The sequence below is a fragment of the Podarcis raffonei genome, chromosome 14, assembly GCF_027172205.1.
Source record: "Podarcis raffonei isolate rPodRaf1 chromosome 14, rPodRaf1.pri, whole genome shotgun sequence".
In the NCBI taxonomy this organism is placed as follows: Eukaryota; Metazoa; Chordata; class Lepidosauria; order Squamata; family Lacertidae; genus Podarcis; species Podarcis raffonei.
Genome location: NC_070615.1, coordinates 24,029,646 through 24,168,785, shown reverse-complemented (window position 1 = coordinate 24,168,785; position 139,140 = coordinate 24,029,646). Strand labels below are relative to the sequence as shown.

The following is a 139,140-nucleotide window of genomic DNA, read 5'->3' as shown; positions in this document are numbered from 1 at the left end:
CGAGGTGTTTGTAACCCGAGGTACCACTGTACAGTGAGAATATATATATGGGTGGTGGGTTGGTTGGTTGGTTGGTTGGTTGGTTGGTTGGTTGGTTTTTAAATACAAATCCTGGTACTCAAGGGCAAATTACTCACCTCCATATGGGAAGCATTTTGTTTATCCACTTAGGGCCAAGGGGAAATGCCTGCCATTTTGGCCCCTCTCTTCATTTGTGAGGAAATGGTGTAGGAAGTGAGCAATGAAATCAAACCGTTTCAGGGACACCTTCCTTTTGCTACATTTATCTCGCCTGTCTCTTAAACCTGTAAAAACCTCTCTTTCTCTGCGGTGACAAGCAAGACAGGGAGGGCGGGAGACTGATGGCTACCAGCCACCATGATTTTATCCCAGAATGCCTGCTGCAGCGTTGGGAAATTTTGGCAAACAACTGGCTTTCACCTGTGGGAATTCTCTTGGTTCAGCCCACTCCCTAAGGTAACACTGTTTCTCTGCACGTGTGTAGCTCAAAGGGCAACCACCCTTTTTCTACGTATGGCACCTTTCCCCAAACTAGCTGGCTGGGGCTGATGGGAGTTGCAGTGCAAAAACACCTGCAGGCCACTAGCTTGGGGGAAACTACAGTGCCTCTCTCACCAATGCAGAACAGCCATTCCTTGGTCACTGCTAGGTGACCTGTTGTTATTGAGCATCCATCCTGATTTGTTTGTCGGGTGATTAGATTAGGTTGGCTATTTAATGAGCGTTCATTCTGATTTGCTCGGAGGGAGGTGGCCTTGCCTCAAAGTAAGTATTAGCCCACACTTTCCAGTGCATTTCTCTCCCCCCCCCCCACACACACACTTTTTCCGTTGCAAAAAGGCTGATTTGGGGAGAGAGGGAACAGATCGTTGTGCAAAAGTGACCTGAATTTGCCGGCCTGTAATTAAATCCCACCCGCAAATACAGTGACAGCCCAGGAGTGCCCAAAATCACTGCAAGGAAGAGAACCGTTGTGAGTGCCCCCAGGATGTGATGTGCATCTCTTTGCTCTACTTGCACCAAACTTGCCATTGCACACACATCACACACTTCTATGCATTTTAGGCCTATGTTAAATTTCTTGCTTATTCCAAAAGCAGAAGTGTGTGTATGTGTGTTTTTAAACAACAATCATCCCCTGCTCCTTCTTTTTTAAACTCTCTATGAATATTTTCCAATACATTTTAGTCTTCCTCACTTCTAGATGCCCCATGACTCTTAACTGCAACAGAGAATTTCCCAATGTAGATACATATCTGTACCAGTAGTAAAGAAAGGAAGGATCACAAAATATTGTTTTGGGACCGGAGTAGTTTAACCCTTGGCCGGGGGGGGTAATCTCCCCCCTCAAGTGAAGTTATCATGGGTGGGGTCCCATCACCAATTTTGACAGTAGCATATATAGAGAGAAAATTAAAGGAGGCAAATCACCTTCTGATGATCAGATCAATCTTCTGATGAGCAAGATGGTGGCCAATAACACCCACAAGTCATCAGAGGACAGGGGGCTGTGCAACTGTGTGAGAGGAAGAATGTGGGCTGGCCACAGCCAGTTTTGGCCACACTCACCACTGGCATGAGATCGTCGGAGGGGTGGCCAAACATGAATGTGACCCTACACAACAGCCACGCTGGTGTAGAAATACAGCAGAGGCTAAAACAGGTGCAGGGTCTATTATTATTATTATTATTATTATTATTAGTCATTGTTTTTCTCTTCTTCAGTACTTGTAAATCCAAATTGATTAAAACTAATATATTTAATACAGTCCCAGCAAGCACAGCCAGAGTCAGGGATGGTGGGAGTTGTAGTTCAGTAACACCTGCAGGGCCAAAGTTTCCCCACAGCTGTTATCCAACAGCAAACCTGACCTTGCCATGTATTGCAGGTTCAACAAGGAGTCACGGCCAGTCCAGGTTCTCTTATCCGTCTGCATGATACATTCTTTTGCTCTCATTCACACTTCAGACAGCTTCCAAAAAGGAGTATAAGAGCCTAACTGTGCCCCTTACGCTTTGCCATTTCATACCCCAGATATTCGCAGGGGACTAGTTTTTCACCCAGCATGCAACACTGCCATTGCATTTCACTTGAGGGTTCCACTAAAAGGGCATTGCAGTCAGATCCCAATAAAATTGACTTGCAGGAGGGTGGGGCGTTATTTCAATAATCCAAAACCATTCCCTACCCCACAGGCTAAAGAGATATAACCTTTCTCCTACTTAAGGTCTCTTCTGCCATGCTTCATCCTTGATCTGTTGAAAATGTAGGTCCAATGGGGGAGCTTCGGCACTAATTTGAACGTTAACTTACCGTATTTTTTGCTCTATAAGACTCATTTTTTCCCTCCTAAAAAGTAAGGGGAAATGTGAGTGCATCTTATGGAGCGAATGCAGGCTGCGCGGCTATCCCAGAAGCCAGAACAGCAAAAGGGGTTGCTGCTTTCACTGCGCAGCAATCCCTCTTGCTGTTCTGGCTTCTGAGATTCAGAATATTTTTTTTCTTGTTTTCCTCCTCCAAAAACTAGGTGCATCTTGTGGTCTGGTGTGTCTTATAGAGTGAAAAATACGGTAATTTTGCCTACTGCCATATACAGGGAAACAAGAAATGTGGGTCATCGTCACCTGCAAAAGGTTGGCCTGTTCCAGTGTCATAATATTGCTTGAAATGCAGAATGTGGCTTTTCTTAGCATAGTCTTCATCCACCTGGTGCCCTCCAGATGTGTTGGACTACTGCCTGGCTGTGCTGGCTTGAAGTTCTAGTCCAAAAAAATCAGGGGAGGGGCACCAGGTTGGAGAAAGCTGCCTTCGTGAATAGTGCCAGCACCCCATCTCTGGGATCCTGGGTTTGGCTGTTCTGGAATTTCCAGACAACTGGGTTTCCCTTGTTTGGACCATGGAGAAATCTGGAGAACACAAATGAGGTTGGAAAGTCCCTTTCCCAGAAAAGTGAAACAGAAGCAGAGCCCTGAAATCTGATCTGCTGCTTCCCCCAAGAGGGCTACAAATGTGATCTTGTGTCTTCCTGAGATATTTGTGAGCAATTCTTCCTCTTGGACCTCCTCTTGGCTGGTCCTCTGTTTAAAATGTATTCTTATTCATCCCTTTTGTGTGTTCCTCCAAGTTGCTCAAGGCAACATTCATGGAGTACTCCAATTTTACCCACCCAAATATCACCACGAGCCAAGTCAGGGTGAGATCCAGGGACTTGCACTAGAATTTGAACCCAGATCTCCCCACTCCCAGCCCAGCACTATTTACTTAGGACTGCAGCCTAACTTAGGGACAATATTGGCAAGTTCTCTCTCTCTCTGCATGGTGGCAGTCAGACAGTTTTATTAGTTGAAGATCAAAGGTTATTGCAAAGATGGTGAATCTATCTTCTTCACTATACAGCTTTGGGAGAATGCTAAAAACACACCTCTTCAACCTGGTGTTTGCCACCTGAGATGTGTGTTTTCAGAGCCCACCCTGTTTCCAAAAGAAGACAGAAGTAAGCGATAAAAGGATACCCAGAATGAAAATTAGCAACAGTTTGTACATACTTTGTTTTAGCATTTTATGAGCTGCCAGGTAAAACAGGGATATCCTATATAAAATGATACATCTGTTGGGGTCTCAGCACAATAGGAGAGATCTTATCTGCTCTCATTCCTATCCAGCATCTCTTTCAAAATTCTATGGAAAATGTTCAGGCTGCTTTATGGACCGAGATTGTCCATAGCACCATGCAATGTATACCAATTTTTGTTGTTGTTTGTTGTGATGTTGTTTATAATGGAAAGACAAAAAGCATATATATCCATTTCCAGCCATGTCTTGTGCAGGAAAAAGAAAAATCCATGCATCTTGAGTGCCGTTACGAAACGGCCGTAAGCAATAAGAAAAGTATCAGGTATAGCCAGCAAAGCTAGAGCAAATAATTTACTAAGAACAGGTTTGATTGTAACAATTTTTTCCCATCTGAAATAATCATTTTCAAAAACTTTCCTCAAAACTTCTCATCGCATTGTTCGGTGCCATGCAGATATTTCATGAGGACTAGCGTGTTGAAAAAAATGTAGGAGCCAGTCCTGGGGGCAGTCACTGGCTCCTTGGTGCATGCAGCAGAAGAAACGCACAACATGCGGTTATGGGCCCAGAATCCAGCTTTCATCAGAAGAGCAAGTTTCTAGTCCACATGGAACATGTGTGGGGAATGCTGACAGCAATCTCTGAAGTGGACAAGGTTACTGACCCAAAGTTCCTAGCTTCAGGGATAGTAGGGTAGCTTATGTGTTGTCAGAGGACAATCCTCCGTTTGAAGGTGTCTTCCATTTGAAGAGCTGTCCAGTCTAAGTGTTGTGGTTTAAAGACAAGCAAGCATAAGGAGGAGAGAGGGAGGCCTTGACGTTGCCCATTGGTGATTAGGAGCACCTAGACAGCAGACCAAGCAGGTATATATGGGTCACCTATCACAGTTTTGTTCCCCTCCAGGATGAAATGTATTGTACTTAGTGAATAATCGTAAATTGGCATCTATGCATAAGAATTAGCCCATGCAAAGTCGATGCAATCCATTTCCTCTTTATTCTTTTGGGGGGGGGTTTGCATAAGTGGCTGCCCAGCTCAAGAGCCAACAGAACTCCTTGCCTTCCCCACTCCCAAGCCAACCCGAACTATGAAAAATAGAGGGAATGGCAGAAGATGACAGAAAAAAATACTAAGTGTTGTGCAAATTTGCATAATTTATGCAGTTTGCAGAATTGGGGGTTTGGTCAGCACAGAATCTGCATTTCCTTGGTGCACAAGTTCAGCTTTTAAAAGAATCTGCAGCAGGGTCCATGCAGCCACGATTATACTCCGTCTAATTCTTGAGGGGCACTTAAGAGAGGTGAGCCATTTGGAATTTGGAGCTTCAAGGCTCTCGATTGCTGGCATTGGGGCCTCTCTCAAAAAGCAAAGGCAGGCAGAATCCTTGTAAATTCCAGGTGTTTGGGGGGGACACACATGTGTCTGAAAATGACCTGATCCATTCTGAATCCAAGCAGGAAAACAAATAAGATCTTGCTTCCAGAAACGCAACATACCAGTTGCAGTGAATACCAGGTTTAAGGAGATCACGAGTGAGGAGAGGGCTGCTGTGTCTGTGGCCTCCTTGTGGGTTTTCCTCCCAGGTTGTGCACTGTGAGAACAGGATGCTGAACTAGATTAGGCCATTGGCCTAATCCAGCAAGAGGGGTCTTCTTAGACTCCTGGGGTGGGGGAGAGAGAGGCAGATTTAGTACATAGAAAACTGCCTTATCCTGAGCCAGACCATTGGTCCATCCAAGCTCAGGATTTGAGTACCATTTTCTGGGAATCACAAGTGTGGAGAGGGCTTCCCACGAGCACCTGGCTATCCACAGTGAGATCAGGATGCTAGACTAGGTGGGCCTTTGACCTGATTCAACGGGTGACGAGTCAATGCAAGTTGTGAAATCTGCAGTGGCAATTCCTTTGGCGATGGGATGGTGGGTATTGGATGGCAGAGTCCCTTTTTATCCAGAATCCACATAGAATTGTACAGTTGGAAAGGGCCCTGAGCACCATCCCGTCCAACTCCCTGCAGTGCAGGAAAATGCAGCTATCCCATTCGGGGATCAAACTTGCAACCCTGGCATTTATCAGCACCACGCTCTAACCAACTGACCTATAAATCACATGTAAAGGCACTTCCAAACGCAGTGATTCCTCCCACCCACCTCTCCTCCCACCCGCCCAAGACTAGCTAAGCGTTAATACCCAGCCGCCTTCTTCAGTGTTTCCTTTCTGGGGCCTAAAACTGATTTCTTTTGACGCTTAGTTGCCCCTGTCCCCCATTTCAGTTGGACAGCATGCTGATGCTTTTGGATCGATCATGCCCCCAAAGGAGGGTTTGTTCCAAAGATACTAATGATAATCTTTTTTGTGAGGTTTCTTTTGTTGTTGTTGCCTTGGCTGGTTTATCATTTGGGTGGGTGAGGGAGTTCTAGCAGGACTTCAGAAATTTAATATGTTAATCCTTTTTTTCTTTTCTTTTTTTGGAGGGGAAAGAGATTTATTTAAAAAAACGAGAAAGATCTCGCTGTACGTCTGATCGAAAGGGAGAAAAACGGGAAAGAGAAGCGTCGTGCTCAGTATATTTTGAGTACCGCATTCTGTATTTTTGCAAGCTTATATTTTCCAGATGAGTTTAGAAATATGTGATGATGTGAAATAACGTACTGTAAGTTTGCTGTAAATGATATTAAAAGCACTATTTTCATTCATCACTGGTGTCCTCGGGTGAGCTATTCTTTATTTGCATTTTTTATTAATGTTCAACATTAGCATAACAGTTATAATCAAAAGAAATAAACAAGGGAAAAGACAATATAAATTACAAGTGTGCAGAAAAACAAGGATTACTTTTGAGAGCCAGAACAAAATGGAAAGCAAAACCTTCTGGGCAAAAGAAGAAAGTGGTAGGACAGGATTCATGAAGATATAAAAACTAAATATAGGTGGTTTTACCAAAAGGAAAGATGGTCATTTGGTGGATGTCTTGTACATTCAGGTTGGGTTTGAAATTTTAGAAAAAGCCCTCAAGGTTCCTCAGATTAATCCTTTTTTATTGTTCCTTTGCTGAACTTGGGGGGCATGTGAGTGGGGCGAGTCAATTTCTCTTGCACATAGGAGCCAACACCTAGGGGCTGAGGGGTCTTTAGCCCCCCCCATAAAATATCTGATGGGCATTGCCATTCAAGTGGGCTGTGTGTCATGTGATTGATTATGTGGGGTGGGACTTACCCCCCCCATATTTTATTCCAAGTTGGCACCCCTGCTCTTGCAGATCCGATTTCCAAATTTTACACCACTCACAATGCACAATTTCTGTTTTGGCCATTGCTAAAAGAAACAAGACCAAGTTTTTACGGGTGACCTGATTCATGTCTTCAGGAAACATAGTAAGCAAAGTGAGGCTATGAAATAAGCTGACAGACAAGAAAGTTGGATGAGCAAGTGGCCATATCTGTACACTGGTCACTTGATGTTTACAACATCAAACGACAACTGCACATATCTACCCTCAGGATCATTTAAATGAATTTTTGCTCTCGGTGGATTGTATGGCAAAAGTTGGTTTTGTATCTAACATGAAATTGTACATCTGAAAGTCAGTAACATGGAAGGACATTAGCAATAGAACCAGATTATAGAATAAGGAAAGAGGAATTGATCAAACCAATCATAGTTGTTGTGTGAGATAGTTGGAGAAAAATTGCCTAAGACAGCCACAGCCACTCCTGTGCCTTCCAGACATTGTTGGGCTCCAATACCCATCATCCCTGAGCGCTGACTTTGTTGGCTGGGGCTGATGGGAATTGTAGTCCAAAATACCTAGAGAGCATCACATGGGCTATCCTTACCTTAAGCAGAGTATCACTAACTGCTGAAAGGGTTGCAATCCTGTTCCCACTGACTTGGAAGTAAGTTCCACTGAATTCAAGGGGACCTTTGAGTAGACATGTATAGGTTTGGGCAGGGAAGCACAGCAAAAAAAAAAAAAAAATACCCCACAGCTTCTGTGTTTCATCCAAATGTCAGTGATTTGAAAGGCTCCCACACTAGAAATAAACAGATTATGCATCCCATAGCACCTCTTCTAAAGTTGGAATTCCTAGCTTCACATGCTCATTCACAATAATGGTCACCTAGTGTTTACCACTTCACTTTGTTCACTTTGTTTTAAAAGGTTGCTTGGGAGATTTCCTGTTAACATGTTCCACTTTACTTTGCTGTTTTATATCATTGCATAAGAGGATCACCGTGCATGTATCTCTGGAGTTGTTTGGTTCTAATGCAGAGAAATCCCTGACAGTGACCAGAAACATTATTCCAGAATTTCCATACAGGAATATTCCCACCAAAGGCAAAAGTATAAATCAACCTGTGCCCACCTTTTCCAACAACACTGGCTACCGTGTGGGTGCACTAGGCAAAAGCCTCAAAGAAGAATGCAGCACCTCCTGAGAATATTATATTGTGCTTATTTTTATTTGTAACATAGAGCAGGGTCGACCCTACCATTAGACAAAGTGAGGCAGATGCCTCGGGTGGCAGATGCCGGGAGTGTAGGCAGCAAAGTTGAGGTCTTGGAGAATAAAGCTGCATGTATAATATACCAGCCAAGCTAGTCTGTTGTCTTCAGATGTGGAGGTTGCTGTCCCTTCGCCAGTGCTGAAATAAGACCCAGTTTCCAGTTCCTTTTGTCACTGAGGGAGAGCTGAGGGAGTGGTAAAGAAAGTTCAGAGGCCACACAACCACCTTCATCCAAAACGTAAGAGAAACATCATCCATCAGCCAAGGATTCTGGAAGACATATTGAAGTTTGGTTCCATGGTTCTGTGTAACATGGCGCTCTGTTTCCCACCACCTTGAATTCACCTAAGAGCAAACAAAACTGGGAAATGGCAGCACAGCACATTCTGTCGCCTTCAAAGGGAGGCAGCAGAACAATCTTATCTAATTATTGTTCTCTCTGCCCTCTGTAGTTGAAGATGGGGAAAGGGAAATCTCAACGCAGTTGCCAGCTTCACTGCAACATTTCTGCTTTGAAGGAAAGGGAACCATCTCCCCAGAGAGTTTTAAACAACTATTTGTTTCCAAAAAGAAAAGCACCCCTCCTTTATTTCCCCTAGAGAAAGAAGAGTTTGATTGTTTACAAAAACCTATATTTAACAAAGCAGCTTATTGTCTACCTTGTTGCAGCCTTCACTGAAAACCAATAGATTATTACATATCTATGCTGGATCGCAGGGAACAGACAATATAATGCATTCCCTAAATTACACACAATTCCAGCCTGCTCTACCCTCCCCCCGCCAACCGCCCCCCCCCCACTTGGGTATTGCTTGTATTCCTATTTTGAATGAAAGCAAGTGAACGAAACACTGTATAATCCTTCAAGGTAGGATCACATCACCTTCAGGCAAAGTCAATGACTTGACCATCATTTTAATGTAATGACCCGTTCCCCAACCTGGAAACCAGTGTGGGGACCTCCAGATCTAATTCAGCATTGTCTGTGTCACCAGCAATTGACATGGTGCCCTCCAGATGTGGTTGAACTCCATCTCCCATTAGTCCCAGCCATTGTGGCCGGTGGACACAGAACCGATTGGAGTAGCTGTCTATCTAGAGAGTATCATGTTGGATACACCCTGCTCCACACTGACTGACACTGGCTATACAGTCGTACCTTGGAAGTCGAACAGAATCCATTCTAGAAGTCCATTCAACTTCCAAAATGTTCAGAAACCAAAGCGCAGTTTCTGATTGGCTGCAGGAAGCTCCTGCAGCCAATCGGGAGCCTCAGGAGCCCCGTTGGATGTTCGGCTTCCAAAAGAACGTTCGAAAACTGGAACACTCAACTTCCGGGTTTTGATCGTTCAGGAGCCAATTTGTTCAGGCGCCAAGGCGTTTGAGATCCAAGGTACGACTGTATAGCGTTTCAGAAACTCTGCCTAGAGATGCTGGGATTCAACCAGGGACTTTTTATTTTACATGGAAGGAACATGCTCTAGCATTGAGGTATAGTGCCTGCCTTCACCTGTTCATAAAGTCACAGGCTAGCAGGGAAAAACAGAGGGCTAATTAAGGCCAACTCTGGTTCCTCAGAAGCTGATGAAAGGTTTTCCAAGAGAAGCTTGGTCATGCAGACAAATGTCTCTTATAAAACCCTCCTTGCTGAGTTCTGCTGAGACTAGAGGAGGAAGCTGGCAGCCAGTGTCACCAAGCGTGTCACCTGAACTGTAAGTAAAAAAGGACAGCAAGTGGCTGGCTATGGGCAGACTGAGGCTGGGGGCATGATTGACATTTTAAGCCACTAATGTGTAATAGCTTTTATTCTGAATAGATATGCAGGGGGTGAACTTTGCAGATCAGGCTATAGAATATACAGCACATGACAATTTCACAGTGGATGGTTGACTTTGAAGTATTTCTCCAAGTACTGCCTTGGGCAAGGGTTCCCTTCACATTGGGAGTGTATTGTTGGACATACATAATGTTCATGGTGGACAATGGTGACCTCTGGTTAGCATGCCATGTAAACTGGCTGTTCACCCTTGAACTTGTTGCAAAGAAACCTTTGCAGTGTGCTGTGATTCCTTCTCAGAGAAGTCCATGCAGAAACAGTCCACCCAAAAAAGAAAAACTTTGAAAAGCACTCATCTGAAGAACATAAGAACCCAGCTGGATCGAGTCAAAGGCCGGGTGCTTTTGACAAGCCTGCAAGCAGGACCTGAGTACAACAGCAACTCTCCCCATCTGCAATTCCCAGTATACTGCCTCCGACAGTGGAAGTCGCTTTTCCAGAAATACTTGCGTGTCGAGACCCCGAAGCCACCCCCTCACTGAGAAATAACACACACAAGGACACGGATATTAGGTTAATGTTATTGGGCAAATTTTGGCCACAACTTTATTGATTACAGAATGTGAGCGGTATTGGCTTAGGCATTGAATGGACCCGACTATATCTGACTCCTGCCCATTGTGCAGGGAGTCCGGTAAGGGTAAACCACCGGAAGGAGGAGCCACATCGATGCATACCAACTCAAGCTCCCCCTGGTGTTCCCGTCGGGGTCGTGTCATGGCCCTAGCCCCGCCCCAGGCTTTGGACAAGACCCACACCCCCAGATTCCTTTAACAGAACACTCTTAAACTCAGAGTGGCAGATGATGGCCACACCTTCCTTCCCCCATCATAAGGTCAAACAATGCCTAACCACAACCCTAACAAAGTTGTGATGATTGCTACGAGGTAGGCGAAAACCAAATGGCTTGTGCCAATTTACCAAGTGGAAAAATTCCTACCAGGCCCCTCAACAGCAACCAACCAAGGTCCATAGCAAGGCCAATGACTAAAACCTGCAAAATAGGGAGGGAGGGAGGGAGATTGAGGAAGCGAGCCAAAGAGGAAGCCCTCCAGCACGTGCCTCTGCTTAAATGGTCCCAGACATGCCCCCCCCAGCCAGCGCATTGGCTGGCCGGTCGCTGACATGGCCGGGAATACGTCCCCCGCCCCCAGAGTGTGGGTGGTCACGCGGTCCACTGCAACTCCTCCCCACGGGGAAGTGGAGCGGATTTCTGAAATACAAAGATATGGGAATGTATGATGGCTCACATCAGCATATTTTATCCAACCATTGCAGCAGGGGAGGGCCATAGCTCAATGGTAAAGCATTCGCCTTGCTTGCAGAAGGTCCTGAGTTCAATCCCCAGCATCTCAGTTGGAGCTAGGAGAAATTCCTGCCTGAAACCATGGAGGGCCACTGCCAGTCAGTGTAGACAATACTGAGCAAGATGGCCCAATGGTATAAGGCAGTTCCATATACTTCTATAACCATTAAAGAGCCATGGCCCTGTATACCTGAAGGAGCGTCTCCACCCCCATCACTGAGAGCCTTCTGGCGGATCCCTCGCTGCTAGAAGTGAGGTTACAGGGAACCAGGCAGAGGGCCTTCTTGGTGGTGGCGCCTGCCCTGTGGAATGCCTCCCATCAGATGTCAAGGCAATAAACAACTATTTTACTTTTAAAAGCCAACTGAAGGTGGTCCTGTTTAGGGAAGTTTTTAACGTCTGATGCTGTATTGTTTTTAATATTCTGTGGGAAGCCACCCAGAGTGGCCGGGGAAACCCAGCCAGATGGGCGGGGTATAAATAATAAATTATTATAATATTATAATTCCTCCCAAAGTACACCCCCCTACCCCCAAGATTAAATAGGAAGCTTCTCTCACTTTTCTTTCCCGGTTTTGCTGTTTTGCATCAAAGTCATGCCATGAAAGCTCAGCCTTTATTACAGAGCATATGGCATCACTTCCAGAGTTCGCTGCCCGTAGCCAGCAGGGATCATTCTGGGCCGGAAGCCGTGCTGTGTCATTCCAGGGGCTGCCGTCATGAATCATTCTGCTTAATAAGCAATTGGTTGGAGGCTGTGTGTTGATGGAGGCGCCTTGCTGATGCCCCCTCCAGCCGAGCAGTGACTGACTACCTTGCTGGGGGGCAAATGGAGCTGCTTCGTGGATAGCGACATAGCTGCTACCATCCGTGGTTGAGCATTCAGTGAGACCTGAAGACTGCGGAGAAGCCAACTGCCTCCAATCCCCACTGCTAAATGCTCTCTTGCTACGTAGAGGCATGAGATATCTGATGCCCATCCACACTAGCAAAAAGGCTCTTTTGTTGGACGTCACCTGCAGGGATAAATTCTATACACCTGTTAAGTTAGAAATTTTGTCTGAAAATAACAGCCTTTGGTTCAGAAGCCCTTTTCCCAGAGCTGGCTTAGTTAGAAAGGGTTTAGAATAGCAGGAACAAACTGATCAAGGGGGTGGAGCAAGTTCCTGATGAGGAAAGGCTACATGATTTGGGACTTTTTAGGTTAGAGAAAAGGCAAGTTAAGAGGTGGCATGATAGAAATGTATGAAATTATGCACAGCATGGAGAAAAGGGAAAATGTTTTCTCACCCCTCACATTACACTAGAACTCACGTACACCCAGTGAAGCTGGAAGATTTAGAACATACAGAAGAATGCATTCATGCAACACCACACCCTCTGCAAATGAAATAAAAGGGAGTCCTTCTTCATGCGGTGCATCGTTAAACTGTGGAACTCACTGCCACAGGATAGCCTCAAAAGAGGATTGAACAAGCAAGCATGGTTGATGATGCTGGGTCTGGTGGGAGTTGCAGTCTGAAGCCGATGGAGGACAGAAACACTGACCTGGCTCTGGTGGAGCAAAATTCCATGTGTTGTTTTATTTTATTATTAATTGTATACCCCATCCTTCCTCCCAAAGGAGCCCGGGGCAGCAGTCAACAAGTGATCAAACAAAGAAGCATCTTTCAAACAATTCAAATGCAGGATGGGAAAGAGCATTACTTAAAAGGTTTCATTGGAAGCTGAATTCAGCAGGCACCATTCCTACATTGTGCAGAATGGACTACCTGATAAGATAGTATCTGTAGTGAGGTGGGGTGATGTTATGTACTTAGCTGAATAAGATCCAAAATGCAGCAGTCTGATTGGTCCTAGAACAATATGATCCAGAATGCAGCAGTCTGATTGATCTACAGGAGCCATCCAATCCACCTCCAGGTGGAAGTGAATCTGCAACCTGATTGGCCTACAGGAGAATCCTGGAATTAGCCAATCACGTGGGGCCCATTGTGTAAATAATGTATATAAAGCAGACATTCTGGGGGAAATTCCATTCCTCCTCACCACTATGAGCTGAATAAAGAGCATGAAATCCACTCTCGACTCCCAGTATATTTCAGGTGATTTTTCACATATGGACAAATGGGGGGGGGGGTTCCTGAAAGGAGGAAAGGAGGCAATGTAGTTCCCTTTGACCAGTTTATCCATCTGCCACACCATCCTAGTTCTTTGAACACAGGAAGCTGCCTTTTATTGAATCAGTTTGTGAGTCCATCTAGCTCAGTCTCCTCTATACTGACCAGCAGCATCTCTCCAGGGTTTCGGACAGGGAACATTCCCATCCCTACCTAGAGACGCTGGGAACAAAACCTGGAATTAAGGGGGTTGAACATGGCAAGGAACCTATGGATTGAATCCCAGCAAAACCACCAGGGTATGACCCTAGCCACATATGCAGGTGGGCCCACACACTACAACAGAAGCACACTCTGACATCTATGCAGAATGCAGCCTTTTACTTCCGACAAACGTCTTCTCTAATTAAGTCATCCAAGGCATTTAGAGGCCTTGCCAGCTCCAGTTGGCCCATTTGGGAGTGCTCCATTCCAAGGCTTCTACAGCAGCTTTGTTCAGTCACATGCTATCCTGGCTTTGCTTCACACTAGACTAGAGAAACAGACAGAAGAGGAGTGTCTGTGCCGCTTTCCTCCCCGTTGTGGGTGCACAAAGGGTTTTGCGCATGACTTCTGATGAGGCCCAGCTGAGGAGAAGATGTGTCCTGAGATGCTCGTGTGTCTCCCTTTCGTTTGAAATAACAACAAACCGCAAACTAGAGGATCATAAAATGTTCATTGACAGTCCAGACATTTTGCTGCCTGAGGTGCAGCGCTATTTTTCTAGAAAAAGTAGTGTTGGAACTTACCATGAACACCTCCCTCATTCTCTTATACAGTGGTACCTCAGGTTAAGTACTTAATTCGTTCCAGAGGTCCGTACTTAACCTGAAACTGTTCTTAACCTGAAGCACTACTTTAGCTAATGAGGCCTCCTGCTGCTGCCGCACTGCTGGAGCACAATTTCTGTTCTCATCCTGAAGCAAAGTTCTTAACCTGAAGCACTATTTCTGGGTTAGCGGAGTCTGTAACCTGAAGCGTATGTAACCTGAAGTGTATGTAACCTGAGGTACCACTGTAATGGCAACAGTGCCCAGCTGAGAGGAGCCGGAACTGAGTTCTGATGAGCTCTGACTGAAAAACAAGAGCCCGATGGGGTGACATATAAGATGCCTCTCACCACCATTGCAAGTACAAAAGCCACAGACAATTTTCAGTGGCAGGCAGTGCTGGATTTACGTATAAGCTAAACAAGCTATAGCTTAAGGCCCCCACTCTCTTGGGTCCCCCCCAAAAAACTAAACAAAAAAAACCCCTGGAAGTACATTTCCAAAATATAAGATAAAAAACAAAACAAATAAAATGGCTTTAGATACTTATTAGGTCCATAAATTACCATATAGCATATATTCAACACAAAAAACCTTAACAATTTGTTGTTGACAAAGGACAGCTCGACATATAAAGGGCCCCATTACCTTCAGTAGCTTAGGGCAGTGATGGCCAAACTTGGCCCTCCAACTGTTTTGGGACTACAATTCCCATCAACCCTGACTACTGGTCCTGTTAGCTAGGGATGATGGGAGTTGTAGTCCCAAAACAGCTGGAAGGCCAAGTTTGGCCATCACTGGCTTAGGGTCTCATCAAACCTAAATCTGGCCCTGGTGATAGGGTTGTCAAAGTTTGAAGACCAAAAAAAGAGGACACATTTGCCAACTTCTACTTTTAACTATGGATCACTCTACTCATGAAAAGAGGACATCTGGCAACTCTAAGATTCAATCCCTTTTCCCGGGGAACTCTGAATTGCAGCTCTGGGAGTGGAGTGGGAGAACTCCTCACAACTCCCAGCATCCTTAACAAGCCACAGCTCCCATTATTGTTTCAGGGGAGCCACGAAGGCTTAAAGTTCAATAATAGTGCTTTAAATGTATAGTGCAGATCGGACCTTATCCACATTTATTTTTTTATCCCCATGCTTTCTAGGCACAGTTATGCCCTTTCCCGGTCCATGCCTGAGTGCCCTTTTAATTTGCCCCACTGCTTTCCCCAGGAAAACCCACTCTTTAACATTGAATTAGAGCAAACAGCAATTCAGGTTTTCTGCAGGTTGCCATTTGCTCCAATTCAGCAGTAAAGAGCAGGTTTTGTGGGGAAAGTGGGAAGGCGAAAAAATAAGGGGGAAGAAGCACTCAAACGCCGATCTGGAAATCCTGAATCTGTGCCTAGAAGTGCCTTGAATGGTAAGTTTGGACAAGCCCTAAGACTGCATTCATATGACGGTTTATTCCAGTTCCCCAGTGTTTCCCTACCTGTTAACAGTTAGTTAGTTCCCCACTCTGTTCGAATTTTCACATGAATAAAAGCCACTTCTGGAAAACTCGTGGAATATAGTACATGTTCAACGCTCATTTCTGTGTTGTTTTATTGTGGGGGGTGGGGGAGAAAAAGAAATCTGTTTGCAGTTCCCTTGACCCAGATAATTGAGGGAGTAAAGTGACAGAATTTGGGGCATTATACTGGCATACAGTTCCTTCCTGCCATTTTCACTGAGGAATCAAACACACGTGTGCAGAATGGCTGCGGGAGTTGCGCCATTGTCCAATGGCATTCCTTGCTGGGCCACACTGTGCCCACTGATGGAAATGAAATTTAGTGAGACGCTCCAGTACAGTGGTACCTCGGGATAAGTACTTAATTTGTTCCAGAGGTCTGTTCTTAACCTGAAACTGTTCTTAATCTGAAGCGCCACTTTAGCTAGTGGGGTCTCCTGCTGCCACCATGCTGCCGGAGCATGATTTCTGTTCTCATCCTGAAGCAAAGTTCTTAACCTGAAGCACTATTTCTGGGTTAGCGGAGTCTGTAACATGAAGCATTTGTAACTTGAAGCGTATGTAACCTGAGGTACCACTGTATATCAGTCAGAAAGACTCTGTTCCATTACACGACAAGTACTACCGCAGTGTGAAAGGAACATTAGAAAATGGGAGAGAAAGCTAGCATTATAATCGGGGAAACTGACACAGTCCCCTCCCGCCCAATGCACCCCATAGCTCTTCAAAGTGGTATGATAGTGCTTTAAATGGGCAGTGCAAACAAGGCCTGGGTAAGTATCTCTCTCTCTGGGCAACTGCCACTGATAGTAATTAGATCTGAACATCTAATTCGTGGCAAAGAGGAAGGCGGGGAGGAAGTGGGACAGCTTGACCCACCAGCAGTGGGTGTTTGCAACACCCACCAGTCGCCCCAACCTTTATATTACCTGCTGATTAATTTGCCAGGGAAGCTGTTGCTTCAGAACACACACACACAGAGAGAGACACACACACATAACCCTGTTCTTATTCCTCTGCACTGAGTGATCTCTCCACAAAGAGAGTCTCCAATGTGCAGATTTATGTGCAATTAAGCCTGGAATAAATGTTTTGCAAATGGAAGCCTTCCCTCTTGAACGGAAAGAGCCATGACGTGCCTCTGAAGGGTAATTTGGTCTTGCTTCCCCACCCCCACCCCACTTTATCGAGCTGATCTCTCCACAAGCATAACATGCCCTGTCTTGGCTGTGACACGTTTGAATTAGAGGTTTCTGAGGGCGGGCAGCGCGACCGGCTTGCTTGCCCACTTCACTGTTTGAACAACCAGGCACCTTTGGGGACAAAGAAGAATGTTACACGAAAAGACTGAGCCACTTCATCTTAGTCTCTCTCTTGCCACACACACACACACACAGCGAGAGAGAGAGAGAGAGAGAGAGAGAGAGAGAGAGAGAGAGAGAGAGAGACTCCTGCCCTTCAAAAGGGTGTTGTGTTTGAGGAGGACATGAAGGTGAAGAGGGCTGAGTGAGGCAGCGCTCCTCCTCAATCCCATTTGCAGGATTTTGACAGACATGAGCCCCTACAGAGGCCGCCATCAGCTTAACAATAATGATGTTTGGCAACTCAAATTGCGCCTTTCAAGTCTTCAAGTATCAAAGTACTTTGCATTACAGACCTGATGGCTTTAGAAGAGGCTTGGACAAATTCATGGGGGACAAGCCCATCAATGGCTTGGCTGGTTAGAGCGTGGTGCTGATAATGCCAAGGCTGCAGGCTCGATTCCCCATATAGGACAGATGCATATCCCTGCACTGCAGGGTGTGGACACCCTCCCAACTCTACAATTCTATGGTTCTAATGGCTACTAGCTATGAGAGAGGTAGGGCTGGGAGAGAAAGAGTCCTGTCTGAGATCCTGGAGAGCCACTGTCAGTCCAGATCAACAATACTGAGCTAGATGGACCTGGATACTGACAACTGGGAAACACTGGCCTGCAAATGCTCTAAATGGAGAACAGCCTTTACCAAAGGTGTCATGGACTCTGAAGATGCTTGAACTCAGGAAGAAACATTTGGCAAACCCTCAACGTGATCAACTCCTGCCCGGAAACATATGTCCCCACTGTGGAAGGACGTGTGGATCTAGAACTGGCCTCCACAGTCACTTACGGACTCACTGTTAAGACCATGTTCATGAAAGACTTGGCTACGAGGGATCACCAAAGAAGATGGTCTGACTCCATGTAAGACAGTTTCCTCTGTTCCTAGCACTAGGGTGGTGCAGCAGTGTCGGGACTTGGCTACATGCTGAGGAGTGGTGGTAGGTGCCAGCTAGGGAACCTCCAAGGGAAACCCCAAGGGAAGAAGGCTCAGAGCCAGGGGGTTGGTGATGGGACAGTGATGAGTGGTCAGAGGGAGAAGAGGGAGCAAGCTGGGAGGAGAAGGTGTCAGAAGCTGAAGAGGTAACGGGGTTAAGTGAGCAGGAAGAGGCTGGGGCAGAGGGCAGTCCAGAATCAGAGGCAGAAGCGGAGCTTGTAGAGGAGGGGGGACGTAGAGATGAAGGGGCAGAGATGAAGCAGGCTGCTGAAGAAGCCAGGGTGCCTCCCCCTCCTGCTGCGACCAGCTCTCCTCCCTCCTGGCCTCCCAGAAGCAGAAGTGGTATGAAGAGGGAGGAGCAAAAACAGGCATGGTGAGAGGGTGTCAGATTGCTTGGGAAGGACCCGGTGGACGAGGTACCGGGATGAGTTGCTCTGCTCACTAGGCCTGGCCTCCTGAGTCAACCTTCTTTTCTTGACTAAAGAGTTACGGTAACTTCACAGGTGCTGTGTGATTTATTGCTGACCTCCTGGCGCCCGCTCCTGACAAGCAGATAGACAAGGAGGGTGGCCCTGTGTCCCGTTCTACAGATGACGATCCTCCATTTTGCAGGCCTGTCAGAATAAGTATCCTTTATCTCTGGCCTGTCCATGCCAGGTCTGGCTCAAACAGTGTGCAGATCTCTCTGGGTTTGACTGTGAAATTCAGGGGAAGCTCGATGTCCATTGAGGGCACTACATAAAGCAGGATCAGACTGACATGCTTATTTATTTTACGGAATATATGATTGCCTTTATATCACACCTTCCCTCCAAGGAGCAGGCGGTATAAATGTTTCTTCCCCCTACCCATCTTATCCTCACAACAAATCTGTGTGGAAGGTGGGTCGGGCTAAGGTCACCCAGTGAACTTCATGGCCAGGCAACTTCACTGGCCTCTGGGGTTGCAATCCAACTAACCACTAGGCCAAATTGGCTCTTTCGTGCATGTGTGAATGAGGCTGACACATCATTCATATCATCTCTGTCCAATGGAGTCAGTTCAGACACTGAGCTGCCAGTCAAAAAGCATACAACTATTGTGTGGAGAAATCAAAGAGTGCCCCCAAAAAGTTTGCATTTCAGCCCCACATCAATCCCAAAGAGTCGTTTCCATCCCACCGTTCCTCAAGACGGCTGCACCACACAGGCTTCCAAACCTAATTAAGCTTGACGTTATCACTGTTTCTATCACATTACGCCCCCCATCCCTTGTCTCTCGGCTGTGCGGAGCGCCAAGTCAACAGCGCATCTTTTAAAGAGAAACAACAGATTTCGGTTCAATTAAAAATTCATTAAAATGCAAATCAGCTCGCAATTCTCCCCTCCCCTACCTCAGCGTGGCATCTTTAATCACTGATGGGAGCAAGAGGCAAACTCATAGCACCAAGGAAACAGTGAGGGTAGGGTTCTCCTTCTTTCCATCGACAGACAAAACGCTAAATAAATCTTTGAAATACAGATTAATCTTTTGCCTTCCCTCAAGCTGCCTTTGCTTTTGCAGCTGATTACAGCTAAGGTTGCCAACTTCTCTACCAGTCTCTGTGCTCTTGTGTCTTTAGCTTCAGCTTTGCCCACAGATATTAGATGATCATCATGCTGGACAAGGTTTGCCTCCTGTTTGTCTTTAGGCACATCCACACTATACATTCAAAGCACAGTCAATGCACATGTAAAGCACATGACTTCTCCCAAAGGATCCTGGGAACTGTAGTTTGCTAATAGTGCTGGGGATTGTAGAGTGGGGGGGGAGTTTCTTGGGGGGAAGCCATATGCTTTAAGTATGAATTGGGTGTGCTATAAATGAAGGGTGGTATCTGCCTCATAGATCAATCAGCTGTTACAAACAGAGAAAGAGACCAGGCCAGGTGCTGGGTTTTTTTCCTGATCTGTTGACAACCCAAGTTCAAACATGCTTTTATCCACAAATCACCAAAAAAGACTCTTGCTTGATTTCCTCTTTGCATTTCTATTGCTTTTTTTAAATTATAAGTTTAAAAAACAGCTTAAGCATTTCTTAGCTATCTTAGCATATAATAGAGTTGTAAGGGTGTCATCACGCTGTTTTCCTTTGCTGTTTTCCAAGGTTCTAAAGGCAGGGATGGGGTGAGGTGGCTCTGGCAAAACAGTGTGGTGGTGAGCGTAGGTAAATGAGAAAGGGCTAGTTAGTATGACAGGGGCAGGGGTGGCACTGTGGCCTAAACCACAGAGCCTAGGGCTTGCCAATCAGAAGGTCGGCAGTTCGAATCCCCTCTACAGGGTGAGCTCCCGTTGTTCTGTCCCAGCTCCTGACCACCTAGCAATTTGAAAGCATGTCAAAGTGCAAGTAGATAAATAGGTACCGGTCTGGCGGGAAGGTAAACGGCGTTTCCGTCCGCTGCTCTGGTTCGCCAGAAGTGGCTTAATCATGCTGGCCACATGACCTGGAAGCTGTCTGCAGACAAATGCCGGCTCCCTCGGCCTATAGAGTGAGATGAGCGCGCAACCCCAGAGTCGTCCACAACTGGACCTTACAGTCAGGGGTACCTTTACCTTTACCTTGAGTCCTCTGGTGAATGGCAAGAAGGACTGTGAAGGAATTGGGGAGGGCCAGGTGAAACTGGCTAGGAGTAAAGTGGACACTGGGAGGAATGGGAGGGAGGGAAACTAGAGGCACCTCTGTTCCAGTCTAATTCAATAGAATTATGTTAAGTTCTTATTGCAGTGTCCTGAAGTTATTCTCTTTCTGAATTGTTTTTCTTTACTCATTCATATTATTTATTTCCCTTCTTAAGTTTTAAATTATTGTTGTTGCTTAGTGGTCTGGTTTTGTTTTTCCACTTTGAGCTTTTAGAAAAGCAACACTCTATAAACCACAAAAACAAATTAAATTAAATTTGAGACACCAAGATCAAACAGGAGCTTCAGGCAGTTGGCAGCTTTTCTCACTTCCGCACAAGTGTGGAAAAGAACAGTACCCAATTGTTCTCTTTGGTATCTTGTATTCTGTGTTCTCATTTTGTTTTTGTTTTTTTGGGGGGGTTGTGAACCACCCTGTAATCTTTGGATAAAAGGCTGTATACAAATTTTATGAACTAACTAACTAAATAAATCTAGTCAAGTTAGCTTCAGAAACACAATACACAGTGCACACCTAAGAGTGCAAGAATTGCCTTGTTGGGATTATTCCATTTTCAGTTGCAAGCAACCAAATGCCTCTAGAAATCCCACAACTGAATGCTGTTTATCCCTACTGTAATGGGCAGAGGTACCATGGAATGGGAGACCTAGACTGGCAGTTTTCTGGTGTTGTTTGGAGACTGGAAGAAAATTCTGGACCTCTGAATGGGTCAGGCAATCAGATGCCAAAAGTTTCCATGGAAGAGAAGATGAACAGGTGTCTGTTCATCCTACATGAACATTTTGTGTCTTCCATATTTTACTGTGTGTATGCATTGCATGTCAGAGAAAACCTCTGCAGTCTCTGAAGTAATAACAGCTCCGGAAAGGTAACTAAATGTTCATCAGAGCATGTGCTGATTTTAATGTGCTCTGGAGTTGCACAAAAGGATTTTCCTACAACTTATCTGTGTAAATCTCATCACTGCCGCGAGTTCATTAGGTGTCCTTAATTGCCACAGAAAATGTTCAGCATGTATGTTAAAGGCAACTTAATTGCGAGCTAATTGACTAGTGAGAGTTATTACGTTACATGGCAATTGAACTTTTTGGTACATGAAAGAAGAATAAAGAATTTATTGGGCCTGCCAGAAACAGAGATAACTCTTTTGACTTTCACCACAGGCCTGAACTGAAAGTAACAAATGATTGTGGTGATGGTTTTAGAAAATCCAAATATACATGGGGCCAACAGATCAGGGCTTTAAGGCAGGGGCTGTGATTCAAAGGGACTGGGGTCCAGCAATCTATCCCAGGTGTCTGTGGGAGACAGCTTTGGTTACTTACTAGTAAGCTGTAAGAACCTCTCCATATACAGTAGTATCTCGGGTTACAGATGCTTCAGGTTACAGACACTTCAGGTTACAGACTCTGTTAACCCAGAAATAGTACCTCGGGTTAAGAGCTTTGCTTCAGGATGAGAACAGAAATCGCACGATGGTGGTGTGGCGGCAGCGGGAGGCCCAATTAGCTAAAGTGGTGCTTCAGGTTAAGAACAGTTTCAGGTTAAGAACGGACCTCCGGAACGAATTAAGTTCTTAACCCGAGGTACCACTGTACTCAGAAGTCTGCAGAGGTGAGAGAGAGACTTATTCAATGCACCATATGAGAGATGAAGGTAAAATGAGGTTGCATTTGTAGTCATTTCAATATTTTTTCTTTTTACTGGTATAAGTAATTTCAGGCTCAATAATACTAAGGCCACTTACAGACTGTTATTATTTAGCAGGTGCAAATTCAGGTTGTGAATGCCAGATTCTAGATCTGGGAATCCTTGCACATACATACACACACACACCCTAAAAGTGACCTCTGCTTCTGCAGTCAGCTTGCTGCCTTACAGAGTGCCAGGGAATTCAAATATAATAAGCTACATCATGTTTCAAAATTGCATCAGAATGGCCTTGTTTTCTCCTGGGAAAATGTTGTGTCAATTAACTGACATCTGCAGACATTCATTGCTGTCTTTTCACGGGAGTGCCTGAGGTTAGAATCAGACTGTCTGCGCACCCCCACCTTCCTTGTCCTGATGTGATCTGAGACAGGAAAGGCACATTTCCTGGGATTAAACCAGCAGATGGGGCAGTTTGTGTGGGTTTACACCTGCCACTTCTGTCAGAATGACTGGGGAAAGGAAGGTATTCATGGATTAATTAATTTCTTTCTCCTTTTCTTTTTTTGCAGGTGGTAGGTCCGCTGTGGTTATATGCCTGAACACTTTCCCATGGGGGGAAATCCCCAAAACTGATATCCTCAAACTGTGGTCCATAAACTGTTTTTGAGTGGTCCACAGAAAGGTTACAGAGCAGCTGAGGATATCTGTACTTGACCCTGCACATGATTCCACCCCACCCCCACCCCCACCCCCACCTGATATTGGAGATCAAGACCAGAGGCGGAGGGGTTAAGGGCTGTGTCTCAGTGGTGCAGCATCTGCTTGGCATGCAGAAGGTTGAACCCCCAGCATCTCCAGGTAGGGCAGGGTCTGAAAAAACTGATTTGGAAATGTCGCAAACTGAATTTAAGATTGGAAAAACGCGGAACCGAAACAGACAGCCCCATCCATTCCCGCTTGCAGCAGAAGGCAATGCCACAACCCTCACCTCACTGAAATAAATTCTGCCTTCCTAAACTGGAGGTGGGACGTGGGACGTGGGTGGCACTCTGGGTTAAAGCACAGAACCTAGGACTTGCCAATCAGAAGGTTGACAGTTCGAATCCCCGCAATGGGGTGAGCTCCCATTGCTTGGTCCCACCTCCTGCCAACCTAGCAGTTCGAAAGCATGTCGAAGTGCAAGTAGATAAATAGGTACTGCTCCGGCGAGAAGGTAAACGGTGTTTCCGTGCACTGCTCTGGTTTGCCAGAAGCGGCTTAGTCATGCTGGCCACATGACCCGGAAGCTGTACGCCGGCTCCCTCGGCCAATAAATCGAGATGTGTGCCGCAACCCCAGAGTCGGCCACGACTGGACCTAATGGTCAGGGGTCCCTTTACCTTTTTAAACTGGAGGTGCCCAGTAATAGCGCCCATGCCATAATAACCCTGGTCTAGGGCCAGACAAATGAACAGCAATGCCAATGCATTTGCATCTAATCCTGGACGACAGGTGGTTAGAGCCCCTTTCCCCTCTACTTTCCTAATTTTGTCAGTGTTTTAGCTAATTGTGAAACAAGAGGCAAATCCACCTTATCGGCCTGGAAAAGAAGTGCCAAGAAAGATGGGGAAGGCTTCATATTTTGAGCCAGTTGGGATCTTTTCACATGCAAATATATTTGTGTAAGGAAAGGTTTCCATTCATGAAGGCAGGGACTCCGAACAAAAAGCCAAACAAACAGAATTTCAAGAGTGGGGAGATGAGAAAAAATTGTTGCCATTTTAGAGCAAACATTGTGCTCCAGAAAAGGCAAGCTGCATACAACCAAGGGCCATTTGTGCATTCATGTTGATTTGTGCTCATTGTGGTATTGGGACAGTTATCATGATCCTGCTTTCAATACTGTTTCAGAGGTAAAGGTTTAGGGGCAAAAGTACTGCCTGGTTTCCAGTAACTCCCTGCTGAATTCCTGTACTTTTTCATATTCCAAACCATCCAGGTCCTGCTTTTGCTGTGCTCTGTGGGGCAAGAGTGCCTTTCCAGATGGCAGCAACGCGGCAACATCGCAGAACCATTGCGAAACAACTAATAAATGTGTGATCACCCCAATAGAACTCCACCACTAAATGCACTGCTATTGCATCAATGGCGCAATGCAGAATAGACACACATAAAAATAAAAAACCTTTGGCTATCCAAAGATGAGCATCCTATTTTGCAACATGCTACACTGGGAGAAAGAAGGGAAAACAGGTGATTATTGTCATTGTGCATTCATCCCAAATGGAAGTCAATTGGCTGTTTATACAGCCTGCTTAATTTCTCCTTTTCTCCAACGAAAGGAAAATTGGTGCATTTTCTAAAATAAGCGGGTTACCCCCCCCCCCACTTTCATTTGTAATTCTCTCCTAGTGCCTGAGAAGTAGACTCTTATTCCCTACTGATTGATTCTTATCTTTTTTTTGTATAATTCAATTTTGTTCTATCTTTTTGTGCAAGGTTCATCCTAGATGATGCGATGGCTCTTGGCTCCCAATTCCCAACAGTGGATATGTTAGGAGAATTGGAGGCTGCCTTTGACTGCATCAGATTTTGTACCCATGTAACTCAGTATTGTTCACACTGACAGGCAGCAGCTTGTAGTTTCTTGTTTTCCTTTCCTTTAGCTACAGGATAAAGAACAGGACCTTCCCTACCAATCATACATGGCTGATTCTGAGGGAGGGACATATGTATTTTCATACAGTTATATATGTTGTTGTAGGTATCTGTGTGCTGAGTGTAAGCCAGAGTGTATATGCACATATGTATAACGAAGCATAGAATATTATGTGTATAATAACACATAGAATAATGCATATAATATGCTAGAATTGTTCATATTTTTAATACAACTGTGAGCTCAGGGTGTGTGGGTGTGTGGAATCTGTGCAGATTAACTTGTTGAGATCTTCAGAAAATTTCCCTAGTTCCACTCTCAAGTTCCATTCTTTGCTCATTCCAAAAATGAGGAGCCACCACTGAGAAGGCCCTGTCACAGGTTAACCCCAATAGTATGGATGCTGAATCAACAGGTCATCAAGAGTCGTCCTCAGACAAACCTCCTAATGGTGAGAGCTATTTGGATGTGGGGAAGTCAGCCTCAGAAGGTAGCGGGTTCTCCTTTGATGGAGACATTTAATCAGGTGCTGGGTGGGCACCTATCAGAGATGTTACTGTTGCAAGTTCCTGCCCTGCAGACCCTGCTTTTGGGTTGGTCCAGATGATTTTCAATGTCCCAACTCTATTTTTGTTGTTTAGTCATTTAGCCATGTCCGACTCTTCGTGACCCCATGGACTAGAGCACGCCAGGCACTCCTGTCTTCCACTGCCTCCCGCAGTTTGGTCAAACTCATGCTGGTAGTTTCGAGAACACTGTCCAACCATCCTCTGTCGTCCCCTTCTCCTTGAGCCCTCCATCTTTCCCAACATCAGGGTCTTTTCCAGGGAGTCTTCTCTTCTCATGAGATGGCCAAAGTACTGGAGCCTCAGCTTCAGGATCTTTCCTTCCAGTGAGCACTCAGGGCTGATTTCCTTCAGAATGGAGAGGTTTGATCTTCTTGCAGTCCATGGGACTCTCAAGAGTCTCCTCCAGCACCATAATTCAAAAGCATCAATTCTTTGGCGATCAGCCTTCTTTATGATCCAGCTCTCACTTCCATGCATCACTACTGGGAAAACCATAGCTTTAACTATACGGACCTTTGTTGGCAAGGTGGTGTCTCTGCTTTTTAAGATGCTGTCTACCCAACTCTATTATTCTGTACCTAATAGTAGGTGTTGCCTTTCCTTGAAACTCCTGCATAATCAAGCTCCCCATTTTCAGCATCCTTACATAGTGTTATGTGGGGGTTTGTGGGGGGATCTGTCTGGATGATATCCTGGGTCTCTTCCAGTTCTTGTGACTCTGTATCTGTGAGGCTATAATGTAGAAGAGGGAAGCTTCTTCTTTGGCGACCACTCGTAGCTGAGTAAGATTATCTTCCATAAACATGGTTTTAACAGCGAGTCCATAAGTGACTGTAGAGACCAGTTATGGATCCACACATCCTTCCACAGTGGGGACATAGGTTTCTGGGCATAGGTTTCTGCCTTCCTCTTAGCACATTTCTCTCTTTCATTCTGAGTTTGAGCATCTTCAAAGCCCATGACACAGTAAAGGCTGTTCTCCAATTGGAGTGCTCGCAGACCAGTGTTTCCCAGTTGTCAGTGTTTACACTACATTTTTTTTAGATTTGCCTTGAGAGAGTCTTTAAACCTCTTTTGTTGACCACCGGCATTATGCTTTCCATTTTTAAGTTCAGAATAGAGTAGTTGCTTTGGAAGACGATAATCAGGCATCCGCACAACATGACCAGTCCAACAAAACTGATGTTAAAGAATCATCAACATCAGGGAAACTAATGTCCATGTCAAACTGATCCCTTTGTCTAGGTAATGGTTTCAGATGGCCAGTTAACTGCTCCTCCCGCATCTCAAAGAATGAGCTGGATGATGCTGCTCTCCAGGAAATTGGGTAGGCATCTTCCCCAAACCCTCTCACCTGACTGGAGGCCACATGATCCTACGTAAAATAAGGATAGCCAGCATTACTATGTGTGAGAGGTGGAAGCTGGATGTTGGAAGCTGGAGAGACAGGGGCATGTCTTGCTCTATATGCTGATCTGTGCTGGACTTTGGAGTTTAACTGTAAACCTAAAGGATAAGAAAGATCTACAGGAGTGTCAATGCTGTGAGCCCCTCCACCTTATGCTCAGCGGGTGGTGCTGTGGTCTAAACCACTGAACTTCTTGGGCTTGCCGAACAGAAGTCAGCAGTTCAAATCCCCATGATGGAGTGAGCTCCCATTACTCTGTCCCAGCTCCTGCCAACCTAGCAGTTCAAAAGCATGCCAGTGCAAGTAGATAAACAGGTACTACTGTGGCGGGAAGGTAAACAGTGTTTCAGTGCGCTCTGGCTTCCATCACGGTGTTCTGTTGTGCCAGAAGTGGTTTAGTCATGCTGGCCACATGACCCGGAAAGCTGTCTGTGGACAAACGCCAGCTCCCTCGGCCTGAAAGCGAGATGAGCACCACAACCCCATAGTCATCTTTGACTGGACTTAACTGTCCAGGGGTCCTTTACCGTTTACCTTTATGCTCAGGGTGTATCTCTGCTGACCCTAGTTGCAAGGAAACTGCACCCAGGGTACAATCCAGGCCAGTCTGGTACCACTACCCGCTCAGAGAGCCTAGTGGCGCATAACAACTTCTTCTCGTGCATCTTCAGTTAAATATTTGAATCATGCCATGAAGTTGGAGCATCATATGTCATTACAATATTTCATTCTGCAGACAATGGTGGCATAGAATTGCTTCCTCGCAGTCAGTGATTTTGCATCATCAGTGTATATATAACCATGAAACATCATCTCATTTACAGGGGAAGGTTGTGGCAGAAAGTCCTAGCTCCAATCCTCGACATCTGCAGACTGTCCCCTGCTGCAACCCTGGAGGGCTGCTGCCAGTCAGAGTAAAAGGCACTGTGCTAGATGGACCCATGATCTGAGTATAAGACAGCTTCCTACATTCCTCCTATGTTACATAATGGAATCCTGGTTTTTTAGCTCATTGAAGCACATGTTCTCACAGGATCAATTAACACTTTGTGACATCCATGAAGAAAAACGGGTTGGGAACATGACAAGGAAGTCAGATGTCAGGCTTGGAGGAGGGTGTGGGCTCAGAGATGAGAAACTGATTCCCCGTTTTTAGGTTACACTGACTTACGACAATTAACTATTTTTATGGTTTGCCCTTCAGTACGCAATGGCCAAAGACATTCTGTGCCCCAGATTTAAGGATTAGCATTCTGTTTAAATTCAACAGTCTTCTGCATAAGCTTGCCTGTTTTTTCACAAGCCTTGCTAAGGATGTGTTTTTTTAAAATGCAATCTTTAGATAAATGTCTGCCCTTTGTGGAAACAGATTAGTGACAAAAGTCTTGTGCTTCCTGCTCTTTTTGCACTTCTGGCAGGCGAATAGAATTGCTCAGGACATATCCATGCAATGGTGCAGGCAGAGGAGAGAAGGTTCGTCCTGCAAGAGTTGCGGCATTGGTCAGATTCCTAGGCAGGGGCTATCTTATTGTCAAGAGCATTCCCTAAAGAAGATGGAGGGCTTTGCTCAGATTAGCATTACTGAATCCTTATAACGAATTTCTCCAGGAAAGAAGTTCTTTTCTGCCCCTAGAGAGATTTTGGGGGATTTGCAAAAAGGGGGGGGGGCTTGAAGGTTTGACTGAAAGTTGTTAGCAGAAAGCAACACTGTGGGGTTCTGCAGCAGAGCCCAGCTGCTGCCACCATCAGCCAGGCCTGCTCATCACATCCAACGCAACACACCCAACTGTCCCAAACCGCACTGAAAAAAATGGGTTTGCATTCACCAAGGTTGACAGATTTATTAAAGCTGATTCAAAGGCTGGGAGAGGCAGGAGGGAACCTGACAAGACCCTTAGCTACACAAATGCTTCTTGTGTGCCCTGCCAAGGGAAGTCTCTGTTTGGTTACCTTGTCTCTGTCTCTTCGGTGAACTGCTACTTTGGTCCTTAATGGTATCATTGTCTACTTCAAAGTAGAGACATTTAAATGCAGGGATTTTTCTTCTGCAGGGAAAATGCCATTGCAGTCTAGTCACTAGGTGGCACTGGACTTAATTGGATCTGGAAGGGCAATGGGGCAGTTAGATATTTTTTAAACTTGGTACTTTAATGGTCTCAGAGATACATGCACCACTTTTAAATGGCAATGTGCATTACTGCAAAGTGTGGTCAGCCAGCCCTGCTGCATTTGAAGGTCCTGACGTCTGCCCCAAAGCTCTGGTCTGATGGTAAATGTAAAGGCAAAGGACCCCTGGATGGGTAAGTTCAGTCAAAGGCGACTATGGGGTTGGGGTGCTCATGTCGCTTTCAGGCCGAGGGAGCTGGTGTTTGTTTGCAGTCAGCTTTCCAGCTCATGTGGCCAGCATGACTGAACCACTTCTGGCACAACAGAGCACCGTGACGGAAACCAGAACACACGGAAATGCCATTTAGGTATCTTCCTGTCACAGCAGTACCTATTTGTCTACTTGCACTGGTGTGCTTTCGAGCTGCTAGGTTGGCAGAGGCTAGGACAGAACAACTCTCATATCGTAGCTGTCCCATCCTCTTTAGACTCTTTTCCAAACTTATAAACTTGCAAGATTGTTATTGTACTTATTCTAAACTTTATCTAATACAGTGTTTATACAAATGATTTCCAAATATTGTTGAATTTGTCCATGGCAAGTCTACATTTATATGCAACTTGTTCATGTGTTGCAAATTTATGCATATCTTCTATCCTCCCGTTGAAGGGAGCCACATTTATATTCTTCCAGTTCATCAATACCAGTCTTTTTTGTGCTAGTAAGGGCACGGAGAATCCATTCATACTATCCCTTAGTTAGATTCCATGTATTGGGAATATAATTCAAGAGGATATTTTCCTCTGCAAATTTAAGATTTTTTAGTACAATCATATTAATTCTTTCTATCGCCTTCTTCCAAAAATTTACCAAAGTGGACCACATTTTGTAAAGCATTTTGTAAATTCACTTAAATGGGGGCCATCTGTTGGGGGACGGGGGCATCTGTCAGGGATTCTTGAGCTGTGATTCCTACATTGCAGGAGGTTGGACTAAATGACTCTTGGGTTCCCTTCCAACTCAACCATTCTAAGATACTGCGTTATCTTCTCTCTTGTACCTTTTCTGTCGACTCTTCAATCATGATTAAGTCCCAAACATGAGCATACCATATAAATTTGCATTCAGTGTCCTGCAGTGCCTAGCAACAGCAAGAGGAGCTGCAGTTATAAGATGCATAATTAAGTCCTTCCCTTTCTTAATCCCAAGTGTTGCCCTTCTAGAACTCAGCAGGGAGTGGGTGGAGGGAAAGCTGAAATTGGTTGGCTCTGCCTCTCATTGACTCTGGCACCCCCTGATGTGCATCTCCCTGAATTCCACCCTACCAGCATACTGCACATTTGTAGGGACCCGGGTGGCGCTGTGGTCTAAACCACTGAGCCTCTTGGCTTGCTGATTGGAAGGTTGGCAGTTCAAATCCCCACAACAGAGTGAGCTCCTGTTGTTTGGTCCCAGCTCCTGCCAACCTAGCACTTCAAAAGCACACCAGTGCAAGTGAATAAATATGTACCGCTGTGGCGGGAAGGTAAATGGCATTTCCATGCACTCTGGCTTCTGTCACGGTGTTCAGTTCAGCAGTTTAGTCATGATGGCCACATGACCCGGAAAGCTGTCTGTGGACAAATGCCAGCTCCTTCGGCCTGAAAGAGAGATGAGTGCCGCACCCCATAGTTGCCTTTGACTTCACTTAAGTGTCCAGGGGTCCTTTACCTTTTTATGTTTGCATGGGACTAGATCCCCCACTGCATTTATTTGGAGGTTACTTCAGAGAAAGCATGCATGGGATTGGATTCTTGGTTAACAGAATGTGCAGAAGAAGGCAAATTCTCCTCCTACTTACATGTACAGGGCAGCAGGAAACCACACCCAATGAATGTGATTTCTGGAGCGAAGATAAGATTGTTCACAGGCTTAATCAGTGAGAGGGAGAGAAAGATTGCCATTTCTAAGGGGTCTCAATAGGGGCGGTCCTGTGGGGACATAGATTGCCCCCAATACTTCTGGGCGGCCTTTTTTCTGAGTACCCTGGATACTTTGGGGTGGGTGATGAAGGAGGAGATTGAACTGAGGGATGAACTGAGTTCCTGGAGAAGATATTAATTTGTGAAAATAAATTAATTTAAGATTACTACAACCAGAGGTGATTTGAGGGAAATGAGAGGATGGAATTAACTTGAGCAGGATCTGCTGATCGATTAAATGGGAGGTAAATGAATTGAAGGAGTGATTTGGGGTGACCAAGCTTGGGGCGCAAATGAATTAAAGAACCTACAGGTATGTGGGTTCTTTAATTCATTTGCACCACAAATGAATGTGGAGAGGGGAATTTGTTGGCTTGCCTCCTGTGACATTTCATCGAAACAGAATTGCAGAGTTGGCAGAGACCCCCTAGGATCATCCAGTCCAACCCCTAAAATGCAGGAATCGCAGCTAAAGCATATGGCCAGATGGCCATTCAACCTCTGCTTAAAAACCTCCAATGAAGGAGTGTCCACCTCCTTCCAAGGCAGTCCATTTCACTGTGGAACAGCTCTTAGGGCCAGAAAGGTCTTCCTGATGTTTTGCCAGAATCTCCTTTGTTGTTATTAGAATCCATTGGTTCAGCTCATAGCTTCTGGAGGAGGAGAAAACAAGCTTGCTCCACCAGCATGGTGTAGTGGTAAAGAGCGGTGGACTCGTAATCTGGGGAACCTGGTTCGCTTCCCTGCTCCTCTACATGCAGCTGCTGGGTGACCTTGGGCTAGTCACACTTGTCTGAAGTCTCTCAGCCTCACTCACCTCACAGAGTGTTTGTTGTGGGGCAGGAAGGGAAAGGAGAATGTTAGCCGCTTTGAGACTCCTTCCAGTAGTTGATAAAGCAGGATATCAAATCCAAACTCTTCTCTTCTTCTTCATCTTCCTTGTGAATGCTCTTTAGATATTTGAATATGCTTATCATATCTCCTCTCAGTCTCCTCTTCTCTAGGCAAAACATATCCAACTCCCTCAACCACTCCTCATAAGGCTTGGTTTGAAGTCTATAGATGTGTATCTCCACGTATAGATTAGCATTTGCAACTTTTATGCAAATTGGAGTCTCTGGGCCTCTGCCTCAAATGCTCTCAATGCCTCTGACATTTCCAAAGGAACCCCTTTTTTTTAGACACAGTCTGCTCAAAGGATCCCCAGCTGCACTGGAAAGTAAGGAAGGACAAGAATGTTGCAGAGTCACACAGCTAAGGATGGGGGAGATAGTTGACTTAGTGTGCATTTAGAGGTGAGCCTATCTAATTCACACTTTCGGAAGCAATGTGTGAACTGAAACACAGCCATCCTTTGAGATTCACACTTCCTCAAAGTTTACAGTTCAGTTCTCCAAGCAAGGAAGAAATCCATACAGTTAAATGTGCATTTTTTTAAAAAAAACCACATATTAGTGAAATAACATACAATTGCTTTACCAAAATGTGCATGTTGGGCAAAATTGCATGCCAAAGAAAAATGTATACAAGGAAAAAATGCACTAAAATGCTGGTGGAGTTTCACAAACATAAATCTGCAAACCAATGTGGAAATGAGAACTGAACTCAGGATTGGGAACATGAGACACTGGAAGAAACAGAAAGGGACTGATCTCCCCATCAGGAATTGTGCTGCAAAATCAGGAAATGGCAGGACAGCTACTACTACACCCCACCAGGTGCTTCAAATATACACTTTCTTGTGGGGAAGGTGTTACTGCTCCGTTTCATCCCGAATTCAGATTCTAAAAATTGGAGAACTGTGCAGGAAATTTAAGAAGTTAACAAAAGCTGCCCTACACAAGAGAGTATGGGACTTAGTGGTAATCATCCAACTGGCCAAAAGTTTGTTTTTGTCCCTCCAACTCCTCTCTGGCACTTTCCCTTTGCTTGTAACCATGCTGAACATCACACATCCATCCCCCATGGCAGAAAAGAAGAAATGGTTTCAAGCACATTGTTAAGGAAAAATCTAGGTGTGAGGCTGCTCAGTCACCCAGCTCATCGGGCAGAGCCCGCGGGTCCCTGCGGAATAAAGGAAGGAGTCCAGCCAACCGGAGCAAATAGCTGTAGACCAAAGTTTATTGCGCAATAGGTTCAAAGAGCAAATTTGAACCCCGAGGATGGGGTGACAAAGACTTTTAAAACTTTCCCACCACATCCCAGAATACAGTTTGAAGGGGAGGGGTTAACCTTGGCAAACATGTCCAGACAAGTCCTTGGACAAGATTAGCATAAGCAGACATGGCGGGGCAAGACTCAGGTATAAGATTAGCATAGACAAATATGTCTTAAGTACCCACCACCCAAAAGTACAATAGAAGTTCCTTTGCATGTCTGGAGCCTGAGGCGAGTCAGGTGATGACATTTGGCTTCCTTTGGCTAACAATGAGCCCAGCAATTTTCACCTCTGGGAACTTCCTGGAGTCCTTTTTCAAGGGGAAAATAGCTTTGGAATGGAGGAAACTGGGAAAGGAGATGATTTTATATTATTTTAAAGCTAGGTAACTTCCCTGAGCTGTCAAGTTGGAAGGATACATTCAGGCATAATATTTGTAATATGTAACTTTAAAGATGTGCCCCCCCCCCCGTAATTTCCGTAACAACATTTAATCTCATGATCTAATGCAAAAAGGGGAAGGAGGAAATCTGGCCGACAGCAAGCTGGCATCCTCTAATTTAGGCAAATTCAGGACACACAGACACATATTTGGCTGAAGTTTAAAGTGCGTGCTTTTTAGATAGGCAAGGAGTGACAAGACAGTGACAATCTCTCTCCCTGACACCACCGCTGCTTTCCACTTTGTGGAGAGGGCAGGTCCTGCTGCCAGATAGCTCACTGTTACCTTTGGCAACCTTTAGCTCATTTGGATGGAGACAGGGATTGTGGGAGGAGAGCTTGGCCTCGGCTCACCTCTCCCACTTGAATGTTTGATGATCAGCTCACAGATGACAGGACTGGAAGAAATGAACCTCTTGTGTGACCAGCCAGCTAAATCCTTCCCTCTTTCTCCTCCTCTTCAGCACCACCTCACTTCACTCTCCCACCCTGAATAAAGGAGAAGATGCATCTATGTTTGCTTTCAGATTATTGAGCATTGTTTTGAAGGAGGTTCTACCATACATTTAATGTACTGTGGTATCACTTTAAACAGTCATGGCTCCCCCCCCAAAAAAAAAAAAATCATAGGAACTGTAGTTTGTTAAGGGTGCTGTGAGTTGTCAGGAGACCCCTCATTCTCTGCAGAAAATTACAAGTCCCAGAGTGGTTTAACCATCAATCCCTCTTCCCAGAAGACAACTGAAGGCAGTCCTGTTTAGGGAAGTTTTTAATGTTTGATGTTTTATCCTGTTTTTAATATTCTGTTGGGAGCCACCCAGAGTCTCTGGGGAAACCCAGCCAGATGGATGGGGTATAAATAATTTATTAGTAGCAGTAGTAGTTAAAGCTGTGGTTTTCCCAGTAGTGATGTATGGAAGTGAGAGCTGGGCCATAAAGAAGGCTGATCGCCAAAGAATTGATGCTTTTGAATTGTGGTGCTGGAGGAGACTCTTGAGAGTCCCATGGACTGCAAGAAGATCAAACCTCTCCATTCTGAAGGAAATCAGCCCTGAGTGCTCACTGGAAGGACAGATCCTGAAGCTGAGGCTCCAGTACTTTGGCCACCTAACGAGAAGAGAAGACTCCCTGGAAAAGAGCCTGATGTTGGGAAAGATGGAGGGCGCAAGAAGAAGGGGACGACAGAGGACGAGGTGGTTAGATAGTGTTCTCGAAGCTACCAGCATGAGTTAGACCAAGCTGCGGGAGGCAGTGGAAGACAGGAGTGCCTGGCGTGCTCTGGTCCATGGGGTCACAAAGAGTCGGACACGACTAAACGACTAAACAACAACAACAACAAGTAGTAGTAGAAGTAGTAGTAGTATTAAAAGATGTCAATCCTCCCAAAGTTTCTCTGTTTGTTTCAAGTTCTGCCGATGACTATCATGCCTAAACATCTTAAAGTTGGGCAGAGATCATTGAGTAAAGTCATACATAGGAGAAAGAAAGTCCAGTTATGCAGCAGTATATCGTATAATAATGTCTATAAAGGGAGGTCTGAGAGTGCCCCATTTGCTTATATATTATAAGCCATTCCAAGTCAGGAACTTGGTCTCTCTTTGATTCAAGATCCATGAGGAAAACCACGGATTGATATAGACTTGGAAGATCGGAAGTTTAGGGTATTTCCCTTTCTTATTATTACTCAAAAATCAATTCACAAAATGGAAAACCCATTTTTTACTCAGTACATTAAGTGTTTGGCAAACAATACACAAAAAAGCCATTCCTCCGACCTCCCCGCTGATTCCACTTAAAACCCCAGGTTTTGTGAAGCTGGAGATATGATGCACTGGGAAGAGGGGAAACAAGCAGGTCTATATAGACGCAGGGATTTTAATGCACATGGTTCCCCACACGTAAATAACAGATTTTAGCTAAAATTCCCAATGTAATGCAATGTGGTTGTGGTTTAATTTTAATCCATTGTTCTTATTTCTGTTAAAACCATTCAAGCAGACAGAGAGTCGTCCGCTTTAGAATAAATTATGGTCAATGTTTCTGCTACATCAAAGGGTGTAGTATCAACTATAGATAAAATATTAATGGAGGTAGAATCTGGCCATCTTATGTCCACAAAAATTCCCTGGGAAACGGACCTTCAAGTAATGAAACATGCTTTGCAGGGAAAACACATTGTAAAACAGTTTTGTCCCAATTAAGGGAATATTCTTTGAAACTCTTACACAGGTGGCATCTTTCCCCTTTGTGAATATACCACATGATACCAGGGGCAACATCAACCTGTTGGAGGGGATATGGAGAAACTGGATCCTACAGACATATGTGGTGGTTTTGCAAATCTGTTTACCCATTTTGGATTCTGGTATTTAAAGAATTGAGTTTAATATTCTGAGCACAATTCAAAGTGTTGGTGCTGACCTTTAAAGCCCTAAACGGCCTTGGTCCAGTGTACCTGAAGGAGCATCTCCACCTCCATCATTCTGCCCGGACACTGAGGTACAGCACCGAGGGCCTTCTGGCGGTAACTGCGAGAGGGCCTTCTGGCCCTGTAACTGCGAGAAGCCAAGTTACAGGGAACCAGGCAGAGGGTCTTCTCGGTAGTGGCACCCGCCCTGTGGAACGCCCTCCCACCACATGTCAAAGAGAAAAATAACTACCAAACTTTTAGAAGACATCTGAAGGCAGCCCTGTTTAGGGAAGCTTTTCATGTTTAATAGGTTACTGTATTTTACTGTTTTGTTGGAAGCCGCTCAGAGTGGCTGGGGAAACCCAGCCAGATGTGTGGGGTATAAATAATAAATTATTATTATTATTATTATTATTATTATTATTATTATAGCTACAGCCTTCCCTCCAACTTGCTTTATTTGGAATAAAGGCCATGACTGCGCCACCAGTTGCTTATAAAGAACTTTTCATGTTCCTCCTTGCGGCAGCACATAGGGAAATATTCATGTGATGATGGCGCACTGCCTTGGACTTGAATATTGAAGCATGGTGCTCCAGAGCATGGACAATGGCCCTGGCTGAAAAGCTGGCATGCCAGGTTCGTGTGACAAAGGGAATTCTAACCCCCTTCTTTTCTCTAATGTGTGGCAACCATTTTGGAATTATATGCATCAAGAAGGTTGTATTTATCACCCTCCAACATATCATGGTAACACAGTGGTACCTCAGGTTACATACGCTTCAGGTTACAGACTTCACTAACCCAGAAATAGTGCTTCAGGTTAAGAACTTTGCTTCAGGATGAGAACAGAAATTGGGCTCTGGTGGCGCGGCAGCAGCAGGAGGCCCCATTAGCTAAAGTGGTGCTTCAGGTTAAGAACAGTTTCAGGTTAAGTACGGACCTCCGGAACAAATTAAGTACTTAACCTGAGGTACCACTGTATGTGGAAAGATACTTTTTTTAGTGAACTGAAAGAATTAGATTTGATATTTTAAAGCAATGTAGCTGATGTGTTGTGACTTGTGGTGTTTTACATGTGATGTGAAAAAATGAACATTAATTAGAAAAATAAAACAACCACACAACAGGGAACTCTGAGAATTGCAGTTCTGTGAGGGGAATAGGGGTCGCCTAACAACTCTCATTGCCCTTCATAGAATCATGGAATTGTAGAGTTGGAAGCAACCTTTAATGAACGACTGTTCCCAGAATTCTCTGAGGAATGGCGTGACTGTCTGAGGGGGTATCATAGTGCTTTCAATGTAGAAAATGTTGTGTCAAGTGTCAACCTACACTTTACCAAGCATTCCCTCATCACTTTTTTTACAGGAAGAAGTCTCCTTTTGGAAGTGGCTTTGTTGTGCAAGAGGCCAAATCTGTTTTAACTGCACAGCCTGAATTTGCCACAGCATTCCATGATGATTCCTGAACAATTCTGAACATATCAGCAAAATATAAACACTGAATCAACATTTCAGTCGGCCCATTAAAACATCTAACATTGATACATTCAAGAGACTGCAATGGAAAATACCGAAGCTTCGCAATAAAAATCCTAAGAATCCAAGTTAACAGCTAAATAGTCTGTCAGCGCACTGAAATACAGAGAAGCCAATGGTACAAAGCCAATGTATGATCTTATTTCTACCCAATCATTAACAATTCATTTCCGAACTTAAGCCTGCAATCAGCATATCAGCAAATCAATCAAAAGCTCTTCATCCCATTAAATTCAAAATTGCACAGTCCACCAACAATTCAAATTGAAAGGGTTTAGCAATAAAATAACACAATTTCTCAATTAGGAGCAAATGTAATATGGTCACATTTTTCGCCCACCCTGGCAAAAGGGGCTTTCATTGTTCTGCTTCACTTCTCAGGGCACTTTAGAATACATTTAGAATATCAGTGGGTGTGGAGATTTGAGATTATCTCACTTTGTGACTTGGTCAAAGTTGGGGTGTGTGGGTGTTCGATTTTCTTTTCAATAAACATTTCTCTAGCATGCTGCAGCATCCCTGGCCACCCACACTTCCTGAACTAAAAAAACCAAAAACAAATCATGGGATGAGCTATTCACAATGCATCCCCCCGGACAGTGATCAAGCCCCACAGTAGGCAAAAGATTCCTGCATTGCAAGGAGTTGGACTAGATTAACCTTGTCGTCCCTTCCAACTCTACAATTCTGTGATTCTGCAAAGTGTGAGCACCCGGGAAGGCTGCAGAAGACACACAACCAGTCAATTACTGTATTTTTGGCTCTATAAGATTCACTTTTTCCCTCCTAAAAAGTAAGGGGAAGTGCATGTGCGTCTTATGGAGCAGATGCAGGCTGCACAGCTATCCCAGAAGCCAGAACAGCAAGAGGGATTGCTGCTTTCACTGCGCAGCAATCCCTCTTGATGTTCTGGCTTCTGAGATTCAGAATATTTTTTTTCCTGTTTTCCTTCTCCAAACACTAGGTGCATCTTGTGGTCTGGTGCATCTTATAGAGCGAAAAATATGGTATCTGTAGAATGAAAAACACTCACAAACTCTCCTTGGTCACCTCAAAAGTAAGGTAAGCTTCACATAGGCATCTCAATGATTACTGTCAGAACAGGATTCTGGACTAGACGAGCGACTGGTTAATCCATCTGGGCTCTTGTAATGTTCTTAACAAAAATCCTGCACTTTTCCCCATGAGAATTTCACTGAACAATTTCCCCCCCTTTGATGATTTTCCATTGTGATCTCTTTTCTCATTCGTTGATGGGGAATGGTCGTGAAAAACGTGGGGCAAACATTGGGCACACCCCTAGTCCAAAGGTTTGTAACACTAAATAAAATGTTTATACCAAAGTCGCGGGACGCTTGTGTGTTTCCTGTGGCATTGCCACTCACTTTTTATGGGGCATCCACATGACACTGGCACCAAACTTTTGCCCTCTTGTGTTTTCAGACTTGCAGAATCACAGAATCATAGACCTGTAAAGTTGGAATAAACCATAAGGATCATCTAAGCCCTAAACTGCCTCGGTCCTGTATACCTGAAGGAGCCTCTCCACCCCCATCATTCAGCCCAGACACTGAGATCCAGCACCAAGGGCCTTCTGGCAGTTCCCTCATTGCGAGAAGTGAGGTTACAGGAAACCAGACAGAGGGCCTTCTTGGTAGTGGTGCCCGCCCTGTGGAACACCCTCCCTTCAGATGTGAAGGAAATAAGCAGCTATCCTATCTTTAAAAGACATCTGAAGCAGCCCTGTTTAGGGAAGTTTTTAATATTTAATGCTGTGCTGTTTTTAACATTTGATTGGGAGCTGCCCAGAGTGGCTGGGGAAACTCAGCCAGATGGGTGGGGTATAAATAAATTATTATTATTATTATTATTATTATTATTATTATTGCTACTATTATTATTATTATCTAGTCCAAGCTCCTACAACGCAGGAATCTTTCACCTGTGGGGCTCAAACCCATGACCCTGTGATTAAGGGTCTCATGCTCTACCGACTGAGCTAAGAATGAACTTTTGCATGTGTAAAGAATTGAGCCATGGGTGGTGCAGGTGGCCATTGTGTTACTTTTCCATCTTTTGGGAGAAGCATGGTTTTCATGTGCAAGGAAATAGTAGGTACTTGAACCTATTGTCACCCACAAGTCCCTATCTCAGCACATCTTTACTATTTCTGTCCCAGCCTGAGCCATTATAGCTCTTTACCCCCTTTTTTCTTTTTAAATGATCTGTTAATTTGCACTATTTCACCTGCCTTGTTAAACTCATTATTAAACGTAACAGCACTTGGGTGAACAGGTGTTTTTGTGTAATTTGCAGAGGATTTTAAAACACTTTGACTTCCCTGTCTCGTCTGTTGGCAGTCTTTTAAGAAAGTGCTTATTTTGGGGTTGGTTTGTTTTTTTTAAAGGTAGTTATAAAAGGTATTAATATATGATATAATGCCGTTGAAATAACCACACACAGAAATGAAATTAGCGAGAACTGATGTAACATAATGGCTACGAGAGTCAAAATTCAGGGCGATAAACTATCTTATTTTGTACCAATTTAATCTAAGAGCACTTCCAGGCTCTTTTCGGATGGGATTGAGCCACACACAGGCTGCACAATGAAAGCTAATCTGAAACTCTGGTGAAACAAACCAACCTCCCCCAAAGACTGAGCTTTCTTCCATAAGGAAAGTGACAAGGGGAAGGGCACTAGAGAATGCATAAGGATAGCACTTGCTTTGGCACAGCGTCAACAAAGCACCAACACCCCACCCTCCGTCAATGAAATAAAAGGAAGTCCTTCTTCATGCAGCGCATCGTTAAACTATGGAACTCACTGTCACAAGAGGCGGTGATGGCCACCAATTAGAATGGCCTCAAAGGAGGATTGAACAAATTAATAGAGGAAAAGCCTATCAATGATTACTGGCCAGGATGGCTATGCACTGCCTTCACAATCAGCGGCAACAATGCTTCTGAATCGCAGTTGCAGGAAACCACAGGGGGAGAGAGTGCTCTTGTGCTTGGGTCTTGCTTGTGGGTTACCTACAGGCATCTGGGTGGACACTGTGAGAACAGGATGCTGGACTAGGTGGATCCAGCAGGCTCGTCTTATGTTCTTATCTTCCTGTGAATGCTCATTAAGTAACCAAGGCTGTCTACTCGCCTTGCAAACAAATCAGGATGAACATTCAATAAACACATCCACTGCGCGGTCAGGGAAAAAACAATGCTGTCCAGGGTTGTAAAGACTGCGGAGAGAATAATTGGGTGCACTCTTCCCACCTTGGATCAAATCTATGCTTCCAGGTGTCATAAGAAAGCTGCAGAGATAGTGCAGGATAGTGCACACCCCGGAAATGATCTCTTTCAGCTTCTGCCTTCTGGAAGAAGGTACAGGGTTATAAAGACTAGGACTAGCCACCTGAGAAACAGTTTCTACCCAAATGCAATTTTGGTTTTAAACGCAGTGTAAGGAGTCTCTATGGGAGTATATTGTATTTAAAAATAGGGTATCAGCGTTTTTAGGGGGCTAACCAGGTTGGGATAGCTGGGATAGCAGGCTTGTTGGTTTTTGAATGTCTTATGTACATTTTTCAATTTCGTTGTTCTGTTTGGGCCAATGACAATAAAGATTATTGTATCGTATTGCTGGAAGGGCCCTGACTGCCAGACTACCATCAGCTCCAGCCAGCATGAATAAGGGGAGTCATCTAAAATGCATCACATTGGCTCCCTCTGGTCTAGATGCTAACGCAAAAGGGAACACCCCAAACACTCAGCTGTCCTCAGCTGACATACGTTTGAAGCCTCAATCTGCCAGGCACGGAAACTCCACTCTTCAAAGGAGAGGGACAGAGATGAAAACGCTGGCCTACCTTACCGGGTTGCAAGGGTGACAACAAAGTGGATTTCTGACAAGTGCTCTCTAAATGGTTCTTACTACTGCTGTCATTGTGAGATGTCTATCTACAGATGTGTTTTGTTTCTTGGGACTGGAGGGGGATTCCGCTGTGTGTGTGTGTGTGTGTGTGTGTGTGAGAGAGAGAGAGAGAGAGAGAGAGAGAGAGAGAGAGAGAAACTTTGCAAAGGCTGTAGATGAGGAGGGAGGAGAGGGGGAGGAGAGAGAGAGGGAAGGAGGGGAGGCTTATCTCTCTCCCTCTCTCTCTCTTTCTTTCTCTCACTCATTCTCTCCCCTCTCAGTGTCAAGAAATCTTGGAGAGGAGGAGGCGGCGGCTCTGTCCTGGCAGGTCCCTTTCGCGAGGATGAAAGCCCAGCTTCCCAGCCTGGGGGTGCAGTAGGCGGTGACCCCCGAGAGAAGAGGGAGCCCTCAACTTGTAGGCAGCGGTGTGTGTAAGGGGTGGGAGTGGGGTCTCTCTTTCGGGAGATCTCCAAACTCCTGCGCTCGGGACCTTCTTCGCCTCTGGACCGGCAGAGGAGGCGCCCCGGCGGCTGCAGCCCAGCCGAGCCGAGCCCGTGTCTCTCTCCCTCCCTCCCTGCGCCCCGGAGCCATGCCGTCGCCGCCGCCGCTGCCCTGCCGGGGCTGGACGCTGGCTCTGCTCACGCTGCTGGTGGGGATCCTGATCTTCGCGGACATCTCCGAGATCGAGCTGGAAATCGGGTAAAAAAGAAACAATGGAGCCGGGTTCGATTCCCCCGTGCGTCCTTGCGCTCTGATCCAGGTGGCTCTTGTTGTGGGGGGCGCGATGGGGGGGGGGGGCTAAGGGAAAACAGTTTGGGAGAAGCAGGGGGCTTGGAGCCGGGCTGGAGTAGTGGGGTGGGGTGGGAAATCAAGCTCTGATTTGGTTCGGGCAGGGGGGCGTGGCGGAGGGGGGTTTGTAAGGTAGGGGACACTTTTAGCTCGGGGGTGGCTTTCCAAAAAGAGGGATCGATGCGAATGATGCTGGCGGAGGGTTTACAAAGGAGAAGGGAAACCTCTGCGGGGGGGGGGAAGAGTGCGGTTACAAAGGATGGTTTTTCTCTGGGGAAGGAGGATGAGGAAGGGGGCGCGATGGAGTGGAAGGGGGCTGCAAGAGAAGGAGTGGGTGGGTGGGCTGGGCGAGGGGGGGACTCCGGAGTTTCTTTGTCTCCGCGCGCGCTGCCTCGGCTGCTAGAGCTCTCGGTAAGCGAGGGGGGAGCGCTTTCGCTCTAGCCTCTCGCCGACCGAGCCCCCAACCCCTGTACCGGCCAGCGCGGGGTGAGGTTCGAGGGTGGGGTCGGGCTTATCAGCTGCAGTTGTTGGGGGGTTGGGGGGTTAAGGAGTCAATCTATGTGGGTCTTGGGGAGATCTGGAAAGCGGGAGAGGAGAGGGGGGCGTGGACCGGCTGGAAGTTGGGGGGGGGGGAGAGAAACGGGAAATGAGAAAGCCGCCTTGTATACCAAGTCCATCTAGCTCCGTGCTGTCTGCCCTAACCGGCAAGAGGGAAAATTCCCTGCCCCACCTGAAGATGCCCCTGGGTTGAACCTAGGATCTTCTGCGTGCAAAGCAGATGCTCCACCACTGAGCTCTGGTCTCTCCTCTGGGACACAGGAGAACCTCATGCCTTATTTTGATAGTTACAAGCTTAGTGGATCAGGTGGGTGCTGTAGATGTAGCATATCTTTATTTCAATAAGGCTTTTGGCAAAGTCCCCCATGATATTGTTTGGTAGATTTGTAGGTAGTTGACTAACCAAACCCAAAGAGTACTCACCAAGGACTCCCCGTCATGGGGGGGGGGGAGAACGTGACAAGTGGGGTGCTGCAAGGTTCTGTCCTGGGCATGGTGTTGTTCAACAGTTTTATAAATGACTTGGATTAAGGAATTGAAGAGGATTTGCATAGGACACCAAATTGAGAGGGGTAGCCAATACTGTACCTCAGAAGACAGAATCAAGATTCAAGATGACCTTAACAAATTGGAGAACTGAGCCAAAACTAACATATGACATTTCAATAGGGACAAGTGTAAGATTGTACAGTTAGGCAGGAATAATCAGATGCCCAAATATAGGAAGGAAGACACCTGGTTTACCTGTAGTATATATGAAAGGGATCTAGGGCAGGGGTCAGCAACCTTTTTCAGCCATGGGCCAGTCCCTCAGACCATGTGGTTGGCCGGACTATTTTTTTTGGGGGGGAATGAACGAATTCCTATGCCCCGCAAGTAACCCAGAGATGCATTTTAAATAAAAACACACACTCTACTCATGTAAAAACACCAGGCAGGCCCCACAAATTACCCAGAGATGCATTTTAAATAAAAGGACATATTCTGCTCATGTAAAAACTCACTGATTCCCGGACTGTCTGCAGGCTGGGTTTAGAAGGTGATTGGGCTGCATCCTGCCCCTGGGCCTTAGGTTGCCTACTCCTGGACTAAGGAGTCTTAGTAGACAACAAGCTTAACATGAGTCAACAGTGTGATGCTGCAGCAAGAAAAGCTAATGCAATTCTGGGCTGCATCAACTGAAGTAATAGTCCAGTTTAAGGGAAGTAATAGTACCATTATACTGTCTTATATCAGACCCCACTGAGTACTGTGCTCAGTTCTGGGTACCACAATTTAAGAAGGATATTGGCAAACTAGAACTCATGCAGAGGAAGGCAACCAAGATGATCAAGGGTCTGGAAACCTAGCCTTATGAGGAACAGTTGAGGGAGTTGGGTATGCCTAGCCTGGAGAAGAGAAGACTAAGAGATGACGCAATAGCCGTCTTTTAAATATCTGAAGGGCTGTCATGTGGAAGATGGAGCAAGCTTGTTTTGTGTTGCTCCAGAGGGGAGGATCCAAACCAATGGATTCATGTGACAGGAAAAGAGATTCCAACAAAACTTGAGGAATAATTTCTGATGGTAAGAACAGTAGAGCAGATGAGCTGGGAAGGTGGTAGACTCTCCTTCGCAGGAGGCTTTTAAACACAGCTTGGATGCCCATCTGTTAGGGTTTTCTTAGCTGTGATTCCTCCATTGCAGGAGGTTGGACTACATGAAGACTGGGGTCCCTTCCAACTCCACAGTTTTCTGATTCTATGAAAGATACAGTTGCTCCTCTAGTTCAGCATTGCCTTCGCTGACTGACAGCAGTTCTCCAGGGTTTCAGGTGGGGTCTATCCCCCCAGGCCAACCTGGAGACCCCAGGGATTGAACCTGAGACCTTCTGTGTGCAAAGGGGATGCTCTGCCACTGAGCTACATCTCTGCATCTTGGGATAGTGACTTGTAGAAGGACTGGTTTCATGCAAGAAGTACTGAAAAGCTCCAGGTTTAGCACTTGAGAAATGTTGGAAGTTTAAAGTGGGAGACATGGATCCACCACACTCCATTGACAACAGTGGCATTGTTGGCAAAGCTGGAAAGTGTTAGGCATCATGCTCAGGTATCGGTAAAAGGCAAAGGACCCCTGGTCAGTTACGTCAAGTCAAAGGCGACTGTGGGGTTGCAGCACTCATCTCACTTTTCAGGCCAAGGGAGCTGCCGTTTGCCCACAGACAGCTTTCCAGGTCATGTGGCCAGCATGACTTAAATGCTTCTGGCACAACGGGACACCATGATGGGTGTCGGAGTGCACGGAAATGCGGTTTACCTTCCCACCACAGTGGTACCTATTTATCTACTCTCATAGTGGTGTGCTTTCGAACTGCTAGGTTGGCAGGAACTGGGACAGAGCAACGGGAGCTCACCCCATGGCATGGATTCAAACTGCCAACCTTCCGATCGGCAAGCCCAAGAGACTCAGTGGTTTAGACCACAGCGCCACGAACGTCCCTCAGGTATATCTAGCAGGGAGGCAATAACCATTCATTGCACTTATCCTTTTTCTGCCCGAGAGCTTGTGACATGGATCGAACCCCCCTTTTGCGATGGTTCTCCCCTTCTCTGTGTACCTACTCCACACTTGCAGGACCCAGCCTTGGTATTTGTTTTGAAGGGAATGTCTGAAGTAAGAGGAGACACCAGTGCCCCAGGGCAGGTACTGAGTGCAATTCTCTCAATACAGAATAATAATTTCAGATCCACGTTCTCTAAGTGTGCATTAAATGTATGGTGCCTTTACAGTGCCACCATACACACCATACATTTAAAGAACATTGCTTCCCCCAAAGAACACTGGGAACTGCTAAGGATGCTGGGAATTGCATCTCTGCAACACATCAATTACAGTTCCCAGCATTCCTCGGGGGAAGCCACATGCTCCAAATGTGCTTTAAATGCTCAGATTCTGCTTCTCGGTTTCCAGCTGGGCAACTGGTTGGCCATTGTGAGAATAGGAGGATGAATTAGATAGGTGGGCCTTTGGATCCAGCCGGGCTCTTCTTATGCTCTTATGGACTTGTACTGCCATGGGAAAGGCTGTTTGGGGACATAGGAAACTGTCTTGTGCTGATTGAGACCATTTGTCAATCTAATTCAAGATGACTTCTGAACACCAGTTGCTGGCGATCCCAAAAGGGGAGAGCTGCTGTTGTGCTCGGGTCCTGCTTGCAAGCTTCCCACTGGGGCATCTGGTTGGCCACCGTGGAAGTAGGATGCTGCAGTAGACAGTTCTCTGCCCTAAGCCAGCAGAGCTTTTCTTATGTTCTGCCATTCTGGAGAAAAGGGTTGGGTGGATATCTGCTGTGGGCACTTCCCGGTCAGGGATGGGTTTGGCGAATAGTCAGGGAGGGAGGACAGAAGTCAGAGTCTCTCCACCTCTGCCTTAGATGTTGCTGTCAATCTTGTCTTAGGCTGAGTAGAGGATAAAATGAAGAGAGCTCTTCCACTTTCCTATTATTCTGTGATGGAGCGTGTGGTCCTGATTAGACCAAGGAGGGAGGAGCACTCCATCAAGTTGAAGGGGAAGCTGCAAGTCGAGATACGGATGGAGCAATGTATAAAAATGTAGTTCTCAGACTGTGCCATGAGAAATCAATCACGTAATTAAAGACTGTTGTGACTCCAGAGTAGCCATTGATGCAGCAGACTGTCTGCTGCATTTTGGCACAAAACACCACTCCAAGCCCACCTTCTTCCTTCCAATTAGGAAGCACAACCAGAGCAGTTTCTTGTGCAGGTATCCAGAAGGTGGACTACGCCTTACTTGCCCTAACTAAAAGGTACACCTTTAGAGGTGCAATTGTGAAAAGTCCCTCTAGATATAAATCAGAAGGGAGGAGTCTGAGTCGTCAGGGAGAGATTCATGCGCTCTTACATTTCTCCGAAGAAAATAGGGACATCCTAAGGAAAAGCGGGACATTCTGGGATCAAATCAGAAACCAAGATGGCTTCTGTAAATTCGGGACCGCCCCTGGAAAACAGGGACACTTGGAGGGTCTGAGATTTGGTACTTGCCAAACTGGAATGGGATAGGACAGAAGAACAGTAGAAGAGTCCTGTTGGATCAGGCCAATGGCCCATCCAGTCCAGCACCCTGCTCCTTTAAAAAAAATTACATTTTTATTTGATTTTCTAAAATATGAACATACAACGAAAACAATTCCCAATCCAATTATCGAGATTACTCTGAATCTCCTGACTTACCCCCATCCCTTCCATGGGTCCTATTGATTCTGTTTTCAACTGCATATCAATACTTCTCTATTTTTTCATCTTCCTAGGTTGCCTATACATTCTATTACATTACAAGTGTGTTTTAAAAAGGTAAAGGACCCCGGACAGTTAAGTCCAGTCGCAAACGACTCTGGGGTTGCAGCGCTCATCTCGCTTTACTGGCTGAGGGAGCCGGCGTGTGTCCACAGACAATTTTTCCAGGTCATGTGGCCAGCATGACTAAGCCGCTTCTGGTGAAACCAGAGCAGTGCACGGAAACGCCATTTACCTTCCTGCTGGAGTGGTACCTATTTATCTACTTGCACTTTGACATGCTTTCAAACTGCTAGGTTGGCAGGAGCTGGGACCGAGCAACAGGAGCTCACCCCGTTGCGGGGATTCAACCCGCCGACCTTCTGATCGGCAAGCCCAAGGCTCAGTGGTTTACACCATAACGCCACCCGCATCCCACAAGTGTGTTTAAGATCCTGCTAATGTTTTGACTTGTTCACACTGATTTTATATATACATTATAAACATTTCCCATTCTTTTTTTAAAAAATTCGTCTCTTCTTGATTCCTAAGCTTCCCAGTTAGTTTTGCCATTTCAGCATAGTCCATCAAATTGATTTGCCATTCTTCTCTAGTTGGGGTTATCTCTTCCTTCCATCTCTGGCCTCAGTCCAGCACCCTGTTCCAATCAGCTGCCCCAATGGGAAACCTGCAAGCAAGACCCAGGCAGAAGATCCCTCAAACAGCAAAATGGGGCATGCCCCGCCCCCCGATTCCAGATAATTTGTTCATTGAGCATTCATCCTGATATGTTTGCAGGAAGGTTAGATGATGTTGCATCGAGCATCACTCCACACTTCCCAGGGCATTTCTCCACCACTTTCCGTATCACAAAAAAGTCCAATCTTTTAGGGAAGTGAGATTGTGGCACAAAAACCTCCCAATCAGCTTTAATCGCACAACCTAAATTTGTCCATGTGTGGTTGAATCGCACTTGAAAACAGTGACAGCCTGGAAACAAGCTATACTGGAACTTGATTGAGCATTTGTGCTGATTTGATTCTGTGGCAGTCATAAGACAATGAACACTCACCTGGTATTCATCCTGATTTGCTCAAGGGCTGTCTAGTCATTAGTCCCATTAGTAATTTGCTCATGTTATACTTTACAGCAGATTTCCCTATCATTTTTCAAGCCACCAGAAGTCTATTATTATTATTATTTTAAATGGATTTGTTGCACCATTTGTTGCACTTTAATTGTGCAAACCTACACCTACTATAGGGATGTGGGTGGCGCTGTGGGTTAAACCACAGAGCCTAAGACTTGCCGATCAGAAGGTCAGTGGTTCGAATCCCCATGACGGAGTGAGCTCCCGTTGCTCGGTCCCACCTCCTGCCAACCTAGCAGTTTGAAAGCACGTCAAAGTGCAAGTAGATAAATAGGTACCGCTCCGGCGGGAAGGTAAACGGCATTTCTGTGCGCTGCTCTGGTTCACCAGAAGCAGCTTAGTCATGCTGGCCACATGACCTGGAAGCTGTACGCCGGCTCCCTCAGCCAGTAAAGCGAGGTGAGCGTCGCAACCCCAGAGTCGGTCACGACTGGACCTAATGGGCAGGGGTCCCTTTACCTTTACATTTACACCTACTATAGGCACTTAATCCCTCCCACAAAGCTGTGAGACTGTGGAGATGGCTCAGGTTTTTAACCCTAAATCCACCAGAGGGTTCTCCGTAGAAGGCCTTGGTCTCAATGACTGGGGTCTGGTGGCCCAGGAGTTCTCTACACCTGGGAACTTGGGTCGTCTAAGGAGAAGCAGGGCATCACTTCCCCATCCAAATTTCTGTCCCTCTCCCCCACCCCACCCCACCCTGAGAAAAATCACATTGTGTCCTAATCATTCCCCTTTATCATGAAATCAATTAGGCACTAGAGAGTGCCTTAGGAAGAGTGCCCAGTTTCTGCCTGGCACACAGCTTGCGGTTATTTTATTCCCAACAGACCCCCCCAAACAGCAACAAAAATTAATTCACCATCTCCTTCCTTCTCCTACACCAGGATACAGTGTGAATGATGAGGCGCAGGTGAGGTAGGTTATCAGAGGGATAATAACCTGCCTTTGAATTAACCAGGAGCAACCACTGGAAGAGACAGGGATGAGATGTGAAATGGGCTGGTGGCCGGTTCTGGTCTGGTGGTCCCAGTGTAATGACAATCATGTCAGGCTATATTTATGTATAGGATGCTGGTCTCCCAACCCCCACCCCCGGTCCGCTCCCACTCATTCTCAGCAAGCAGACCTTTTAGAGCCCACTTTCCACATTCTCCCTCTTTGTTTTCCGGTCTTCTTTCTTCTCTTCCCTCCATGCTTCCTGGGGTATCTTTAGAGGCAAGGATGGGGAAGAAATTCGATCCAAATCTATCTCCTTTGCACTTTCTAAAGCATTACACAAACCAAAACACAGCCCTTTTCCAAATTTCGCGTACCTCCGAATTTTGCAATTGTATTTCATGCGTACAACAATGCATATACAGGAGTAAAGCGTTCTTTACTGAGTCAAACCACTGGCCTATCTAACTCAATAATATCTACAATGATTGGCTTGTGACTTTCCAGCTTTACCTGGAGAGGCAAAGGATTGAACCTGGGGATAATTGTGTTTCAGTTCTCTTATTGCTTCAGAGAATGAAGATTAGGTAGTTTCACATTAAAATGTGAATTCCTGTGAACCAAATTTCTCCCCATCCTTACTTCTGAGCAGTAGTATTAGATTGGTGTATTTGTATCTGGTCATCACAGAACAAGTCTGAATAAACCGCCACACAAACAGATGTGAAATGCCAATTCTCTCTGGTAAATTTCCCTTTAAAAAGAAAGATAAAATGTTAAAATGAGATGAAACAAAAACGAATGCTTGCAATTCTGAATACAATTATGTAAAACCTAAAGGCTGTGGTGCTAATTAAAGTCACTTAGCAGCATACTTGTCTGCTGGTGAAAGGTTTGCCATCAGCAAAACGTGGTTGCACACAAGAATGCATAAGCAGGTTTTCTGGTGACTTTGCTGTGCAGTAAATTTCACAATCTGTTGTGCAACAAGTTCCTTCTAGCACAACTGTTGCTTTGAATTCCTCTGCCGCTCAACAGAAAAACTCACCCGTCCAATAGCGCAAGAGACTTTGTGCTAGCAGACAGAATGTGGTGGACACAGCCCTGAATGAAGAAAAGCATAAAACAAGCATAATATTCTGAGTCTCCCTGGTAAGGTATGGATTTTTGCACTATAAAGCCATCCACCCCAGTTGTCTAAACCTGAAAGTTATGAGTTATCTTGCCTTCCTTTCAGGGCATAATTTGAACTGCAGGGGTCTGTCTCCTGACCCTCCTCCTCCTTATATGGTTCCAAGAGAAGAAGGAGAAGTTCTGTATAGCTACAGCGAAAGGCAATTCTTGACTTTATTGGCAGAGACGTTGCTAGAATTCACTGCCGTGGCTTTGAAGAACTATTTGGCTCCCCAGAGAGTACCTGCTGTTTCGGAGGAGAGCTTTTTTAGACACCTCGTTGCCAGGCTGTGACAACGTGAGCAGATGAGACCTTTAAACATTGATGTGCAAGGTCTCAAGTCGTCTTGGCGAGGCAGGAATATGAGGTTCCCCTTGTCCTGGGCAGGGGAGATCAAGTCTGGGGAGGCTGTGCTCAAATGGGAGATCCCTTCACTCAAAGGAGACACAGCTACTCTGCACCCCCTTCAGTCATCTTCCACCCTCCTTTCCCATGACATCTAGTAACACAAAATGTGTGACAGGACATGACTGCTTTTGCTGCTCCAGGAAGAGGCAGCCCAGGAAGCAGAGCTGATCAGGTTTGCTAAAAATGTCATGCAACGGGCTTTCTGATGCCTTACCACAACCATGGGGTAGAGAAGCTTCAAAGCCAGGAGCTATGTGAGGATAGGACTTATGGGAGAGTGATCCTTTCTGCAAATACCCAGGTTTTTCTTTGCACAGTCTGCATCCAATTTGCATACATATCCATGGAAAGAATTAACATAATTTAGACAGAAGTACAACACATTGTAGCTTACAGATCGTGAGCAGGTGAATTATACATAATAATTAAAATAATGTAATAATTTATTACTTATACCCCACCCATCAGGCCGAGCCTTCCAACAGAATATTAAAAACACAATGAAACATCAAACATTAAAAACTTCCCTAAACAGGGCTGCCTTCAGATGTCTTCTAAAAGTCAGATAGTTGTTTCTTTCCTTGACATCTGGTGGGAGGGCGTTCTACAGGGCGGGTGCCACTACTGAGAAGGCCCTCTGCCTGGTATATTTAAAGTGTATATTTAAAGCATGCACTCCCCCCCGCAAAGAACCCCAGGAACTGTAGTTTGTTAAGGGAGCTGGGAATTGTAGCACTGGGAGGATAAACTACAGTTCCCAGGATTATTTGAGGGAAAGCCCTGTGTTTAAAATGTTTGGTGTGGATGTGACCTCAGCTGTCTAGGTGCTGCTAGCTGCTAGGTGCTGCTAGCTGGAAAGGTTTCCACTCCTTTCATAAAGGTTGCGAATCTTTAAACCACACATGGATCAAACAGCTGTGCTGGTTGGGGCTTCACTCCAAACATCTGGAGGGCACCAGGTTGGGGAAGGGTGCCCTAGGCCACCTGTAAAGCCAAAATGGATGCGCGCGCACACACACACACACACACACACACACACCCTTTGCTCTTTAGCAAACAAAGGGCCCTTTCTCCTGGATTTCCTCTCCCTGGGACTGGCAAACAATAAAGAGACATGAAAGTGAGCTCCCTCTTCCCAAGGCCACTGAATGGCTGAGCACATAAAGATGAAAGGTCTGGGTGGGGATGCAGGGGGAGGGCAAGGGGAAGAAGAATCTGCTGAGGAAAATGATACACATGAACCAGCAGAGTGGATTCGGCTGCTGCCTGGAGCTTTGGGAAGATGGGCATCCGACTGTTTCTCAGAGTACTTATCAAACACTTAACTCCCAGAAGGAGGAATGGCAGAGATTGAAAATGATGCGAGGTGTCAAGTAAAGTAGAAAAGAAGCTACACATGGGCACTTAGTTTATTTATTTGTCTTTTAAAAATACTGGGGACCTGAAATTTGATTTAAAAAACAAAATCTAAATGGTTCACAACAATTATACATACACAATAAAAACCACAGGTGGTTGGGTTTTTTAGATCATCAGCTAGCTACCACAGAAACTGTTTATCTTGTCTGCATAAGCCTGAGAACAAATAAAAGTTCCCAGCAAAGGTGTAACTCGAAGTCACCTGCTGGATCTGTATTGACAGAGCACTAATGGCTCAGTTTCTTGGGGAAGCAGACTTGGGAAGAAGCAAATGACACGCCTGCACACAATTTCAGTGATATAAGGGTTCAGGGGGTTCCCTAAGGTATCCTGGGCCTCAGTTGTTCAGAGCTTTGTAGCTTGATTCAAGGACCTTGACCCTGGCTCAGTAGTATATGGGCAGCCAAGTACAGATGATTTAACAACGGAGTCACATGTTGTCGGCCAGATGCCCCCACCGGCAGTCTGACTGCCTGGTTCTGCAGCAGCTGGAGCTTCCAAACCAGGCCCAAGGGAAACCCCACAGAGAGTGCATTGCTGTAGTCCAGCCTCAAGGTTGCCAACACATGGAGTACAGTGTACATGTCCACTAGGAAGGGAAACCTGTGGCCCTCCAGCTGTTCTTCAACTCCAATAGCCTTCCCCTCCATGAATATTTCCAATCCTCTTTTAAAGCCATCCATGTTGGAATCCATCGCTGCCTCCTGTGGGAGGGAGTTCCACAGTTTAACTATGAGGTGCATGAAGATGTACTTTGTTCCGTCTGTCCTGAATTTTCTGGCATTTAGCTTCTTTGGCTGTTCATGGCTTCCAGTAGTAGGGAGGAAACTTTTCCCTATCCACTTTCTCCAAGCAAAGGATAATTTAATGAACTTATTGCGTGTCACTTCTTCCTCACTATTTTGAACGCTGAAACCTTTCCTCATCAGGAAATCACTCCATCCCCTTCATTATATTGGTTGCTCTTTTCTGAACCTTGGCTGCCCTAAATGGTCTCTTCAGATGCAGGTTACAGCTACAATGTACATTGAAAGTTCTCTTGCCACTTTCCCCAGGCTGACAAGGAACCATTCATTGGTAAGCACTCTTTGGGTTTGGTCAGTCATCCACCAACACAAATCCACCTAACAGTAACATTGCCTAGCCCACGTTTTAGCAGCTTCTCCACAAGGATATCACAGAGGACTTTGCCTAAAGCCTTACTGAATCCAAATAGGTTACATTCACAGCATTCCCCTGATCCACCAAGCTTGTAATTCTTTCTCGCTGTGTGTGTGTGAGAGAGAGAGAGAGAGTGTGTGTGTGTGTGTGTGTGTGAAAGAAATAAGTTTAGTCTGGCATGACTTGTTTTTCAGAAACCCAGCCTGGCTCTTAGTAACCACAACTTCCTTTTCCAAGAGCTCACAGGCCACCTGTTTCATTATCTATTCTAGGACTTTTCCTGGCTTGAATGTCAAGCTGTCACTAGTTACCTGGCTTCTCTTTGCCCCATTTCTGAAGCTGGGGACAATATTTGTCTGCCTCCAGTCTGCAGGGACATTACCTGTTCTCCAATGATTCTCAAAGATTATAGACAGAGGCTCTGAGATTACATCTGCACATTCTGCTAATACCCATGGATGCAGTTCAAAGCAGCTAGGTGTTTCCTTACTACCTCTTTTCCTATCTTGGGCTGCAGCTCCCTCTCTGCATCATTTATTAAACTATCACCAGATTGGGCACTGTTTTCCTTTTGGGAGAAGGCAGAGGGAAAGTTGGTGTTGAGCAGTTCTGCCTTATCTCACTAGCTCAATAGCATTTCTCCCTTTTTCTCACACAGAGAAAATAGTACCAGTACTTCCTTATTCTTCCTCTTGCTCTGAGCATAGCCCCCCCAAAAAATCTCATTATTATTATTTTTAACCTCTCTTGCAATCCTGGGCTCTAGCCCACCTGAACTTCTCCCTGTGAGTGTTGGCTAGTCATGTATACCCTACTTTTGTAATTTTCTTACTCATCTCTTCTTAAATCTCGGTTCATCCATAAATTCTTTATGCAACCACACTGGTTTCTTTAGATGCCGCCTACTTTTATTTTGTATTGGAATTGTTGGGAATGTGCCTTCAGTATTTTACCTTTAAGAAACTCCCATCCATCATGAGCTCCCTTCTCTTGGGGCATTTCTGACCACAGGATCTCACCCAGTAGTTCTATAAGCTTTTTGAAATCAGCATTCTTAAAGTCTAGAGTGCACATCCCACTACACTCAGCTTTCTCTTTCCTCTGCAATACTGAATTCCAAGAGGACATGATCACTTCCTCCCAAGTTTCCCACTACTTCTGCCTCACTGAGCAGTTCTTCCCTGTTGGTGAGGATCAGGGCCACAATAGTGGATTCGCTTGTTGCTTCTTCCAGCTTCTGATAAATGAAATTGTCAGCAAGGCAACTGAGGAATTTGTTTGACCTTACATTCTTGGCAAAGTTTTATTTCCAACAGATATTTGGGTAGCTGAAGTTTCCCGTGACTGCTATAGCTCTCCTTTTTGAATGTTTGGTAATCTGTTCTAGGAACGCATCATCCAAGTCTTCAGTCTGGCTTGGAGGTCTACAGCAGACACCCACAGTAAGGTCACTGTTGCTTCCCTCTCCTGAAACAAACAATCCCTTCCAAGGATTATTTGTGGGAAGCCACGACTGTTAAGAGGTGTGCAGCTGCTTTAGCTATATGATCTGGATATGATCTTAGAGGCAGAGGACCTCTGAATATCAGGTGCTCAGGGTGGTGTTCAAAAAATAGGAGGGATAGCTGTGGACTCCAAGTGCCTTAGTCAGCTTCCCTGAAACATCCGATCAGTCACTGTTGATACTGGAGTAAGGTAAAAGGTTAAGGAACCTGGACAGTTAAGTCCAGTCAAAGGTGACTATGGGGTTGTGGCACTCATCCCGCTTTCAGGCCGAGGAAGCCGGTGTTTGTCCACAGGAAGCTTTCCAGGTCATGTGGCCAGCATGACTAAACTGCTTCTGGTGCAATGGAACACCGTGACGGAAACCAGAGCACACGGAAATGCCATTTATCTTCCTGCCACAGCGGTATCTGTTTATCTACTTGCACTGGCATGCTTTCAAACTGCTTGGTTGGCAAGAGCTGGGACAGAACAAGAGGAACGCAGCCCGTTGTGGGGAATCGAACTGCCGACCTTCTGATCAGCAAGCCCAAGAGGCTCAGTGGTTTAGACCACTGTGCCACCCGCTTCCTGTGGATACCGGAGTAAAGGGGCCCTTAGTAGGGTGTCCACATAAGCATCAACCCCCCAAAAGGACACAGGTGTGTGTGTGTGTGTGTGTGTGTGTGTGTATTATATTATATACAGTGCTTTTCTTCTAGGAAAAAAATGGTTCTGGTACTGCATACCCTTGACTACCCCTAGAAAAAAAGCACCGATTATACATATTATATAATTGCACATGTTAATTATGCAATTGCATGTGTGTGCATATTAATAAACATATATTTATATGCAGGCTTAGAAAGAATTACTATGGTCAGCATCCAGTGTTCTCTGTCTTCTAGCAAGGACTCTCGGGCTAACAAATGGAAGCACTTTAATGATGCACAGCAAAGTAATCTAATGCAACTGTTGTGCTAGCAGAAACCTCTTGTGCAACAGATTGCGCAATCTACTATGCAACACAGTTACCAGCAAGCTGCTTCTCAATTCAATTGCACAGTGAAGTTCTGCTGGTGCAAAACATTTCGCCAGCTGGGCAGGTATAAGTGGCTTTCATTCTGTGCTATCTTAGAGACAAGCCTGTAATTTAAATAGAAATACAATCCATTTCTGCCTAGTGAGGAAGCCAGTGACCAGGTGACAGCTGGGCGGGCTGGGCTGATGGGGGTTAGCCATCCATCGCTTCTGGAGTCCACCTGCTAGGGTAAATATTTTATTGTGGCCAATAGAATTCTGTAGAATTCTTGGAAGATATTTAATTACAAGAAAATGCCTCCAGTCACAAAGTTTGCCTTTACGTTATGCCCTGGAACCTACACATGATATATAAATGAAAGCTTCTAACTTCGGAGCCCTCCAGACTACAGCAAAGAGGAGATCACACCAACGGTTGAGCAAAAGCTTTGCGAAAAGGCACCAGTTTGATGAATAATGCATTTCCTTTGTCCTGTAGGAATTCTGGAAGCAGAGGTGCAATCAGATCGGCACTGAGCAGCTTACATGGCAAACCTAATAGGTTCGTAAATTGGATGTTGTGTTCATTTGCGTTTTGCTTTAAGAGGGCTATTAATCTGCTTCATTCTCTCTCTCTCATACACACACTCATGCTCACACATTCTCATGCATATTCTCTCCCTCCCCCCCTCTTTTATGTGAGATGGTGCTCTTTCCACACACGTCATAGATATCTGTTCCTTTCCTGTTCTGCTTAATCATCCCTCTGTTCACCCAGAATCGTCCACCTCTCCCGCAATACTCTCCTATCTCATTACCACCAGCAGCTTTTAGTCATTGAGACTGATTGGGCAGAAAGCAGGGAGATCAACAGTAGGTGGCGCCAGAGCCAATGGCAGGCAGCACCAAACAATTCTAGCTTTGCCCCTCACCTTGCTGAGTTCCACAAGGGTTGTGTACACACTATATCGTTAAAGCACGTGATTTCCCTCAAAGGATTCTGGGCAATGCAGTTTGTTCAGGGTTGCTGGAAACTGTAACTCTGTGAAGGGTGAACTACAGTGTCCATAATTCTTTTGGGTATCTTGAGAGGTCTTGCTGGAATCTGTGCTAATGGATCCTGCTCTTTCTCTTCCTCCGCCACCACCTCTCCCTTTCTCTCTTTTTCTCTCCAGAGCCGAAGTGTTAATAAATGGCTCCTTATCTCCAGCTGTTGTTGACAGAAGCAATGAAAGTATTAAGCACCATCCAGCTCCATCCAAATGGCAACACAACCAGACACTCTCTTTGAAGATCAGGTACTATCTAATTTCTAGGAATGGGAACATCAAAATCCAGTGTTACAAGATTGGATGAAAGTTTGACGCTTGTTTCGAGATTTTGACGCATCTACAGATTTAATTTTTTTTGTTTGGTTTAGTTTATTCAATTTGTGCATCATTTCACACAGTCAGCAGAAGGCTTGAGGCCATTTACGGAGAAAATATAAAAATACTTATAAAGAAGACAAGCACTAATAACATAACAGAAAAGCAATAAAAGCATTCATCCACAAATATCACCCAACAACATAAAACAACCGCTCCAACCAGATAAGAATAAGTTGACCCATAATTGATCTCTGTTATTCTAAAAAAAATTCAAAAAATATTAAATTCCATTGTAGCAAAGCTCGTTCTCTATTTGGGAATTTACAAACGTGGCAGATTTCATGGAATCATAGAATTGTAGAGATGGAAGGAACCCCAGGGATCATCTAGACCATGGGTAGGCAAAGTAAGGCCCGGGGGCCGGATCAGGCCCAATTGCCTTCTAAATCCAGCCTGCTGACAGTCCAGGAATCAGCATGTTTTTATATGAGTAGAATGTTTTCTTTTATTTAAAATGCATCTCTGGGTTATTTGTGGGGCATAGGAATTCGTTCATTCCCCCCCCAAAAAATATAGTCTGGGCCCCCACAAGGTCTGAGGAACAGTGGGCCAGCCCCCTGCTGGAAAAGTTTGCTATCCCCTGATAAGTCCAGTCCAACCCCTTGCAATGCAGGAATCTCAACTAAAGCATTAGATCTACAAGCCAGGTTATTTTGAGTTTGGGCAGCATTACTAGTAATTCCAGACAGAGCAGCAGCAGGGAGCTGGGGGCCAAAGTAGAAGGAGTACCATGGGAAGTGAAGACTGAGGATTGCTGGTGCAGCACCTAAGTCACGAAGCCGCCAGTTCAAATGTTGTCTCTGCTATCAACTCAGTGGGCAGCCTTCAGCAAATCCATTCATCTCAGCCCCCCAGCTGGAGGTAATGCGGCCACCAAGGTGGTTGATGTAAGCAGTACGGAGATAATTTCAATGTGAGCTGCTTGGAACACTCGCATTATAAATTCCAAACAGCAGCCTCACTATTTTTACAGTGAAATGCCTGTCATCATGAATGGGGTTTGTGCACACATGGTTTGTGTGTGTAAAGAGATCCTTCAGGAAAATGATGCTTTTGTGCCGCATATGTGGCAGCCTTTTAGATATATGTAAAAATGTTTGTTTGTTTGTTTATACACTATCCTTTCGCCCCAAAGACTTGCAGAGTGGCATACAAAAAATGTAAGGCTGGGATGGGGAACCCACAACCTTCTAGATGCAGTCTACTGATGGCTCCATGGCAGAGGACCCTCAACATCACAACCATACCATTAGGACAGCACAACCATAGCATCAAGGCACAGCTTACATGTGAGGTAGCCAACATGGTGCCCTCCAGATGTAGGTGAACTGCAGCTCCCATCACCCAGCAAGGCCAGTGGTCAAGAATCATGGAAGGTGCAATCCAGGAACATCTGGAGAACATCACATTGGTTACATAACTAGCTGCCTGACTCTGAAAGGGTTATAGCTGCAGAAGGTCCCTGGTTCAATCCCAAACATCTCCATGCACAGTTCGGTAGGTCCCATGTCTGAAACCTTGGAGAGCTTCTTCTAATCAGTGTTGGCCAAGGCTGAGGAACCTTTGGCCCACCAGATGTTGTTGGACTACAATTCCCATCAGTCCCAGACAGCATGGACTATCATCAGGGATTATGAGAGTTGTAGTCCAGCAATGGTAGACTAGCAACGGTCCAGCAACGGTGGGACACGGGTGGCGCTGTGGGTTAAACCACAGAGCCTAGGACTTGCCGATGAGAAGGTCGGCAGTTCGAATCCCCGCGAGGGGGTGAACTCCTGTTGCTCGGTCCCTGCTCCTGCCAACCTAGCAGTTCGAAAACACGTCAAAGTGCAAGTAGATAAATAGGTACCGCTCCAGCGGGAAGGTAAATGGCGTTTCCGTGTGCTGCTCTGGTTCACCAGAAGCAGCTTAGTCATGCTGGCCACATGACCCGGAAGCTGTATGCCGGCTCCCTCGGCCAATAAAGCGAGATGAGCGCCACAACGCCAGAGTCGGTCACGACTGAACCTAATAGTCAGGGGTCCTTTACCTTTTTAGTCCAGCAACAGCTGGAGGACCAAAGGTTTACCAACCCTGGTGTAGACAATGCTGAGCTAGAAGGACAATGATTCTGACTAAGTTGAAGATAGCTTCCTGTGTTCCTAACTAGACTTATTGCCTCCCTCCCTCCCTCCTTTTTTCATTTAAAAAGAAAGCACATCTTGAAATTTCTGGATGCTGAAAAAGACATCTCAGTGCTCAAGGGAACTCTCAAGCCTGGGGATATTATCCACTATGTGTTTGACAGAGACAGCACAATGAACGTTTCCCAAAATCTCTACGCTCTCCTGCCCAGGACTTCACCACTGAAAGGCAAACACTTTCAGACATGCGCCATTGTGGGCAACTCAGGCATCCTGTTGAACAGCAGCTGTGGAGAGGAAATAGATGCTCACAACTTTGTGATAAGGTAATGGTGGTTTCCAAGAAGCAGCACTCGGCTTTGAAGAAGGCCCTTCTCTTTAAAATAACCCCCAACCAAACCATGCATCTCAACTAGGGGTGGAGGAGAAATCTAATTCTGTTCGCATTTAAATGAACCATAGACTTGGTAGAGAACCCCAAGGATCATCTAGTCAAAGGCAGAATAGAATAGGGGGGTAGTCAAATTCACGGAGGATAAGGCTTTGAAGCTTTGAAGGCAGTAGTGTAGTGAGAAATTCAGAAGTGCATGACAGTCACAGCTACTCCCCACTCACAGCCACACCTTTTCTAAGTTGATACCACCTGCCAAAATTATACAGTAATCTTGTAATTATACAATAATCATATTAATAATAACAAGAGATGCATTGTGTAGAGATGCATCAGTGCAGATCTCCATGTGTTGCCTTTCAGCAACTTTCCATGCACATACATGGGCAAATGATTTGCAGTGCTCCAATATATTCTTTCAGAGTGAATTAATACAGTGGTACCTCAGGTTTAAGTACTTAATTCGTTCCGGGGGTCCGTTCTTAACCTGAAACAGTTCTTAACCTGAAACACCACTTTAGCTAATGGGGCCTCCTGCTGCTGCCGCGCCACCAGAGCACGACTTCTGTTCTTATCCTGAAGCAAAGTTCTTAAACTGAAGCACTATTTCTGGGTTAGTGGAGTCTGTAACCTGAAGCGTATGTAACCCGAGATACCACTGTATGTGTTTTCCTTGATGTTCAATTGTACGTAACAGAACTTGAGCACCATTCTCTTGAAAGGGAAGCCCCTTGTGTTTTGAGTGTTCCTAAATGCTTCACTTCAGGGCATACAGTGGCTAAAAAGCTCCCCTTTCATGCTGACTGGGCAGCTCTAGGATTCCGGGGGCAGGTACCCTGATAAAGAAATAGTAGAGGGTCTTCAACTTCCAAGGACCTTAGACCACTACATGAAGGCTGTATCACAGAGCAGTTGAAACTGAGCAGAAGAATGCTATTGTGCTCATGTCTTGCTTGTGGCCTTCCCAACTGGGCCATGTGGTTGGCCACTGTGAGAACTGAATGCTGGGCTATATGTCCCTTGGTCTGGTCCAGCAGAACTCATCATGCCTTGTTCTTAACTTCTGTGGGTTGTCTGTATGACTTTTACACAATGGGAAAGGAAGCATGAAGCAATGGGGGCTGAGGCGCTTCAAGATAAGACGGTGACCATTGCTGACATGCTACACAGGGAGGTGGGATCCCTTGTCCAAGTGCCACGTTCTTGGCTGGGCAACCTTCTTTTGCCCATGGCCTCTTGCACCACCACTCCTGACATGAAACCCATAGGAAGTTTCCTGACAGGAATGGAACCCTCAGGTCAGAAAGGGTTTTTCCTCGCCAAAAAACAGACCCATTCCCTGATCATTTCAGACCCTCTTTTGGTGCCTGCTCTAATGTCCGCTTCCTGGATGTGTGCCCTGACATTTCCCTTCCAGGTGCAACCTCGCCCCGGTCCAAGAGTACACCCGGGACGTGGGGACCAAGACAGATCTGGTGACCATGAACCCATCGGTCATCCAGCGTGCTTTCGAGGACCTGGTGAACGACACCTGGCGGGAGAAGCTGCTCCAGCGCCTGCACAGCCTCAACGGCAGCATCCTCTGGATCCCAGCCTTCATGGCCAAAGGAGGCAAGGAGCGTGTGGAGTGGGTCAACGAGCTCATCCTCAAGCACCACATCAACGTCCGCACCGCCTATCCATCCTTGCGGCTGCTGCACGCCGTCAGAGGGTGAGGAACTCTGCACACCAGGCCAAAAAAGCACTCAAAATTGGGCTCTTGGGAGACATGCAGAACAGTTCCTGATGGTCTTTGTCTTTAATGCTTTAGTGCAGGGATGTGGGGTGAGGGACCTCAAGCCCTGGGGTCAAATCCAGCCCTCCAAGCCTCTCTATTCCCCAGGCCACACCTCTAATCTCTAGGCCACGCCCCTCACAGGCCCTGCTTTACAAGAATAAAACTCACCTTCATTGCTCTGCTCTCCTTTGCTCTGGCCCTGTCTACTCCTAGCATGTGGCCCTCAACAGGTTGCTGAGAAGGGAATGCAGACCTCAGTCCAAAAAAGGTTCCTTACTCCTGCATTAGCTTGTATTTATCTGAATTTGAGCAGAGATGCAGAGAGAAAGGGATGCTTAACTTTCCTTGTAGGCTGTTTTACTGAACAAAATCACCAACACCCAACTGTGTGTCGTTGTTGTTTTAATAATAATAATAATAATAATAATTTATTATTTATACCCCGCCCATCTGGCTGAGTTTCCCCAGCCACTCTGGGCAGCTCCCAATCAGTGTTAAAAACAGTTTTAACGCGTTTTAACGTGTAGGGGAATATATACTAGCTCCACGTATCTTTTTCCCCTGCTGGAAGATAAAGCAGTTTGAAGAGGTACCTTGCTTGCATGCTTGCTTGTTTTTGATCAGCAGACAAACAGCCTGCAAGGAAAAAGCAACGTCCCTCTTCCCAGGCCATCCTCTGGTGGCACCGATCAAAGATGAAGTTCCCTGCAGAGGCATCCCAGTTAAACCAAGCCTGCCTCACATCTCCCATCAGGGATGACCCTCACAAATTCAGTTTTGAGTGATGGCTTCTAAAAACTGTACGCCGCTCAGAGCCTTCAGCAAAACAGCATGTTCTGGGATTCTTTGTTTCATGTTCAAATGCCATGCTCATTTTAAAAAAGAAAAAAAGAGAGCTTAAAAACTAGTGCAAGGGTAATTCTTCATGAGCTATATTTCTTTGTGCAGGGAGGTTTGTTGGTTGGGTTAGAGAAGGGACGTGCACACATAACTCTATACAGATCGTACATTTAAAGAACTCTGGGAGCTGTAGTTTACCCCTCAAAGAACTACAATTCCCAGCACCCTTGGCAAACTATTAGGGAGGGATGTATGGTGTTCCCTGGCTCCTATACCAGGCTTAATGGCATGTTTACTCTGAATGTGTGGATCGGCACTAAATATTGATGCACACATATATGCATGAATTAATCCCTGCGTCATCTATGGTAGGAGATACAGGTGGGGATTTCGACCCTTGGCTGTGGCTCTGCTCCTTGTTGCCAAGACAAGGAAAAGCAGAAGAGGAATCACAGCCCATTGCATGAAGGTGCACAAGCCTGAATGGCTGCAGCAACACACACAGCAGAACCCACTAGCCCACAGCAGGTGGACTTTTGCTCTGTCTGCCAACAGGAATGACACTATCAACAGAAGTTAAATATACGAGAGAGAGAGAGAGAGAGAGAGAGAGAGAGAGAGAGAGAGAGAGAGATTCCATTTTGCAGTAGGCTTAACCCTGGGTATGATGAGGCCTTAAGCTACTGAAGGTAATGGGGCCCTTTATATGTCCAGCTGTCCTTTGTCAACAACAAATTGTCGCTGTTTTTTGTGTTGAATATATGCTATATGGTAATTTATGGACCTAATAGGTATCTAAAGCCATTTGCACATGCAGAATGTAGGCACCCTATATATAGAAATGAGCAAACCAGTGATATTTTAGGGAGCAGACTAACAGGTGGGGCCCATTACTTACATCATAAGAGCCTACACAACACAAAACACTGTTGCTGTACGTAGGTTTTATTTTATTTGCTTTTTATCTTATATTTTGGAAATGTACATCCAGGGTTTTTCCCCCTTTAAATTTTTTTTGTCCCCCCCCCAAGAGAGTGTGCCCCTAAGCTATAGCTTGTTTAGCTTATATGTAAATTTGGCACTGGCGTAATCCTACATTTCCACAGCAAGGAGAAGGTTGGTGGGTGGGTGGACCGGAAGGAAAACAAGGGTCTGTTACTCAAATCTGCTCTTTTCTGAGCTGTAATTAAGTGGATTTCATGAAAGAAGCTTTGCATATCAACTGGTTCCTAAACCTGTGCTTGCATCTGTCGCCTCCTGCCATAAGCTATCAGCCAGGCTTGCTGCAATTTGGAGAGGCTCCCTGGATCCCTGGAGGTGCCACCGGGGCAGACAAGGTGGAGGATGAGCAGATTTGGATCTCCTTTTCTGACTCATCCTGAGCCAGGAAGGTATGGGGCCAAAGTGTAATTGTGCAGATCATGGTAGGACTGCCAGCTCTTTGTTTCTGGCAGGGGACCTGTGCCTTTAAGGCATTGCCCAGCAGAAATTCAACAGCTGTTGGATTTTGGGGGCCTTGAATGCCACCTGGGCTATGCCACAGGGAGGGGAGGGGGGGAATTGGTGACAGCGGGGAAGATTCTTGCATCTAAATTTGGAACCGGCTGTCCAGCTGACAAATCTTCTGTGTACATTGTCCGTCAAGGGGTTGCTTTTCTCTGCTTGTTTGGTTTTCTGCCCATGAAACGGTGCCGCAGGCTAGCAGGTCAGATGGCGAGAGAAGCGTCTGTTGCAAAGACACGTCCGCACTGTAATGAATAAGATGGGAGGGCGGGGTGAGGAGAGCCAACAGCTGGGGCTGGGAAGAGCTAATTCAATTAGAGCTCCAAGCCACGGACAAGGTCCACGCTTGCAGCCAAAAAGGCAGCAAGATGACCAGCTGTCTTGTGGGCATGTATAATATGTCACTCTGCTCCAATGGGGAGGGAAGGCAAGGATTGCAAGCAGATGGTTGATGACTACACAGTGCTGCTCCTTTGCACCCAAGATGCCATGGCATCCTCCTGCCCAGGTAACAAGGGCCCTGAGAGATCATCCCATCCCTTCTATACCCAGTTGACCAATGCACTCTCCAGGTGAGGGTCTAAGAAGATAAGAAGAGCCTGTGGATCAGGCCAAGGCCCAGTTCTCATCCAGTTCTCACAGTGGCCAACCAGATGCTCACAAAAGCAGGACCTGAGAACAACAGCACATCTCTCTCCAATCTTGCCTCTGACAATGAAGGTAGAACAGGGTTTCCCAAACCTGGGTCTCCCGCTGTTTTTGGACTACAGTTTCTATCATCCCTGGCCACTGCTCCTGCTAGCTAGGGATGGTGGGAGTTGTCGTCCAAAAACAGCTGGAGATCCAAGTTTGGGAAACTCTGAGGTAGAGCTTTCAAGGCTGTTTGTACCTGCAAAGAAGAAGAAGAAGAAGAAGAAGAAGAAGTTATTATTTGTACCCCGCCCATCTGGCTGGGTTTCCCCAGCCACTCTGGGTGGCTTCCAACAAAAATTAAAAATAATTAAAATATCACACATTAAAAACTTCCCTGAACAGGGCTGCCTTCAGATGTCTTCTGAATGTCAGGTAGCTGTTTATCTCTTTGACATCTGATGGAAGGGCGTTCCACAGGGTGGGCACCACTACCGAGAAGGCCCTCTTCCTGGTTCCCTGTAGCCTCACTTCTCGCAATGAGGGAACCGCCAGAAGGCCCTCGGCGCTGGACCTCAGCGTCTGGGCAGAATGATGGGGGTGGAGATGCTCCTTCAGGTATACTGGGCTGAGGCCGTTTAGGGCTTTAAAGGTCAACACCAACACTTTGAATTGTGCTCGGAAACGTACTGGGAGCGAATGTTATGTGGTCTTGGCGCCGCCCCCAGTCACCAGTCTAGCTGCCGCAAAGGTTTAGGGGCAGACCTGCTGCTTCATTTGCAATCAGTGTGTGCCCCATAACCTCCTGCTGAAGTCCTTTTAACTTTTCATACTCCAGTTGACCCTACGTTTGTTGCACTTTAGCACAGGAGTGCCCTGTGGCAACAATGCAGGGATGCTAGGAAAGCAGTGCAGGAGAGCTAAGAAAGCAGAATGGTGGGTGGGTGGTTGAGTGTAATTCTACCACTAATGCACTAGTGTTGCATCAGTGACTTGTTGCAGTATATGCATGGGGCAGTGGGGGGGACAGCAGTCCGGAGGGGTCTCTAAGTCACTGTGATGCCAGGGGGTCTTACCTCCACTGTTGGAGGCAATATGTCTCTGAATGACAGTTGCTGGGAATCAGAAATGGAGAGAAGGAAGGTTCTTCTCCTGTTTCTATGTCAACATGAGAAAATCATCAGGGGTGCACAATAAAAAGGACCTCTTGGGGGCCCTTAAAGCCCCCCGTCAGATATTTAAAAGGTAAAGGGACCCCTGACCATTAGGTCTAGTCGTGACCGACTCTGGGGTTGCGGCGCTCATCTCGCTTTATTGGCCAAGGCAGCCGGTGTACAGCTTCCAGGTCATGTGGCCAGCATGACTAAGCTGCTTCTGGCGAACCAGAGCAGCGCACGGAAATGCCATTTACCTTCCCGCCAGAGCAGTACCTATTTATCTACTTGCACTTTGATGTGCTTTCGAACTGCTAGGTTGGCAGGAGCAGGGACGAGCAACGGGAGCTCACTCCGTCGCAGGGATTCGAACTGCCAACCTTCTGATAGGCTAGTCCTAGGCTCTGTAGTTTAACCCCCAGCGCCACCCGCATCCCTATTATCAGATATTTATTTTTACAAATTCTCTTCTTCTGGCTTAGGAAGAAAATACTCCCTGCCACTATGGCTTGCTGAAAAGAGGTATCAAACGGCAGGCCCTCAGCCCTTTTCCCAGCTTCCTGAGTCAACACAAATCTCAGGTTTTAACAGCAAGGCTGATTGGTGTGACCAATTTGGCGGCAGTGGGGGGAAATAATTACAGTCTTCCTCAAGACAGCCTCCCTTCCTAATTAAAACTCTCCAGCAGGAAAGGTGGAGTCTCCAGCAGCAAAAGGTGCATCGTTGATGTGGCATCCCACGTGCACTTGGGGCACCTTCGTTTGGGTCTGCAAAATTAATTAGCTTTTGTTACGGTCCTCAGCTGTTTTGCAAAACAGGAGAGCTGTGCTTGGCGCCTACATGGACAGTGTCAAAGCTGACCTGAGTGTGAAGAAAGAGATAATGCAGCAATTTGTTCCTCATTTAGAAGTCTAGCCAGGATATTTTCCCTCCCTAGTTCAAACGTTCTGCCCTCAGTGCTCCCTCTGCACCACCCTCAAGAGATCCTGCAACACACTAAGGAGGGGCAAATCTGTCAATTTCTCATTTCTCCAAACGAGCTCAGTTTTCCACAGATCCACAGGTTTGTGATTAAAAATAAACAAATCCTTGTGATCATTCTCCAGCATTTTAGTGCAAATTCCTCCTAACACACACAATTTTGTACACACCTTTGGCTAATATAAACATTTTTGCAATGTTTCTCATACACACACACACTATTTTCCCTATATAATGCATTTTTGTATGTCATTTTCACTAAGAAATGCATTTACCCCAGTAAATTGCGTTGTTGTACACATGATTTGGTGAAGAACTGTAACTGCAAAATTTGGAGGTGTGAGCATTTTGAAGAATGGCTGTTTCAGATCGCTTAGATTTCAGAAAGTGCAAATGAGGTCAATTTGAATCAAATTTCTTACCGGCCTGGGAGTCCCCATCCTTGCCTTAAAGAGACAGATTCCCAGGAAAGACAGAGGGAAGAGAAGAAAGAAGAGGGTGGACTGAGATTTATAGCTCTGTGAGGTCAGCACCCTTAAACCGAAGTTCCCAGGAGTCTTCTTGACTGCTGAAGTTGTCTAAGAGCGCTTTAATTTTGCATAGTGGATGTGGCCAGCATTTTCCTTTTGTCTGTCCTTGACCCGCCGCAGTTCACTTTCCTCAGTCGATGAGTTCCAGCCTTCTTTTCTCTTTTTCCCTCCTAGGTATTGGCTGACAAACAAAGTGTACATAAAACGCCCAACCACCGGACTGCTCATGTATACCCTGGCCACTCGCTTCTGCAACCGGATCCATCTCTACGGCTTCTGGCCCTTTCCTCGAGATCAAGACCAGAACCCCGTGAAGTATCACTACTATGACACTCTGAGATATGGCTACACATCGCAGGCCAGCCCTCACACCATGCCCTTGGAGTTCAAAGCCCTGAAGGCGCTGCACCAGCAAGGAGCCTTGAAACTCACCGTGGGGGAGTGCGAAGGGGCCACGTAGGAGGGGGCTTCTGGGGGACCTACTTTCCTAGAGGCTATGCCCCATGGGAGGAAGGGGGAGGGGGAGGCACAGATGAGCAGCAAGTGGTGATGGTGGTGGCAGTAGTGGGATTGGTTTTCTTTGTTGACGTCCAGAATGGGGGATGCATGAGACCTGTATCCGGGGTACAGGTTGTGCTCTACCTCTGATGGTGTTGCTGTTTGGTGTTCGCGGGTGGAACGTGAGGGACAGGACTGGTGAGAGAAGCGGACCCAGGCAGGGGAGAGTGGCTGGGTGCAGAAGGGGGTTGGTACTTAACGGCAGCCTCCCCTATCCCACAAAAAAAAAACCAAGCTTGGGAAGTCACTGTGGTTTGTGTGGGTACTTTAGCGTGACAACTAAATGTTAGGCCAAGTGTTGTGAGTTGGTAGGTAGGGCCTGTTTGGCCAAGAAGCCAGACTTCTGGCTCGTGTTGTGTTCTTGGCTTAGTGGTAACAAGGGGGGAATAGGGGTGGGGGTTAATCCTTAGATCTGCCTGAAAAAGCAAAGAGGGGAGGGGAGTGAGGAGTGAGGAGTAGCAGCCACGGCCGGTTCTCCAAGGGCATCAATCCAAGAGACGTCGACTGAGCTTCTCCCTTTCAATCTGCGACTATTTCTTAAGTGAAGGGGTGCCCTTTGGTTTCTGGAAACCGCTAGAAGTTCTCCGGCGTCTTGCTGCAGAAAGGCGAACCGAAGATCCTTGGAAACTAGATGGCTGGGTTTGTTGACATTTCTACAGGAAGAGAAAATGCCAGGGCCTCAAGAAGATGTAATGTGGCTGATGTAAAATAAATGAAATTCACACACACACACACACACACACACACACACACACACACGGTTGAGGTGGACTTAGAAAGGCCGCTTGGTTTTCTTTCCTTTTCTATCTTTCTTAACAAAAGTCGTTGGGATGTAGTATGTAGAAGGTGCCTACCGAAAGCAGTTGGTTTCAAGAGTTCCAGCTTTTAGAAGACTTGAGGTGGATTTGAACTCATGACCGAGTTCTCTAGCTGAATCAAACTGCAGAGTTCAAAAAACAAGCTGAATTTTCCAGATCACCCAAGTGACTGCTTTGCTGTGGTCTAGCTGATTTGTTATTAAACCAGTTATTTTTAAGTCACTGTTGCCTTCTGTTTCTTCTTGTAGTTCTTTATTAAAACGTTGGTATGCCATCCTCGCTTACAACAATCACTTTCTCCGGATATAGGCCTGGTTTTCACAGGCGGCAGGTTAAGGAGGTAATCCTGTATGTGAGATGCATCAATGCAGACTGCAGCTGAGGTCTGAATTGACTGAACTCTCCTTGTATCAAAGCAAAAAGAAGAACCCTTTGTAGAAAACTATCACATCAGGGAGAAGGGTAGGGTGGAAAGGCCAACAGCAGGGATCATTCTCTTTGCAATTTAAGGGTTAATTCTGTTACCAGTACATCAGCTAAACAAGAGGGGGGTGTTGCTTAGCAACCAAGCAGAGTGACATGATCTTCACTGAGGTAGCACGTGTTCTCATTGGCTGTGTGGTTCTGAGGGTGTCCTCCCTCTGTTTAGTAAAAAGTGCCCCCTATGTACAAGGTTGCCAATGTGAGGCACATGCCCCACAGCGGGGCAATTTGATTTTTAAGGGGGGCAATTTGAGAATGAGTTAGACCAAGTTAATGGTCTTTTAGGCTTCCTCCATGTGAATCGGAGTTCACTTTTTGAATAATAAGAATTATATGTCACGGGGGGGCAGGGTAATCAGGATTTTAGAGATGCTTAGTTGGGGCATGGCCAAAAGAAAGGTTGGGAACCACTGGTCTAAACTAAGAATGACAAAACCTCTCCGTTCCTTTCTCTACAAATTACACACTGTTTTTCTGTCCAGTTTCCTCAGTAAAGCAATATCCAGACTTTCCTCTCTGGACACTGTCAGCATTATTTAAATGAATTGCTAACACTTCCCTCCAGCATTTTATTTTTAGTAGACGGGATTTTTGCTTGTATGGAACAGCATTCCTTCATGGGAGCCCTCAGCCACACTTGGTGCTCACATACCAGCAAATTTATATTGAACCATTATAGTCAATTGGGATGCCTTGCACAATAAGCCCACTTCCTATTGTGGAGTGGTGGGGGCCACAGATAGAGATAGAGGCTGACCCAGAGGAAGACACACCAGCAGCTACTTGGGGTCCTTGGGACTCTGGCCAGGAGACCTCAGCACCCAAGTGGAACATGGAAGGGCATCAGAGGAGCTGGTGGATGAGAAGCCAATGGGAGAGCAGGAAGAAGAGAAGAAGAGATCCCACAGCCCTCCAACACAGAGGGGGCTAGGATGCTGGAGTAGCTGATGGACTATGCTGAAATGGGGAAAATGACTGGGAGAATCAGAAACCAAGAAGACAATAACTTTAATAGGGAATGGGGAAAATTTGTAAGTTCCCTTGGAGAACACTGTGAAGAACTAAAACCATTGGCAGGATTGTTATAACACAAGAACTATGGTAAGAGTTTTAAGAAAAAACGGAAGATATTATAAGATGCAGTTGAAAAAGACTAATAACGGAAACCATGGAGGGGTGGAGGGAAGTCTTAGGATTTTTATAAATGATTTTTATTGGTTTTACATATAATCACATTACGTAACATCGTATCCTCTTGCTTTATCTCTTTGGCTTGACTGATCCTAAGGACTCCCCTCCCTCTCGTCTGGTGGTTTACAAAATTAAACTGTACATCTTTACATTTTGCTTCGTTTCCTATCCTTGTTATATCATTACCTAAAATATTATATTACTCAACCTGAATAGGTAGCAATTTCACCTTACAGATCTTCAGATAACCCTGCTAATGTTGTTAATTGCTTACAGTTGTCTTTCAAATATAATATAAATTTGTTCCAGTCCTTTTGGAATGCTTGGTCTTGCTGGTTCCGGATTCTTCTCATCAGTTCTCCAGTTCTGCAAAGTCCATCATTTTCATCTGCCACTCTTCTTTTGTTGGTAACTCCTGTTGTTCCCATCTTTGAGCTAACAAAATTCTTGCCACAGTTGTTGCATACAAGAATAATTTTTTATCTTGTCTCGGTATCTCTCTACCCACTATACCTAATAAAAAAGCTTCTGGTTTTTTAACAAAGAAGTCTTAGGATTCAGGGAATCCTAGTTTGTTTAAGAGTATGACTGATATTTGAATTTAAAATATATTTGTAAAATTGAATAATTTTATTTTTTTTAAAAGGATGCTGGAGAAGCATAACTCCCCACCCCTGCTGCCTCCAAGGGCCAGAAGGCAGAGGACAGAACAGCTGAGGCAACCGGTATGAAGGAGTGCAAGATTGAGAGCTCATGACTCACCACCTGAAGCCAGTTAAGGGCCAGGTCAGCACCTGAAACCGATGGAGCCAAGACTCAGGTAGAGAGTCTGTGCCCAGCAACTGAGGACTATATAAGAGGAGAGGTAGCAGGCACTCAGGGTTGCCACAACTTTCCAGGGTGGTTGCTCGCTTGATACGAGAGTCGCATGGGAAGTGACACTGGAGACTGGCAGAGGCAATGACAACTGAGGGAACTGAGAAGAGCATCACCTGAGCAGTGGAGGAGCATGTTTTAACTGATTGTAAAAGTGCCCTTTCTTTGGAAATGATCAAAGACTTTCCGGGTGATGCTGAGGTGCTAATGTGAGAGGAAGCATATGACTTGATAAAAAGGTAAAGGTAAAGGTACCCCTGCCCGTACGGGCCAGTCTTGCCAGACTCTAGGGTTGTGCGCTCATCTCACTCTATAGGCCGGGAGCCAGCGCTGTCCGCAGACACTTCCGGGTCACGTGGCCAGCATGACAAGCTGCATCTGGCGAGCCAGCGCAGCACACGGAACACCATTTACCTTCCCGCTGGTAAGCGGTCCCTATTTATCTACTTGCACCCGGGGGCGCTTTCAAACTGCTAGGTTGGCAGGCGCTGGGACCGAACGACAGGAGCGCACCCCGCCGTGGGGATTCGAACCGCCGACCATGCGATCGGCAAGTCCTAGGCACTGAAGTTTTACCCACAGCGCCACCCGTGTCCCCCATACGACTTGATAGCAGCTGCTAATGGATCACTCTGGGCTGATGGTGTTCCAACCAGGAATACCACCATAGCTCCCTATGTGAGAGGGGAGGTGCTAAAAGCCCTTCTGAAATATACTCGGAGTCGCATAGTGATTTCATGCTCTTTATTGCATCTCGTAACAGTGAATTGAGTCGTCGTCCCCCCCCCCAAAAAAAACAACCATCAGGCTTTATATACATTATTTACACAATGGGTCCCGTGTGATTGGCTGACTCTGCTTTCCTCCTGGAGCCTGATTGGGCTGCTCCTGTAGGCCAATCAGTTGTTGCATTCTAGGATCCTCCTGACCTAATAGGCTGATTAACTTCCTCCTAGGGCCTGATTGGGCTGCTCCTGCAGGCCAATCCGGTTGTTGCATTCTAGAATCCTACCTGCCTATTGGTCTAGGATCCTAGCTCAGTACATAACACCTTCCCTGTGAACTAAAATCATCACACACATTAAATGCTCATTAAATTTTCTGGTATGTGGTTGAACCCCACATGAAAATAGTAACAGCCTAGATGCACCCTGACTCTCTTAAGATGCTACAGGAGTCTTTCTAAATATAATAATATTTTGTTCCTTTTTCCATGTGGAAATTTACATTTGTTACTCAACAATTATATTCCAATTGAACAAAACTAGCCACTTCCCGCTCACCCAGCATCAATGTTTATAACCCAAATGACGTGCAGCTGTGTTTTAAGGTTCTGTCTTATCTAATTTCCTCCTCTCTAATGTGTTTCTTAATATGTTCTATTTTCTTACACTTTAAACTCCGCTGTGGTCTTCACATATGGAAAAAAAGCTTTTTATATAGACTAGAAAGGGTCTCCAGTCTTCTTGAAGGTGCTACAGGTTGTTTTTGCTTCAACCCACAGTGGGAAGCCACTTGCCAGTGTCTGCTGTGTGTGTGTGAACTGGCACTTTATTGCATTCACCTTGAGTCTTCACAACAAGAACATGATGGATTACGTTTTGAGAAACATCAGTGGGGAAAAGTGCTGCCGGAACACACACAAAAAGCCTTTTTGCGGTTATCAAAGGCTCTGTGCAATTAATGACTTCATTAGTGGGCCTTCAAAGCTGAGCATTCTCAGGGAATCTTGTGTAACTGCAGGAGGGGAAGTCAACGCAACACCCACAAAACACGTGCCTGGCATGTAAGCACATATTATTTAAATCTGTTATTTACTAAGCCGCAAGGGGGTGGTCCAAGCTGATAACCTCCTCTTATTCTTTGAAGTTGTTCTTTCCATAAAGGTGCAAGGCTGAAAAACGCTGGATGTGGTGGGTGGGTTTAGAACCACCAAAGGTGGGGGAAATGGGAATCCAGTAAAGAAGGTTTGCTTAGGACAACCCTATGAGGTAGATTAGACTAATAGCGAGTGACTGGCCTAAGGTCATCCAGTGACCTTCATGGCTGAGCACTCCCTATTGACTTTAAAAATAATGTCAGCTTTGATGATGTGACAAAATCATTGGTGAAAAGTTTAAAAGAATACATCACAGACCGAAGCTTAGGAAGAAAAATCTCCGTTGCGACAATTGTTGCATACTAGAAGAAAATGGCACGGGTTGGTTAAATAGAGGTTTTAGCAGTTGTCATGACTCAGCCCCACAATCAATTCTGTTTGATGCCAGATGATGGTGAGTTTAAGAGCATAACTTATAGAATCATAGAATTGTAGAGTTGGAAGTGACTCCAAGGTTCATCTAGTCCAGCCCCCTTCTATGCAAGAATTGCAACTAAAGCATGGGTAGGCAAACTAAGGCCCGGGGGCTGGATTCAGCCCATTCGCCTTCCTGGCCCACGGGTGGTCCAGAAATCAGCGTGTTTTTACATGAGTAGAATGTGTGCTTTTATTGAAAATGCATCTCTGGGATATTTGTGGGGCATAGGAATTCATTCATTTCCCTCTAGTCCAGCCCCCCACAAGGTCTGAGGGACAGTGGACCGGCCCCCTGCTGAAAAAGTTTGCTGACCCCTGAACTAAAGCATCCATGACAGATGGCTACTCAATCTCTGTGTAAAAACCTCCAAGGAAGGAGAGTCAGCCACCTCCCGAGGGAGTCTGCTTCACTGTCAAACAGCTCTTGCCCTCAGAAAGTTCTTCCTGAGACAACTCTGTAGCTAAGAATTAGAGCATGGGCTTTTCTTTTTCCTCCTCCCACCCTGGCATTGTGTTGGTGTGTGATGTATAGTAAAGGTAAAGGGACCCCTGACCATTAGGTCCAGTCATGACTGACTCTGAGGTTGTGGCGCTCATCTCGCTTTATTGGCCGAGGGAGCCGGTGTACAGCTTCCGGGTCATGTGGCCAGCATGACTAGGCCGCTTCTGGCGAACCAGAGCAGCGCACGGAAACGCCGTTTACCTTCCTGCCGGAGCGGTACCTATTTATCTACTTGCACTTTGAGGTGATTTCGAACTGCTAGGTTGGCAGGAGCAGGGCCCGTATGTGATGTATATTAGATTGTAAATCTGAAGGCAGGGGCTGTCTTATCATGGGTATTTGTAAGCCATTCTGGAAGCCTTTGGGCGGGGATAAAAATGTTCTGTTTAGTTTTAATTAAAAGAAAAAGAAAAGAAAAATCCACAAGCACCATCAATTGCCATCACATTACAAAGCTCCATGACAACTTGCCAAAGGAAGGTCGTCAACAGTGGGACATTTCCAAGCTGAGCAGAGAAAAGCTTGCTACATCTTTTTGAATTGTGTTCAAAATTCCCCACCATTCTGGGCTGTCGTATGAATCGAAGCCAAGCCTCGTTGCCTATTGCTAAGCATGCCCTTATCATTTCTAGCAACTTCTGGTGTCTTGCCAAGCCAAGTTAGAACTTGGTTGGGAGCTGGGTTAGGAAGGTTTGGACAGCTGGTGTCTCATTGTTTTTGGAAACGTGAATGCATTCCCTCTCTCCACTCAGGCTCAAGGGAGACCAAGTCAAGCACAGTGTATAAGCTGGGCAGGTTTGCGCTTCTGGCTACCATGAGCTTCCCATGGTTACTGATAATACAAGAGCTAAATCTTCCCCAGCTCTTTCTGTCTCTACCCTTATTGTTTGGCTCCCACGTCTGTCAATGCAGGGGCCTGCATGGCAAAGGGGAACAAATCCTTTAAGTTGCAGCACTTGGGACTTTTTTGCTTAGAGCAAAAACAAGGAAGAAGAGGTGACATGATAGACCAGGCTTCCTCAACCTCGGCCCTCCAGACGTTTTTGGCCTACAACTCCCATGATCCCTAGCTAGCAGGACCAGTGGTCAGGGATGATGGGAATTGTAGTCTCAAAACCTCTGGAGGGCCGAGGTTGAGGAAGCCTTTGATAGATGTTTATACAGTTATGCTTGGTATAGAGGAAGTGTAGTGAGAAAAGTGTTTCTCCCGCTCTCCTAATATTAGAACTTGTGGACTTCCAATGAAGCTGAATGTTGGAAGATTCAGGGCAGATAAGAGAAAGTCCCTCTTCACACAGTGGAAACTGTGGAACTTGCTCCCACTGTTGATGCCCACCAATGTAGATTTAAAAGTAGATTAGACACACGGGTGGTGCTGTGAGTTAAACCACAGAGCCTAGGACTTGCCGACCAGAAGGTCGGAGGTTCGAATCCCCGCAACGGGGTGAGCTCCTGTTGCTCGGTCCCTGCTTCTGCCAACCTAGCAGTTTGAAAGCACATCAAAGTGCAAGTACCAGTAGATAAATAGGTACCGCTCTGGCGGGAAGGTAAACAGCGTTTCCGTGCACTGCTCTGGTTCGCCAGAAGCGGCTAAGTCATGCTGGCCACATGACCCGGAAGCTGTACGCCAGCTCCCTTGGCCAATAAAGCAAGATGAGTGCCACAACTCCAGAGTCGGCCATGACTGGACCTTATGGTGAGGGGTCCCTTTACCTTTACCTAGACACATTCATGGCAAGCTAGGATCCGAAGCAGCAGCCAGTCATGGCCCCAATCCCTTGGTGTAGCCTCCTCAAGCCAGCACCACGTGGACTTCTGCTTCCTTCCTCTTCCTCCTCCTCCTCGTCCCTGGACCTGAGGTTCCCCATCCCTGGTACACAGGGAACTTAGCATTGCAGAACCCATCTTCTGGGTCAAGGATGAGGAGAAAGAAACATTTTCGACTTGTGTTATTAAAGCCATTTCGGCGCTACATCCTGCAGTTTGCCTTTTTCCAGCAGACAGAGAGCAGGGAACAGAGAGAGCTGCAGCTCTTCATAAGCCAGACTCTCTGCTTTTTTGGAAGCAGGGTGGAAAGTGGGCTCGCCAGATGTCTCTGGGATTGACCTGCTCCAAGAGGCAGCAGCTTGATGAATATCTCCGTGGCTAATTAACGCCCGTTTTCCAAAGAGAATGGGAGGGAAAGGGGATTCATGCTCCTCAGATGGGAATCTGCATGTGTGCGTCACACTGTGAGCATCCATAATAACATCCCAAATGACAGCAGCAGCTTTCTATACAGACTGCCCCTCCCCAGCTCCTACACACACATGCCGCAGCTCACTCACGCTTTATGTCTGCCTCTAGGTCTATTTTGGACTGCCTTGTCTCTCTTCATTTTCTCCCATTTCCTTTTGCTTCCCTCTAATAGGACAGGCTGCTTCTGTGTATTCTCTCTGGATGACCTCCCCATGGCTGCTGCACATGACATCACACACACACACATGCCAGGCACCCACAGTGTTGTGTAGAACCCGGTGTGCCTGCTCAGGTTCGACTTTTGGGCTTTGTTTTGGGGCATCTGGTTGGGCACGGTGGGAGTACAGAACACTGTCTCTTTCTACAGTGTTCAGTATGCACACAGCAGCCTCTGCCAACATCTCCTCTGTGAAATTGGTGCCACACAATATAGATGCCATGTTTGTAAGAATTGGATCTTTCAATGTGGCAGCACCCACACTCAAGAATTACCTGCTTTCTTACAACTGCATAGCAGGTCTTTTGTGGCACCTGTAACAGTGCCAGTTTCACAGATTGAAGTGGTCAAACAGGCCTATTTAGGGTAAGGCAATCCCACAACCTGACTTTGCTGGGACGCGGGTGGTGCTGTGGTCTAAACCACTGAACCTCTTGGGCTTGCCAATCAGAAGGTCAGCAGTTTGAATCCCCACGATGGGGTGAGCGCCCATTGCTCGGTCCCAGATCCTGCCAACCTAGCAGTTCGAAAGCACGCCAAAAAAGTGCAAGTAGATAAATAGGTATCCCTCTGGCAGGAAGGTAAATGGTGTTTCCATGCGCTGCTCTGGTTTCGGTGTTCCATTGCGCCAGAAGCGGCTTAGTCATGCTGGCCACGTGACCTGGAAAAACTGTCTGCGGACAAACACCAGCTCCCTCAGCCTATAAAGTGAGATGAGCACCGCAACCCTAGAGTCGTCTGCGACTGGACTTAACTGTCAGGGGTCCTTTACCTAACTGAATCCCACATGAAACCAGCAACAGCCTGGACGTGCCCTCACTTTATTTTAAAATTCTATTCCAAACATCTCACATTTCCACAGGCATTGCCTCCCTTCCCTCATCCCTACTGCCGCATTGAAGTGGGACGTTCACTGGCTAGCACGAGCCGCAACAATCTTGGTCATCACAACCTTCTCCCAGTCAAGGCAGGTGCGGGTGATGGGCAGCTGTCTCCGAAAGGACTTCAGGTATGTACCGTTCATGTGCTGATACTCTTCCATCAGCCCACCTTGGATCTCGTTTTCTGCCTTCTCCACCAGCTTCGCAAAGTCTTGTGCTGTTTGGGTCTCATCCGTGACCAGCAGGGTCTCCTCCACATCCTTGATGACCGTCAGGTGTGTGTTGCCATCCTCAAAGTAATGGGCTTGGACCATGATGGTGCCAGACACCTCGGTAGAAGTGGAGGCCGGTGCCAATGCAAAAGTCCATTCTGACTTCCACAGGCCATTCCAGAAAGAAAAGGGCTTGTATTGGTGGCTCTCTATGCAAGCCACAAAGATCTTCCGGACAGCTGTGTCCTTGATGAAGACGCTGCAAAGCCCCTCAGGGTAGTGGTTGCTGACATAGACCTTCAGGGCCTCTTGAAGTGCTCTCCTCCACAGCTCACCTTTCTCATCCTCCTCAGGCTGATCCTGGAAATTGCTTGGCACTCTCTTCAGGTGGTCGTACTTGAAGGAGACTCTGTTCTGAGGGTCTAGGAAGCGGTTCTCCTCCAGCTCATTGTGACGGGTCAGCAACACCTCGCACTTTTTGCTTTTGACTGGAGTGAAATGGTCTTTGTTGTGCACAGCGCAAAGGCTGGCCACCTCTTCACACATCATGGTGTCATCATCCACCAGCATGCGCAGGTCGCTGAAGGCCTCGTTGAACTCTCCGGGAGGCGCCTGCTTCAAGAGTCGGCTCACCACCTGGGCTTTCTCTGGCTTTGGTAGGGTGTGGTCCCCAGACTCTTGTTCCTTTGACATGCTTGCCTAGTCTACAAACGACAAATCATAGGATTTTGAATGCAGTTGACTTGCAAAAAGCCCAAATGGATTGACTTATTTTGATGCACTGGCCTATGACACTTGATATATAAGGACCCACCCTAGTTACTACAGTACTTTGCTTTATACTCAGGTAGGTAGCTGTGTTGGTCTGGTGCAGTAGAAATATATATATATATAAATTGTCTAGTAGCACCTTAGAGACCAACTAAGTTTGTCCTTGGTATGAGCTTTCGTGTGCATGCACACTTCTTCAGATACTGTTTTTAATTGTTGTGTTTTACATTGTTGTAACCTGCCCTGGGACCTTCTGGTGACAGGTGGATGATAATAATCTCATACTCTGGGTGGCTTCCAACATACATAAAAACATTATTAAACATTAAAAGACTTTGTGATACAGGGCTACCTTCAGATGTCTTCTAAAGCTTGTATAGTTAGTTATCTCCTTGGCTCAGGAGTCGCCTAACTCCACACCCTCCAGCATTTCTCCGATGAAAATAGGGATGTCCTAGGGGAAAGCGGGACATTCTGGGATCAATTCAGAAACTGGGACATCTTCTGTAAATCCAGGACTGTCCCTGAAAAATAGGGACACCTGGAGGATCTTTAATCTAGATATATTTTTGAAAGTTGATCTAGATATATTTTTGAAAGTTATGCTTTTGGACACGTTTTAATACAGTATATTGCAACCATGGTGGTGGACTGAACCTTTCAAAACTGCACTCATTTTAAACCACTTATTTAAAAACTGTACTGATTTTGTTGGTTTCTTAGAATCACTGAGCAACAACTGAGTACAAGTAGAAGTAGTAGTCATGATAAATTATTACCTTTTAGGAACTTTCTGGGATCAAGGCAATTGTTCAAACCCTCCCTTGTTGAGAAGACTGAGGATTTTCTCAAACTAAGTTAGAGCAGGCCCACTAAACACAATGGCATGGTTATCTTAGCTCCATGAATTTCAATAGGCCTACTCTGAGTAAAACTTAGTTGGAGACAAGTCTGGGTCTGTAATCCTATGTACACTTAATTGAGAGTGAGGTCTCAGGTCTATGATTTTCAGTCACGAGTCCAACAATTATGTTTATCACTGAATTAGAATGATTGGCAACCTATAGAAAACTTGATTGGTGTTTGTTCCAATTCAGCAGTAAACAGTAGGTTTTCCTGGGAGAAATGACAGGATGGAAGGGTGGGGAGGAACCCTGCTCAGACCTGTGCCTGTAAATCATTGGCCTGTGCCCATAAATCACAGCACAAACAGAAGTATGGGTGAGCTCACAGTTTAATTGCAGTTACTGGGGCTTACAGGCCTGAGGAGACCTGTACAGAACATTAAACTGAGAGAGAATCGCATGGTGACTTCTATCATTGCAGGATTGCTTGGCCACCTGGCACTGTCTTCACATTGATTCTTCAGCAGCGGATACCATATTTGGTCCCTGAAGCTGCCTACACAACCTGGGCTGTGTGGAGTCACTGCAGACCAGCAACTAATGGCTTGTGGCCCTTGTCCACGGACAACCACTTTGAGTAGCACTGCACTAAGTGAAGCAGAAGCCATATCTTTTTCCAAAAGACAGCTCTGTCCAAGCTGCAGATGCAAATGATAGCCTCAAGGACAGCATTTTGCCAAACAATCAGGTTACATCCAGACAAGCTGTTCATCATTTGTTGTACCAGGAGGTTACACAACTTGCATCAAAGCGAGTGTAATCCTACATTTTCCACTGCATTTTCCAATCCCTTTCCTTATCACAACAATCTGATTGGGAGGGGGAGATTTGTTACAATTGTGCAAGCTGAATTTTCCAGCCTTTGACTGGATCCTACCCAAAAACGACAGCCTGAAAGCATCCTGCAGTGACTATTTATTGACCATTAATTCTGACTTGTTTATGGAGTGCTTAGGGTGATGTTGAGTCGAGCAAATGTTCTCCCACAGTTCCCAATGCACTGATATGTCACTTTCCTTATCGCAAAAGTCTGCTTTCTGGGGGAGGCAGGGTTGTTCCACAAGACCCACCCCCCAATCAACTATAGCTGCACACCCTGAGTTTGCCAGAATGCGATTGAGTCTGGCTCCCACAGGGACAGCCTGGCAAGGGCCACTGAGGTACCTTTGGTAATCCTCACAGAACTCTAGCCCAATGGTGGCCATTAATTTGATTTGAACTGATTTTATAATGAATTGATTTTAGAATGCTGTATTATTTTACTGTTGTTAGCCGCTCTGAGCCTGCCTTCGGCTGGGGAGGGCGGGATATAAATAAAAATTATTATTATTATTAGAGACTCTTAAGAAGAGGAGTAGTAGCATGCAGGGTTGGCATGAGATGTTTCGACACCTAAAACCAAAAGCCCCACTGCTGCCCCAAGAAGCTCTTGCAGAGTCTCCATTGCTAAGCAGGTGGGGCTTTGCAGCAGCTCCTCCCTTCATAAAGGTAAAGGTAAAGGGACCCCTGACCATTAGGTCCAGTCGTGACCGACTCTGGGGTTGCGGCGCTCATCTCGCTTTATTGGCCGAGAGAGCTGGTGTACAGCTTGCATGTCATGTGGCCAGCATGACTAAGCCGCTTCTGGCGAACCAGAGCAGCGCACGGAAACGCTGTTTACCTTCCTGCAGGAGCGGTACCTATTTATCTACTTGTACTTTTTTGGCATGCTTTCAAACTGCTAGGTTGGTAGGAGCTGGGACCGGGCAACGGGAGCTCACCCTATTGCAGGGATTCAAACCGCCAACCTTCTGATTGACAAGCCCTAGGCTCTGTGGTTTAACCCACAGCGCCACCCACGTGCCAGTTTAAAGCCCCATCACACTGCCCAGCAGCAAAGCTGGGTGGCAGAACGCCTCTCCTTTTGCTGGCTTGTCAGGAGGGCAGGCATTCTGCAGAGCTTTGCCCCTGGTCCCTCTCTGCCCACAGAGACCAGGGAGACTGGCTGTAAAGGTGTGCCACCCCTTGAGGCAGGGGCAGATCTACATTTTAGGGTGTCCTGAAACTTGAACTGTTATGGGGGCCCCTTCGCAACCAGAAACGAGGTCTGGGTAACCCCTGTTATCTTCTTCAATAGGGTTGTTCCATGACAGAGCACCACAATGTTTTTTAACTCCGATTTTCATTTAAACTGCTGCACTGGATTGCCTCACATGACAAAGTGTCCAGTGTGAATAAATATGTCCTATGCCTTACAGTTTTCAAGTTATGCGGGGGATGAAAATTAGGGAAATGTTATACACACACTAATATTGCTGCTTTGGGGGCCCCTGAAGCTTAAGCTTCATTAGTTTCACAGCCGTGGGCTCTGGTAACAGCATCCCAAATATATAATGGCATTTATTTTGTGGTGTACACAATGGCATTTATTTATTTATTTATAATGGCATTTATTTTGTGGTGTACACAAACCAAAGGGGACATAGACAACCACCCCCACTTGAGCATATGAACCTTTAGATGTCCAGGTGCAAGAGGCATAGTTGTCTTTTCGTGAATCTGTCTGTTTAGCTGGTCGCAAAGTCATGGTCCAATATTGATAGTTTTTGAATATAGTAATTGTTGTTGTTGTCCCTTATTAGTCACCTTTTTTGCTACAGCAGCTCAAAGGCACTTACAATATTTTAAGCAAAAAACAAGCACATACATTAAAACCTTCCTGTGTTAAAATATCCCACCCATGTGAAAAAGCCATAGATAGGAAATAGCCCAAAAGCCTGGCTAAAAATGAATGCTTTTGCCTTTCGCCTGAATGTATGTAATGATGGCAGCCTGGGGAGAGTTCTTAGAACCCGGGAACTGTTGGATGCATTAGGCATCCCCTGTAGCTTGGTAACTGGTGTGGGTGCGAGTTCTTTTATTTTGGTGCTCTCTTTTTCAGTTATTTCAACTGATTATCCTTCCTGGAAGAGCCACCTATGAATGGGGGTTCATGACTTATTACTATGTGTCAAAATAAGAAGACAAAAAGGAGAAGCCAACCCAGAAGCTAGTGTTTCTACCACCAATTGTCTCTCGGATCATTTGTAAGTCTATAATGCTATGCACTGGCTGAGATTGATGGGAATTGCAGTCCAAAACCTTTGGACAGCACCAGGTCAGCAAAAGCTGGCCTAAAATAACTATTATACCAAGACTATAGGATACTGCAGACCTAAGTTACTCCAAGTGAACTTGAGACTTTAGAGCATGGAACATACAGCCCTTCAGAGGCTATTGAACTACAACTCCCATCATGCTTGACCAGCAACCTTGCTGGCTGGGACTGGTGGGAGTCAGGAGTCCAATAACATCTGGAGGGCTGCAGGTCCCCCCCCCCCCGCCCTGCGCTTTCGAGCTATCTAGTTGCTCTGATGTTGATTTTACCAAAGCATTCAGGAAAATGAACATTTAACGATCACCTTAATTAGCACCTCTGCCTAATTTGCTAAATGGGAGATGCCTAGATTGGAATTTACAAATAGAGTATAATGATATTTTGATCTGCTGCTCAGTGCATCTGAAATGTGTTTGGTTTCTAACGGTTCTTTTCTGAGCCCAGTCTGAATGAACAGAAATATACTAACATGTTTCACAATTTCAGCGTATTCCCCCGCTCTTATCTTTTATCTTTATCATGAGTAGAGTGTTTTTGGCATTCAAGAGGATGTTTTGAAAGCCAGCAGGTTGGAGGGGAGGTAATCAACATCTTTCCCCAAGAGAAAGTCACTTCGACAGACAGCAAGCAGTGCAAGAGAGACCGCAAACAAGCTGCCATCTCCTGACTTCAAAGCCGTCTCAGGTCAGATCGGGACTACTCTGAAGCACCAGATCAGACCCCAAATTGGAGTGCGTGCAGACCCCTACAAACAACATCATTAACTTGTCCTGTGTGAAGAGTGTCCATCCCATAATAAGTACCCATCTGCAAGCTCCTCTAAGGCTCCTGGGTGCTAGTATTATGAGAGAGGCTTTCTTAGCCACTGTCTCCACTGACTTCATGATTTTGAAAACCTCTGTCATATGGCACATGTTTCCTCTTCAGTTATCTTTGTTTCTATGAATCTTGACCCTGGACCACACAACACTCTGAAATCATCAATAGGAAGGTAGGCTGTACACACCTGAAAAGACACTTGGAGAATTATCCTGACCTGTTTCTGCTGCACTGTTCAAGTTGGGATTTCAAAGTGGTTGCATTCTATGTTCCCATAGCAACCAGGAGATACCTACCTGGGTTCTATATGAACAGTAGCATTACCCATCCCATGAAGGGAGGATAGTTCCCCACTAAAATAACTCAATGACGCATTCTCCAGAGCTTTTAACAGCCATGACTCTCACGTGGTGCATCCCTCAACCTGCTCCTTTAAAACCATCATCCTTAACCTGGTTCCCTCTAGATGTTTTGGGAAAGGGTCACACTCACACCTTCCTTGTCATTAACAATCCCCAACCCATTGGAAAGGAGAGCAAGAGAGAGATTTGCATCTTAATTTACACTTTCCATTCTCCTTGGCCCTGAGTGAATTGAACCCTTCTCTGAACCAAAAGAATTGGGGGGGAGGGCGTGTTTAAATCCTAGAATACTTAACACATTTGTCATATCAAATGTCAGCAAAATGCCAACAGTGTTATAACTCTCAAGAACTGACAAAGACATTCAGTGTAATTCTGGGCATGGGAGCCTCTGCAATTTCTTTTTGGACAAAGTCATTTTGCTAATTGCAGATTTGAAAAGAAGCATAATTAGGAAGGGAGAGAGAGAATGAGAAAGAGAGAGACAATTCCTTGGCCACAGAATAGATTAACACCATGGGATCCTTCATTATCTTTTATCTGTGTGAGGGAAAGGAGATAATCAGGGAGGTGGAAGGAAGACAGTGCCTTCATTTATGCTTTTTTTTTAATGTGAAACAGATCGTGGTAACGTTGGTTTCTCTAGTATGGATTTTGCTCTTGCTCTTTTTTGAAGTTCTCTTGAGGTCGCCAACAAATATGCAGTTAGAAATGGGGCTCCAGATAATCAAAATGCTTCTCAATTGACCTCTTCTTCACTAACTAAAGTGAAGATAGCAATGTGGGATGCTTTGTGTTGGGTGTTTAAAGATGCTCATTTCAGAGGGAGACAGAAAAGTGTCTGAGGGTTTATCCATACTTACCTTTTGCTCTGCTCTTCCCAAGCGCAGTGACATGCTTTCAAGCTACCGGTAATTGTCTGAGCACTCTTTGCTCCTCCCCTGGAGTTTTCCCAGCAAAAACCTGTTCTTTAAAGCTAAGGCACAACAAACAGCAATTCAGGTGTTCCATGGATTTCCATTTGCTCCAGTTCAGCTTTAAAGAGCAGGTTATCACAGGGAAAGCTCCAGAGCAAAAAGAAAGGATGTTTGGGCATGGGGTTGGGGAAGGGTGTTGAGTCTTCTCTCCTTAATAACCACAATGAATTCAGCCCTGCTACTTTAAAGGACGCTGCTGTTCCCACATTCCATGATGCTCCCTGCTCTCTTTGGAAGCAGCCATGGAGCGAAAATCCACTTCATAAATCCCAGAGATTCCTCCAAGCAGCTCCTGTAAAATGAGATAGAGTAAGCAGCTGGTTTTGGAAGAAATTAGTTGCTAATATTCAGTGAGATTTGCTGCGCAGTCCCAAGGATGAAACGATGACTAAATAAAGGTGTGTTGGGGGGTGGGGAAAGTTTCACCCCACAGAATATTCATCCAGTTAGTACTTCTTCAGGCAGATCTTCACAGTACTGTCCTTTTTTGGTGTCACACACACAGAGAGAGAGAGAGAGCTTTGCCGCTGACTGCACTTATTGGGGCTGCAACTCAACTCAGCTTCCAGGTGAAGATACGTACACAATGCTCACCTTTGCAAGTACCTTCATATTGTAGTTGTATACTTAAAAAATAATTTAGGCATGCATCTGCAAATATATACAGAGTAGAAAGACACAACCGCAGAAGGCAGAGGCAGCAACAGAAGCGACTGCACTTCAGTTTGCACAGGTGGGATGGAGCAGAAACAGCTTTGAATTTCATCTCTGATCGCTATGGCAACCTTCCTTCCAAGGTGATATGAATCTGGTCGCAGCAGCAGCCGAGAGGAGGTAAAGGTCACTCCTGCAGGAGGAGATGGGCATTGATGAAGGCCTTTTTAACAGGTCCCCACGGGGCTGGCCTTTGAAAGCTACCTGAACACTTTGATTGTGGAAGGGAAAGGGATGGACAGAAAAACCTATTAGTCTCAGCAAAGCAGCGATAAAGAAAGTGCATTTTCTGATGCAAACAACCCTATCTGTTTCCTGTCTATTGATAAATTTCTGCAGCTATTTCGGGGGAGTGTTTTAAAGGTCAATGGTTCCCAAACCTTCCCCCCCCCCCACAGACCACTTGAAAATTTCTGAGGGTCTTAGTGGACCCCTTAATGGTTTTCTTGCCATTTGTAGCAAGTGTAATGCAGCGTGTTAAATTTTGTACAATGTTTACTTGTATTTTTACAAACACACCACGAACCACCTGAATCCATGGAGCATAGTTTGGGAACCCCTGTTATCGGTTATTATATGACATTTGTTGCAATATAGTATTATTGGCAGGAGTGCCAACTTGAATAAAATATTGGGGGGGCAGGTAAGCCCCGCCCTGCATAATCAATCACATGACACGATTCACGGACACCATTTGAATGGCAATGTCCATCAACTTGGGGGGGTACTCAAATATTTTATTGGGGGGGCGCAAAGTAACCTCAACACCTTGGAGTTGGCTCCTATGCTCACAAAGTTGTTGCGGGGATACAATGGAAGGAGTGAGCCACACGCATAGCCTTGAGCTCCTTGCAAAAAAGTGTGTGCAATTTTGCTCCAAGGTGGAAAGGATCCCAGCCTTCAACATGCAGCCCAGGGGGCAACTGTGCCATCAGAATGGGCTGGGGAGTTTCTGAGAGGCTCAGGCTGTTGCCTCCTTAGCTGGAAAGGACTCCTGGTGACAAAAGTTTCAGGGGCTTGTGTTAGGCAAAATTTGTGATGGCCAAGGCCACAGAATGGGACCAGGCCTCCATTATGTAACCGTTCCCTTGCTGCCTTCCAAAAATCTGAACAAAGTAAGCTATTTTCTGCCAACAACACAATGAAGCAGATTGAACTTTGCATCAGAACCGTTAGGAGAGCCTGCCGAGTCTTCCTTCTCATTTCAGCTTCGCTAATTTGGACTAATGACTGGGAGAAACGCTCGCTGGTTCATCGGAGGGCAGGGAGAGCTTTGCATTTCATTACCCTCTATGAACCATATTATATCTTTGGGCTATTGGATTATAACATTTATAACGGGACGTTTTGTTAAGGTGGGTTGTGGTTGTGAACGTTGCATCCTTCATAGTTCAGATCCCATTGTTGTCATCCCATCTCTCTGAATAAAAGGAAGAGCTTGTTATGCTTTGTATCCTATTGATAACCAGGCTTACTTACTTATGTGCATATTCCTTTGTCTCCTGGATAAGAACCTTTGTTCATGCTCCATTTGGGGAATCAGCTGCTCATCAAGACCTCCATCCTTTACCAGGCCACCATTATTTTAATGTCTCCTACTAACATGCATTTCATAGTTCAGAATACGTTTCCTAGGAATTCTACTTACAAAATACCATAGACCGGTAACCCTTAAAGCAGGCTTCTGCTATCGCCCCTATATTGTGAAATGTCCTTCCCTCTGCCATGTCTTTCTGCCCAGGCTTTCCATGACCAGTAAGACTGGTCCCTGTTTTTGTTTGGATTCCCTGAACCTTCTTTTAGTAAGTTTTTATGCTGCTATTTTACACCGTGTTTTTGTTTTGTTGGTGTAGTTTTTTTATTGATGGTGTTGTTTATTGTTTTTATGTTGTACAATACTTGGGGATTTTGAAAATGTTGAGGAGATTATCAATGATTTTAAATAAAAAGAAACAGTGTGTCCTATAATATACTAGCAGCAAATTCCTTCTCTGAGAGTATAATAATAATAATAATAATAATAATAATAATAATAATAATAATTTATTATTTATACCCCGCCCATCTGGCTGAGTTTCCCCAGCCACTCTGGGCGGCTCCCAATCAGTGTTAAAAACAGTACAGCGTTACATATTAAAAACTTCCCTGAACAGGGCTGCCTTAAGATGTCTTCTGAATGTCAGGTAATTATTTATCTCTTTGACATCTGATGGGAGGGCGTTCCACAGGGCGGGCGCCACTACCGAGAAGGCCCTCTGTCTGGTTCCCTGTAGCCTCACTTCTCGCAATGAGGGAACCGCCAGAAGGCCCTCGGCGCTGGACCTCAGTGTCCAGGCTGAACGATGGGGGTGGAGACGCTCCTTCAGGTATACAGGACCGAGGCCGTTTAGGGCTTTAAAGGTCAGCACCAACACTTTGAATCGTGCTCGGAAACGTACTGGGAGCCAATGCAGATCTCTCAGAACCGGTGTTATGTGGTCCCGGCGGCCACTCCCAGTCACCAGTCTAGCTGCCGCATTCTGGATTAATTGCAGTTTCCGGGTCACCTTCAAAGGTAGCCCCACGTAGAGCGCGTTGCAGTAGTCCAAGCGTGAGATAACTAGAGCATGCACCACTCTGGCGAGACAGTTCGCGATCAGGTAGGGTCTTAGCCTGCGTACCAGGTGGAGCTGGTAGACAGCTGCCCTGGACACAGAGTTAACCTGCGCCTCCATGGACAGCTGTGAGTCCAAAATGACTCCCAGGCTGCGCACCTGGTCCTTCAGGTGCACAGTTACCCCATTCAAGACCAGGGAATCCCCCACACCAACCCGGTCCCTGTCCCCCAAAAACAGTACTTCTGTCTTGTCAGGATTCAATCTCAATCTGTTAGCCGCCATCCATCCTCCAACCGCGTCCAGGCACTCACACAGGACCTTCACCGCCTTCACTGGTTCTGATTTAAAGGAGAGGTAGAGCTGGGTGTCATCTGCATACTGATGAACACCCAGTCCAAACCCCCTGATGATCTCTCCCAGCGGCTTCATATAGATATTAAAAAGCATGGGGGAGAGGACAGAACCCTGAGGCACCCCACAAGTGAGAGCCCAGGGGTCTGAACACTCATCCCCCACCACCACTTTCTGGACACGGCCCAGGAGGAAGGAGCGGAACCACTGTATGACAGTGCCCCCAGCTCCCAGCCCCTCTAGACGGTCCAGAAGGATGTTATGGTCGATGGTGTCAAAGGCCGCTGAGAGATCCAGCAGAACTAGGAAACAGCTCTCACCTTTGTCCCTAGCCCGCCGGAGATTATCAACCAGCGCGACCAAGGCAGTTTCAGTCCCATGGTGAGGCCTGAATCCTGATTGGAAGGGATCCAAATGGTCCGTTTCCTCCAGGCGTGCTTGGAGTTGTTCAGCAACCACCCGCTCAATCACCTTGCCCAAGAATGGCAGATTTGAGACTGGGCGATAGTTGGCCAAATTGGCCGGGTCTAAAGATGTTTTTTTAAGAAGCGGTTTAATGACCGCCTCTTTCAGCGGGTCTGGGAAGGCTCCCTCACAGAGGGAAGCATTCACCACCCCGCAGAGCCCATCGCCCAGCCCTTCCCGGCTTGCTTTTATCAGCCAGGATGGGCAAGGATCAAGGAGACAGGTGGTCGGTTTCACTTGTCCAAGCAGCCTGTCCACATCCTCGGAGGTAACAGATTGGAATTGATCCCATGTAACAGGACCAGACAGAACTCTAGCACTCTCCCACCCTGGCCCTGCTCCCACGGTGGAGTCTACCTCCTTCTGAATCTGAGCGATTTTATCTGCAAAAAACTTTGCAAATCATTGCAGGAGATCTTGGGGTCCCTACCAGGCCCCGGTGGTACAGGTGGTTCCGATAGATTGCGAACCACTTGAAAAAGTCTCCTGCTGCTGTTTTCTGCAGATGCAATGGAGGCGGCGAAGAAGGCCCTCTTCGCCGTCGCCATTGCCACTTGGTAGGCTCGACGTTGAGCTCTAACCCGTGTCCGGTCTGAGTAGAATCCTTATGCAGCTGAAACATCCATGCAGAAGAGATACTAATCCTGAATGCAGGCAGAATGTGCTTTGCAAAAATGTGCATATTGGGCAAAATTGTGTACATTACAAACATATGTATATTAGGAGAAAGTCAATTAAAATGGTGCTAGTTTTGCATAAGGATTTTTTTAAAAAAAAAAACCAACATGCATAAATGCAGAGAACTGAATTTAGGAATGGGAAAATGAGAGACAGAAAGTGAAATTAATAATAATAATAATAATAATAATAATAATAATAATAATAATAAATTTTATTTATATCCCGCCCTCCCCAGCCGAAGCCGGGCTCAGGGCGGCTAACAACAATAAAATAGTACAACATTCTAAAATCATTCATTATAAAATTAATTCAAATCAAATTGACAGATTTGCCCACTTTGCATTCAGAAGATCTCCCATTCAATCCCTGACATCTCTGGGATCAACTCCTGCCTGAAACCCTGCAAAGTTTCTGCCAGTCATTATAGACAATACTGAGCTAGAGATGGACCAATGGATTGACTCGGGAGTGACCCACATGACTTACCCCAAAGAATCCTGGGAACTGTAGTTCCCCGCTCGCCCTTTCCATGATTCTTTGGGGGAGGTCATCTGTTTTAAACATGCATTGACTGTGCTTTCAACATATGGTGTGCATGTGCCCCTATGTAGCCCTTCATTAGTCCTTGCAGGCCAAGGCCACGTCCATTTCCGAGTGCCTTGATTCCAGATGCCCTGAACACACTCCATAGATTTAATAGCGTGTCCAGAATGGGCCGTTTTTGCAGCTTTGAGCACAATCACCTGGGAAGTCTGCTTTGCACGCCCTGCTGATTATCAGTCAGAGCTCCACAAGAGCACGGTGCCCTTTGAACATTTCCTCTTCAGATCATGCCACAGATTTCCCTCTCTTTCTTCCCCATCCTCCCAAGTATAGCAAAAGCTTTAAACGCTAAATGAGTGCTCTGTGTTCCAAATCTGCCCTGGCTCTGATTTCAAGACAGGAGAAACTCCCTTTTGAACATGGCCAGGCAAGAAATTCTCCTTTTGTGGTGCTTTGTTAATAAATAGCATGGAGTGGCTATAAATAAAAAGAGGTGACTGGATAATTCCTCACCCTCGGCACTATACAAAGATGAGCAGGGAGGTGAAACAAATGAAGAATTCTCCACTGCAACTCACCAGTACTCTTAGTTAACTGTGTTTATGTTAGGACAAGAAGCTTCTTCAGCCTGGGGGCCATATTCCCAAATCAACAACCTTTCGATATATGGAATGGGAGTGGGAAGGAACACCAATTGTCATCTAGTCCAATACAGGAATCACAGCTAAAGATGATAGATAGCCACCCAACCTCCGTTTAAAAACCTCCAATGAGGATCTACCACCTTCCAAAGTGGTCCATTCCATTGTCAAACAGCTCTTACTGTCAGGTTATTCCTACTGTTTAGCTGGAATATCCTTTCTTGTCATTTGAATCCTTTGGTTCCAATCCTACCCTCTGGAGCAACACAAAAGAGCCTGCTCCATCGTCCATGTGACAGCCCTTCAGATATTTGAAGACAGCTATCATATCTCCTCTCAAGTCTTCTCTTTTCCAGACTAAATATATCCAGCTGCCTCAATTATTCCTCATAAGGCTTGGTTTCCAGACCCTTTATCAACCTTGGTTGCCCTCCTCTGAACACCTTCCAGCTTGTCAATATCCTTCTTAAACTGTGGTGCCCAGAACTGGACACTGGACTCCAGGTGTGGTCTGACCAAGGAAGAATAGAGCCTATTACTTCCCTTGACCACTAGCCTTCCATTGATGCAGCCTAGGATAGCATTCACTGCGTGTGTGTGTGTGTGTGTGTGTGTGTGTATGTGCTGTATGTATGCACACATCTTCCTACATGCAAAAAATGTAAGACTGTTGTCACACTGAGGTCCATGTGGCCACCAACAGCATTTAGAGGCAAACCGACCAAAGTTGCCCTTTCCAAAACAAAAGCCATCCTGTGAAATTCACACAGTGACACATTTTGCAATGCAGTTCTGCAGCCAAGTAATAAGTTAAAAAATGCATGAACTAGACCAGTGTGTGCCTAAAAATGCATATATTAGCAAAAAAAAAAAAAAAAAAAAAGCAAAGGCATGTTATTAAGGGAAATGGCTTTGCAAAAATTTGTCTTATGCAAAATTGCATACATACAAAAATGTTTATCAGAAATTTACACTTAAATGCTGGTGAGGGTCCTACTCTAGCAAGCACCCCCTCCAACCATTCAAGGCCCCCCAAAGCCTGAAACCGGCACTGGGTCTTAAACATCAGTTTCCAGCTCTTAAGATGTTTGAATCCTAGCCCAGAAGAGAAAAGGCAGGGGAACTTGCAAGCGAAAGTAGATTTTCACCCAGAGACCGGAGCTCTTTTAAGGCCATTACCTGCGTCCGTAAAGCAAAAAGCTTTTTCTTTCTGGATAATGAGAGACAGCAGGGGGAGAAAGAACCGCACACCTCTGGGATCAAAGAGCTGAACCAGAAAGATTGGAAGGGCAACAAATCAGGGAAACTTGAGGCAGATAAGGCTTATTCCAGCTGTCAAAACAGTTTTGCCATGGGAAGGCTCAGACAGTGTGCAGGATCAAATCCTTGCACTTAACTCCGAAACCTAGTTGGGAGAATTCCAGTGTTATGACTGATGTCATATTTAGAACATACGCTTGCATGATGCCAACCCCGTTGCCCTCCAAAACCCACCTTTTCCGACTTCCGGGTTGGTGCCATTGTTTAATGGCGGATTCCCTCCGAGCTCCGGAGGGAATCGGCTCCGTAGCGTCTGGGTCTGGCCGCTGCGGCGAAGCGGAGACCCTTAAAATCACAGGCGCGGATGCCTGTGAACACAGAGACTCGGCGGGCACCATTTGCGCCCCCCCCCCAATCCGCGACGGAGCCTTTTTAAAGGCTTCGGAACAGAGGCAGGGTGAGGCGTGGTGCTGAGAGTACTCCCTCGCCTACGGAGTGAAGCCGCAAGCCATTGACAGAGAGCGCCAACTTCTTCCAAGACCGATTGGACTCTAAAACATAAACCCGTGAGTAATACGGAGATTGGAACTTTAAAAAATTCTAATTTTGGATTTGGAACGAGCGGGAAGGGGCTAAAAAGGAAGTCCACCCCCCCCCCTTGTAAACAATTTAAAGCAAAGGACTGGGCAGCTAAGGTCGAGAGAATCTGTTTCTTGTTTTTCAATGAAAGATCCTGACTTCACGGTTTTGACACTATAAGAAGATTTACTGGAGGATAAAAAGAATTTTGGGAGCTGAAATTTCACCCCCCCCCCCGAGACCCGGGAACGTCCTATGAGAAAGCCTGTTGCATTGAAGATTTTGACAGCTGTCAAGTGAGCTGTTAGTCAGCTAGTTGTCAGCTGGAAAAAGAGAACATTGTTTCTGCTGTTTTTGCTGGTTTACTTGGTATAACTTGTTGAAAATAAGGAGGGCTGATACAAAATAACTGGACTTTTGGTTTTGAGCTGAAAGGAACATTAAGGAACTAAAATCCCCCTAGAGGGGTAATAGGGACACTACATCACAAAAATGGCTGGAGTATGTAAAATCCAAGCAGAATTGGACAGAGCACTCGTTCTCTTGGGAAACTTGCAAGATGAATACAATGCTTTGTCTACAAAGGTATCACTACTACACTGGACAGTAAACAACAGTTTTGAGCCTGATAAGGACTTGAAACAGGAAGCCTATTCAACTGAACAAATAAATGAAACTGAAAGTGTAGATATGATGGAGCAATATGTTGTTTTTGAAGAAAATGAAGGAGGAGCAGGAGATTTGCAGGAGTTAAAGGAGAGTTACAATATGAGGCCTGACATGATGATAAAAAAGGACAATAAAAATTGGATGTGGAAAGCCTGGTCTGAATGGGAGTCTGGAAAATGGAGAGATCCCCTTTGGAGGAGATCTGAAGACCTGAGGATTACAAATTTGTTGAAGGAGAAAGCTGGAGCTTTGGGGACATCTGGATCTGAAAGAAATTTGAAACAAGAGTTGGAGCACCCCATAGGCTTTGCTTTTAAGTATGGAGGACTGGCTGGAAGCAACATGGATTCTGTTGGGCCGGAGCCCCTCCGAGATTTGGGGCTTAACATCAAGGACTATCAAAGAGACCGGCAGAAAGGAACTGAGAGAGATATAAGGGCCTCGGATGTGAGATCTCCAGGCTAAATAAATAACATAAAGACTGATGGATATTGGTTGGGGACTGGAACCGGGAAAAGGGTGGGTGGAGGTTGGGAATCCAAAGGGTACATAAGGATAATTTGCTTTTTATATTTTGTTAGTGGTAAGGAAATTGGGTAAATCGTGGAAGGGAAATTTTGGTCGACTTTAGGAAAAAGGTTTAAGAATAATTAATGGGGTATAAGTATTGATGTGTGATCTTAATAGGGTAAAATTGGTTTTTTTCTTTTTAAATTAATTGAAAATAAGGCTGTTAAAAATAAATTGAGGAAATGGAAAAAAGAAGTAAAGTAAAACAATAGTATGTTAGAACAAATGTTTAAGTTAAGGTAAAGAAATAAGTTAAGGACTTGCTGAACTGACAATTTAAATTGGAATACAAGAAGGGGAGGTGTGAGGAGGTCTGAGAAATAAGGTTAAGAATAATAAGTATCAGAAACTTTATGTGTTTTTTCTATTTTTTGTTTAGTTTTGAATATTATGTATTTTTGTGTTTCTTTTTTTTTTTTTGTTTATTTCTTGTTTGTGTCTGTTGTGTGTTTCTGGAAAATGCCAATAAATATTTAATAAAAAAAAACAAAACCCACCTTTTCCATGAAGCTTGTGGTTTAACCCCTCATCACCAACAATTAAAGCAAAGCCTGAATGCATCAGCTTTCATCCCTCAGTCATCATGATCTTTCCATCTCCTTCCTCTTTCAGTTTTGCTCATCTCCCTCTGGTGTCTTAGTTTAGATTCTAAGTGGGAAGGGAGGGTTAACATTTTGCTGTTCTGTTTTAATCATGTATATGTTTTTATCCTGTATTTTATTCTGTGAACCACCCTCAGATCTTATGCTTAAGGGTGGTATATAAAATCACTGTCATCAAGTACCTCAGACCAGGAATCTGCTTAAGCTTAAAAGGTAAAGGGACCCCTGACCATTAGGTCCAGTCGTGGCCGACTGGGGTTGCGGTGCTCATCTCGCTTTATTGGCCGAGGGAGCCGGCGTACAGCTTCCGGGTCATGTGGCCAGCATGACTAAGCCGCTTCTGGCAAACCAGAGCAGCGCACAGAAATGCCATTTACCTTCCTGCCAGAGCGGTACCTATTTATCTACTTGCACTTTGATGCGCTTTCGAACTGCTAGGTGGGCAGGAGCAGGGACCGAGCGACGGGAGCTCACCCCGTCACGGGGATTCAAACCACCGACCTTCTGGTCGGCAAGTCCTAGGCTCTGTGGTTTAACCCACAGCGCCACCCGCATCCCTTTTTAAGCTTAAGTTCCTCAAATTTCAAGCAAGCCTACCCAGACATATACATAGCTCTGTGTATTTGTTTTCAAAAGTTTTATCTGTGTTTTATTAGGTCCACTGCTTAGGTCACCTTTTGATTAAGCGGCCTGTAACTTTTTCTAATGAGAATAAAGCCAGGTAGGCTAACGGAGATAGATAAATCATGTTCCCGACAATCTTGAACCCATTCACCCTCACAAGCACCATCTCAAGTAAATATTTGCCATTTTCTGCATATGGAAGGGAAATCTTGAAGAAAAGGCCAGGTCTCGGGCAAGGGCCAAGATCTTTCAGGGCAGCTTGTCTGAGATGACAATTGGTAGTATGAGCACGGGAAGACTTGAAGGCAGAGGTTCAGGGACTCACACAGTAGAATAGGGACCCAAACACAGCAGGATTGGCTTACTACAAGACCATCAAATCCAGAATTTCACCTAGCTGATGCTTGGGGTAGGGTTGAGGGGTCTACAGCAGGGGTGTCCACACTCTTTTCAAAGAGGGCCAGATTTGATGAAGTGAACATCCATGAGGGCCGACCAAAGGGACAACCAAAGTTGTTGACCTTTTAGGATTGAAGTTGTTGAGCCTTTTTTTAGGATTTTACCCCGGGAAATAAACTGCCACAGGGGGCCGGTTTCGGCCCCTAAACTGACTTTGGACATGCCTAGTCTACAGTCAGTGCCAATGCAGCAGGATTTAACCATCATTGGTGAGCAAGGATTTAATCCCACTCTGTATGTTCAAAAGACAAAACTTGGCAACAACTATGCCAACCAGATACACATTTTTAAGGGCAGGGGGAGACGATCATCAGCCTTGTCCCTCCAAGGAGGAGCTGACGTCAAAGGTTTTCTCAAAACAGTTCTATTTTATTTGAAATCTGCCCCACGAATAACACCCACCCATGGAGAACTCCACCCAGTTCCAAGCTATCAGGAAATCCTAAGAGTTGATGAGAGGTTTTCGGTTTCTGTGTGACAGCAAAGAAGCAAAAGGCAGGCATGCCTCCCGTGGCTAGCCCTGAATATTTCTCAACCCACGTCCCAAGAAGGGCAGGTTAAGTTCACTGGACAGAAGGCAGCAATGCAGAGAGGATTAAAACAATCCCTTTCTCAAAGAGCAGCAGGTCTGTTAACGCTGACCTCTACTAAATGTCCAGTTCTGGGAACAGAACATCAAAAGAAGTCAGCATCCCTCCATGAGGATGCAGAGAAGGTTTTGATAATAGTACCACCATGGTCTCAGGGTGAATGAGAGGCTGCTGGAACAGAAGACTGCAACCTGGACTGGGGGAAATGTAGCCGAGAGAGGGAGGGCCATTGCAAAGGGGAACTGTTCTCTCCAGGCTGCTTTGCACAGAAGATGAAGTATTTCAAAGAGACACGTGGTAGAGGATGCAGTTGTGTTAACAATGGCAAGGATGTAACTTGGTCTGTGCTGGAAAAGAGACCGGCTACAGTGGAACCTCAGTTCTCGAACCACTCCATTCCCTAACGTTCCGGCTCCTGAACATTGAAAACCCGGAAGTGTTCCAGTTTTCGAACGTTCCTTGGAACGCGAACATCTGGTGTGGCTTCCAATCTGCAAAAAGTCTAGCGGTCAGCCAATCGGAAGCCACACCTTGGAATTCAAACATTTCAGATGTCGAACGTCTTTCCGGAATGGCTTACATTTGACTTCTGACGTTCCACTGTATTTGGCTTTGTGTTACTCGTGGCAAAAGCTGGACCCTGATCGACCAAAGCTGAAAACAATGTTAAAAATCATTTTGGTTGGTAACAAGAATATTTGACCAGGAGCACATGACAAGGCAAAAAAAGCAAAGTTATCCTAATTGCTCTTTAATAGCCTCACTGCAGATTGTCGTGAAATACAATAGAGGAGGTGAGAGAGAGGCGACTCACAGGCAGAGGGAGACACAGACACAAAACAGCACTCGGTGTAAGGCAGGAATGGGGAACCTGCAGTTCTCCAGAGGTTACTGGACTCCCAACTCCCTTTAGCCCCAGCCAGCACAGCCAACGGTCAGAACAACATCCACAGGGTCACAGGTGAGCCCCCCCCCCCGGCAGTAAGGTTTGACTTCCTCTGGAATCGGGAAAGAGGAGCAAGGGGCTGCCAAAAAAGATCTTTCCTTTCCTCCTGAACTGGCTGGGTTTTTCTCCCCCTGCTTCTCAGAGTTTGCCCTCCCCAGAGGATTGTGGAGATATCCCCTTAGAGAGAAGGCAGGGAGCCTTATTGCAAGAGCAGATGATTAGTGCAATTGTTATCAGTAGTAGTAGCAAGTCATCACAGCGGCCCACGTCTCACCCACAAAAAGCAAAACACACACACATTCACACATCAATACACAGGTTCAATCAATTCAGCAGAGTTTGCACAAGTCCTGAGCTTCCGTGAGATGAGCAGAGGTTGCTACAACCCAGAACCACACAATGCCAGGCGTTTTAGTTGCCATGGAGAACAACCATCCATCTAAGTTTAGCGCTTCTGAGCAGAGAGTTTGTTGGTTAGCCTGGGTGCCTTTGAACAAAACTGGCACTCCTAATAACTAGGGCTCTGGGTTGGCCTACAAACGTTGCAGGTAACCAGATCTGTAACAAAACAAAAAGAGAGGGGGGTTTCTTCCAGTTGAAAAGCAGTCCAGAAGGAAAAGCACCTCCAGTTCTTCCAACCTGGTACCCAGGAACGTAGTAGTAATGTATATGCCTGATGCTCAGCTGTCTCCTGTCAAAATCCTTCATAAATCATGTATGTATATATATTTGGAACAGTGGAAAACTGTAAGTTTTGTTGATGCTAAGATTCTGTCTTCCTTCTCCCCTCTGTTGCCAAGGTTCTTGCAAGGTTCTTGACAGGAGACCTCCATCCTGATGAGCCTTGTGCAACAGCCTCACCTGGAAGAGAAATTAAATAATTAGCAACAGCAGAAAAGTGTGTCTCATAAAATTCAACAAGATGCCGGCCATCCTCACAAGCTGGGTATGTGGCCAACCGAGTCTCTTTGCTCCGAACCCATTTTGGGCAGTGGGCAACCAGCTTGGCTCTGTCAAGCAGTCAGAGAAGGAGCAGCTGAAGGGAGTTTGTGGCTCCCCAACATGAATTTGGGGGAAGGAATACTTTGCTCCCACTGCCAGATACCTGAGACAGCCAAGTTAAAGGGAGGCACATTCTGGCATTGGCCAAAGGACTAAGTGTCCTCCCAGGAAGAAGAACATAGCAAAGGGGAGCCCAAGGTGGCCCCAACCATCAGCCAAAAGAGGAGCAGCTTCTCCAATGTTTGTTTTCCTCTGCCATCCCCATCCTTATTTCCTTAACACGCTGAATCTATTAAATGGTGAGTCTGCATGCTGGGACTGTCTTCTCTCTTAATCTATTACAGTGTTAGGAATGTTATGTACTTTAATGAATAATAGTAATAATAACACTTCAAAAACTAAAGGCAGAGAAAGACAGAAGTACATTTGCCAAAGACAGAGGAATTTTGCAACACACTCACTATCCACAAATAGGCAACATGGGCAATGCCAGAGAAACAATACTGAGCATATATATTCATGGAAGGAGGCACATCCAGAATGGCAACACACAGAGAGACTCAGTGGGCAACCTCTCTGACAGGGAAGTGACTGAACCTGCTCCATCTCTCTCTTTCAGGAGGGATGACTGCTGACCAAAAGGCATGGCTGATGCCTCCTAACTGAGGGAGGGGCTTCGGGGTCAATAAGAGGCTTTAATAGTTTCAATTTCTTTCTCCCAAAGTGTGCTAGCAGGACTCTTGCAACACACTTTGGGGAACTACATGAAACAGACCCAGGATCCGTCTCCTAATGGCACCCAGGGACATCACCTAGGCAAGATGCTTGCCTTAGAAAGAGCCTCTTGATACTTCTCCGTCCCTCCACCCTTGGGCTGAAACAGTTCGATGATGGTGGAAAATTCAAGGCTGGCTGTTGCAATCTTGAGTAGTTGTCTTTTTTTTGTAGTATTATTATTATTATTATTATTATTATTATTATTATTATTACACCTTGGGAGTTTAAGCATCTCAGCAAACTTGCCATTCTTTCCTTCTCCCTTCCACCACATCCCATTTTGGAACAGCAATTATGCCTTCCAAGCAGGCAAGTCAGCCTGCTTGAGAGAGAAATATGTTCAAAAACCAGCTTCACACCCAACACAATCCACCTAGCAGTGTACAGAAAAGACCCTCCAGCTCTCACTTGCAAGACACCCAATTAAAAGCAACCTCCAGAGAACAGCACGCACACACACCCTTGAACAACACAATGCTTGGCGTCTGTATGCAAAAGGGCATCTGTGCGTTGGAAAGGGGGGATTTTCTATGGACGGGTATTGATCTAAAGGGGCCTTTATTATCAGAAGGAACAAAGGTATTGTGGAGATCCAGCTATGATGGAAAAGCATCCCAAGTTTTGATGAATTCAACTGTCTCCTTTTGTACTGTTCTACCGTCTTGCAAGGCGAGGGTTTGCTGAGAGACAGGCTTGTGCGGATGCAAAGCACTGCTTCCCAGCCTGGCCACTGTCAACTGCACCAGTCCTTCTCGGACCTTTGTCAGGAACATTGAAATGCACATCAGAGGACAGTGATGAGGCTCAAGCTACTTCCTACGGGAGGCGGCAGAGCAGCGGAAAGAACCTCACAGCCCTTCCAGCCAAAGGACACAGCCTTGCCAGGATCCTCTGACTCAGAGGTTGCGTACCTTGCAGTACCTCTGTAACCCACAACCTTGCTACAAAGTAAGGTGAGGGTCCTTTAACTAGTCAGGCAGCTCCTCCAGGGAACACAGAGCCTACCACACATCAAGTCTGGTCAGCCTAAAGGGAGGTTCAGCTCCCTGCAGAGACCACATCTCTTGTAGCTGGCCTCGGGAGATGCTTTAGCATAGTACGCCAGGGTCCTGTTCTTGCCTACTCTCCACTTGGAGCTGACCCTGCCTGCTTCCCCTGCTAGCCAGTATAGTGGTACCTTGGGTTACAGATGCTTCAGGTTACAGACTCCGCTAACCCAGAAATAGCACCTCGGGTTAAGAACTTTGCTTCAGGATGAGAACAGAAATCGCGCGGTGGCGGTGTGGCGGCAGTGGGAGGCCCCATTAGCTAAAGTGGTGCTTCAGGTTAAGAACAGTTTCAGGTTAAGAACGGACCTCCAGAATTAATTAAGTTCTTAACCCGAGGTACCACTGTATAAAGCTTCAGTTGGCGCAGGATCCCTGCAGAGACAACATCTCCAGAAGCTCCTCGGAGCTGTCCAAGGTCCTGTATGCTTTGTGCTTGATCCAGACTTAACAGCTGCTTCCTCAGTGACCTGCAAGGACCCACAGAGCTGGACAGGGTTACTCTTACTTTGCTCTTCATCACAAGAGAAAGTTGGAAATGACTCCACCAAATACATTCCAGGCCTTGTTTGTAAAGGGGAGCAGAAAAGGCGAGTGGCAGGGAACACACACTAATTTCCACCCCTGCCCGCAACAAATCCAAAATCTGCAGTAGGCTAATACCTTTGTTAGGACCAACCGAACCCTCACAAAGTTGTGAGCAACTTTTCAAGTTCTCCAGAACTCTTCTTTGGTCTGTATTTTAAAAACAACAAAAAAGGAGGGCATCATATTGAAAGACACCTAAGTCTGCAGCTTGTAACTAAACTTGAAGATGGGATGCATGAACAGAAGCTCAGACTTTGCACCTAGTAGAAGCTGATCTAATTCAAGCAGCCTTTCCCTAAATTCCCACGCTGGTACCCTCTCCAGATGTTAATGACTACAACCCTCATCAACTCCCAGACAGCATAGCCATATGATGCTGGGGCTGATGGGAGTTGTACTCATTAACATTTGGAGCTTGGGGAAGGTTGTACTAATCAGATTCCACAAGTGCTAATAATGGTTGATCTTCTTAGGTGGAGATCTCGTAGCGACGTACTGTCCAATTTATTCATTTCTAAATGGACCAACATAGATATCACCCCCCTTTAAAAAGTTCCACCCACTCACCCATAATGTTTACACCGTCCTCCCCCTCTCCTTACCTATATTTTATATCAAACACTGTGGAATCTTCATCATCCTCATCATCTTCATTTAAGGGGGCCATTTCTACCCGTTCTGCTGGAGTTGTGATGATGTCATACTTGCGGGTTTTTTTAATCTTCCTGCCAGACCTGAAACAGCAAGAAAATTATATTGTAGATGTACACAAATATTCTGGAAACAAAACACTGACAATTTATTTAAACCCATCCAAATGGGAGTGGAGAAAAAGATGCAACAGACCCCTGTTACCAGGCCATTTTTCCAGCCACTCTCAGTTTCTCATTGTTGCTCCAGCTAATACAGTCGTACCTTGGATCCTGAACGCCTTGTGATTCGAACATTTTGGCTCCCGAATGCCCCAAACCCAGAAGTGTTCCGGTTTGCAAACTTTTTTTGGAAGCCAAATGTCCGACGCAGCTGACGCAGCTTCTGCTTGAGTGCAGGAAGCTCCTGCAGCCAATCAGAAGCTTTGTCTTCATTTTCGAATGTTTTTGAAAGTCGAATGGACTTCTGGAATAGATTCCGTTCAAGAACCAAGGTACGACTGTACGAGAAAAACACTTGTAGGTGGGGGGGGGGAGAGAGAGAACATCCTACAGTGGTACCTCGGGTTACAGACGCTTCAGGTTACAGACTCTGCTAACCCAGAAATAGTACCTCGGGTTAAGAACTTTGCTTCAGGATGAGACCAGAAATTGCGCAGTGGCAGTGCAATGGCAGCAGGAGGCTCCATTAGCTAAAGTGTTGCTTCAGGTTAAGAACAATTTCAGGTTAAGAACGGACCTCCAGAACGAATTAAGTACTTAACCCGAGGTACCACTGTACGTGGGGATTTGAACCCAGATCTGCCTGTGTCAAGGCAAATTCTCTACTCACCAGACAACCACACTCTACTCATTCGACTACCTTTTGCAATTATGTCTGATTTACAAATACATGAACAGAGCATAGTGGGAACCGATGGGCTCCTCCTGCATCAGGTTAGCGCAGCTACTAACCCTCTTGCAAATCCCTCAAAACAATTGTGTGCAGCCTCCAGGCTGCTTTCATTCCCATCTGTGTGGCCTTGTTCAAATTCAAACCGGAACTTGTCTCTAGATGCCTTCAGGCCAGATCCCATGAAGCTGCTCATGTCGAGAATATTTTGCCTCTTTGTTGGTCTGATTCAAGAGTTGCAATCCGGTATGGTTAAGACTCTGATTATCTGGAGCACAGTGTTCACACTTGAACAGGCTTTCATTTGCCTGGGTTGTAAAGACACGAATGCTGCTAAGAAATGAGGATGCCCCACCTTCCATAGCAGGGACCATCACTCTGCCCCCCAACTGGGGCACAGACCTATCTGGGGCTTGCTACGCGGCATCACTTAAGGACTGTAATTGCCAGTGATTAAACAACCCTTGAGATCTGTTGCTTAATCTGTTCAGCTGCCATTGTAAAGACCTTCTTTTGAAATTACTACCATGAACCACAAACATAATGAGCCATTAAAAACCAATATAGCTTTTACAAGCCCATTTAGGAAGTGTCCACAAGATCACCCTATTTATTCCCGATTAATTAGCCCAGAACAAACACTATCCACTAGGTATGATTGCTCCATTACTAAAACTGATCAGAATTACTCCTCCCTGCCTTGGGATATGGATTAAAAACAACTACAACCAACAGACATGGTTTTACTTTCGTGCATATTATAAACTTCCTTATGGCAAGATACAGTGTAGGTGGGTTTTGTGATTTTTAAAAGGGAGGGAAATACTTTATCCAGACTTTCAAGCAGAAGGCCAGCCTCTGTAAGTCAGACACATGGTCACCCAAATAACATGCTGTGTAAACAACCATTCCTCTGTTTATTCCTAGCTTCACCTCCCTCCCTTTTCTATTGACCCTACACTGAATTTTAAATTGCAAGCCACTTGGGGCAGGGACCTATCATCTTCCTGGGCCATACACACTGATAGTGCCATGTAACTAGTAATGGTATTATAACAGTAAGCTGCATAGAGCAATGGCCTGTCCTGTTGATGCATCACGTATGCTGATGGTGCCATATAAATCAGAGCAGTAGTAGCAGCAGGAACAGTCATAGCAGTACTAAGGCTGTAAGCTGAATAGGTCCCAGAGAGCATGGGTACTCCTCTGGTACAAATGCTTGCCAAGCGATTATTATAAGCCATCTTTCTCACCACCTCCCAGAATGACCTTGGCTTTCTCTCTTCAAGTTCCCCCCCCTAATCTGGATGCTTAAACTTAGAACTCAGCAAGAAGACAGCTACGAGAGAGGGAGGGAGAGATGGAGAAAGGTGGAGTCTGTGGCCACTCTCACTCAGCCCTTTCCATTCACCAGCCGTGATTCTGACCAAGCACTCAGTCACATGAAGAACAGCTGCTCCCCATCACGCAGAGGCTGCAATCGCTCGCTGTCAGCTTGCCCGCTGCTCAGACTGCTCTTCAGCCTTTAATCTATTTTTAGCCAGGCAGCCATCAGGATTAAAAGGATCCGCTCCTGACCCCATGATCCCAAGACGTGGCCCCCTCCCACTCTGAGCCGGCAGCACCACCACTCTTGAGAAGCAAGATTGGAGGAAGAAATACGGTCCTTGATACTTGCAGCTGCAGGTCAATACATTCATGAGGCTAAAGCAAGCAGAAGACCCTACATTCATTGTCCCTTACCTGATGCCCTCCATATCTTTGGGACTGTAACTCCCATCAGTCCCATCCAACACAGCTGTACTGGTTGGGGGCCGATGGAGGGAGGGAGGCTGCCCCACTCCATATTGGAAATAATTGTCCTCCGCCATGCACACACCCCAGGATAATCGTGGGAAATTGAGTTGCCATTTCTCATTAGGCATAGACGCAAATCATGGGTAGGCAAACTAAGGCCTGGGGGCCGGATCCGGCCCAATCGCCTTCTCAATCCGGCCTACGGACGCTCCAGGAATCAGCATGTTTTTACATGAGTAGAATGTGTCCTTTTATTTAAAATGCATCTCTGGGTTATTTGTGGGGCCTGCCTGGTGTTTTTACATGAGTAGAATGTGTGCTTTTTAAAAAATGCATCTCTGGGTTATTTGTGGGGCATAGGAATTCGTTCATTTCCCCCCAAAAAAATATAGTCCGGCCCCCCACAAGGTCTGAGGCACAGTGAACCGGCCCCCTGCTGAAAAAGTTTGCTGCCCCTGATGTAAATAGTTCAGCTATGGAAGACTCTCCCACAGGAGGCAGTGATGGCCACCAACCTGGTTTCTTAGTTTCTGGAAACCACAGGAGTGGAAAGAGCTCTTGTCCCAGGTCCTGCTTGCAGGTTTCCTACAGGCTTCTGGTAGCCACTGTGAGAACAGGATGCTGGACTGGATGGGCCACTGGCCTAATCCAGCACGGTCTTCTTATATTCTTAATGATCCTATCACCTAGGGCTGGTGGAAGTTGGAGTCCAACAGAATCTGGAAGGCTGCAGGTTCCCCACCCCAAACAAATTAATCATGGAAGGGCCCCTGATGAATCTGGCACCAGTGCAGAATAGGCTGCACATTGCTAGCCTTCGACATGTTGTTGTTTAGTCGTTTAGTCGTGTCCGACTTTTCGTGACCCCATGGACCAGAGCACGCCAGGCACTCCTGTCTTCCACTGCCTCCCACAGCTTGGTCAAACTCATTCTGGTAGCTTCAATAACACTGTCCAACCATCTCGTCCTCTGTCATCCCCTTCTCCTTGTGCCCTCCATCTTTCCCAACATCAGGGTCTTTTCCAGGGAGTCTTCTCTTCTCATGAGGTGGCCAAAGTATTGGAGCCTCAGCTTCACGATCTGTCCTTCCAGTGAGCACTCAGGGCTGATTTCCTTCAGAATGGAGAGGTTTGATCTTCTTGCAGTCCATGGGACTCTCAAGAGTCTCCTCCAGCACCATAATTCAAAAGCATCAATTCTTCAGCCTTCTTTATGGTCCAGCTCTCACTTCCATACATCACTACTGGGATGCCTTAGACATACCTCTTGGCAAAGTCAACAGAGCAGGGGGAAAGGATGATTCGCCTACCCAAACTCCAAGGAAAGGCAACACACCAGGCACTTTTTGAGCAGGGCAAAATTTGAGAGTGCAACGTCGAGGGGAAAAACCCTGCCAATACAATTTACTGCTTTTTACAAAACTGTTCTCTTTCTGTGACATCGCTAAGCCTTTTGACTTCAGCTGGTGCTGAAGTGGGGTTAATTTGTGTAACCCTGCTGGAAAGCCATTGGTTAGTTAGTGTACAGATCCCATCCCACCGTGGAGGGAGCAATTTACCTTTCCATGTTCCACATACCCAGTATATTCCTGTTGACAAGTCACAAAGGGCCTGAGGCCGATACGAAGGTTTCTGCGGGGCCATTACAGGTTGGGCAACACATCCACCCTTTTGATACTGCATCCAGTTCTGGTCATGCACAATATTATTGCTCTACCTTGGCCATAATCACATGTAGCCTTTAGGCATGCAGAATATCCCTGAGCAGGGCTAGAAAAACACACACACTTTTGGCTCAGTTTGCTCAAGTGCAAGCTCCAAGTGTCTCAGTGACGTAAGTCACAAGACTGTCCACCTGACAACCTCAAGTGGTACCATTCATGCTTTCAGCACCCTCCATGAAACAACTATTTCCAGAGTTTCCTGGTGAATGAACGGTTGCTAAACTGGTTTAAGTCTGCATTATACTATATCAACCTAAGTTAGCCTTGCCAATCAGTTTCACAAAATGAGCACTAGCCTAGTTTCTACTAGGCTGCTAGTTCCAATCACATATATCAATGCAACAATGGGTGTGGGTGTGTTGTGTGTGAAGCTTCCTTGCTTGATCACCTGGAGAAAATTCGTATGTGCCACAGCTGAGCAGGCAAGTGGCTATTTGCAGGCTTCCTTTAGAGGAGTCAAATTAACAGACCAGTCATCTCTCGGCCACAGCTCCATGATACAGCACTGGCTTTCCATGCAGAATTTGGCCCCAAATATCTCCAGGTAGATTTTGGAAAGCTGAATCACTGCCATTCTATGCAGTGGAACATCTGTCCTGGAAGAAGACAGCTTCCTATATTGTTGCTGTTATTCTTAGTTCAATTTCTGAGTTGCTTCCAGCAAAACTCCTGCAGCAACTTAGAAATGTTAACAATCCAATGTAAAATACACTGTTTAAAAACTTAACACAGATGCAGCATTAGAAACTCAGATATATAAGCTAGCCACCAAATGGCTCTTTAAACCAGGGCTACAGTCACCAAAACTAAATGTCTAGCTGTCATTTTAGGGCCAGACAGTTCAAAAGCCGTATTTTTCAGTATGACATTTTGGTTCCTGAAATTTGTCCTGATTGTGCAGATAAAATATCATGGATAGAATTCTACAAGATGTGTTGTTAGTGTGTGAAAACAGGCAAGATCCAATGACACGCACCTCCAGATGGTGAAGACGTCAGGCACCATCCTTGCACCCGGGGCATCTTCACTTGGTTGCAAGTGGACAATAAAGGTAAAGGGACCCCTGACCATTAGGTCCAGTTGTGACCGACTCTGGGGATGCGGCGCTTATCTCACTTTATTGGCTGAGGGAGCCAGTGTACAGCTTCCGGGTCATGTGGCCAGCATGACTAAGCCGCTTCTGGCGAACCAGAGCAGCCCACGGAAACGCCGTTTACCTTCCCGCCGGAGCGGTACCTATTTATCTACTTGCACTCTGATGTGTTTTCGAACTGCTAGGTTGGCAGGAGCAGGGACCAAGCAATGGGAGCTCACCCCGTCGCGGGGATTCGAACCGCCGACCTTATGATTGGCAAGTCCTAGGCTTTGTGGTTTAACCCACAGCGCCACCCGCGTCCCCAAGAGCCAGGTGCAAAATGCGCCTGGCGAATTTCAAATGCTGCAAAGAGGCGCTCATATAACAAATCATTGTCACCCTAAAGGTCCTGCCATCATTTACAAAGCTGAAAACACTTAACGTCAGACCATTCACCCATTTAGCTTAGTAGTGTTTACTCTGAGTGATTTAGGAAAAGGATCTTTCCTAGCCCCACCTGGAGCTACCAAGGATTGAACTTGGGATCTTATGCAGGCAAAGCAATTATTCTGCCACTGAGCTATGGCCTTTGACACCAACATCATACAACCTTCAAACATTTAGCAATGGACCAGGGGAGGTGTGCAGACGTGTAACCTTCAGAGCCCAGCTTCCTCATCCCTTCCACGACATTTCCTCATCCCCTCCATGACAACTGCACCTGCAGCGCCTTCTCCTTTTTGACAACATGACAGGAGAATGACTCATACCAGAAAGACAGGTTCCCAGGAACACAATGATCACTGGGAGGCCAGGGGAGTTTTAACTCTGTGTACTTAAAAACTGCTGCTCGTTTTTGCCTCCAAAGCACTAACGGCAGTTCCAACTATTGTTTTCCTCCACCAAGAGGAATTCCTGTTGGGAGAGGCAGAATCCTCTTTTCAGGAAAGACACATGACCGGCTTTCAGAAATATTTGCAAGCAGTGTAACCTTTGGTCACAGATGCATCCTGCAGAGAGAAAAACACCCACAAAGATGAGCAAGCCTGATGTGGCATCAGGGGAACATAGTTTGGTGTGGAAGGGGACATGTTTTGAATGCAGACAACCATACATATAATTCCCAATCGTTCCCATTTAAGAAGGACCAGGTAGCTGTTAGTGGGAAAGAACTCTAGGGAGTCACCTCCAATACTGAGCCAAAGGCAAATAGTCTGATCCTTTTACCACAGTTTCTGATATCCCTAGTCCTCTGTACCATCAGAAGAGAGACTGCAAGGAAGGCCTTAGCTCAGTGGCAAAACATCCCAGGTTAAATCCCTGGCATCTTTCTGGTAGGGCCTAAGAAACACCCTTGTTTGAAACCCTAGAACTGGTTTCCAGCTGTTTTTGGACTACAAATCCCATCATCTCGAGCTAGTCAGGGATGGTGGGAACTGTAGTCCAAAATCAGCTGGAGATTCAAGTTTGGGAAACCTTGCCCTAGAAAGTCCTTGCTGCCAATCAGTGTAGCCAATATTGAGCTAAATGGACCAATGGTCTGATTCAGCATGAAAAGCTAAGACTTGTGGGATCAGGCCAAAGTCCCACTTAGTGCAGCACTTGGTTCAGTTTACCACTAGAAGTGTGCAAACAGCGGGAGGCTGTCCAGGTGAGGCTGTCACAGGACTCCTTATCTCTGCATTGGAAGTGACTTTCCCTATACTGTTGAAAAAGTCAATGAAGAATGGTCAATATTCAAAGAATATCTCAAAAATTATACTGACAACGCAAGCCTCCTGGCAGACATAGATTAAACCTTGTAAATAAAGAGAAGGTTTAGTAACACTCGTTTAGATAATTGTTAAGAAAAAGCAGAAGAACAAACATGACACGTGTATAGAGATATGATTGGTAACAAAGCTCATGGAGAATAAGTCAGAAGTCTACTTTGTGTGGTGTAAACGTCAGATTGTAGGTATGTTGGGTATGTATTGGGTGTGTAATGTTTGTATGTATGTAATATGCGGTTTGGTATGTGTATAGTTCAATGTAAATTAATGTATAACAAGAATAAAGATTATGTTAAAAACAAAAAAAGGAAGTGAGTTTGCCTTACTGCTATTCCCCAGGGAAACTCTGCTGGAAAAAGGTCGGGGGGGGGGGGAACCTTGCACCTTGTGTAAACTCTGCTCAGGAAACTACAATTCAATTATGAGAGAGATACAACTCTGATAGGTCTTTTCAAAACATACACACACATGTACAGCAAAGCTTGCAAAAGGCAGAGAGCACCCCTCCAAAACATGGAGGGTCCAGTAAAGATGGGGAGCAAAAAAGACCCCTGAAAGGGGAATCCTATCTCCACCCCACACCCCACCCCACATTTAAAGAAATGCAGTTTTCATGGTAGATATGAAGAGATGGGGGAATAGGCAAATCACTCTCAGCTGGAACATGGTAATAATAATAAATACAGCCCAACTTTCTTAAAGGGTTGCAACAAGGTTTACTGAGTTAGTATAGGACATGGGTAGGCAACCGAAGGCCCTTGGGCCAGATCCGTCCCAATCGCCTTCTAAATCCAGCCCGCGGATGGTGGGGGAATCAGCATGTTTTTACATGAGTAGAATGTGTCCTTTTATTTAAAATGCACATCTGGGTTATTTGTGGGGCCTGCCTGGTGTTTTTACATGAGTAGAATGTGTGCTTTTATTTAAAATGCATCTCTGGGTTATTTGTGGGGCATAAGAATTTGTTCATTCCCCCCCAAAAAATATAGTCCGGCCCTGCACAAGGTCTGAGGGACAGTGGACCAGCCCCCGGCTGAAAAAGTTTGCTGACCCCTGCTATAGGAAAGCCTATTTTGGAATTGGGTTTCCCCCCTTAATGTTAAGAATAAGACTTCTGAAGATGCAGGTTTCTATGAGCAACTTCCAGCTCTAAGGGTATAGTACAATAAATGAGCCTTCCCTGGTCTGGAGCCCTCCAGATGTTGTTGGACTACAACCTCCATCATCCCTCACCATTTGCCATGCTGTCTGGGGCTGATGGGAGTTGTAGTCCAACATCTGCAGGCACTAGGTTGAGAAAGCCTGCAAATAAATATCAGAACAAAGCAGTTTGGACATGCTAAAGCACTGGTGCCAATACTGACTAGTCTTTTAAGAAAGAAAGTTATTTCAGAGTGAGCCCCAACCCTTACAACATGAGAATAACGAATACTGACAGCTACCTTACAGGGCTGTTGTGAAGATTACCGATTTGATGTACATGAAGCATATTAAGGCAGCAATCCAACATAAGCTTGTTTGAGAATAAGCGCCGCTGAAGGTGGCTGGGTTTACTTCTGAGTAAGCATTGTAGAGGACTGCGCTGTAAATACTTTTTTTAAAGGGCAGGGTGCTATTTAACTAGGAAGTACTATTGCCAAGCAGCTAAAGAAGCAAATCTTTTATCTCTCAGCCGATTTGTAATATAGTGGACAACTGATACTAGCCTACCTTTCTGAATCATCAAAAATTACCGAGGTAATTTATTCACTTGAGATTTATATCCGCCTTTCGCCCGAAGGGAAACAAAAGCAGTGCACAGGAGCAACATGAAACATGCACATTGCCCATTCAAAAGAATGTGCAATCTGATAAAAGACATTTCTAATGTGCACGAAGTACCAGGCAATGCCTCCAATTGTCCTGCCGCCTTTAGATGCCACCCTCCACTTCGGCCCACCATCACCCACCCCCTTGCCCAAGGGTGCCAAAGAAGCAAGCTGGGCCATAGCTGTTAACCTTCCCTTTTTTTGCGGGAAATTCCCTTATTCCAGCGCCGTTTCCCGCTGCTATCCCGGATTGCTAAACTGTCCCCGGGACAGGTGAGGCTGCTGATCCCTTATTTTCGAGGCTGATGATCCCTTATTTTCAAATCTGAAAGTTGACAGCTATGAGCTGGACTGGGTGCGGATGGGGGGCTCCCGGCCTGGCCTCCTCCTGCCCCTACTGCAACCCAGCAGGATCGCGGCCGCTCCAGTTCTGCGCTGCAAAAGGCAGAGGAGCCTCGGGCTGCGGAAGCAGCTGGCAACCCCCCAACTACGCACCTGAGGACGCGGAGGAGCAGGCAGGCGATGAGCCCCACGCTGGCGGCGCAAGCCCCGATGACGGCGGCCTTGAGCGCAGGCAAGTCCCGCAGCAAAGCCCACATGGGGCTCCGCTGGGCGCCCTCGCTGCGGTTCGCGGCCGGCGGCTCCGAGAGTCCCGAGCTGTTGGTGCTGGAGCCCGAGGAGGAGGCGGCGGCAGCAGCGGCGACGCTGGGCGGAGGAGCCACGGCGGCCAAGGCGGGCAAGACGAGCAGGAGCGAGAGCCCGAGCAGGGCCGCCACGGCGCCCGGGAAGGTGCGCATGGTGGCCAGGAGAGGAGCAGGCAGAGGCGGACGCAGCTGCTGGCCGGCGCCGCTGCGCGTCCTTTCCTCCTCGCTTCCGCCTGCTGCCCGGCCTCCCACCGCTTCTCGTCCCCGATGAGCCGGATCAGGGCACGCGGAGGGGCGGGCAGAGGAGGAGCCGCCGAGGCCAGGAAGGCGCGGGCAGCAGATGGGCCTGGGCGCCAAGAGGGCCCCTGCGCAAGTGCAGAGGGCTTCCGCCGCGCTCCTTGCGGCCTGCAGTGCCGAGTCATCACGGCACGAGAAGATACAGAATTGCCCCTCCCCGCCTCCGTCACGGTTTCTTTTTTTTTTTAAGGTACAGGACCCAAAGGTGAGCGCCAGCACCTTGAGCAATATTTAAGGGTACGACGGAGGAGGAGACGGTGCTAATGACAACCCGATCCTATGCGGTTCCTGGGATAGCCAGGATCGCCCTCCCTTCAAGGCCTGAGCTCATTAAATGGGCTCACCCCGGAGTCACTGCTATTATCATTACATTTATATTGCACCTTTCTTCCAAGGAGCATACTGTTCCACGCCTCTCCATATTATCCGCACAACGACCCTGTGAGGTAGGCTAGACTGCATTGTCCAAGGTAAGCCAGTGAGCTTCACAGTTTGGGGGGGGGGGGAGATTTTATCTCCAAGGTCCTTGTCCAACACTCAGTAAGATAAAGGGTAAAGGGACCCCTGACCATTAGGTCCAGTTGTGGCCGACTCTGGGGTAGCGGCGCTCATGTCGCTTTATTGGCTGAGGGAGCCGGCGTACAGCTTTCGGGTCATGTGGCCAGCATGACTAAGCCGCTTCTAGTGTTTACCGCCGAAGCGGTACCTATTTATCTACAGTGGTACCTCGGGTTGCATACGCTTCAGGTTACAGACTCCCCTAACCCAGAAATAGTGCTTCAGGTTAAGAACTTTGCTTCAGGATAAGAACAGAAATCGTGCTCCAGCGGCAGCAGGAGGCCCCATTAGCTAAAGTGGTGCTTCACGTTAAGAACAGTTTCAGGTTAAGAATGAACCCCCAGAATGAATCAAGTACTTAACCCGAGGTACCACTGTACTTGCATTTTGATGTGCTTTCGAACTGCTAGGTTGGCAGGAGCAGGGACCAAGCAACAGGATCTCACCCGGAGCTCACCCCGTCGCAGGGATTTGAACCGCTGACCTTCTGATCGGCAAGTCCTAGGCTCTGTGGTTTAACCCACAGCACCACCCACGTCCCTACCCCCAACGCTCGATAACACTATACAATACAGCCTCTCTGGTCATAGGGTCATCATGTATCCAGTCCTGCTCTGAGTTGACCCATCAAAATGAATAGATATGACTATCTGGGCACCATTAATTTTGTGGAGTCTACTCTTGGATACATGTCAGTGCCAAAGCAAAGTTTATTTATAAAAAGTGTTTTCTGCCAATAAGCTATGCTCAGAGTGGGTCACAGAAGACCATTTCAGTACAACAGTGCAAACGCCCTACGGAATAAAATTCTATGTCCCTCCAGACAAGCTTTCCTCAACCTGGTGTACACACACCCCGTGCTACTAGACTCCCATCTCCCATTAACTCCAGCCAACAAGGCCAATGGCAGGAGCTGTAGTGGCACAAGTTCATTGGCTATCCCCGTTCAGTATGTTTGAAGCACATTCTTTCCCTCAAAGAATTCTGGGCACTGTAGTTTACTAAGGGCTGCTGGGAATGATAACTCAGCAAGGCCCAGAATGCTTTGAGGTGGGAAATGCACTTCGAATGTGCTTTAAAGGTCTAGCCTAATCATAATTGACACAAAAAAGCAGGAAGTTCACCCAAGTTATTTGGTGCTTCTGAGGAATAATCACAGGTGGTTTGTTTGCTATACCAAACTGTATTAAGAGGGGGGCAGATGGTGCTTTGTCTCCTTTACAGCAAAAGACCCCCAAAGTAATAAACACATGAGGGGCTATTTCTTTCCCTGCCCCACTAACCAACCACCTATTTGGGGAACCCAGGCTAAAATTGATCTGGTAAAAGTAGCTTCAGTGTGGACTTGCAATGATAGGGAACGTGCTGGCAAATACTGAGGATGAGAGAATCTTGGAATTGTAGAGTTGGAAGAGACGCCAACGGCAGGGCCGGATTTAGGTTTGATGAGGCCCTAAGCTACTGAAGGTAATGTGGCCCTTTATATGTCCAGCTGTCCATTGTCAACAACAAATTGCCGCTGTTTTGTGTTGCATATATGCTATATGGTAATTTATGGACCTAATAGGTATCTAAAGCCATTTGCACATGTTGCCATTTAACCAGTTCATGCAGAATGTAGGCACCCTATACATAGAAATGAGCAAACCAGCGATATTTTAGGGAGCAGACTAGCTCCCATTACTTACATCATAGAAGCCTACACAACATAAAACACTGTTGCTGTATGTCTGTATGTAGGTTTTATTTTATTTGTTTTTTATCTTATATTTTGGAAATTTACACCCAGTTTTTTTTTCTTTAATTTTTTTTGGGGCCCCCAAGGGAGTGGGGCCCTAAGCTATAGCTTGTTTAGCTTATATGTAAATCTGGCACTGGCCATGGGTCGCCTAGTCTAACTCCCTGTGGTGCAGGAATCGTGCATTCTGAGCATGTGCAAGAGCTTTCTGATGGATGAATTGCACAGATTATTCTAATAAGCAGCAAGAGCAGGTCAAGGCGTCTTTCAGGCTCCAAGTGGCTACGCCAAGCTTCCTCAACCTCAGCCCTCCAGATGTTTTGAGACTACAATTCCCATCATCCCTGATCGCTGGTCATGCTAGCTAGGGATCATGGGAGTTGTAGGCCAAAAACATCTGGAGGGCTGAGTTTGAGGAAGTCTGGGCTACGCCTTTGACTAGCCATTTACTCAGACACACATACACACAGAGAGAGCAAAAGCACCCTTTATAGGGAGTCCCAGGGAGAATGGTCTCTAATTGCATTCAGCAAAGGAAATAAGCTCCACTGGTCTTTCTCAGCCAATCAGGATACTGCATCAGATGCCACCCACTCTCAGCTTGAAAAATAAACACTGTTCTTTCCCCCTTCTCCAGCCCAGAGATGACTGGGCGGAAAGCAAAACGGGCTGTCCCATTCTTTCACAAGATTGTGGGCCTCCAAGTTGGGGAAAGGGGCTTCTGGGTGTGTAGGCTGGGCAGAAAAAGACTTCTCCTCTCCCCCAAACTGCCCACTCCTTTATAGACCCATGTTCAGATTTGCAAGCTGCCCACTTCCCTCTCTGTTTTCCATTTCCTTATTCATCTCTGTCCTTTGTGAAGGATAGCAGGAAAAAGAAGGTGAATGCTGAGAGTTCTTCCCCTTTTCTCGGCTTGTTCACACATGTGGGTTAACCTCAGCTTGCTGTCTCAGGGGTTATGAGCAGCATATGTTTTGAAATGTTGCTGGTGGGCCCTTAACAAAAAAGAATTAGAGCATTCAGCTGGTGAACAGAAACTTACTATTGATCAACACAGTGCTTTCTTCCCATACGATCCTACCCGTGGTTTTAAGATTTTATTTTATTTATTTATTTCACAATTTTATTTATTTATTTCTGTACCACTTGCTTACAATCACAGAATTGTAGAGTTGGAATGGATCCAAAGGGTCATCTAGTCCATCTCCTTGTCTAAAGCCTAGGGCTTGCTCAGAAGGTCGGCGGTTCGAATCCCCGTGACGGGGTGAGCTCCCGTTGCTCGGTCCCTGCTCCTGCCAACCTAGCAGTTCAAAAGCACGTCAGAGTGCAAGTAGATTAATAGGTACCACTCAGGCGGGAAGGTAAATGGCAGTCATTTTTTATTTCTTGTTTTATAGGTTTTACAATCGTTCACATCATTGGGAGTACAAAGGATGTTAGTTATAAGAATTGTGTTGTTTCATATATTGCTATTGCCTGTTTGTCAATTTATAGTTTGTTTATTTGATTGTATGTCTGTCTGTTGGATTGTTTGCTTTCCTGGCATAAATGTATCTATTTTAAAACAATAAAGATATATCACTCTCACATACACACAGGAAGGTAAACGGCGTTTTCGTGCGCTGCTCTGGTGTCGGTGTTTCATTGTGCCAGAAGCTGCTTCATCATGCTGGCCACATGACCCGGAAAAACTGTCTGCAGAGCGGACAAACGCCAGCTCCCTTGGCCTGTAATGCGAGATGAGCGCCGCAACCCCAGAGTCGTTCGCGACTGGACTTAACTGTCAGGGGTCCCTTTGCCTTTTTAAAAGAAAATAGTTTGATCCGCTGTAGAGGTCTACCAAGTATGCTTCTCATATTGGGTCCCCAGCTGTTTTGGGGCTACAACTCCCATTACCCCTAGCTAGCAGGACCAGTGGTCAAGGATGATGGGAGTTGGAGTCCAAAAACAGTTGGCAATCCAAGTTTGAGAAACACAGGGTGCTGTGCATTTACAAAGGAATGGGTCTTCTGGAATTGAAAGTTGCCTTATAGGGAGACCCTTGGTGCATCTAGCTCAACAGGGGTCACCAAAGTGGTCTCTCCAGAGGTTGTGGACTCTGATTCCCATCAGCTCTAGGCACCATGGCCAATAGACAGGGTTGATGGGAGTTGTAGTCCAAAAGTATCTGGAAACTGCCATGTTAGCTTTCTCTGGTCCACAGCGATTCACAGCTGCTCAGCTACCGTAGGTCTCAGCCATGGGATGTCTCCAAGCCTTTCCTCTAGACAGCAGGAACTGAGCCTAAGACTTCCTGCAAGCATGGCAGATGCTCTCTCAGCCATGACCCTTACACTGCAAAGTGCAGTGCCAGTAAGATCCCAGGACATCTTGATTTGCTCAGAGGCCTAAATTTGTCTCTACACATGCAAATTAGCATATGCACACTTTATGCAGATTTGTGTTGTGGGCCTGACTTTGTCCCAAGTCTTTTAAGTACTGCATCTGACAATGCTCGCTCCACTGGTGAAGACAATAGCCTTTTCAGGAGCCATGGAATGGTGTCGATTGGAAAAGAAAACCATCTGCGGAATTAAACACAGTGGTACCTCGGGTTAAGAACTTAAGAACTTCACCGGGAGAATCCGTGACCAGAAAGAAGAGGAACGTCAAGAAGACTGGAAGAAATTTAAAGACTATTTGAATAAATATTGCAATATTAAAGATATGTAACCACTTGAAAGAAACAATTAGGCCTAGGATTAAAATGGAATTAAATTTATAAACAAGAAAATGTATGATAAGGAAAGCTATGTAATATGATTAGGACTGTGATATGGTCTTTTGAAACACTGATATTGGAAACTGCTACGTATAATTACTAAGAAATTCGGATGGAAGAGATTCGAGGAAGTCAAATACTATGTTTATGAAGATGGATGGTACTTAATTTTAATTAATTAAGTTGTAATATGCTGTATGTATCTTTTTTCTCTTTTTCTTTTATTTTTTATTTGTCTTTATTATTGTTAATCTTTTTTTCTCTTTACTATGTTTATTTACTGAAAGTAATAAATATTATTTGGAAACGAACAAAAAAACTTAATTCGTTCTGGAGGTCTGTTCTTAACCTGAAACTGTTCTTAACCTGAAGCACCACTTTCGCTAATGGGGCCTCCTGCTGCCGCTGTGCCGCCAGAGCACGATTTCTGTTCTCATCCTGAAGCAAAGTTCTTAACCAGAGGTACTATTTCTGGGTTAGTGGAGTCTGTAACCTGAAGCGTATGTAACCCGAGGTACCACTGTATTCCAAAAGAGGGCGTGGCTGGCTGGACAATAAATATAGAGAAAATAGAAAGAGGGGAACTGCATTGGTAAGAGAAGATAAAACAGGCAGAAATTATCCATTCTGAATGCTGAAAGCGTGTTTTCGTAGTAGAAGAATTTAACAATCCATCTTGGAAAGCTGTTGTGAGGGGATGGGGAGCCAGAAAGTGGGCCCGCCAACAGGGCCAAGCCCTTTGCTGTAGCTGAAAGTGGAAGAAACAAAGGCCAGTGAACCGGAGTCACCTTCTGCTGTCTGGCTGGCTGGTCGTGCTTGACGTGCCAATTAAGGTACCTAAATGTAGTGGACAAATTTTTTCTCTCTCTCTCCCTGTTTGTTTTCAGATAGGATTGCTTGGCAGGCCAGGTCTTCAGACCAGTTCTCCTGCTTTTCAAGCCCCAACTATTCTACTTGTCTCCTTCAAGAGAACATGCCAAGCGCCCCTGCTCCTGATGATTTCTCACAGACTGGGAAAAGAAATAGGCTGTGTACACACTATACGTTTAAGTACATGACTCCCTGCCCTCGCCCAAAAGAAGAATCTCGGGAACTGTAACTTGTTGAAGGCGGTTGGAACTTTAACTCTGTTTTGGCTAAACTACAGTTCCCAAGATCCTTTGGGGTACGCCATGCACTCTAAATGTGCTTTAAATGTATGAGGCGGCTATGGCCTTAAAGACTGGCCACCGTTTACTGGGACATGTGGCCAAAGTGAATCTTTTATTGTGGTGTGTGCTTGCATTTCATTCTTGTGAATCTGAATCTTAGCTGCTGGAGGCAAACCACACAGGCAGGGTTAGGGGCTGTTATCTCCCTGTCCATTTTTTAAAAAAACAACAACAACAATATTTAGACTTTTCAGGTTTATACATTTCGCTGATTTTACAGTCATCTTGACATTTCAAAACTTGACTTCCTTCCCCCTCTTTCTGTGGTTCCTTACATTTATTTTTAATATCTTCTGCATATCCAAATTAACTTAACTTGCTCATTTATTTATCTTCTTTAAATATATACTCTTATGAAACTGTAGGTTATTACAATAATCCTGCCAATGTTCTTATCTGTTTACAATTTATCTGTAAATATTCAATAAACCATTTCCATGCTTTTATAAAAAGTTTGTTATCTGGATTTCTTAGTCTTCCGGTGAGTTTTGCCATTTCTGCATATTCCATAAGTTTTTGTATCTATTCTTCCTTTACTGGGACTTCTGCTTCTTTCCATTTTGGGGCATGTAACATTCTTGCCGCTGTAGTAGCATACATGAATAAATTTTTACACAGTTTAGGCCAGCCATAGGCAAACTCCGGCCCTCCAGATGTTTGGGACTACATTTCCCATCATCCCTGACCACTGGTCCTGTTATCTAGGGATGATGGGAATTGTAGTCCCAAACATCTGGAGGGCCGGAGTTTGCCTCTGCCTGGTTTAGGCAGTTCTGTCCCTGTTATCTCCCTGCCCTCCCTGGGCCTCAGTGCAAGATAACAATATTCATTGATTTGATTTGCAGGCCACTCTTTTCCAAAGCCTTCAGTATGGTAACAATGGGTAAAAAACAAAGATCGTATCCATACATTTAAATCACATTACTCCCCTCCCTCCTGGGAACTGTAGTTTTTAAGGGTGCTGGGAGTGGTAGTTCTGTGACAGGTAGACTACAGTTCCGAGGTGAGGGTAATTTACATGTGCTTTAAATATACGCACCTACAGCTAGGAGTTGACATTTTAATCATAATTTGGCTATCAATTTAGCTCAGTGGTGGAAACCCTCAGAGGGACCTAAAGGCCTCTCTGCCAGGCCCCTAAGACTAGCCCTGCCGAAGCCCTTCTTTGAGTGCTTTCTCCACGCTGGGATGTGCCCTTCAACTAGGATAATGCCTCTTTCTTGCACCTGCATGGAGACAGGTGTGCTTAGAAACCAGTAGCCAAGGCTACTGATTGCGAAAAATTGGAAAAGTGGTATTATACCGACAAAAATAGAGTGGCTTGCCAAATTATTGGAGTACTACAATATATCCAAAACAATGGGAGAAATTGGAAGGATCTCAAAAGAGAAGATAGACAGGGACTGGAAGGTGTTTAAAGGATACTTGCAAAACCATATTGAAAAACCAGAACTCCTGTTAGAATAAACAAGTTCCGTTTTAAATACTGGAATACTAAATAAGATGGGTAACAATGTGTAATAGAAAAAGAAGCATGAAACTAGGTTAAAGGTGTGTGAAAGAAAGTAATAGAAGTGGAAAGAAATTGCAATTGAGTAGATTGGAAGTCTAACACAAAGGTGGGGTGAGGGGTGGTGGGTGGTGATGGGAAAAGGAATTATCTGTGGGATTGAGCGTAGGTATGTTTGAACATTTTTAAGGATTGTATGAAATGTATGTTTGTATATTCGCAATATGTGTGTATTAATGCTGAATTATTTTAACAATAAAAACTTTTCAAAAAAAAGAAGGGAAAAAAGGTGTGCTTAGAAACTTCTGACTTTTGTGTGGCCTGACAGAGTGAGTCACATTTGTTGCCCCGCCCACTTTTCCTTTGGCCCTGCCCACCACTGGAATGCAGGCCCCGCCCCTAAGGAATGTGGTCCTCAGCCTGAAAAAGGGGTCCTTCCCCCTGTTTCAACTGGGTCTGCACACTTTGGCTGTTCAGCTGGGAGAGCCCTGGCTTGCGGCTGTCTTCCTTCCAGCCTCCCGTTCAGAACCCTTAATGGAAACTCCCATCTTTGTTCCAGTCGGTTTCCTCTTTGTTGACATTTGTTAAAACAATCTTGACGGGCGGTGAAAATTATTTAAGAGCCGACCTTGCTACATCAAAGCAAAACCGCTTTTGCAGCATACACGGCTGAGGTCGTTTGCACAATTGGAATGGGAGGCTGGGCCAGTTCTTGCAGGACATCTTAAGAATTTGCAAAGTAGGAAATGCGTTCTCCCCCAAGTTTAAACGTGGGAAAGAAATACAGTGGTACCTCGGGTTACAGACGCTTCAGGTTACAGACTCCGCTAACCCAGAAATAGTACCTCGGGTTAAGAACTTTGCTTCAGGATAAGAACAGAAATTATGCTCCGGCGGCGCAGCTGCAGTGGGAGGCCCCATTAGCTAAAGTGGTGCTTCAGGTTAAGAACAGTTTCAGGTTAAGTACAGACCTCCGGAACGAATTAAGTACGTAACCTGAGGTACCACTGTATACAAAAGTGAAGAAGAAACGAGAGTACAAAATGGGTCCTCGGAAGAAGGTTATAAAATCAATATAATGTGAGAACAGTCTCTTTTGCTGCCTGCTAATAAGAGTCTGTTTGGGGCTTCTGTAAATAAATCATAGATTGCAAATGGGCAAAATCCAGTCCTCATGTAGTATTTTTAATACAGTGGTACCTCGGGTTACATATGCTTCAGGTTACATACGCTTCAGGTTACAGACGCCGCTAACCCAGAAATATTACCTCAGGTTAAGAACTTTGCTTCAGGATGAGAACAGAAATTGTGCTCCGGCGGCGCAGCAGCAGCAGGAGGCCCCATTAGCTAAAGTGGTGCTTCAGGTTAAGAACAGTTTCAGGTTAAGTACAGACCTCCGGAATGAATTAAGTACTTAACCTGAGGTACCACTGTAGTCTTAATTTAAGTAAGAGAGTTAGGCACCTGCTTTAAACTGTCCCACTGAAGTGAATGGTAGTTAAAGGGGCCGTAACAAGCTCTTCTTCTGTTGCACCTAGAAGGCCAACAAGTTTATTATGTCATAAGCCTTTCTGGACTGCAGTTTGCTTCATCAGATGTATGAAGTGTGCATGTATTAATGCTTGTGAGGAGGAGAGATTTTCAAACAGTGAGGAAGGGGGAAACAAATGCAGAAAAGAACCGACTGCAATAATTATGTAATTAACAGTAGCAACTGACAAAACAGTTGTCGGCGACACAGACATCTTGGCATTGGTAAGCCAATTAACGCATGCTATTAAAAAAAATTCTCTTCACCCAATTCGCAATGACATCATTGAACCTTTTGATGTATTGTACTGCAGCGATCACCCTTTGAACCAACCAGTCAGGTCTGAGGCCAGCATTAAGGACATGGAGCCCGTTATCGCTGCAAAGTGCAAGGCTCTTGTGAACTCCAAGTGTGCGTGCTGCGAAAAGACACTTGCTGCGCTGAGAAAGGCAAGGAGCCGTGGCCAGCAATTGACTCGCTGCTGAGAGCGGCAGCGCTCGCAAAATGTACAAAGGCGTCAAGAAGGCCTTGGGACCAACAGTCAGGAAAACTGCAGTGCTGGAAACCTTGTCTGGAGAGATCATCACAGGCCACAGCAAGCAGATGAAGCGATGGGCAGAGCACTATCAAGAACTGTACTCATGGGAAAACATGGTAGTCAGCAGTCTCCGGACTCTGCCTGCCTTGAAAGACCTGGATGTCCCGCCCTCCAATGACCAGCTGAAGAATGCCATCAAATGTGGGGAAACTTTAGCCCTCCAGATGTTGCTGAACTGCAATTCCCACCATCCCTGTCCATTTGCCATGCTTGCTAGGGCTGATGGGAGTTGCAGTTCATCAACAACTGGCAGGCCAGAGGTTTCCTACATCTTTTGTAAACCTTAGAACTTCTTGCTGGTCAGGAGAATACAGAGCAAGTGACAATCCTCAGGGCCGGATTTAGGTTTGATGAGGCCCTAAGCTACTGAAGTTAACGGGGCCCTTTATATGTCCAGCTGTCCTTTGTCAACAACAAATTGTCACTGTTTTTTGTATTGAATGTATGCTATATGGTAATTTATGGACCTAAAGGACCCCTGACCATTAGGTCCAGTTGTGACCAACTCTGGGGTTGCGCCGCTCATCTCACTTTATTGGCTGAGGGAGCCGGCGTACGGCTTCCGGGTCATGTAGCCAGCATGACTAAGCCGCTTCTAACGAACCAAAGCAGCACACAGAAACACCATTTACCTTCCCGCCGGAGAGGTATCCATTTATCTACTTGCACTTTGACATACTTTCGAACTGCTAGGTTGGCAGGAGCAGGGACCGAGCAACGGGAACTCACCCCGTCGCAGGGATTCAAACAGCCGACCTTCTGATCGAACAAGTCCTAGGCTCTGTGGTTTAACCCACAGCGCCACCCGCATCCCATTTATGGACCTAATAGGTATCTAAAGCCATTTGCACATAAAAAAATATGTATTTTCTTAAAGTAATTGTTGAACTTATCTTATGTTTTGGAAATGTACATCCTTTAAGTTTTTGGAAGGCCCCCAAGAGAGTCGGGCCCTAAGCTATAGTTTGTTTAGCTTATACGTAAATCCAGCACTGACAATCATAACAAATGTTTCTGAGCACCTTTGGAGCAGTTCATCTTGCTTCTTGCAGTTTTTTGTGAGGCTGAATTATTCTCCCTGACCCTCCACCCCCTAGCACTCCTGGGCCAGGGGTATCTCACATGGATTTTCTCAATCCAAAGATACAGGACAGAAGCTCTTATCCTTCACCCCCACCCTTTTCCCAGCACGCACAACCGTCACTCAAGAAGGCTCTGGTTTGTCTGCAATTTACTCTTCACTCTTATTTCTTCCTTTCTGGCCTGCGATGCCAGTTAAGATATTTCCAGCGTCAAATTTAATCCAGCCTGCAATTTCCAAGAAGGACAGAACAGCACTTCAAACGAGGAGGATTTTCTCTGAAGAGCCTATCTGGTCTTAACTACCTGCTGCCACCCAAATCTGGAGCCCAGCTGCGGGGAAGAGTTTGCGACGTGATGGCACTGATAACAGATTCCATTGTTGCTGCAGCATTTGAGATGAAGGATGCTTCAGTTTGGGATCGTTTGTGGATTCAGTGCGCCACTTTTGTGCCTCCCGCATTGCCATTTGACTAGTCTGAGCAACTTTCCAGAAAGGTACATGTTCCAAAGCTATCACACACCTGACAAAACACACACAGGCACCTAGCGATGTTTCTTTTTGTGTGTACAGACGCTAAATAAATAGGATTTTGCTGGGCCATAAGAGAGCCCTGCTGGATCAAGACAAAGGCTCATCTAGTCCTGTTAGTGGTGTGGCAAATTGTAGGGCAGTTTTTCTATGTTCCATACCCTCTACCCCTCACACTCCTCTATCACCAACCAGGTGTGCGGCCATGCAACTTAATCCCATCCAAAAATATCAAGAGTCTGGAAGCATCCTGAGTGGCATGTTGCCAGTTATTCCTGCAAAATAAGCAACAGTATGGAGGGGCTGAATTCAGCTGCCTTTAAATGATGTGCTGAGAATGAATGAATTTTATTTAATGAAGTTAACTGATTTAGTTCAGAAATCTCTCAAGTACATCTCAAAGTCGTTCCCATAGTTACCGGATGAATCGACTGAATTAAGTTCATCCTGATAGACCTTTGGACAATTTCAGTTCTAATTCATTCTTACATGTGTGTTTTTTACTTTTCAGATTCTTTGGGTCTATAAGCTTAATTGTTGGGGGGGAATAAACAACTCACCTTGCAGGCTCTGTGCGTTCTGATGTTTTTTTAGTCTTCTTAAGTATAATTTCGTTTTCAGCACAACAGCTTGCAACATCCCGAATGTGGAATCCCTACCTGCCCCCCCTTAGGATCATTTGGATAAACTGAGAAATAAACTAGTTCCTTTTCCAAAGGGATGAACATGAGCTGGAATGTGTTCCTTTTTTGGACGTGTCAAACATGAAGGAGGACTATTTCGTTTCCCAAGAGGGGCTGTCCACGCTCTGCTTTCACCGCAGGGAGGGATGCCGCTGTACCTGAAGAGCAAAAAAGAGATATTTGGGATCCGCACGTTCTTTTATCATCTGCTTTTGTGACAACAAGGCTTGTCGAGAAGGCTTTCAGAGAGAGGTTAATACACCCTTAGCAGGCTAAAAGGCTATCTCCTTCGCCAAAGTGACAAAAGGCTAAGTGACACCTGGCATTTCACAATGCAAGATTCATTGCTAGATGGAGGTACTTTTTCTAATGGATTGCCCAATAGCAAAAGTGCTACAGGACTCTGCTATTGTTGGGTGGCGTGTATATATATATATATATATCTCCCGGCTGCTGACAAGGAACATCTCCCTGTAAGCTGCATTTGCTGAGGATTTAGCCCACACAAGTGAAACTTAATAGCATCTCATCTGAAAGGCCACAAAGCAGCGAGGAAAGCGGGGTTTGGGGTGTATTGATACAGCAACATCAAAGTGTGCAGTGCTTTGCAGAGTGACCAGCAAAAACAAAAAGGAAGAAGGATCCCTGCCCCCAAGCGCTTCCAGTCTAAATTCAGTCTGGCCAGGTAGGGGGGAAGAAGGAAGAGGCAGCAAAGGAGGTGCAAATGAAAGAAGATGGCCAGGTAGGAATATGTGGACTCACTTGGGGATAAATAATAACCCAAGAGAAGGAATGTCAGTGGTGGCTGGCACCCTTTGCAACTGGTAGGGCAGAAGGCAAGGAGGCCAACAGTAGGTGGCGCCAGAGCGAATGTGAGACAGAACCAAGTTCTCAGTTTGCCGGCACCCTCTTCCTCCCAGCTGAGTTACACAAGGGGCAACACTGAGACTTAGGAGGAGGAAGCTGGGAGCTAGTATCATTCTCTGGGCTGGTTGGAAGCCAGTGAATGGGGGCCGGCTGAGCACAGACCGGAGTCAGAGGGGCAGCATAGCTTTCCATTTCAAAATCTTTAAAATATTAAAGGAGGTGTGGGTGTGGGTGTGATTTACAAACCAGAAGAAGCAAATAAAAAATATTAACACGCACAAGCAAAAACACAGCATGCAAAAACAAATAATCTCCAAGTATTATTTGTTGTTATGTCATACTTTATAAAAGTTCAACAGCAGCGGCGGCAAAGAGAGAAAGGGGGCCTTAAAAAGACAAAGGAAAAAATCAGCTTACATTCATAATGCAATAATTATCAAGTAAAAGACAAATACTTGTAAATAATAATAACTTACTTCTTTTAAAGATCAGTTCTCCCCAAACTGTAGTGAGGTCAAAGGCCAAAAAACCACCACCACAGCCAGGGGTGGAAAGTTAGAAATAGTTTATTTTCAGACGTGAGCATGAGGGCACAGATGTGTTAAAACACTGAGTCTGCGCACCATGCTGAGGCATGAAGCTCATAGTTACAGGTTTTTCTACAAAGTGTCACATGCACTACATGTTATGAATAGGCATTACTTCCTGAGGCATCACCAGAACATGTGTACAATGCTCCTATCTTCATTCAACCATGCCATGGCAACAAGGAACTTGAATCAAAGTTGCATTCTTTAGCTAATTCTACTATCCCATATAAACGTTACATTCCCTCCTGCCCGCCTTATCAAGCTGTCTTTGAATCTGGTGAGTTACTATTCTTCTGCTGTAGCTCTGCCAAAAGACCTCAAGCCTTGCGAATACCCCTCAATCTTTCTGTTATGAAAATAAGGAAAAGCGGGACATTCCGGGATCAAATCAGAAACCGGGACGGCTTCTGTAAATCCGCGACTGTCCCTGGAATATAGGGATTATTGGAGGGCCTGCTTGCAGCTTGGGGGGCGGAGAGGTTAAGCTTGCAAAGTGAAATATACTCGGAGTCAAGAGTGGATTTCATGCTCTTTATTCAGCTCACAGTAGTGAGGAGGAATGGAAGTTCCCCCAGAATGTCTGCTTTATATACATTATTTCCACAATGGGCCCCACGTGATTGGCTAATTCCAGGTCTGTCCTGTAGGCCAATCAGGTTGCGGATTCACTTCCACCTGGCGCTCGATAGGGTGGCTCCTGTGGACCAATCAGACTGCTGCATTCTGGGTCCTGTTGTTCTAGGACCAATCAGACTGCTGCATTTTGGATCCTATTCAACTCAGTACATAACACAAAGAATAGGAAAATATATTTTATTCACAGGGGGGGCACAGGGAGAAGGGAAAAACCTCAGTTTTAAAGATAGAAAAAGACTCTTTGCGCTTTGACCCTATTCACATCAAAACCACATCCCACGCTTGTAGCCTCACAGCTTCTAAACTTCTGCGAGCTCTTCTTTCCTTTTCTCTTATGCTAGAACCCAGCTGCAAAGCGACTTTGTTCTACAGCCCCACAACTCTGGCTGTTAACTGTGACTTCCATGGCCATTATTTGGCCACGAACAATGCCAGGCCCTTTTAGGAGGAAACTGCACAGACAAAAGCCTAGAGGAGTTGCTTCACAATAGCAGCTCCCTAACATGACGGAATTGATCAGTCAGCTGTTGTTTCCTTAATTCCTGCACATTTAACTCAACACATTTAATTCTCAAAAATTAATGATAGGCCCTCCCCAGATTATTATTTTTTTGTTGCAGGATGCAAAAGGTAGAATGACTAGCAGGCACTGCCCTCTGCTGGGTGGAATTGGAACTGCATCAAATTATCCGAGGTATTCTTCCCAGTCCCTTACAATGAGCAAGGTGGCAACCGCGAGCAACTGAATTAGGGTGTCAGAATGCAAATGAGGAGGGGGTTCCTGCAGCTTTAATAGAAGAGGAGGTTTCTGCAAGTATTGTTTGCATGACTAGAAGCCTGGGTCTCTTCACTGGTGACTTCAGGGTTGGATTACTACAATGCGCTATGTGTGGGGCTCCCCTTGCACTTGATCTGGAGACTGCAGTTAGAGCAGAATGCTGCTGCGCAGTTGCTGACAGGATTAAGACCATGCCAGATTACTGCACCCCTGCTCACAGATCTGCATTGGTTCCCTGTTTGCTACTGGGCCAAATTTAAGGCGTTATCACTGGTGCGCAAAGTCCTTAACAAGAGAGCAAGCAGACGTCCTCATCTGCCCCGGCTGCAACGAAGCATGTCTCTCCTGTATCGTTCTCTGCAGTCACAGCAGGTGATGTAACTTTCCAACGGTTTGACTTCACCCACGAAGGCGCTCTCTTCCATTGTTTTCCAAGACACACGAATGGTGACAATACCTGCACTGTGCAAAGCAGCGACATGCTGATTTAAACAGCCATTGCTTTCCCCGAAGCATCCTGAGAACTGTAGTTTGTTAAGCATGCTGAGAATAGTTAGGAGACCCTTATTCACTTTAAAAGGTAAAGGGACCCCTGACCATTAGGTCCAGTCGTGGCCAACTCTGGGGTTGCAGCGCTCATCTCGCTTTACTGGCTGAGGGAGCCGGTGTACAGCTTCCAGGTCATGTGGCCAGCATGACTAAGCCGCTTCTGGCAAACCAGAGCAGCGCACGGAAACGCCGTTTACCTTCCCGCCGAAGTAGTACCTATTTATCTACTTGCACTTTGACGTGCTTTCGAACTGCTAGGTTGGCAGGAGCAAGGACCAAGCAACGGGAGCAGTGGCGTAGCGTGGGGGTGCAGGGGGGGCCGGCCGCACCGGGCGCAACATCGGGAGGGGCGCGCTCGCACTCGCAGTGCTAAAATCAGTGCTAAAATCCATGGGTTAGGGGGGCGCAAATTACTTCCCTTGCCCCGGGTGCTGACAACCCACGCTACGCCACTGAACGGGAGGTCACCCCGTTGCGGGGATTCGAACCGCCGACCTTCTGATCGGCAAGTCCTAGGCTCTGTGGTTTAACCCACAGCACCACCCACATCCTCTTATTCACTTTGCAGGGCTACAATTCCCAGAGTTCCCTGGGAATAGAATTGGATGGTTAAACCACTCTGGGAACTCCACATACTGGGTCAAATTCAAGGTGATACTATTAGTATATAAAGCCCTTAACAACTTGGGACCAGTTTACTTGCAAGATTAAACCACAAGGTTAAACCACAAAGCCTAGGACTTGCTGATCAGAAGGTCAGCAGTTTGAATCCCCGCAACGGGGTGAGCTCCTATTGCTCAGTCCCTGCTCCTGCCAACTTAGCAGTTCAAAAGCACGTCAAAGTGCAATTAGACCTTACCCCATATGTGCCCACTCAAACGCTTCCATTGGCAGAATTCGCACTTTTGCAAGTGCCACATAATACCTGCACCAGTCGTTATAGTGTGGCCGCACTGGCACTTTGGAACTCCCTGCCTCTTGAGAAGAGGCAGGTGCCTTCACTGTTTTTGCTTTCGCGCCTGCTGAAGAAATTCACATTTAGACAAGCCTGCCCAGATTTTTTATATGCCTGTTGTCTTTGTCCATGGAGTTTTCTTGGCAGGGATACTGGAGTGGCTTGCCGGTTCCTGCTCCAGGTGGATCACATTTGGTCCGTATAGTTAAAGCTATGGTTTTCCCAGTAGTGATGTATGGAAGTGAAAGCTGGACCATAAAGAAGGCTGATCGCCGAAGAATTGATGCTTTTGAATTATGGTGCTGGAGGAGACTCTTGAGAGTCCCATGGACTGCAAGATGATCAAACCTCTCCATTCTGAAGGAAATCAGCCCTGAGTGCTCACTGGAAGGACAGATCCTGAAGCTGAGGCTCCAATACTTTGGCCACCTCATGAGAAGAGAAGACTCCCTGGAAAAGACCCTGATGTTGGGAAAGATGGAGGGCACAAGGAGAAGGGGACGACAGAGGACAAGATGGTTGGACAGTGTTCTCGAAGCTACAAACATGAGCCTGACCAAACTGCGGGAGGCGGTGGAAGACAGGAGATCCTGGCGTGCTCTGGTCCATGGGGTCACGAAGAGTCGGACACGACTAAACGACTAAACAACAACACCCAGTTTTTTTGTAATTTTGTAGGAGTTTTAATTTGTTTCAATCTATTCTATTGCGGTTCTAACCTTTTGTATGTTTTAAATTATGGTTGTAAACTTTTAGTGATAATTTTATTGTTTTATCTTTTTTTGTAAACCACTTTGAGGGTTTTTTGTACAATCAATTGGTATAAAAGTTTTATGAAATAACTAAATAAATTTTAAAGCAGCACAGAATGATTATGATTATTTTTATTATTTTGCTGTCTGTTACTATGCTTTGTTTATGTTATTTTTATTATGCTCTGTAAAATATGTTTTTAATAATGTACACTGCCCTGAGATCTTTTGATAAAGGGTGGAACAGACATTGAATTAATAACAGCAACAATAATAATTTTAGATAAGCTAACCATAAACTTCAGGATGAACTAAAACAACTAGCAAATGGGAACCTTAACTACTACTCGCAGATCCAAAACACAGAAATACAGCAGAGGCCACACACACAGTCCAAACATGTGTTGCATGCATTTATAGCAGAGCTTTCCAAATTCTGTGTTGTGACACATTAGTGTGCTGGCTGCAGTGTTGCGCAAACACTCCCTGTGCTCCTCTTGGGGTTGGAAAAGGGTTGGTTTAAGTGCCAGTTTGCTAGTAAAACTGAATTACTATGTCACGAAACATTTTCTAATGTCTACTGTTCAGTTTTCCTTGCCATGATTCTTTAGTTGGAATTTCTTCAGTCTTCCATCCTTGTGCTATTAGGACTCTCGTGGCCGTTGTCGCATACATGAAGATGTTTTCCAGCTTTTTTGGCAGGTCTTTCCTTACAATCCCTAACAAAAATGCTTCAGGTTTTTGAACAAATGTTAGATGGAACATTTTCTTCAATTCATTGTATATCATTTCCCAAATTTTTTTAATTACCTTACAGTCCCACCACATATGATAAAATGTCCCCTCCTTTTCCTTACACTTGCAACATATATTTGAACTAGTTTTGTACATTTTCCCTAACTGCACTGGTGTCATATACCATCTGTACATCATCTTCATATAATTCTCCTTCAACAGGGAGCAGCCTGTAAATTTTAAATCAGTTTCCCATATTTTTTCATGTATTTTTCTAAGCATGTCTAATAAGTATGCCACCGACATGAAAAGTTTGGAAAGGTAGAGTTGGAACTTCGCATTCCTGCTGCTCTCTTCCCAAGTTAAGATTACGTTAACAGGTGGGGCAAAATTACACGCTCCTCCCCAGCCTTAGATCTGCCTGCTCTCATTAGGGAGGATCTACAATCCTTTCATACTGCCACCACAATACCCACAAAACCACACAACAAAGGGTGGGTGGGTGTAACCCAAAGCTGTAATGGCATATTTTAACCACCAGAGGGCTTACCCATTCCTTTTTCTCCACCTCCTCCCAAAGTTGCTTAAGGCTTTTCTTTATTGGTGCTTTATTGCTATTGCTTCTGCCATTTATGGTCGTTACATTATGCAGAAATCCTTCAATAAAGAACATGATCCCAGCAGCACCTACGGAATATCCCAGGACGCTCACGTTTAAAGAGGAGCACAAAGGCTGTGTGAGCAAGATGCTTTTGAAGCAACACCTGAGGCATATTTTTCTTCTCAAAGAATTGTGGGCACTGCAGTTTAAAGGCTGCTGAGAATTGCAGCTCTGTGAGGGGTAAACTGCAGTGCCCATAATTCTTTGAGGGGGGAATGTGCTTTGAATGTGCCCTGAAGGTTATATCTTCTTCTTTGGCGATCCCTCGTAGCCGAGTAAGGTTCTCTTCCATTAACACGGTCGTAACAGTGGGTCCGTAAGGGACTGTGGAGGCCAGTTCTGGATCCACACGTCCTTCCACAGTGGGGACATAGGTTTCCGGGTGGGAATTGATCATGGTGAGGATTTGCCAAACGTGCCTTCCTCTTAGCACATTTCTCCCTTTCGTCCTGAGTTTGAGCATCTTCAAAGCCCATGACACCTTTGGGAAAGGCTGTTCTCCGATTAAAGTGCTTGCAGGCCAGTGTTTCCCAGTTGTCAGGGTTTATACTACATTTTTTTAGATTTGCCTTGAGAGTGTCTTTGAACCTCTTTTGTTGTCCACCAGCATTACGCTTTCCATTCTTAAGTTGGAGATATAGTACAGTGGTACCTTGGTTTAAGAACAGTCCGGTTTAAGAACGATTTGGTTTACAAACTCCACAAAACCGGAAATAGTGTCCCGGTTTGAGAACTTTACCTCGGTCTAAGAATGGAATCCGAACGGTGGAAGGGTACCGGCGGTGGGAGGCCTCATTAGGGAAAGCGCACCACGGTTTAAGAATGGTTTCGGTTTAAGAACGGACTTCCAGAACGGATTAAGTTCATAAACCAAGGTACCACTGTAGTTGCTTTGGAAGACAATAATCAGGAATCCGAACAACATGACCAGTCCCACAAAGTTGATGTTGAAGAATCATTGCTTCGACACTGGTAATCTGTGCTTCTTCCAGTACACAGACATTAGTTCTCCTGTCTTCCCAAGTGATATGGGTTATATAGCATGTACACAGAGGTAATGCAATACACAACTCATTCTCTCTGTTAACGGAGAAATCTGAAGGCTCCCTTGGACAAAAAACAAGGACACCAGCCAGGAATACCAGAGCAAAACAGCAGCCAGTAGGCTTGGTCTTTATTGAAGACTGCCGCAACAGGACTCCCGCCTGCCACAAGGTGGAACAAGATGGAAGCCCCGAACAAAAGAGCCCCCAAACTTTTATTAGCTGCTAATCCCCATGTTACACCCCCCAACTACATCACTCATACATCATGGTTACATCATGAAAGGGGAGGTCTGGTGGCAGTAATCTGAGCATCCTGGACCCTGCCCCATGGTTCTCCTTGCCCTCCACCAAACACCCATCAAGGGTAACAAAAGAGATATTTACATTTCCCTGTTTCCCAGCCAAGTTAATCACACCCTTTTGTCTTCATCTGGGTTTGTTATTTCTGGAATGGCTACCTGTCTGGCACTCAGGTATCAGGGAATTATCACTCAGGCAGAGGGGCTGCTGAGTAGCTGAGCTCACATGTCTATGAATTTCTGAAGTTTTCCCTGTGAGCCAGTACATAGATACATTTATCAGTGAATTCTTACATTTGGCATCATGCAGCAAAGGCCCTTTGACTAGACAGGAAGAAACTGTGATGAAGTGTTTTGTGGAGACAAATCACAAAAGTCACAAAAGTGATTGTGCTGCTTTTGGTAGTGGGCTGAGTGCGCATGATATCTGCTGGAGGGGAACCCCCCCCCCCAACCTATACATAAATTTCTGCAACATCCACCTCAGCAAACCTCTCTCATGATTTTAGAGCAGCCCCTACAAATCTAACTGCTCTGTTATATATTTATAGGCATTAGGCAGTAAGAAATGCCAGCTTTGTTCTACTGATTTTTAATTTTTTAATCTAGAGCCGTATTATTTATGTACAAATTATTATTATGTACAAACACAGCCAAATACCCTGAAGGCAGTTACAGCTGGTGATTTAGAACTGCCATCAACTGTTGGGGAATGTCCAGGCAAAAATGTAAATAAGTTCTTTATAAGCAGGAGGTGGCTTGTTTTATCGTATATAAATTATAAATGCATGAAATATAATTTATAATAGTTTTCTTCCTTAGCAGGCCTCCAGACTGTCACCATTTCAGGTGTCATTCAACCTGTTATTCAGCTGCACGATTAAAATTGATTTGGCACCGCCGTCCCCCGTCCCCCCCCCCTGTGAAAAACAGCTGCGTGCATTCGAGAGAGGTTTTCGAAAATGGCTGCTCTCTGAGACACCAAGCAAAATGTGGCCCAGCTGCTGCTGGGAGGGTGGAGGAGATTTCTCTGCCCTTGCTTTCCACTAGGTGGAAGCACCTCCTTCTCCTGAAGGGCGTTCCCTGCTGCAGCATGCCTGCCCAGGCCGCAGTGCCACGGTTGCTATAGCAACAAGCCGGGGGGGGGGTGTTACGTCATCTCCAAGGCAGGAAAGGCACGGAGCGCAGGGCCGCATTCTCCAACAAAAGGGGTGCTGGAGCAAAATGGAGCAGTCATTTATCTGGATTGGACTTCATAAACGCATTATTCTGCCTACTGAATACATGTGCTCCTAGGTTGCCCCTACTGATGAGAGATGGTTCTTAATTTTCGGTACCCGATCTCCTGGTTACGTCCTTCTCTCCAGCTCCAGACTGTCAGAATTTTGTAGTGGGGGATGGGGAACTCAAGCGCATACCAAACATTTCGGCTTGTGCAATTAAAGCAGATGAAAGAGATCCGCCGACCTGATCCACCTAACAAATCCACTTTAAAAAAGCAAAGACACACCGTGGACTTTTTGTGGTTAATAAAATGGGGGAGTGGAGAGATGCACTGAGGGATGAAGGAATGATTAGCAGGAAGATGTGAAGCTACCACATAAAACTAACCTCCACATAAAACTTTCTGCAAGCAAATCAGGATGAACACTCGATCAAATGGGTACCTCGAAGGAGCCTCCTCTTTATTTTTCCTGTAATACGAGGCTGCCTTGTTAAAATAATGTTGCAGGCCGTTGGGGTGCAGGGAGGGCTGTATCTTCAGTGGTGGGACATCTGCTTTGCATGCAAAATGTCCCCGTTTCAATCTCTAGGTAGAGCTGGGAAAGATCCCTCTGAAGTAGATCTGTGAAGCTCAAAGTCTGCCTCCTCCTGCCTTAATAGATGGATTTTTTAATCAACTACCCAGACATCATCATCTTGGGGCAGATGAGGCTTCTGGGAACATAGCCCATCTAGGAGAAGGAAAACTCTGATCTTAAACCTCTGCTGCCTTGTGGTATACCTTCGGGAGAAAAAAAAGGCTAGGGAGTAAACCCTACACAAATACAACCTTAAGATGGTTGGGTGGCACCTTGTACACCTTTTGGCAATTCATACAGCCAAGATAGCAATGACAAACCTAGACAGCATCTTAAAAAGCAGAGACATCACCTTGCCAACAAAGGTCCGTATAGTAAAAGCTATCGTTTTCCCAGTAATGATGTATGGAAGTGAAAGCTGGACCATAAAGAAGGCTGATCGCCAAAGAATTGATGCTTTTGAATTGTGGTACTGGAAGAGACTCTTGAGAGTCCCATGGACTGCAAGATGATCAAACCTCTCCATTCTTAAGGAAATCAGCCCTGAGTGCTCACTGGAAGGACAGATCCTGAAGCTGAGACTCCAATACTTTGGCCACCTCATGAGAAGAGAAGACTCCCTGGAAAAGACCCTGATGTTGGGAAAGACTGAGGGCACAAGGAGAAGGGGAAGACAGAGGACGAGATGGTTGGATAGTGTTCTCGAAGCTACCAGCATGGTTTTGACCAAACTGCAGGAGGCAGTGGAAGACAGAAGTGCCTGGCGTGCTCTGGTCCATGGGGTCACGAAGAGTCGGACACGACTAAACGACTAAACAACAACAACACCACCACAGCCAAGCTGGTGCCAAAAGTATTGCTCTGCTTTCCTCTGGACCACATCAGTGAGGCTGAGTAGAGGGTGTTGTTTGACTTCACCATTGTCTCTTGAGATAGATGGATGCCAACAATAACTCAAACCCCATCAATTAATTGGGCATCATATTATTATTTTTTAATCTAAAAGCAGCCAGTGGCAGACATCCTCTGAGGAAGGAAACATCCCACATTCTATTCTCATACTCTCAAAGCAGAGCTTGCTGAAACTGATCCAAAAACCAGCTAAAAACAGGTTTTTGCTTTCTTCCTTTCAAAATGTTTGTGTCTTGAGGAACTTCCAGACTGTCACTATTTGGGGATGGGACTCCTCGCATAGCAGCAAATTCAAGTTGCCCAGTTTTAGTTGACTGGGAGGTCTTGCTCAACAAACCAACAGCAACCTGGGAAATCGGGATGAACGCTCAATAAACAGATCATTTGGAAGCAACCAAGGTTTGCGGAGACATTAGATGCTGTCATCTATTTGTTGACTGGGCATCCTGATTCCTTTTGCAGGAAGATTAGACAACATTGTTTCAAGCATTTCCCCAACAATTTCCTAATCTCAAACAGTTTGATCTTTTATTTTGGAAGGGTGTATGTTGATTTGTTCCACAAGAGCACCAGGTCTGCTTCAGTTGTGCAACCTGCATTTGTCAATATGCAGTTGAATTCCAACAGTTTGGAGGAGCCCAAAGGCACAGTAGCTCTGTCAGAAGAAAAAGGCAACAAATGCTAATGCTATAGTCTGGAATGACAAGGGCCAGGTTGGATGTTTCATTACTCATGCTTTTTTTTAAAAAAAAGCATGCAAAATCCAGTTAATCATGCTTAAGATGGTCCCTTTAATTTGAAGGGAAAGCAGTCCCCGCACATGAACCCTCAATCTGCATCAAGTGCATGTTCTGGTTCAGGGACTGGCAGCTGCTTTTCCTTCAGAATGAAAAACGCCCTGCCTGAGCATCCTTTGAAAGGGAGAAAGCTACTAACACAGAGCGTTGCTTGGCCCCGATTGTGTAACATCAAGAAAGCAAAAAAGGCACAAGAAACAACTGACTGGTTTGAGCATGGTTTCGTGATTGCTGTGCAACCAGCAGCAATCATTTCTGCAAAGGGGAAAAAAGAGGCCTAATTGACTTAAAACTGTAGACAGGTGAATATTTCAGCTATGACGCTAAGGCATGCCACTGCATTGATGCTTTATTAATATTGTGTTATTCTTTCCTATAAGCTCAAATACTCAGAAGTTTAGAAGTGCAGTGCTGCTGTCTGGGGTGGATGATAGAAACCTGGAGAAGTCTGACTGCTTGCTATCAATCCAGGCTACTCCAGTATATGGAGCTGGAGCTGGGTGTGTTGCTTAAGAATGTTTGGAATGTCTTGCCAGATCTGATCACGCTCTGTCTTATCTCGCACTCTGTGCAAGCAATCCCAGGAAGCAACGTGTGCAAAAGTCCCAGGTTTATTTTTTAAAAAAAGGTTTGTTTTTTAAGCACAGGAGCAGGGAAGCTGTGGACCTCCATATGCTGCTGGACTCGAACTCCTGACTCATTCCTGACCATGTTGGCTGGAGGAGCTGATGGGAGTTGGAGTCCCATTGCCAGAGGCTTTGAGACAGGATTCTGTGTGAGACCCTGGAAACCCACTGCCAATCGCTTCAAGATCAGGGGCTGAAACCCTTGGACCTAGAGGCCTCTCTCTCCATAGGCCAGGCCCCCACCAGCCTTGTTCTGCATCCTCCTCAAATGCTTTTCTCTGGGTGGGAGGTGTCTTGGAAGTGTGGTGATGCATCTTGCATTCCCTGATAGAAGATGGAGAGATTAGTGGGGGGCGGGGCAGGGAGAGACGAGGGGGTGCAAACCTATGACAACTGTCCAATGAGGAAAGGTTGCAGCATTGGGAAGGGGGGTTAATTTAGGGAAATGTGGGTAAGAGGAGACGTGACAGAAGTTTGTAAAATTATGCATGGCATGGAGAGAGTGGGGAGAGAGTTGTTTTTCTTCCTGTCTCATAATGCTAGAATTTGGAGACATCCAGTGAAACTGATTGTTGGAAGATTCAGGACAGAGAAAATAACGTTCTTCCTGCAGAGTATAGTTAGACTGTGGAACTCACTCCCACAAGAGGGGCTGATGACCACCAACTTGAATGGCTTTAAAAGAGGATCTTGATGAAATGGATGTCCTGCTTGACCACTTCAATAGCCTCATTAGCTTCTTTAGAGAAATCAAAGTTGTTTAGGGCAGGTGCTGAAAAGCCAAGGAGCTGATGTGCCGCCCACAAACTCCACTGCCACCCAGAATCCCAACTCCCGATGCTCAGCAGCCACCATGATGCACTAAAGACTCCTGTGCCGCCCTATAGACCCCCATGGCGCACAAATGAACTTGCTTCATGCAGTACATCATCTCTGGAACTTGCTCCCCCAGGAGCTTCTGAATACAGTGGTACCTCGGGTTACAGACGCTTCAGGTTACAGACTCCGCTAACCCAGAAATAGTACCTCGGGTTAAAAACTTTGCTTCAGGATGAGAACAGAAATCGTGCTCCGGCGGCGCGGCGGCAGCAGGAGGCCCCATTAGCTAAAGTGGTGCTTCAGGTTAAGAACAGTTTCAGGTTAAGAACGGACCTCCGGAATGAATTAAGTGCTTAACCTGAGGTACCACTGTACCAGTTGCTGGAATGGGAGAATGCTCTTGTGCTCAGGTCCTGCTTGCAAGTTTCCGGCAGGCATCTGGTTGGCCACTGTGAGAACAGGATGCTGGACTAAATGAGTTACTGGCCTGATCCAGCAGGCTCTTTGGTTCTTAATAAAGGTCCATCTGGAGTGGTTCTAAATGTTTGGGAGTGGGCGGATTGTTGCATTAGCAGCAGTAACATGGTAGCATGGCAGAACAAAGGAAAGTAGAATAAGTTCACCACTATTGCACTATTATTGCATCAAGAACCTGCAGCAGAATACATCTGCAATAATGCACCATTCTGGAGGGCCTCCTGTTTATTAAGCCCTTTGCTGATCTTGCAGTTGTGTTTCACGTTTATTGTAGCAAAAGAAACAGCCCAAATGTATTGTGGGGATCATCAAGGAAGCCTCTGTTCAGCTATGGAGTTTGCCATGCACCAAAAACAAAAGATGCATGGGTTTTCTTGCAGAACAGTATTTGCTAAATGTTTTCCGTGTTAGGAAACTTGAATAAGGGTGCTCGAATAACGAGTCGGGTGTGTGTGATGCTGGCCCTTTAAGGAAAAAGTCTGTAGTAAATTTCCACTTTCTTGCCTACGTGGCAGGAATCATTTGCAAGGCATGCTGCAGTGCATGATGGGAGGGGCCCAGGCCCAGATCCCCTTTCGCCAGTTGCCTAGCAACGCCTTTTGGTATGCAGGCTGCGTGCCAGGTTCCTCCTGGGAGGTGCTCCTGGTGTCTGGTGTGGGCAAGGAAAACAGCAAAAAAGAAATCCATGATAGAGAGCTCTTTCCAGATAACATTCTTAAGCTTGGAAAAAGGGAAGCCTGCCATGAAACCTGTGTGAACTCCTTAGCTGCAGCAACGGAATGTCTTCATTAGTACCCCCTAAAATGTCACAAAGTCTTGAGGAAATCTATGCTTGGGAAAGACAGAAAAAGAAAGGGAGAAAGATGATGGCTGTGTGCACACCATACATTTAAAGCACATGACTCCTTCCCCAAAGGATTCTGGGAACTCATTAACCATCCACAATGCTACAATTCCCATCATACTTGGCAAACTACAGTTCCCTAACACCTTCTTGCAAACTCTAGGCTTTGGGGACTGAGGCACTGCATTTATTAATTAAATACCTGCACCCCTTCTTGTAAAGAAGCCCACGGAAGTATACACACTTTCCCCCTTCTGCTATATCTCCAAAACAACCCTGCAAGGTATATTAAAATGTCCACTGTTTATTGACAATTCTTTCTTTACAGGGAGGTTGTAGGACATTGCAATCAGGAAATTATCCCGCTCTTCCTAGTTACTTTCCTTCCAGCAAACCACCTAGGGGTTTTGTAATTATGGTACATTTGTTGCACAAGATTGCCCAATTCGCTGTAGTTTTGCAACCTGAATTAAGACAACCTAGCCACTGAACCACAATGGAGTTCACACTATTCTACCCCAACCCCACCCTAATTTCAACATTCAACGTGGGGGAGACTTTGGGAGAACTCAAAAAGCAACCCCAGAGTCGTTCGCGACTGGACTTAACTGTCAGGGGTCCTTTACCTTTACTTTTTAAATGCTTACTAAATATTTATAAATCACGCTTTCATTTTTTAAAAAAAATCCACCAAAAACCCACCACAGAAAGGAACTGTCGTGCACCACACACAATTACAGTAAGAACAGTGAAAACATGAATAAATGCTAGCTGGCACAAATGTTTGTCTGAGTAACACAATTTTTAGGAGACTTCTAGAAGAAGGTGGAGACGGTTCATGCTGAGCTGTTTCTGGCAAGGAGTTGCACAAGGCAGGGCCTGCCACACTCTCCTAGCAGAGGCCGACTGAACCTCAGGAGTGTGGAGAGAAGCACAAGAAGTGTCCTAACAAAGCACCTTGGTGATCAAGTTGGTGCGCAATAAATCAGATGGTCCTTAGCCAGGCTTTCTTCAAAAACTCTGACCTACTGCAAATTTCCCAGAGGTCCTGATCTGCCTGCCCCTAAGTGTGTATTATGCTTTATAAAGAACAAGTTTGACAGGTCCCTCCCTCCAAGGCACTAGAAATCTAAAAATTAGACATAAGGGGGGAAATGAGGAACGGCAAGGAGCCCACATGTAAGTTTGCTTAGTTACAAAGTTTCTGAAATGTTTGAAAAGGCCCTAGGGCCTGCTAAGACCAATGCAGCCCAGCAGTTGTGAGAATTGTGTGGTCTGCCATTTGCTTGGCACTTCTCCACCTCACTTGGAGCATTCATTCATGTAAAGCATTTCTATCCCACTGTTCTGTTGGAAAGGCACACAGAGTAGCTCACAGATAGCTACTTATTTCCTTCACATCTTAAGGGAGGGCATTCCACAGGGCAGGCGCCACTACTGAGAAGGCCCTCTGTCTGGTTCCCTGTAACCTCACTTCTCACAATGATGGAACCGCCAGAAGGCCCTCAGTGCTGGATCTCACTGTCTGGGCTGAACGATGGGGGTGGAGATGCTCCTTCAGGTATACAGGACCGAGGCTGTTTAGGGCTTTAAAGGTCAGCACCAACACTTTGATTTCTGCTCGGAAACATACTAGGAGCCAATGCAGATCTCTCAGAACTGGTGTTATGTGGTCCCAGCGGCCACTCACAATCACCAGTCTAGCTGCTGCATTCTGGATTAATTGCAGTTCCGGGTCACCTTCAAAGGTAGCCCCATGTAGAGCGCATTGCAGTAGTCCAAGCGGGAGATAACTAGAGCATGCACCACTCTGGCAAGACAGTCCGCAGGCAGGTAGGGAATCAGCCTGCATACCAGGTGGAGCTGGTAGACAGCCATCCTGGACACAGAATTAACCTTCGCCTCCATGGACAGCTGTGAGTCCAAAATGATATATAGAGCCCTGTATAGAGTCCTTAAGTGGGTTCCCTTTCGGTAGGAGAAAATAATAGGCCAGCCAGAGAATACTGAGAGTAGCTAGTAAGCCT

The 139,140-nt window shown here is 45.8% G+C and overlaps 3 protein-coding genes across 4 annotated transcripts; 1 reads left to right on the top strand and 2 right to left on the bottom strand.

The window, feature by feature from the left end:
• Window positions 1–41,656: 41,656 nt before the first annotated feature.
• On the top strand, window positions 41,657–68,755 carry ST8SIA2 (ST8 alpha-N-acetyl-neuraminide alpha-2,8-sialyltransferase 2). The gene is made up of 6 exons (XM_053364932.1): window positions 41,657–42,131; window positions 56,302–56,364; window positions 56,978–57,100; window positions 59,424–59,681; window positions 61,164–61,457; window positions 67,336–68,755. Exons 1-6 carry the CDS (start codon window positions 42,022–42,024, stop codon window positions 67,619–67,621), a joined length of 1,134 nt encoding a protein of 377 aa, XP_053220907.1. The 5' UTR covers window positions 41,657–42,021; the 3' UTR covers window positions 67,622–68,755.
• Window positions 68,756–77,145: 8,390 nt separating this feature from the next.
• On the bottom strand, window positions 77,146–83,337 carry LOC128401982 (F-actin-capping protein subunit alpha-1-like). Of its 2 annotated transcripts, none has more exons than XM_053365664.1 (2): window positions 83,252–83,337; window positions 77,146–78,137 (listed from the first exon to the last, which is right to left on the bottom strand). In XM_053365664.1, the coding sequence occupies exon 2, from the start codon at window positions 78,124–78,126 to the stop codon at window positions 77,251–77,253; it is 876 nt and encodes a 291-aa protein (XP_053221639.1). In that variant the 5' UTR covers window positions 78,127–78,137; window positions 83,252–83,337; the 3' UTR covers window positions 77,146–77,250. The 2 variants fall into 2 exon arrangements, with proteins under 2 accessions (XP_053221639.1, XP_053221640.1); XM_053365665.1 differs by having other exon boundaries at window positions 83,282–83,330.
• A 13,146-nt stretch (window positions 83,338–96,483) lies between these two features.
• On the bottom strand, window positions 96,484–110,945 carry FAM174B (family with sequence similarity 174 member B). The gene is made up of 4 exons (XM_053365002.1): window positions 110,321–110,945; window positions 100,710–100,841; window positions 100,183–100,254; window positions 96,484–97,555 (listed from the first exon to the last, which is right to left on the bottom strand). The coding sequence occupies exons 1-3, from the start codon at window positions 110,620–110,622 to the stop codon at window positions 100,206–100,208; spliced, it is 483 nt and encodes a 160-aa protein (XP_053220977.1). The 5' UTR covers window positions 110,623–110,945; the 3' UTR covers window positions 96,484–97,555; window positions 100,183–100,205.
• Window positions 110,946–139,140: the final 28,195 nt, after the last annotated feature.

What these genes read in the sequence shown, in the direction of transcription:
- ST8SIA2 (XM_053364932.1), top strand. Translation starts at nt 42,022, where the DNA reads ATGCCGTCGCCGCCGCCGCTGCCCTGCCGGGGCTGGACGCTGGCTCTG. An exon ending in ACACTCTCTTTGAAGATCAG is followed by an intron (nt 57,101 to 59,423) that starts GTACTATCTAAT and finishes TCATTTAAAAAG; the next exon opens with AAAGCACATCTTGAAATTTC. An exon ending in CTGCTGCACGCCGTCAGAGG is followed by an intron (nt 61,458 to 67,335) that starts GTGAGGAACTCT and finishes TTTCCCTCCTAG; the next exon opens with GTATTGGCTGACAAACAAAG.
- LOC128401982 (XM_053365664.1), bottom strand. Translation starts at nt 78,126, where the DNA reads ATGTCAAAGGAACAAGAGTCTGGGGACCACACCCTACCAAAGCCAGAG.
- FAM174B (XM_053365002.1), bottom strand. Translation starts at nt 110,622, where the DNA reads ATGCGCACCTTCCCGGGCGCCGTGGCGGCCCTGCTCGGGCTCTCGCTC. An exon ending in CTGCTCCTCCGCGTCCTCAG is followed by an intron (nt 100,842 to 110,320) that starts GTGCGTAGTTGG and finishes TTGCTGTTTCAG; the next exon opens with GTCTGGCAGGAAGATTAAAA. An exon ending in GTGTTTGATATAAAATATAG is followed by an intron (nt 100,255 to 100,709) that starts GTAAGGAGAGGG and finishes TTTAAAATACAG; the next exon opens with ACCAAAGAAGAGTTCTGGAG.